This window comes from Bufo bufo, chromosome 5, assembly GCF_905171765.1.
Source record: "Bufo bufo chromosome 5, aBufBuf1.1, whole genome shotgun sequence".
Classification (NCBI taxonomy): Eukaryota; Metazoa; Chordata; class Amphibia; order Anura; family Bufonidae; genus Bufo; species Bufo bufo.
This window is the reverse complement of record NC_053393.1, coordinates 4,957,117-5,101,295: the sequence shown is the minus strand read 5'-3', so window position 1 is coordinate 5,101,295 and position 144,179 is coordinate 4,957,117. Positions and strand designations below refer to the sequence as shown.

General features: G+C 46.2%; 1 protein-coding gene across 2 annotated transcripts; it reads right to left on the bottom strand.

The window, feature by feature from the left end:
* Nucleotides 1–70,835: 70,835 nt before the first annotated feature.
* Nucleotides 70,836–132,847, bottom strand: C5H8orf82 (chromosome 5 C8orf82 homolog). Of its 2 annotated transcripts, XR_005779042.1 has the most exons (4): nucleotides 132,655–132,847; nucleotides 123,859–123,907; nucleotides 74,032–74,607; nucleotides 70,836–73,993 (listed from the first exon to the last, which is right to left on the bottom strand). XR_005779042.1 is itself a non-coding variant. In XM_040432407.1 (3 exons), exons 1-3 carry the CDS (start codon nucleotides 132,811–132,813, stop codon nucleotides 74,174–74,176), a joined length of 642 nt encoding a protein of 213 aa, XP_040288341.1. In that variant the 5' UTR covers nucleotides 132,814–132,847; the 3' UTR covers nucleotides 70,836–74,173. The 2 variants fall into 2 exon arrangements, 1 of the variants encoding a protein (XP_040288341.1); XM_040432407.1 differs by having other exon boundaries at nucleotides 70,836–74,607.
* Nucleotides 132,848–144,179: the final 11,332 nt, after the last annotated feature.

Here is a 144,179-nt window from a genome sequence, read left to right as displayed (position 1 = left end):
TACAATGCTCAGCAGGCTGTATCACACATGACAGGATTAGATACAGCTGAGTATGCTGTATCACACGACAGGATTAGATACACCGCTCAGCAGGCTGTATCACACATGACAGGATTAGATACACCGCTCAGCAGGCTGTATCACACATGACAGGATTAGATACACGGCTCAGCAGGCTGTATCACACATGACAGGATTAGATACACGGCTCAGCAGGCTGTATCACACATGGCAGGATTAGATACATGGCTCAGCAGGCTGTATCACACATGACAGGATTAGATACAGCTGAGTATGCTATATCACACATGACAGGATTAGATACAACGCTCAGCAGGCTGTATCACACATGACAGGATTAGATACACGGCTCAGCAGGCTGTATCACACATGGCAGGATTAGATACACGGCTCAGCAGGCTGTATCACCCATGACAGGATTAGATACACGGCTCAGCAGGCTGTATAACACATGACATGATTAGATACACAGCTCAGCAGACAGTATCACACATGACAGGATTAGATACAGCTGAGTATGCTGTATCACACATGGCAGGATTAGATACAGCTGAGTATGCTGTATCACACATGACAGGATTAGATACACAGCTCAGCAGGCTGTATCACACATGGCAGGATTAGATACACAGCTCAGCAGGCTGTATCACACATGACAGGATTAGATACACAGCTCAGCAGGCTGTATCACACATGGCAGGATTAGATACAGCTGAGTATGCTGTATCACACATGGCAGGATTAGATACAGCTGAGTATGCTGTATCACACATGACAGGATTAGATACACTGCTCAGCAGGCTGTATCACACATGACAGGATTAGATACACGGCTCAGCAGGCTGTATCACACATGACATGATTAGATACACAGCTCAGCAGGCTGTATCACACATGGCAGGATTAGATACACCGCTCAGCAGGCTGTATCACACATGACAGGATTAGATACACGGCTCAGCAGGCTGTATCACACATGACAGGATTAGATACACGGCTCAGCAGGCTGTATCACACATGGCAGGTTTAGATACACGGCTCAGCAGGCTGTATCACACATGACATGATTAGATACACGGCTCAGCAGGCTGTATCACACATGGCAGGATTAGATACACCGCTCAGCAGGCTGTATCACACATGACAGGATTAGATACACGGCTCAGCAGGCTGTATCACACATGACAGGATTAGATACACGGCTCAGCAGGCTGTATCACACATCGCAGGATTAGATACACGGCTCAGCAGGCTGTATCACACATGACTTGATTAGATACACGGCTCAGCAGGCTGTATCACACATGGCAGGATTAGATACACCGCTCAGCAGGCTGTATCACACATGACAGGATTAGATACACGGCTCAGCAGGCTGTATCACACATGACAGGATTAGATACACGGCTCAGCAGGCTGTATCACACATGGCAGGATTAGATACATGGCTCAGCAGGCTGTATCACACATGACAGGATTAGATACAGCTGAGTATGCTCTATCACACATGACAGGATTAGATACACTGCTCAGCAGGCTGTATCACACATGGCAGGATTAGATACACGGCTCAGCAGGCTGTATCACACATGACATGATTAGATACACAGCTCAGCAGGCTGTATCACACATGGCAGGATTAGATACACCGCTCAGCAGGCTGTATCACACATGACAGGATTAGATACACGGCTCAGCAGACAGTATCACACAGGATAGGATTAGATACACCGCTCAGCAGACAGTATCACACATGACAGGATTAGATACACGGCTCAGCAGGTTGTATCACACATGGCAGGATTAGATACAGCTGAGTATGCTGTATCACACATGGCAGGATTAGATACACGGCTCAGCAGACAGTATCACACTGGATAGGATTAGATACACAGCTCAGCAGGCAGTATCACACAGGATAGGATTAGATACACCGCTCAGCAGACAGTATCACACATGACAGGATTAGATACACAGCTCAGCAGGTTGTATCACACATGGCAGGATTAGATACACAGCTCAGCAGACAGTATCACACAGGATAGGATTAGATACAGCTCAGCATTATTTTGGGGGGGGGGGGTGTCACGGTGGGGAGGTGACCCTGGAGAGATGGATTGGGAGGAGATGGCGCGGCCATGTGGGTCACACTGGGTAATAGATTTTCTGCTCGGCCGCCCGCTCTGGCGGTTGTCATAAAGGCAGCGAGGCACCGGCGCCTCCATCACAGTCCACCGCCAGCTGGCAGCAGCTCAAGTCCCGGACACATTGTGCTGGGGATTAATGCCGCTCATTGTCACTTCAATGTGACTCTGGCAGAGAAGCCAGGCCGGGAGGCATCCGAGGGGCACCCGGCGCTTTGTAAAATGTCCAGGGCACCCTCAGAGCTTGTGGGGACACATGGTGCAGCAGGTGCAGTCACTGATGACGGCATTACCAGAATAATGTCACGATGATGTCATCAGAATCCAGTATACAGATCCCACAGTGTGACATCACCATGTACAGAGAAGGGTCTCGTGTCACAGCGCGCCTCACCATGTGGCCTCAGCCACGCTCTACCTGCTTCCTGTAGACGACCACTTTATATGCCTAATGCGATGGTGACACCTAGTGGTGACAGTGGAAACCACTTGTATATACATGGGGTAAACTATCATTTCTGGGCAGTCTCTCAGTCCACATACGGGGGGCACACCCACATACAGGGGGGAACACCCACATACAGGAGGGCACACCCACATACAGGAGGGGCACACCCACATACAGGAGGGGGCACACCCACATTTAGGGGGGGCACACCCATATACAGGGGGGGCACACCCACATACAGGGGGGCACACCCACATACAGGAGGGGGGCACACCCACATACGAGGGGCACACCCACATACAGGAGGGGGGCACACCCACATACGGGGGGCACACCCACATACAGGAGGGGGGCACACCCACATACAGGGGGGGCACACCCGCATACAGGAGGGGGGCACACCCGCATTCAGGGGGGGGCACACCCACATACAGGGGGGGCACACCCACATACAGGGGGGGCACACCCACATACAGGGGGGGCACACCCACATATAGGGGGGGCACACCCACATACAGGGGGCGGAACACACCCAATCCTTCCGATTCAGGATGAAATCAGGCGCGACCAAGGGAAGGACCTGACGGTTTCTCTGGACGGAAAGCGGAGTAGAGACGGCTATACAGTCAGCGCGGACAGACCGGCGACCTCGAGTCGCGTGCGGTTCTGTCATTGTCATAAAGGTCATGTGATCACTAACAAGAGCAGACTTCGTTACAATGTGTCACACAGCTGATATGTGTCTGTTATCAGGATCCCCACAATACACAGGAGGACACGGGTACGAAGTATCACCCCCCCCCCCCCCCCCCACCATCCGCAGCTGCGAAGGTTTTGTGATTGGTTTTAATCGCGTTTCTGGCTAATCAGCCGTAACCAGAAGGAAAGTCACAGGCGGCGGCTCAATCTCCGCGCAGTCCTGTAACTGGGACGCCGTCTGCATGCGTCCTGAGGCCTGGCTGATAACATCCGTATCCGCGACGCACGTTTAGCGCCTTTTATATCTATTCAGCTCATTTAACAAGCTTCTGAGTCGTTTCCATGAATTCTCTTCATCGCAGGGCGGGAGTGGGGAGGAGGAGGAGGAGGGGGGGTGTTGTAGTCCCAGATCTCAGGATCATTTGTATTCTGCTTTATTTTCTGGCCGCCTCTTTAATGGAGATTTCTCAGCTTTTCATCCTCTCCAGCGGATTTACATATTTGGATCTTCTCCGTCGGCTTCTATCTGAGCTGAGGGGCTACCAGCCGTATAGAGCAGAATAGTATATGGCGGTATAGTATATATAGTAGTATATAGTGGTATAGTATATATAGTAGTATAGAGCAGTATAGTATATAACGGTATAGTATATATAGTAGTATAGAGTAGTATAGTATATGTGGCGAAAATAACCTCGCCACTGGGTTTTGGAGGGGCCTGGTTGCCAGCCTCTTGCCCCAGGATTATGGGCCCTCTCATCAGCCCATGCAAAACTTAAACCCCATGGCGATTTGACTGTGTTTGTGGCATCTGAGCGCTCAGATCTAAGCCATCTGGGGACATGTGGGGTTTTGAGGTGTGTGACAGAACCATCTGTCTGTGTAATTGTATTGTATGTTATGTGAGGGTACCCAGTTAGCTCATTTTATTGTATTTGTGTATTCTGAGTGCCATTCACCTAATAATATGCACTCAGACTTGAGCTATCTGGGAATATGTTAAATGTCTGTGTTTGCTGTGAGGGTGTGACATTGTGTGTTTGGGTGGTGATTCCTGTCCTGTTGTTCCCACATGTGTATTGGTGATTTCCCTTTGTCCTGAGAGATAATTGAATTGCTCCTCGGGTGTCTCCAGGGCAGAGAGGAGGAAACCATGATGCATTGTGGGGATGTGTTGTGTCTGTGTATCCTAAGTGCTACGTGTCTGTCCTGTGTCACAGTCTTCCTTCTGGTCCCCTAGGGGCGTGTACACTAGATGGGGACCTGCATAAATACGGGCGGGTAGCCCTCAATAAAGAGTTCCTGTTTTACACTCAACATAGAGCCTCGTCTCATGTGTGTGGGGATTGCTATACGTGTATACTCCCCTGGCTATTACTCCTAGCTCTTGTAAGAGCTGTTCCTGGTTCCTGTGGTGGTATAGGTGTCGAGCGGAGTGCTTGGAGTCCTCGGGAGGCACTGGAGGTACCCGGTCGGGGTGCCAGGAGATCCGTTACAGTATATATAGTAGTATAGAGCAGTATCGTATATAATGGTATAGTATATATAGTAGTATATAGTGGTATAGTATATATAGTAGTATAGAGCAGTATAGTATATAACGGTATAGTATATATAGTAGTATAGAGCGGTATAATATATAACTGTATAGTATACACTCACCTAAAGAATTATTAGTGCCCCCATACTAATACGGTGTTGGACCCCCTTTTGCCTTCAGAACGGCCTTAATTCTAGGTGGCATTGATTCCTCAAGGTGCTGATAGCATTCTTTAGAAATGTTGGCCCATATTGATAGGATAGCATCTTGCAGTTGATGGAGATTTGAGGGATGCACATCCAGGGCACGAAGCTCCCGTTCCACCACATCCCAAAGATGCTCTATTGGGTTGAGATCTGGTGACTGTGGGGCCATTTTAGTGCAGTGAACTCATTGTCATGTTCAAGAAACCAATGTGAGATGATTGGAGCTTTGTGACATGGTGCATTATCCTGCTGGAAGTAGCCATCAGAGGATGGAGACATGTTCTCATTCTGTTTACCCCAAATTCGGACTCTACCATTTGAATGTCTCAACAGAAATCGAGACTCATCAGACCAGGCAACATTTTTCCAGTCTTCAACAGTCCAATTTTGGTGAGCTCGTGCAAATTGTAGCTTCTTTTTCCTATTTGTAGTGTTGATGAGTGGTCCCCGGTGGGGTCTTCTGCTGTTGTAGCCCATCCGCCTCAAGGTTGTGCGTGTTGTGGCTTCACAAATGCTTTGCTGCAGACCTCGGTTGTAACGAGTGGTTATTTCAGCCAACGTTGCTCTTCTATCAGCTTGAATCAGTCGGCCCATTCTCCTCTGACCTCTAGCATCCACAAGGCATTTTCGCCCACAGGACGGCCGCATACTGGATGTTTTTCCCTTTTCACACCATTCTTTGTAAACCCTAGAAATGGTTGTGCGTGAAAATCCCAGTAACTGAGCAGATTGTGAAATACTACGACCGGCCCGTCTGGCACCAACAACCATGCCACGCTCAAAATTGCTTAAATCACCTTTCTTTCCCATTCTGACATTCAGTTTGGAGTTCAGGAGATTGTCCTGACCAGGAGCACCCCCCGAAATGCATCGAAGCAACTGCCATGTGATTGGTTGGCTAGATAATTGCATCAATGAGAAATAGAACAGGTGTTCATAATAATTCTTTAGGTGAGTGTATATAGTAGTATATAGCAGTATAGTATATATAGTAGTGTATAGTGTATAGGAATATATAGTAGTATAGTATATAACGAAATAGTATATAGCAGTACATATAGCAGTATAGTGTATAGGAATATATAGTAGTGTTCTGGAAATTTTATTATGCGGACATTTTACTTTAGGATGTGTGTGTGTTTTTATAGATTGTCATCTGTCTCCCTGTGTCGGATTTAGCCGAGGAACGCTCTAGCAGAGGGCACTTGGGTTGAATCGGACCAGTGGTAAAACCGTCAGTATGAAAACCTTCTCATGGGCTTGGAGACGTGTTCTCAGTGTGTAGGGGGGCGTTTGCCGGTTTGTGAGCACTAAGTGCAAGCACTCGGCTTCTTCCCTTCAAATGTCTATACACATTAGAGAAGTGAAGTCTGCATAACGAGAGATACATATTATACCTCTGCTGCGGCTTCGCTATCCCTTTCTGGAGACATATCTGCTTTTAAGACATGCATATCTGCCTTGTCGGTATACTCGTACCGTATACTGACAATAGCCGTAGCAATGTCTCGCAGATAATCTCAAACCTATAAGAACCGGTAGAATGATCTTCACTAGATACTGGTCACTTTGAGCAGTATTGAATGGGATCCATGCTGACAGTGATGGGGGATGGGCGGCCACCTGGCTGATCGGACAATGGACATGACTCATCCTTCCTTATACAGGGATGGGGGGTGTGCATTGTACTGTTCGGCCATGGTGATGCCCTCCCCTGTCCTTTGACAAGTAGCTGAATCTTCTTCCTGTGTCATCACTTCCTGTATCCTTGTTACATGAAGTTAGTGGTCGGGTGATGGGCTAAATAGTGACTAAATAAAAGGTGAGCGGACTGTGGAGGAGGGGCAGTGCTCAGCAAGAACTCAAGATGGTAACACCTGTGTCTGACTGCGGTTGAGAGATTTACTTTTCCTTACACAAAGTCTGATGAGAGCGTATTTCTAATATTAATATTTCTACAACAGTAGTATAGTATATAACGAAATAGTATATATCAGTACATATAGCAGTATAGTGTATAGCACATACATAGCAGTATAGTATATAGGAATATATATAGTAGTATAGAGCAGTATAGTATATGTAGTAGTATATAACGCAATAGTATATAGCATTATATAGTAGTATAGTATATAGCAGTATATAGCAATATAGTACATAGAAGTATAGTATATAGGTATAGTATAGAACAGTATATAGCAGCATAGTATATAGTAGTATAGTATATTGCAGTTTATAGCTGTAGAGTATATAGAAGTATATAACAGCATAGTATATAGCAGTTTATAGCTGTAGAGTATATAGCAGTATATAACAGCATAGTATTGTTGTAGAAAATATTAATAGTTGTAATCCGCTTGCATCAAAGTTTGTGTAAGGAAAAAGGTGAATCCCCTCCCTCAGCCCCAGTCAGAGAGAGACACCAATGTTACCATCTTGGTAGAGAATCCTGAGAGACTCCTCCGCCCTGCTCAGTCTGCTCACCTTTATTTACTAACAAAAGGTGTAAAAGGGGCTGGCCCAAGACAAGGATACAGGAAGTGACAACATGCAGGAAGTGATGTCAAAGGACAGGGCGGGGCAATCAATGTGGCTGGGCAGACAATGCACACGCCCCATCCCTGTATAAGGAAGGATGAGTCATGTCCATTGTCCGATCAGCCAGGTGGCCGCCCACCCCCCATCACTGTCAGCATGGACCTCATTCAATACTGCTCAAAGGTGATCAGTATCTAATAAAGATCATTCTACTGGTTCCCATAGGCTTGAAATTATCTGTGAGACATTGCTACGGCTATTGTCAGTATACGGTACTAGTATACCAACAAGGCAGATATGCATGTCTTGAAAGCAGATATGTCTCCAAGCCCATGAGAAGGTTTTCATACTGACAGTTTTACCACTGGTCCCGATTCAGCCCAAGTACCCTCTGCTAGAGCGCTCCTCGGCCAAATCAGACACAGGGAGACAGATGACAATCTATAAAAACACACACACATCCTAAAGTAAAATGTCCGCATAATAAAATTTCCACAACAGTCCCTCCTCTTTGTCATATGCTCCCCAATGTCCCTCGACGGATCTCGATCTTCTTCTTTGAAAAAAACAGTCTTGTCTACTAAAAGTCCTGAATAACAGATGATGGAAAACAGAAAGTCAATCTTGACACGTAGCTTCTTTTCTTCGGGAGGTGACTTAGGAGGTGGCGTGTCGAGTTGGTCGCCGGCTGGTTTGGGATCCTCTGCATCTGGTCCATGGATTGGTCTTCAGGGCGTCTTGTCTGTTCGGGCTTCGGTAACTCAGTCGATTAGACATCAGGAACATCTCACTCCAGATCCAATGGAAAACCAGCAAGCTTCAAGACCTCCCAAAGCTTTAAAAAGGATTCTGACCCTCACTAGTCATAGCTCCGCCTCGGTCCTGCTCCTGTCAGTATGGGCCTGACCCTTGTCAATGGTGTCTGCCAGCCAGGCATAACCGTATACCTTCCTCACAACTGGAGGATCCCAAATCTACGGGTCGCCTAGCTGCCCGGACACCCATACAGGATTAATAAGCAAGGAGCAGGAGCCAGAGCTAATATTAATATTACCCTCTAGGAATGTATCGTTATCAACAAATGCCTTCTTGTAACAAATAAACAAAAGTGATACTCTGCATTCTTTGACTTAGTTGAGCAGATTCTTGCAGTGACCGGTGTGGATCCAGTTGTCTCGTCCCTTGAACTTCAGAGAGGTTTGCGTCATCAGCAGCACCTGGAATGGCCCAAGATATCTCGGCTCTAGTCCCGTCCTCGGATGTTTCTTTAGCGAGACCCAATCACCTGGTTGACTAGAATGAACACTTGTTATTGAGTCTGGGTCCGGGAGAAAACTCCCGAACCCGGTGGTGGACATCGGGTGATAACCCGTGGGGCTGCCTGGGGGCATACCTGATGGAATAAAAGGGTTACAGCGGAACATTCAGGCCATGGATCGGCCGTGATTTTTACCTTCTTTGCAAAAATTGGATCCAAGTACCAGCAAAGAAAAGGATTGACATTTGAGGGGTTAGAAAGTTTGAAGATCGTTGTTTTCTGCACCACTTCCCCCCCTTCTCATCGTCCTTAAAACCAGGACGAAGAGAAGCTGGATTAAACATGGTGCATCGTCTCAAGGTTAGATGGAGAGATGAGGGAGGGATGAGAGAGAGAGAGAGGGAGAGATAGAGAGAGAGAGAAAGAGAATTGGCTCGCCATCTGTTGTAGAAAATATTAATAGTTGTAATCCGCTTGCATCAAAGTTTGTGTAAGGAAAAAGGTGAAACTCTATTCCCTCAGCCCCAGTCAGAGAGAGACACCAATGTTACCATCTTGATAGAAAATTCTGAGCAAACTCCCTCCTCCGCCCTGCTCAGTCTGCTCACCTTTATTTACTAACAAAAGGTGTAAAAGGGGCTGGCCCAAGACAAGGGAACAGGAAGTGATAACATGCAGGAAGTGATGTCAAAGGACAGGGCGGGGCAATCAATGTGGCTGGGCAGACAATGCACACGCCCCATGCCTGTATAAGGAAGGATGAGTCATGTACATTGTCCGATCAGCCAGGTGGCCGCCCACCCCCCATCACTGTCAGCATGGACCTCATTCAATACTGCTCAGAGGTGATCAGTATCTAATAAAGATCATTCTACTGGTTCCCATAGGCTTGAAATTATCTGCGAGACATTGCTACGGCTATTTTCAGTATACGGTACGATTATACCGACAAGGCAGATATGCATGTCTTAAAAGCAGATATGTCTCCAAGCCCATGAGAAGGTTTTCATACTGACAGTTTTACCACTGGTCCCGATTCAGCCCAAGTGCCCTCTGCTAGAGCGCTCCTCGGCTAAATCAGACACAGGGAGACAGATGACAATCTATAAAAACACACACATCCTAAAGTAAAATGTCCGCATAATAAAATTTCCACAACAGTACATACCAGTTTATAGCTGTAGAGTATATAGCAGTATATAACAGCATAGTATATACCAGTTTATAGCTGTAGAGTATATAGCAGTATATAACAGCATAGTATATACCAGTTTATAGCTGTAGAGTATATAGCAGCATATAACAGCATAGTATATAGCAGTTTATAGCTGTAGAGTATATAGCAGTATATAACAGCATAGTACATACCAGTTTATAGCTGTAGAGTATATAGCAATATATAACAGCATAGTATATAGCAGTTTATAGCTGTAGAGTATATAGCAGCATATAACAGCATAGTATATACCAGTTTATAGCTGTAGAGTATATAGCAATATATAACAGCATAGTATATACCAGTTTATAGCTGTAGAGTATATAGCAATATATAACAGCATAGTAGATAGCAGTTTATAGCTGTAGCGTATATAGCAGCATATAACAGCATAGTATATAGCAGTTTATAGCTGTAGAGTATATAGCAGTATATAACAGCATAGTATATAGCAGTTTATAGCTGTAGAGTATATAGCAGCATATAACAGCATAGTATATACCAGTTTATAGCTGTAGAGTATATAGCAATATATAACAGCATAGTATATACCAGTTTATAGCTGTAGAGTATATAGCAATATATAACAGCATAGTAGATAGCAGTTTATAGCTGTAGCGTATATAGCAGCATAGTATATACCAGTTTATAGCTGTAGAGTATATAGCAGCATATAACAGCATAGTATATAGCAGTTTATAGCTGTAGAGTATATAGCAGCAAATAACAGCATAGTATATACCAGTTTATAGCTGTAGAGTATATAGCAGTATATAGCAGCATAGTATATTGTAGTTTATAGCTGTAAAGTATATAGCAGTATATAACAGCATAGTATATAGCAGTTTATAGCTGTAGAGTATATAGCAGTATATAACAGCATAGTATATAACAGTTTATAGCTGTAGAGTATATAGCAGTATATAACAGCATAGTATATTGCAGTTTATAGCTGTAGAGTATATAGCAGTATATAACAGCATAGTATATAGCAGTTTATAGCTGTAGAGTATATAGCAGTATATAACAGCATAGTATATAGCAGTTTATAGCTGTAGAGTATATAGCAGTATATAACAGCATAGTATATACCAGTTTATAGCTGTAGAGTATATAGCAGTATATAACAGCATAGTATATAGCAGTTTATAGCTGTAGAGTATATAGCAGCATATAACAGCATAGTATATACCAGTTTATAGCTGTAGAGTATATAGCAGTATATAACAGCATAGTATATTGCAGTTTATAGCTGTAGAGTATATAGCAGTATATAGCAGCATAGTATATGACAGTTTATAGCTGTAGAGTATATAGCAGTATATAGCAGTTGTGGGGATTCGCTCTGGTAGGCACGGTAAGCGGACGCAGAACAGAGGCAAAAGAAACAATTTGTAAAACAAAACTTCAGTGTTTATTCACACAGGAGGAAAAAACAAAGCAACATTTCCAGTCTTCGTGTTCGTTCAGACAAAGGAAAGTCCAAAGAACAAAGCAGTCACCCTGTTAGCGGGTTTTCTCAGCGTCCACAGCAGGCTTTATGCGGCCTGTCTTGCCGCATGTGGCTCTCAGCCCTCAGCACGGCACCAAGCCTCAGATCCCAGCACAGAGACTCGGATTCTGAGCCCAGCTGCCTATTTAAAGAACAGCCAGGTGCTGCCAAAACCCGGACCGGCACTTAAACCCCGGTCCGGTATTTGATCTCACCTGGCTGGAAATCAGCCCAGCCACCCATGTTGGGAGGAAAATACCTGCCTTCCCAAACAAAACCCCTTGCTATGTAACACAGTATATAGCAATATAATAAATAACAGCATAGTATATAGCAGTATATAACAGCATAGTATATAGCAGTATATAACAGCATAGTATATTGTAGTTTATAGCTGTAAAGTATATAGCAGTATATAACAGCATAGTATATTGCAGTTTATAGCTGTAGAGTATATAGCAGTATATAACAGCATAGTATATTGCAGTTTATAGCTGTAGAGTATATAGCAATATATAACAGCATAGTATATAGCAGTTTATAGCTGTAGGGTATATAGCAGTATATAGCAGCATAGTATATTGTAGTTTATAGCTGTAAAGTATATAGCAGTATATAACAGCATAGTATATTGCAGTTTATAGCTGTAGAGTATATAGCAATATATAACAGCATAGTATATAGCAGTTTATAGCTGTAGGGTATATAGCAGTATATAGCAGCATAGTATATTGTAGTTTATAGCTGTAAAGTATATAGCAGTATATAACAGCATAGTATATAGCAGTTTATAGCTGTAGAGTATATAGCAGTATATAGCAGCATAGTATATAACAGTTTATACCTGTAGAGTATATAGCAGTATATAACAGCATAGTATATAGCAGTTTATAGCTGTAAAGTATATAGCAGTATATAACAGCATAGTATATAGCAGTTTATAGCTGTAGAGTATATAGCAGTATATAACAGCATAGTATATAGCAGTTTATAGCTGTAGAGTATATAGCAGTATATAACAGCATAGTATATTGTAGTTTATAGCTGTAGAGTATATAGCAGTATATAACAGCATAGTATATAGCAGTTTATAGCTGTAGAGTATATAGCAGTATATAACAGCATAGTATATTGTAGTTTATAGCTGTAAAGTATATAGCAGTATATAACAGCATAGTATATACCAATTTACAGCTGTAGAGTATATAGCAGTATATAACAGCATAGTATATTGTAGTTTATAGCTGTAAAGTATATAGCAGTATATAGCAGTATATAGCAGTATATAACAGTTTATAGCTGTAGAGTATATAGCAGTATATAACAGCATAGTATATAGCAGTTTATAGCTGTAAAGTATATAGCAGTATATAACAGCATAGTATATACCAGTTTACAGCTGTAGAGTATATAGCAGCATATAACAGCATAGTATATACCAGTTTACAGCTGTAAAGTATATAGCAGCATATAACAGCATAGTATATTGTAGTATATAGCTGTAAAGTATATAGCAGTATATAACAGCATAGTATATACCAGTTTACAGCTGTAGAGTATATAGCAGCATATAACAGCATAGTATATTGTAGTTTATAGCTGTAGAGTATATAGCAGCATAGTATATGACAGTTTATAGCTGTAGAGTATATAGCAGTATATAGCAGTTTATAGCTGTAGAGTATATAGCAGTTGTGGGGATTCGCTCTGGTAGGCACGGTAAGCGGACGCAGAACAGAGGCAAAAGAAACAATTTGTAAAACAAAACTTCAGTGTTTATTCACACAGGAGGAAAAAACAAAGCAACATTTCCAGTCTTCGTGTTCGTTCAGACAAAGGAAAGTGCAAAGAACAAAGCAGTCACCCTGTTAGCGGGTTTTCTCAGCGTCCACAGCAGGCTTTATTCGGCCTGTCTTGCCGCATGTGGCTCTCAGCCCTCAGCACGGCACCAAGCCTCAGATCCCAGCACAGAGACTCGGATTCTGAGCCCAGCTGCCTATTTAAAGAACAGCCAGGTGCTGCCAAAACCCGGACCGGCACTTAAACCCCGGTCCGGTATTTGATCTCACCTGGCTGGAAATCATGTTCGCCCATGTTGGGAGGAAAATACCTGCCTTCCCAAACAAAACCCCTTGCTATGTAACACAGTATATAGCAATATAGTAAAAAACAGCATAGTATATAGCAGTATATAACAGCATAGTATATAGCAGTATATAACAGCATAGTATATTGTAGTTTATAGCTGTAAAGTATATAGCAGTATATAACAGCATAGTATATTGTAGTTTATAGCTGTAGAGTATATAGCAGTATATAACAGCATAGTATATACCAGTTTATAGCTGTAAAGTATATAGCAGTATATAACAGCATAGTATATAGCAGTTTATAGCTGTAAAGTATATAGCAGTATATAACAGCATAGTATATAGCAGTTTATAGCTGTAGAGTATATAGCAGTATATAACAGCATAGTATATAGCAGTTTATAGCTGTAGAGTATATAGCAGTATATAACAGCATAGTATATTGTAGTTTATAGCTGTAGAGTATATAGCAGTATATAACAGCATAGTATATTGTAGTTTATAGCTGTAAAGTATATGGCAGTATATAACAGCATAGTATATTGTAGTTTACAGCTGTAGAGTATATAGCAGTATATAACAGCATAGTATATACCAGTTTATAGCTGTAGAGTATATAGCAGTATATAACAGCATAGTATATTGTAGTTTACAGCTGTAAAGTATATAGCAGTATATAACAGCATAGTATATACCAGTTTATAGCTGTAAAGTATATAGCAGTATATAACAGCATAGTATATTGTAGTTTATAGCTGTAGAGTATATAGCAGTATATAACAGCATAGTATATAGCAGTTTATAGCTGTAGCGTATATAGCAGTATATAACAGCATAGTATATTGTAGTTTATAGCTGTAGAGTATATAGCAGTATATAACAGCATAGTATATTGTAGTTTATAGCTGTAAAGTATATGGCAGTATATAACAGCATAGTATATACCAGTTTATAGCTGTAGAGTATATAGCAGTATATAACAGCATAGTATATTGTAGTTTACAGCTGTAGAGTATATAGCAGTATATAACAGCATAGTATATACCAGTTTATAGCTGTAGAGTATATAGCAGTATATAACAGCATAGTATATACCAGTTTATAGCTGTAAAGTATATAGCAGTATATAACAGCATAGTATATTGTAGTTTATAGCTGTAGAGTATATAGCAGTATATAACAGCATAGTATATACCAGTTTATAGCTGTAAAGTATATAGCAGTATATAGCAGCATAGTATATTGTAGTTTATAGCTGTAGAGTATATAGCAGTATATAACAGCATAGTATATTGTAGTTTATAGCTGTAAAGTATATGGCAGTATATAACAGCATAGTATATACCAGTTTATAGCTGTAGAGTATATAGCAGTATATAACAGCATAGTATATTGCAGTTTATAGCTGTAGAGTATATAGCAGTATATAACAGCATAGTATATACCAGTTTATAGCTGTAGAGTATATAGCAGTATATAACAGCATAGTATATACCAGTTTATAGCTGTAGAGTAGATAGCAGCATAGTATATAGCAGAAGCGGTAGAATATAAAATGCGGCATTCACCATGCGCTAAAATCCCTGCTTTACTCGTCATATTGAGAAGACAAGGGTCGCGGAGGGTGCAGTATACGTGCTAGTCCAAGGCAATGAGAATCCTGAGTCACTGCTCTTCTTCAGGCGCGGTATGTGGATTGAGACCTTTACTTCGGAGCCTCCCTTCCTACTTGAAGGCTACAAATGAGAGATTTCCATTGGTGAGAAGGTTTTCTGTTGCATGGACTGGTGTGGAGGGTTTATCTGCTCCATTCCCACTGGTATCGGTATACAAATTAGTACAGAAATAGATTACACAAAGAGAATGGCGTGAAGCCGCAGTAAAGGCCCCTCAAAAAGAGCTTAACTCAGAAACTGATAGAAAACCTACAAAAGGGCACTGAAAGCTGATGAACTATAAAAATATTATTTTATTGGGTACATGATTAAAAGCATACATGGAGATAACAGACAAATGCACGAAAGTGCAGCACAATCCTGGGAGAGCTGGTAGAGTACAAAAAATAGTAAAAAGACAGAAGTGACCCGGGTAGGGATGTATCTAAATAAGGCAAGGTTACCATATAAAATATATGTTGAAGGGATACCCACTATTGATGGGAATATATATAATCTCGTCAAATATAAAGTGCAAGTGCAAGCCTATATCTAAGCAAAGGAGAGGAGAAATAACCCTTCAATGTGGGTCCCTGAACACATATATATGCATATACCTATTCAAGTAGTCTGAGCGGGTAAATAAAGTGCATGTGCAAATCACATAACAATTTATAAGAGAAAACACTTGGTGAGTGTTTGGTCACAAAAACACAAGACAACCGCAGAAGTTTAACAGGTAAGTAGATGAACAGGAATGAGGTCACATACCGTATGTAAAGTGATGGTAAGTCCACAGGAAGACTGCACACCCCGATGCGCGTTTCGATTTGAAACCTTCCTCTGGGGGTACAGTCTTCCCACTGGAGTAGTCCCTCTTAAACAGGTGTTCCGCCAATCAGGATCCATTACTCGGACACGTGAGTTCTGAGGCACAGGTGGACCGCGCGGTGGCCAATCGCGCAGGTACAGCTGCGCCTATTCGCTCAAGGACCTTACGTGACGTCAACAACGTCATAATCTCGCGGGATGTTCAAAGGTAGCCGATATTACAACTACATCTATTACTCAAGGACCTTCCATGACGTGATAAACGTCATGCTCTCGCGAGATACTCAGCGGTCACGTAGTAGTCAGTATTATAACCAACAGGGTCATACAGGCGGATCACATGATCGTGAATTACAGTCACATGTTTCTACAATGGTTCAAAACGTCATCCAGAAGGGGAGGACACAAGTAGGCACGTCACGAAGTGTAAACAGGTGAACATAGGCACACGATAATGCACCTGTGTATTCATAAAGTTATGATACACAGTAAGTGCATAAAGAAAGATGATAATTTGGTGAGGTCACGTGAGTCGCGGCTACATAGTCTCTCCAAAAGGGTGGCAGCCTATACCGGATACCCACACAAGGAGAGACCATGGCCGCGAGTCACGACCTCAACAAATAAAATTACATATATCAAGAAAACTAGTGCGATTATATATGTGTGTGTATAATGGTGCAATGTGCACAACATAATAAGCAAAGTGAAGGGTTGAACTAGGTAAAATGAGTCACAGCGATATAATCTCCCAGCAGTGCGGCAGCCCAAATAGGTCGCCCAATGGGGGGAGAGTGCATGGCAAGGAGTCAAAACTAAGCTCTGAAAAAAATGATTTTTTGCTAATATATTTATAAATGCATAGTGCGAATTCATAAAAGATTGGATGAGGTAAAATGAGTCACGGCCACGCAGTCTCCCAACAGGGAAATACCCAATAAAGGGAGACTGTATGGCCGGGAGTCACAACCAAACCCAAAGTGGAGAAAAAGAGGGGAAGAGGCCTATCGTCAGTTAAGAGATATGGCATGTTATAAGAAGTTAACCTTCAATCCCCTCTCTGCCTACAGTCAACTATTGCTGGATTTATTGGAAACAGCAGTAACTGATGGAGTTATATCCCGACAATTATGTGAAGCATTGACCATACGACATCCCTCAATACCTACCTTATATCTCTTACCCAAGATTCATAAGAGTTCCACTAAACCAACAGGTAGGCCGATAATATCGGGATGTGGGGGTTTCTTGGAAAATGTGTGCAAATTTTTGGACCACAATTTGAAACCCATGGTGGAAAATCTGTCATCGTACACCCGAGATACCGCCGACCTTCTTCGGAAGATTGACGGCATTCATCTCGAGCCTGATATGATGCTGGTGACATGCGATGTCGAATCGCTGTATACCAGCATCAATCACGCAGATGGGATACGTGCTGCTTCCTATTTTTTGTCCATGACAGACAATGATGGGAAGTTTTCGGCATGTTTGATTGACTTGCTACAATTTGCTTTAACGCACAACTTTTTCACCTTCAACGGCTCCTTCTACCTACAGCTCCGGGGGACGGCAATGGGGGCGGCCTGTGCACCCTCATATGCCAATCTGTTCCTGGGGCTGTGGGAGAGGGAGCTGTTCATGTCTGACGGGCATGCGTCGATGGACCGGGTCATATTTTGGGCCCGGTACATCGACGATGTCTTTCTTATATGGCAGGGCACTTCCGAAACCTTGGGTTTGTTTATGGATGGCCTGAACCATAACACATATAACATCCATCTGACTTACAAATGCGATATGGAACAAATTGAATTCCTGGATGTTCTAATTAGACGTGATCAAACGGGCCATCTACAGACAAATATATATAGAAAAGAAACGTCTGTTAATGCTCTCTTACACGCGTCATCCTCTCACTCTCCGCAGACAATCAAAGCAATACCAACCGGTCAGTTTATTAGGATCAGGAGAGTGTGTTCCACTGATGAGGACTTCGAGATTCAGTCGGACATCTTGCGACAACGTTTCTTGGAAAGAGGGTACAGCAAGAGATCAGTAAAGAGAGCGTACAACAGGGCTAAACATTCGGTGCGGCAGGATCTCATCAACCCCAAACCAAAGACAGCAACATCTGACGTGGTAAGATATATCACCCCTTACCATTCGCAGTGGCAACACATGCGAGGGATTTTAGAGAGATTTTGGCCAATACTGAGGGCTGACCCAATTTTGGATAAAATATTACCATCAAATCCATCGGTTGTGCCCAGGAGGGCGAAAACCTTAGTAGATCATTTGGTTAGATCCTACTATGTCCCCCAAACACAAGGCACAATCTTTGGTTCAAAGGGACCAAAATGGGGGTGTTCCCCTTGTGGGAAATGTGTGGCCTGTGATAACATCTTAAAAACTACCGAGTTTATGAACTCTGCACAAACAAAAACATATAAAATCACACACCACATTTCGTGCACAACCAAAGGTGTAATCTACCATGCTACCTGTCCGTGTCCAAAAATTTACGTGGGACTGACAAGTAGGGAACTAAAAGTGCGAGTCCGCGAACACGTCCGAGATATTTTAAAATCAAAGGAGACCACTGAAGTGGATGATCTAAAACCGATCGCGAGACACTTTAAGAGCTTTCACGATAGCGACCCCTCATCCCTGAAAGTCTGTGGCATTGACCACATTGATTTAGGTATGCGCGGTGGTAACTTAATGAAACGATTGGCCCAATTAGAAACAAAGTGGATTTGGACCCTGGATACTAAACAACCAAAGGGCCTCAATGATGCCCTGTCGTATGCCCCTTTCCTACAGTGAACATGTAATTTTACATTTTAACAACATAAATGTTTTATACATTTTTGTTTTTTAACTCTTTTTCCTTTGATAGGATCCCATGTTCATAAGTATGTTTTATGTATCTTCCCACTGGCGAGTCCCGCTATTAATAATGTTTTTCTATCATAGGTCATTAAATGTATTTCTACGCTCTCCATAAGTATCTTGAGCATGCTTTATTGGACCATCTACGTCATCAATGATGCAATCTGAAGGATCGAAATGTCACTTCACGTTTTTCTTTTTCCAGTATACCATCATTCTCCATGGTTTACGAATGACATATATGTATTGTTCCCTTAGGTCCATATATGTATGTCACACATGTGTACCATTTTCACTTATTGATTACTCTTTTCTTCCATCACCCATAATATTTTGTACCTTGCACAATGCACTTATTCAGTACATTAATAACTCTTCCCCTCTTTTTCTCCACTTTGGGTTTGGTTGTGACTCCCGGCCATACAGTCTCCCTTTATTGGGTATTTCCCTGTTGGGAGACTACGTGGCCGTGACTCATTTTACCTCATCCAATCTTTTATGAATTCGCACTATGCATTTATAAATATATTAGCAAAAAATCATTTTTTTCAGAGCTTAGTTTTGACTCCTTGCCATGCACTCTCCCCCCATTGGGCGACCTATTTGGGCTGCCGCACTGCTGGGAGATTATATCGCTGTGACTCATTTTACCTAGTTCAACCCTTCACTTTGCTTATTATGTTGTGCACATTGCACCATTATACATACACATATATAATCGCACTAGTTTTCTTGATATATGTAATTTTATTTGTTGAGGTCGTGACTCGCGGCCATGGTCTCTCCTTGTGTGGGTATCCGGTATAGGCTGCCACCCTTTTGGAGAGACTATGCAGCCGCGACTCACGTGACCTCGCCAAATTCATTATCTTTCTTTATGCACTTACTGTGTATCATAACTTTATGAATACACAGGTGCATTATCGTGTGCCTATGTTCACCTGTTTACACTTCGTGACGTGCCTACTTGTGTCCTCCCCTTCTGGATGACGTTTTGAACCATTGTAGAAACATGTGACTGTAATTCACGATCATGTGATCCGCCTGTATGACCCTGTTGGTTATAATACTGACTACTACGTGACCGCTGAGTATCTCGCGAGACCATGACGTTTATCACGTCATGGAAGGTCCTTGAGCAATAGATGTAGTTGTAATATCGGCTACCTTTGAACATCCCGCGAGATTATGACGTTGTTGACGTCACGGAAGGTCCTTGAGCGAATAGGCGCAGCTGTACCTGCGCGATTGGCCACCGCGCGGTCCACCTGTGCCTCAGAACTCACGTGTCCGAGTAATGGATCCTGATTGGCGGAACACCTGTTTAAGAGGGACTACTCCAGTGGGAAGACTGTACCCCCAGAGGAAGGTTTCAAATCGAAACGCGCATCGGGGTGTGCAGTCTTCCTGTGGACTTACCATCACTTTACATACGGTATGTGACCTCATTCCTGTTCATCTACTTACCTGTTAAACTTCTGCGGTTGTCTTGTGTTTTTGTGACCAAACACTCACCAAGTGTTTTCTCTTATAAATTGTTATGTGATTTGCACATGCACTTTATTTACCCGCTCAGACTACTTGAATAGGTATATGCATATATATGTGTTCAGGGACCCACATTGAAGGGTTATTTCTCCTCTCCTTTGCTTAGATATAGGCTTGCACTTGCACTTTATATTTGACGAGATTATATATATTCCCATCAATAGTGGGTATCCCTTCAACAAATATTTTATATGGTAACCTTGCCTTATTTAGATACATCCCTACCCGGGTCACTTCTGTCTTTTTACTATTTTTTGTACTCTACCAGCTCTCCCAGGATTGTGCTGCACTTTCGTGCATTTGTCTGTTATCTCCATGTATGCTTTTAATCATGTACCCAATAAAATAATATTTTTATAGTTCATCAGCTTTCAGTGCCCTTTTGTAGGTTTGGTATCGGTATACAGTCTGTGCCTCCAGTCTTGTGGGCGCAGAATAAGGCGCCGCTCAGGTAGACTGTCTAACCCATAAAACTCTGCAGGAGTCTGGTGACCCGTGCTCCAGTCAGCAGAGCGGCGCAGCCAAGGTAAAACCTGCAGCTGTGGAAATAGGTTTATAGCAATGCTTGAGAACAGGTTGGTTCCTTCAGCGGATAACCCCTTCATTGAGCAGTAAAGTCTTTGCGTTATGTTGGCGAGGCGTTAACTGTCGGGTCGGGCTCCCGAACAGTTCAGTGAATTCCTTAGGTATTGAAATGAACATTCATATCAAGCTTTGGAGGGTGCAGATTGGAGTTTTGAGTAGTTGGTTGTTGATGGTACAGTGTCACGAGGGTATCGAGAACCACGCCTGACTCCGTTATACCCGGGGTCAGGAAGTCGCAGCGGTTGGCTGCACGCTCTATTTAAGATAGGGCTGTTTTCCTTATGGTAGCTTTCTGGGTTTGCTTTGCAAACCCTTTTGGCTCACTCAGGGATCCGTTGCTCCTTCTCCTCAGCTGTTCCTTGTCCAGCACTCCCAGACCTCCTTATATTCCTCTCTCACACTTCTCTGGTTGCCAGAGATAGAACTTCCTGCCTGGACATCTATTCTGACCTTCTGGAGCTGTGTTGCTGCGTTCTCTGGTAGTTGGTCCAGAACGCTACCCTCCGGATCCCTGTTGGACCTTTGTGGTCTGCTGTGGTCGCCCACCTGGGTGTATGTGTTTGTCTGTATTGTCTGTCCTCTCCTTGGTGTTTTCCTCTTAGTGTCAGTGGTGCGGACTAGCGATCCCATCGGCCCGTTCACTACACAGGGCTCATCTTAGGGAAAGCCAGGGTTTAGGCACGTGATCGCCGCACGGGTGAGGAACCCGTCTAGGGACGTCAGGGCAGTCAGGTGCCAGCCGCAAGGTGAGTTGGGGGTCACCACCTTTCCCTCTCCCTTGGACAGGGCCTTCCCCTTTCCCTCCCTGTGCGTGACGTCGGTCATTACATTATCTCTGGCCCTTGTTTTGTGTAGGTAAAAAAAAAAAAAAATTTTTTTTTTTACCTACTTAGAATCCAGTATGGATCAAATTGCTGCTCTGTCCAATCAATTTCATGGCCTGTCTTGTGAGGTGGCAGGATTGAAGGCGTCGGTCCTCCAGCAACAGCAGCGATTACAACTGACCGCAAGCCCAGCGGTTGCTACTGGTAACCAGGTTGTTGCGGAACCCAAGGTCCCTCTCCCTGACAGATTTTCTGGGGGAAGGGACAAGTTTTTGACATTCCGTGAGGCCTGTAAGTTATATTTTAAACTGCGCCCTTACTCCTCTGGTAATGAAGATCAGCGGGTGGGGGTTGTTATTTCCCTGCTGCAGGGGGATCCGCAGTCCTGGGCGTTCTCTTTACCTACTGATTCCCAGGCTCTTCGGTCAGTGGATCAGTTTTTCGGGGCCTTGGGTCTCATATATGACGACCCTGACGGAGTCGCACTGGCTGAATCAAGATTACGGAGACTCTTACAAGGAGAGCGGCCAGTAGAGGAGTATTGCTCTGAATTCCGTAGGTGGGCTACGGATACCCAATGGAACGACCCGGCTCTCAGGAGTCAGTTCTGCTCTGGGTTATCCGAAAGGGTTAAAGATGCGCTTGCATTATATGAGACCCCCTTTTCCCTTGATGCGGTATCCGTATAGAGAGACGCCTTAGGGACAGGTTGAAAAAACCGGAGCAATTGGTAACCCCTCCCAAGCAGCAGTTAGTCTGTACGGACTTAGACGAGCCTATGCAGCTAGGAGGAACTACTCATCAGGTCCGTCCCCCTGAGGCTCGCCGTAGGCGTGGGGTTTGTTTTTTTTGTGGGGAGAGGGGTCATTTTATTAATGTCTGTCCTTCCTTCCTCAAAAACAAAAGACCGTCGGAAAAACTACTAACCCCAGGCTGTGTGGAGGATGTCAGCCGGGGGGTATACGTTTCCTCCATACGAACATCGCAATTTGTGTTGCCAGCGGTTGTTGTTTGTGGTGATAAGACGGAGACTATTTCTTTTTTTCTAGAGGGTGGAGCAGGGGTAAATTTGATAGATGCCCATTTTGCCCGCACTATGGGTTTGTCTCTCTGTACGCTACAGAGACCTATTCCCATATTCGCTATTGATTCTGCTCCCCTGTCTCAGAGAAACCTCACGCACATTGTTCATAATTTACACCTTCGGGTAGGGGACCACCATAACGAGATGCTTTCATGTTATGTTCTGGAGGGGCTTCCCACTCCGGTAGTGCTGGTTGGTAGCGCACAATCCAGTGGTGGATTGGCAGGCCAGGGAGATATCGGAGTGGAGTGAGCAGTGCAGAGAAAATTGCTTAAATAGCAATTGCTTAGTCGCCTCCATAGCTTCCCTACCTACATTTATTTCGGATTTTGAGGATGTTTTTTCTGAAAAGGGTTGTCAGAAGTTACCACCTCATCGTCCTTATGATTGCCCGGTTAACCTTGTTCCCGGCGCAAAATTACCCAAGACCAGGTTATATAATCTTTCGGGTCCAGAGAGACAAGCCATGAAAGATTATATCTCCGAGAGCTTGGCTAAGGGACACATCAGACCCTCTTCTTCACCCGTGGCTGCAGGGTTTTTCTTCGTTAAAAAGAAAGATGGGGGCCTGCGTCCTTGCCTAGATTTTCGCGAATTAAATCGGATAACCATCCGAGACCCATACCCTCTTCCTCTCATTCCTGACCTGTTTAACCAGATTGCGGGTGCTAGGTGGTTCTCCAAACTTGATCTTAGGGGGGCATACAATCTGATTCGTATTAAGGAGGGGGATGAGTGGAAGACAGCGTTTAACACCCCTGAGGGGCATTATGAAAATCTAGTTATGCCTTTCGGTCTGACCAATGCTCCTGCCGTCTTTCAACATTTCGTTAATGATATTTTTAGTCATCTCATCGGCAGGTTTGTGGTAATATACCTAGATGATATTTTAATTTATTCGTCTGATCTGAGAACACATGAGGTGCATGTCAGACAAGTACTGCAGGTCCTACGGACGAATAAATTATATGCTAAAATTGAAAAATGTGTCTTCGCCGTTCAGGAGATACAATTCCTGGGTTATTTTTTATCTGCGTCAGGTTTCCGTATGGATCCTAGGAAGGTCCAGGCAATTTTAGATTGGGATCTTCCTGAGAACCTCAAAGCACTACAACGGTTCTTGGGCTTCGCGAATTTCTATAGGAAATTCATTAAAAATTATTCACTTATTGTAAAACCCCTTACTGACATGACTAGGAAGGGACTTATTTTTCTAAATGGTCTGACGCCGCTAAAGTTGCTTTTTCCTCTCTAAAAGAGAGGTTTACCTCGGCACCTGTACTGGTCCAACCTGATGTCTCTCAGCCTTTTATTGTTGAAGTCGATGCGTCAGACGTGGGAGTGGGGGCGGTGCTGTCTCAGGGTCCGTCTCCTGGCAAATGGCGTCCTTGTGCTTTCTTTTCTAAAAAACTATCTGCAGCAGAAAAGAACTATGATATAGGCAATAGGGAACTATTAGCTATTAAACTTGCGTTTGAGGAGTGGCGTCACTTCTTAGAGGGGGCAGTCCACCCCGTCACTGTGATTACGGACCACAAAAATCTTCTGTACCTCGAATCAGCTAAGCGTCTCACCCCTAGACAGGCTAGGTGGTCGCTATTTTTTACCAGGTTTAACTTTGCTATTACCTATCGTCCTGGGGCAAAGAACACCAAGGCTGATGCACTATCTTGTTGTTTCCCTGGAGGGGGTAATGTGAGTGTTCCGGTGCCCATTCTTCAAAGAGGAGTGGTTGTTTCTGCGGTACACTCTGTTCTGGAGGGGAAGGTGTTAGAGGCCCAGGGGGACGCCCCGGTCTCTTGCCCCTCAGAGAAATTGTTTGTACCGTTGAACCTACGTTTCGAATTATTAAAGGAACATCATAATTCGGCACTTGCTGGGCACCCGGGTAGTAAAGCAACCTTGGAACTATTGTCTCGTCGTTTTTGGTGGCCAAGGTTGCGTCAGGATGTATTGGATTTTGTGTCTTCTTGTTCTACTTGTGCGCGCGCAAAAGTTTCACATACACGTCCTGCAGGGTCTCTATTACCACTCGTCATTCCCAATAGACCGTGGACACATCTGTCAATGGATTTTATTACTGACTTACCTTTGTCTGCGGGTAAAACAGTTATTTTGGTAGTAGTAGACAGGTTTAGCAAAATGGTACACTTCATTGCGTTACCCGCACTACCTAATGCTAAGACTCTTGCTCAGGTATTCGCCAGTGAAATCGTGAAGCTTCACGGGGTCCCCTCCGATGTTGTTTCGGATCGGGGTACCCAGTTTATTTCTAAATTTTGGAAAGCTTTTTGTTCCCGTTTGGGGGTACACTTGTCCTTTTCCTCAGCTTTCCATCCTCAGTCGAATGGACAGACTGAGCGTACCAACCAAAACCTGGAGACATATCTAAGATGTTTTGTGTCTGAAAACCAAGAGTTGTGGTCATCATATTTACCGTTAGCTGAGTTTGCCATAAATAATCGTCGTCAGGAATCCACTGGCAAGTCACCATTTCTTGGTGCATATGGTTTTCATCCCCAATTCTGTACTTTCAAAGAGGGGGGGTCTTCTGGGGTTCCCGAAGAGGAACGGTTTTCGTCATCTCTTTCATCTGTATGGCAGAAGGTGCAAGCTAACTTGAAAAATATGGGAGGTAAATACAAATGCATGGCTGATAAGAGACGGTCGCCAGGTCCGGACCTAGGAGTGAATGACTATGTGTGGTTGTCTACTAGGAATATTAAATTGAAGGTTCCCTCTTGGAAACTGGGTCCTAGGTTTATTGGCCCTTACAAAATTTTAGCCATCATCAACCCCGTGGCTTTTCGCCTGGAGTTACCTCAGATTTTTAAAATTCATAATGTTTTTCATAAGTCGTTACTCAAAAAATATGTTCCACCTTTAGAACTGTCACCGCTGCCACCCCCTCCTGTTGTCGTGGATGGTAATCTAGAATTTCAGATATCCAAAATTGTTAATTCTCGTCGGGTCCGCCGCTCTCTTCAATATCTGGTGCATTGGAGAGGTTACGGTCCCGAGGAAAGAATGTGGGTTCCTGCGTCTGAGGTAAACGCCGACAGGCTAGTTCAGGTTTTTCATGCCTCTCATCCTGAGAGACCTGGTCCTGAGTGTCCGGAGGCCCCTCGTAGAGAGGGGGGTACTGTCACGAGGTATCGAGAACCACGCCTGACTCCGTTATACCCGGGGTCAGGAAGTCACAGCGGTTGGCTGCGCGCTCTATGTAAGATAGGGCTGTTTTCCTTATGGTAGCTTTCTGGGTTTGCTTTGCAAACCCTTTTGGCTCACTCAGGGATCCGTAGCTCCTTCTCCTCAGCTGTTCCTTGTCCAGCACTCCCAAACCTCCTTATATTCCTCTCTCACACTTCTCTGGTTGCCAGAGATAGAACTTCCTGCCTGGACATCTATTCTGACCTTCTGGAGCTGTGTTGCTGCGTTCTCTGGTAGGTGGTCCAGAACGCTACCCTCCGGATTCCTGTTGGACCTTTGTGGTCCATTGTGGTCGCCCACCTGGGTGTATGTGTTGGTCTGTTTTGTCTGTCCTCTCCCTGGTGTTTCCCTCTTAGTGATAGTGGTGCGGACTAGCGATCCCATCGGCCCGTTCACTATCTAGGGCTCATTTTAGGGAAAGCCAGGGTTTAGGCACGTGATCGCCGCACGGGTGAGGAACCCGTCTAGGGAGGTCAGGGCAGTCAGGTGCCAGCCGCAAGGTGAGTTAGGGGTCACCACCTTTCCCTCTCCCTTGGGCAGGGCTTTCCCTTTTATCCTCCCTGTGCGTGACGTCGGTCATTACATACAGAAAGCGACAAACCGCTACAGCTTGAGATGGAGAAAGGTAAAGAGCCGCGATGATCATTGCCTGAAGCAAAACGTGAAGACCCTGGGGTCACCAGATCACAGCCAAAGCAGGAGAGACACCGCTCACAGGATGGAGATGCAAGTCAGACGGCTCCCAGGAAAGAGACGGAAGGCAGGCGGCACACAGGAAGGATATGCAAGGCAGGCGGCACACAGGATGGAGATGCAAGTCAGGCGGCTCCCAGGAAAGAGACGGAAGGCAGGCGGCACACAGGAAGGATATGCAAGGCAGGCGGCACACAGGAAGGAGATGCAAGGCAGGCGGCTCACAGGAAGGAGATGCAAGGCAGGCGGCACACAGGAAGGAGATGCAAGGCAGGCGGCTCACAGGAAGGAGATGCAAGGCAGGCGGCTCACAGGAAGGAGATGCAAGGCAGGCGGCTCACAGGAAGGAGATGCAAGGCAGGCGGCTCACAGGAGGGAGATGCAAGGCAGGCGACTCCCAGGAACAGAATGGAAGGCAGGCGGCTCCCAGGAAGGAGACGAAAGGTAGGTGTCTCACAGGAAGCAGATGCAAGTCAGGGGGCTCACAGGAAGGAGATGCAAGGCAAGCAGCTCCCAGGAAAGAGACGGAAGGCAGGCGGCTCACAGGAAGGAGATGGAAGGCAGGCAGCTCACAGGAAGGATATGCAAGGCAGGCGGCTCCCAGGAAGGTGATGGAAGGCAGGCGGTTCCCAGGAAGGAGATGCAAGGCAACTGGCTCCCAGGAAGGAGACGGAAGGCAGGAAGCTTACTGGAAGAAGATGCAAGGTAGGCGGCTTGCAGGAAGGAGATGTGCAGCGGGCCGGTCCTGCGCCCGGGGTCTCTTCTGCTGTGTTATGTGAGTTTTTAGAGTGTTTGTCGTGACACCAGTTGCATTACAGCAACAAGGGACTAAGTCCCCCTATGTAGAAGGTGATGGTGGAACCCAGGTGTAGGAATGCCAGATTGGTGTAAGGGTTGCCTATAGTGTCCCTTTAGGTGCGGCTTTGCACTTGTCAAGGTGCTCCTACTTGGATATCTGGAACCCTAAGCGTGGTCGCCCGAAGCAGTGATAATAGGGTTAACAGTTGAGGGATTTGCAGAATAAATTGAGTTCAGAGTGTTCGAGAAACACTAGGTAATAGTGACCACAATATAATTATATTCCCCTAAACAATAAGAAGCAAACTCTGTCAGGCAGAGAAAAGACATTAAATTTCAAAAAGGCTAATTTCCCCGGGTTGAGGGCAGCATTTCAGGGCATAGACTGGGAGCAGCTACTGTCACATAATAATACTGAGGAGAAATGGGACAGCTTCAAATCCACATTGAGTAATTGCACAAAAAAATGTATTCCTTTAGGTAACAAGTATAAATGGCTACTGTAAAAAGAGCAATAAAAGACAAAAAGAGGGCATTTAAAAAAATACAAATCTGAGGGGTCAGCTGTAGCGTTGGAAGATTACAAAGGGCTTAATAAAATCTGTAAAAAGGAGATAAAATTAGCAACCAAAAAAAAACGAACAGCAGGCAGCAAAAGAAAGCAAAACAAATCCCCAAATTTTTTTTAAATATATAAATGCTAAAAAACCTAGGTCTGAGCAGGTAGGTCCCCTAAATAATGGTAAAGGGGGGGGGGGGGGGGGGGTAGTCACTGAAGATAAGGAAAAGGCAGAGATCTGTATATACAAAAGAAGAGAAAGGAGCTGATATCTGTGGTGCCGGGGCTGTTAGTACATCCTGTGATATACTCACTTGGCTGACTGTAGACATGGTCCAAGAGAAGTTAAATAGGGTAAATGTGAACAAGGCTCTGGGTCCAGATGGATTACACCCAAGGCTACTTTCACACTGGCCTTTCTGGGTCCGCCTGTGAGATCCGTTTCAAGGCTCTCACAAGCGGCCCCAAACGGATCAGTTTACCCCCAATGCATTCTGAATAGATAAGGATCCGCTCAGAATGCATCAGTTTGCCTCCGTTCAGCCTCCATTCTTGCAGAGTTTTGATGTCCGTCTGACGAAACTGAGCCAAACGAATGTAAGTAAATGGGGACGGATCCATTTTTACTGACACAATATGATGCAATTGAAAACGGATCCGCCTCCCATTGACTTTCAATGTAAGTCAAAACGGATCAGTTTGCATTACCATGAACAAAAATTTTTTTATTTTTTTTTCATGGTAATACAAACGGATCCGTTCTGAACGGATACAAGCGTTTGCATTATAGGTGCGGATCCGTCTGTGCAGATACCAGACGGATCCGCACCTAAACGCAGGTGTGAAAGTAGCCTAAGAGTGCTTAAAGAGCTCAGTTCAGTCATTGCTGTGCCCCTGTTTATAATTTTTTAAGATTCTCTAGGTACTGGTACAGTGCCAAGTGATTGGCGCAAGGCAAACGTGGTGCCCATATTCAAAAAAGGATCTAGGTCCTCCACAGGTAATTATAGACCAGTTAGTTTAACTTCTGTTGTGGGAAAAATGTTTGAAGGACTCTTAAGGGACTATATACAGAAGTATGTGACTGTAAATAATATCATAAGTGATAACCAGCATGGGTTTATCAAGGACAGAAGTTGTCAGACCTACCTTGTGGTGGAAATAACCTCGCCACTGGGATTTGGAGGGGCCCGTTTGCCAGCCTTTTTAACTTTGAAGGAGAAGACAGACCGGTCAAATGTGACTTCCATGGAATTCGGGAACCCCTGCTCGGATCTGGGTGATTTCTGGATATGTTGTTCGCCAAGATCAGAGCTATCCAGGGATGTATGCATTATGGGGATATGTGGGGTTTTGAGGTGTTTTCTATGTTTTGAGGAAAAATGGGTGGTTTCTGCCTGTGAGTGATTAAGTTAGCCCATTGTGTTTGTTGTTGTTGTATTTGTATCACAGGCAGGGGGGGGGGGGGTTGTGTACAATTGCTGGGAGTGTTTCCATACTGTAACTGCATGTGATTGGCTAATCTATAAACTGTCTCAGTCTTCCACAAGGTCCCCAGGGGAGGGTCCCTTGCTGGAAAACCTGCATAAAAGGCTGACATGTAGCCCCCATTAAAGAGTTCCTGTTTTATCCTGAACATAGAGCCTCATCTCATGTGTGGGGGAAAAGGCTGCATCTACACTGGGGAAAGCTATACGCTGTATACTCCCCGGCTATAATCCCTGAGCTCTTTTAGGAGCTTGTTCCTGCATCGCTCTCTGAAGGAAGAGATGGTCACCCACTGAAACCTGGAAGCCTTGTCGTAGGTCCAGGGTGGGTAGAAGACGACGAGATCCCAACCAAGCTGCGGCGTAAAGTGGAGTGCTTGGAGCCCTCGGGAAGCACTAGGAGCATTCATCAACGGAGATGCCTCAGAGTCAAGGTCCTAATCTTGTGCTAAAGAGCTTGTTTACCACTCGTGTTCCTGACTTCACACTTCATTCCTGGACTTCGTTTATCATCTGATCCCTGCCTGCTTGCATTGCCTCTCCAGATTGGCTGACATTGTTCCTGTGCCGCCTGCCCTGACCCATCGCTTGTTCTGACTACATCTCTGCCTCTTCCTCTGGTTCCTGTCATGTTGCTCATGGTAACGACCCTGCCTGTCTGACCACGTCTGTACAGTCAGTACCTTCGCAGGTACCCCCTGGTCTGCCTGGACCAACTGCCACTGGCAATTACTGACGGTCAAGCCTATCCTCACCATCTGAGGCTCTAGTGAAATCCGGGTAGTTGCTTAGTTACTCCCCTCCATAGTATTGCTAGTCAGTGGCACAGTGGGTTCACATCCGCTGATCCGTGACACCCCTCACAGTAGTTATGTGTAGATGTGTCACCGCACAGTAGTTATGCCCAGATATGTGCCCCCCTCACAGTGGTTATGCCCAGATATGTTCCCCCTTCACAGTGGGTACGCCCAGATATGTGCCCCCTTCACAGTGGTTACGCCCAGATATGTGCCCCCTTCACAGTGGTTGTGCCCAGATATGTGCCCCTTCACAGTGGGTACGCCCAGATATGTGCCCCCTCACAGTGGTTACACCCAGATATGTGCCCCCTTCACAGTGGTTGTGCCCAGATACAGTATGTGCCCCCTTCACAGTGGATACGCCCAGATATGTGCCCCCTCACAGTGGTTACGCCCAGATATGTGTAACAGTACAGCCTGGATCACGGCGGCTCCCTGTGACGATACGCTGACTTGCGCTCCAGCGTGGAACGCACCGGCCATCTGCGATGATACGCTGGCTTGCGTTCCAGCGTGGAACGCAGCGACCGCCTGTGTTGTTACGCTGGCTTGCGCTCCAGCGTGGAACGCAGTGGCTGCTGGGCCCTCCTGTGACTCCGCCCACTTACCGTCCGGCCCTTAAATAGAAGACAGGTGCTAAGCAGGGTGTTCCACTAATGGAGTGCGCACCCTGCTAGCTCCACTGCATCTGAGGACTCTGTCCACATATCCAGACCTGGATCCCTAACAACAGCGTGAAGGACTGCCTACCTTCTTGCCACTGGCTTCCCCACTGCTGGCTTCCTAGCCAGGACCAACTAACCGCAAGTATATGCCTGTTACCTGCTCTGATTAATGTCCTGGAACTCTGAGTGGGGTGGTTCCTGACTGGTGTGAGACGAAACTCCCAAACCAACTCTGAACCTACTGCATACTATATGCTAAACTGTGGACATGCTATACTAACTCTGAACCTACTGCATACTATATACTAAACTGTGGACATGCTCTGAACCTACTGCATACTATATACTAAACTGTGGACATGCTATACTAACTCTGAACCTACTGCATACTATATACTAAACTGTGGACATGCTATACTAACTCTGAACCTACTGCATACTATATACTAAACTGTGGACATGCTCTGAACTTACTGCATACTATATACTAAACTGTGGACATGCTCTGAACCTATGGCATACAATATACTAAACTGAGGACATGCTATATACTAACCCTGAACCTATTGCATACTAGATACTAACTTTGAACTGTGCACAAGCTTATACTAACTTGTGACTCCTGTAATACTGGGAGACCTTCCTCTCCAGCAGTAATACTAAATAGATGGATAGCGGTAAATGATTTAGTTACCCCAAACTCTCCGCCCAAGACTGAGAGAGACGCCTGGGGTACATACTGAGTAACCGCGAATCCCACAGCCAAGAACAAGGGCAGTGGGATAATAGTGCATGTCCATTGCTTCCGCAGTTGAGATCCTAACTGATCAACTAGGTGCGTTACATATTAGTGGAACCCACATGGATCCAGCGGAGGTTGCAGGTCACCTCGTCACCCTCACTAAGAGGGTGGAGACCCTCAATGTGACTGTACAACATCTCCAGCTAGAAAACCAGGCAATACGGCAACTTGTCACTCAGGGGCCAGGACACCCCCGTGATGGACCAGAACCCAAGGTCAGCCCACCTGAGATATTCGCGGGTGACCGAAGGCAGTTCAGGGATTTCCTGAACGCGTGCAAACTAATGTTTGAGCTGCAGCACCGGACTTACCCAACTGACAGAACAAAAGTACTTACCATGATCTCATACCTCAGGGGGGAGCCCAGAGCATGGGCCAATACTTATTTAGAAAAAGAAGACCCAGTCCTGGAATCCTTCCCTCTGTTCCTTGAAAAAATGGCCCTTCTCTACGAGGACCATAGTAAACAGCTGACCGCTGAGACCGCTATACGCAGCCTTAAACAAGGGAGACGACCTGTAGAGGACTTTATTGCGGAATACACTCGCTGGGCCCGGGAGACTGAATGGAATGACCTCACCCTTAGGAATAAGTTTCGCCTAGGTCTTTCCGAGGCCCTGAAGGACGAATTAGCCCGAGGAGAATTACCACTTACACTTAATGCCTTGATGCAGAAGGCCACCACCATTGACAGACGGCTGAGGGAACGCAGAGCCGAGAGAGTCTCAGGCTTCACACCCAACCCAAGACCGTCCAGCCAGGGTCCTGCTGTAGAGATGATGGAGATTGGGGCGATCCGAGGTCCTCTGACCGAGAGAGAGAAAGCCAGGAGACGTAACCTCAACCTCTGTTTATACTGTGCGTCTGCTGACCATACCATTGACGGATGCCCCGCAATACGTAAGAAGTGCGAAGGTAAGAGCGGCACGTCTTGTACCTTAGGCAGTACAAAAAATAGTACTGGTGGTTACATATACACGTCTCTCACCTTACAGTGGGACCAAAACCGGATTATCGTTGAAGCCATGGTGGACACGGGAGCTTCGGGGAATTTTATCGATATGCATCTGGTTGAGCGAAATAAAATTCCCCACATGAGAAAAAACGTTCCGATATCCGTGAGTTTCATTGACGGTACCACTTCTAGTCCTATCCACAGTCAGACTCAACCCCTCATGGTGACATGTGAAAATAACCACACAGAATTCTTATCCTTTGATATCATACACTCTCCATTGTTTCCCGTGATTCTTGGGTTGCCATGGTTGCAAATACACCAGCCAACCCTCCTATGGAAACAGGGGAGAGTTCAGTTTACGTCACCTTATTGTATGGAGACCTGCTTTCCTCTCAAATCTCTCATGCACGTGGGAGTGAACCAGGTCCCCAGGCAATACGCAGACTTTGCTGAGGTATTCAGCGCAAAGAAGGCGGAATCTCTTCCGCCCCATAGATCTTACAATTGCCCCATAGACTTGCTGCCGGGTAGTGAGATACCCATGGGTAGAATTTATCCATTGGCACAACCAGAACTTGTTCACCTCAAACAGTACCTAGAAGAGAACTTACGAAAAGGTTTTATTCAGCCTTCAACCTCCCCGGCAGCAGCAGGGATGTTCTTTGTGAGAAACAAAGACTCAAGCCTAAGGCCCATTATAGATTACAGAGCCTTGAACAAAGTAACAATCAAAAATCGGTACCCCTTGCCACTAATATCCGAACTCATAGAAAGATTACAAACAGCAACAATCTACACCAAGCTGGATTTGAGAGGCGCATACAACTTAATTAGGATCAGAAAAGGTGATGAATGGAAGACAGCTTTCCGCACTCGGTATGGTCTCTTCGAGTATACAGTGATGCCCTTCGGGTTGTGCAACGCCCCTGCCACATTCCAAAATTTTATTGACGACATCTTTAGGGATCTACTGGACGTATGTGTAATCATCTATCTTGATGATATACTAGTGTATTCCGATAACTTACACGATCACAGGAAACATGTCCGTTGGGTTCTCGCACGGTTAAGTGTTCATCGCTTATACGTCAAACAGGAAAAATGTGTATTCGAGACTACCTCTCTTCCCTTCCTCGGATACATAATTTCACCCAAAGGTATCCAGATGGATCCCTCAAAAATCACTTGCATCCAAAATTGTCCGATTCCGGATTCCAGGAAAGCTCTTCAACGGTTCCTGGGGTTCTCAAACTTCTATAGGAAATTCATTAAAGATTTCTCCGCTACCACTAAACCACTAACCCGCTTAACTAGTGTTAACACGAAGTTCGTTTGGTCCAAGGACGCCCAATCAGCGTTTGAGTTATTAAAGAACAGGTTCACTACGGCACCGATACTGACTCTCCCAAATCTGAACCATCACTACGTGCTGGAAGTAGACGCATCCCAGGCAGCCATAGGAGCTGTTTTGTCCCAGCGAAGCTCTTTTTCAACTCTGTTACATCCTATCGGGTTCTACTCCCGGACGCTAAATACCGCCGAATTCAATTACCCCATAGGCGAAAAGGAACTCCTCGCCATAAAGTGCTCCCTGGAAAATTGGAGGCATTTACTTGAAGGATCAATACACCCCATCACAATTTATACGGATCACCGTAATCTACAATACCTGAAAACCAATAAAACATTATCAGGCCGTCAAGTACGGTGGAGTTTTTTTTTTGACAGGTTTAACTTCCAAATTACATACCGACCAGGCTCAAAAAATGGGAAGGCCGACGCCTTGTCACGACTGGCTGAAATTCGCACCTCAGACACGGCCCCCACATGGATCATTCCACCGAAGAAACTCGTCCTTGCCACCATAACGTTGGAAACCCAGCTCAAGGATGCTCTAATTAATGACCATGCTAATACCCCCCCTGGTCTTTCGCAGAACCAACAGGGTCTCCTTTACAAGGACAGCCAACTGTACATACCACCCTCCCTCACCAATCAGGTGATCAAACTTTGCCATGATTTACCCCTCGCGGGACATCCCGGCATTGCTAAAACCACAACCCTGATACGCAGGAACTTCTGGTGGCCAAAGATGACCAAACAAATTGAGGAATACGTTTCCACGTGCGAGACCTGTGCCTCATGTAAAACTGACAGAAACCGACCTTATGGTCTCCTAATGAGTCTTCCCATCGCCAACAGACCTTGGGAATGGGTCTCGATGGATTTCATAGTTGAACTTCCCCTTTCCATAGGAAACAACACCATCATGGTGGTAGTGGATTTGCTGACTAAGATGGCACACTTCGTGCCCCTCAAGAAGTTACCCTCCTCCAAGGAAACGGCCGTGGTATTCCTGTCTAATATTATTAAGTTACATGGAATTCCTAGCCAGGTCATATCAGACAGGGGTTCGCAATTCGTATCCAAATTCTGGAGAGCACTTTGTTCCAGACTTCAAATCGACCACAGAATGTCTACCGCCTATCACCCCCAAACTAATGGGCAGACTGAAAGGGTGAATCAGTGTCTGGAACAGTATCTCAGATGTCACTGCTCATTTCTCCAGGATGACTGGGAGGGCCTACTTCCTCTCGCTGAATTCGCCTATAATAATTCTACGAATTCCTCCACATTACATACTCCATTCTTTGCTAATTACGGATTTCACCCTAGGTCTTTTCCTCAAACCAGCCTTCCCACAAACGTTCCAGCCACAGACGATTATCTGACCACTTTGCAAACTACCCTTAAGACGCTAAAAGACAACCTTCAACGGGCAAAAGAAAGACAGAAGTGTTACTACGACCGTCGTAGGAGAGAAAGTCCTCCCTACCAGGTCGGGGACTCGGTTTGGTTATCAACAAAAAACCTTCGGTTGGGGGTACCTTCCAAGAAATTGAGAAGACAATTCCTGGGTCCTTTTCCGATAGAAAGGATTATTAACCCCAACACGGTAAGACTCACCCTTCCTCCGCGATTACAGGTACATCCCACATTCCACGTGTCACTACTGAAGCCGTTTAGATCTAGGCCGTTCCCATCAAGTGATCCTCGACCCTTGCCTCCGATAGAGGTCCAAGGAGAAGAAGAATTTGAAGTTGAGCAGCTCATTGATTCCAGAAGAAGACGGGGGAAGATCCAGTATCTCATTAGATGGAAGGGGTATGGTCCCCAGGATGACTCTTGGGAAGATGTGCAAAACGTTCATGCTCCCAGACTCCAAAGATTGTTCCATAGAAGATTTCCCAACCGACCCTCTCCTAGTGGGGTACCCCGGAGGGGTCCCTTAAGGGGGGGGTACTGTAACAGTACAGCCTGGATCACAGCGGCTCCCTGTGACGATACGCTGACTTGCGCTCCAGCGTGGAACGCACCGGCCATCTGCAATGATACGCTGGCTTGCGTTCCAGCGTGGAACGCAGCGACCGCCTGTGTTGTTACGCTGGCTTGCGCTCCAGCGTGGAACGCAGTGGCTGCTGGGCCCTCCTGTGACTCCGCCCACTTACCGTCCGGCCCTTAAATAGAAGACAGGTGCTAAGCAGGGTGTTCCACTAATGGAGTGCGCACCCTGCTAGCTCCACTGCATCTGAGGACTCTGTCCACATATCCAGACCTGGATCCCTAACAACAGCGTGAAGGACTGTCTACCTTCTTGCCACTGGCTTCCCCACTGCTGGCTTCCTAGCCAGGACCAACTAACCGCAAGTATATGCCTGTTACCTGCTCTGATTAATGTCCTGGAACTCTGAGTGGGGTGGTTCCTGACTGGTGTGAGACGATACTCCCAAACCAACTCTGAACCTACTGCATACTATATACTAAACTGTGGACATGCTCTGAACCTACTGCATACTATATACTAAACTGTGGACATGCTCTGAACCTATGGCATACAATATACTAAACTGTGGACATGCTCTGAACCTACTGCATATTATATACTAAACTGTGGACATGCTATACTAACTCTGAACCTACTGCATACTATATACTAAACTGTGGACATGCTCTGAACCTACTGCATACTATATACTAAACTGTGGACATGCTATACTAACTCTGAACCTACTGCATAATATATACTAAACTGTGGACATGCTCTGAACCTACTGCATACTATATACTAAACTGTGGACATGCTCTGAACCTATGGCATACAATATACTAAACTGTGGACATGCTCTGAACCTATGGCATACAATATACTAAACTGAGGACATGCTATACTAACTCTGAACCTACTGCATACTATATACTAAACTGTGGACATGCTCTGAACCTACTGCATACAATATACTAAACTGAGGACATGCTATACACTGCGTGCAGAATTATTAGGCAAATGAGTATTTTGACCACATCCTCCTCTTTATGCATGTTGTCTTACTCCAAGCTGTATAGGCTCGAAAGCCTACTACCAATTAAGCATATTAGGTGATATGCATCTCTGTAATGAGAAGGGGTGTGGTCTAATGACATCAACACCCTATATCAGGTGTGCATAATTATTAGGCAACTTCCTTTCCTTTGGCAAAATGGGTCAAAAGAAGGACTTGACAGGCTCAGAAAAGTCAAAAATAGTGAGATATCTTGCAGAGGGATGCAGCACTCGCAAGAAGCGTGTGGAAAAACCAAGGCGCAAAATAACTGCCCATGAACTGAGAAAAGTCAAGCGTGCAGCTGCCAAGATGCCACTTGCCACCAGTTTGGCCATATTTCAGAGCTGCAACATCACTGGAGTGCCCAAAAGCACAAGGTGTGCAATACTCAGAGACATGGCCAAGGTAAGAAAGGCTGAAAGACGACCACCACTGAACAAGACACACAAGCTGAAACGTCAAGACTGGGCCAAGAAATATCTCAAGACTGATTTTTCTAAGGTTTTATGGACTGATGAAATGAGAGTGAGTCTTGATGGGCCAGATGGATGGGCCCGTGGCTGGATTGCTAAAGGGCAGAGAGCTCCAGTCCGACTCAGACGCCAGCAAGGTGGAGGTGGAGTACTGGTTTGGGCTGGTATCATCAAAGATGAGCTTGTGGGGCCTTTTCGGGTTGAGGATGGAGTCAAGCTCAACTCCCAGTCCTACTGCCAGTTTCTGGAAGACACCTTCTTCAAGCAGTTGTACCACTGTCTGCATCCTTCAAGAAAAACATGATTTTCATGCAGGACAATGCTCCATCACACGCGTCCAAGTACTCCACAGCGTGGCTGGCAAGAAAGGGTATAAAAGAAGAAAATCTAATGACATGGCCTCCTTGTTCACCTGATCTGAACCCCATTGAGAACCTGTGGTCCATCATCAAATGTGAGATTTACAAGGAGGGAAAACAGTACACCTCTCTGAACAGTGTCTGGGAGGCTGTGGTTGCTGCTGCACGCAATGTTGATGGTGAACAGATCAAAACACTGACAGAATCCAGAAAGGAGCTGATATCTGTGGTGCTGGGGCTGTTAGTACATCCAGTGATATACTCACTTGGCTGACTGTAGACATGGTCCAAGAGAAGTTAAATAGGGTAAATGTGAACAAGGCTCTGGGTCCAGATGGATTACACCCAAGGCTACTTTCACACTGGCCTTTCTGGGTCCGCCTGTGAGATCCGTTTCAAGGCTCTCACAAGCGGCCCCAAACGGATCAGTTTACCCCCAATGCATTCTGAATAGATAAGGATCCGCTCAGAATGCATCAGTTTGCCTCCGTTCAGCCTCCATTCTTGCAGAGTTTTGATGTCCGTCTGACGAAACTGAGCCAAACGAATGTAAGTAAATGGGGACGGATCCATTTTTACTGACACAATATGATGCAATTGAAAACGGATCCGCCTCCCATTGACTTTCAATGTAAGTCAAAACGGATCAGTTTGCATTACCATGAACAAAAAATTTTTTATTTTTTTTTCATGGTAATACAAACGGATCCGTTCTGAACGGATACAAGCGTTTGCATTATAGGTGCGGATCCGTCTGTGCAGATACCAGACGGATCCGCACCTAAACGCAGGTGTGAAAGTAGCCTAAGAGTGCTTAAAGAGCTCAGTTCAGTCATTGCTGTGCCCCTGTTTATAATTTTTTAAGATTCTCTAGGTACTGGTACAGTGCCAAGTGATTGGCGCAAGGCAAACGTGGTGCCCATATTCAAAAAAGGATCTAGGTCCTCCACAGGTAATTATAGACCAGTTAGTTTAACTTCTGTTGTGGGAAAAATGTTTGAAGGACTCTTAAGGGACTATATACAGAAGTATGTGACTGTAAATAATATCATAAGTGATAACCAGCATGGGTTTATCAAGGACAGAAGTTGTCAGACCTACCTTGTGGTGGAAATAACCTCGCCACTGGGATTTGGAGGGGCCCGTTTGCCAGCCTTTTTAACTTTGAAGGAGAAGACAGACCGGTCAAATGTGACTTCCATGGAATTCGGGAACCCCTGCTCGGATCTGGGTGATTTCTGGATATGTTGTTCGCCAAGATCAGAGCTATCCAGGGATGTATGCATTATGGGGATATGTGGGGTTTTGAGGTGTTTTCTATGTTTTGAGGAAAAATGTGTGTTTTCTGCCTGTGAGTGATTAAGTTAGCCCATTGTGTTTGTTGTTGTTGTATTTGTATCACAGGCAGGGGGGGGGGGGGGTTGTGTACAATTGCTGGGAGTGTTTCCATACTGTAACTGCATGTGATTGGCTAATCTATAAACTGTCTCAGTCTTCCACAAGGTCCCCAGGGGAGGGTCCCTTGCTGGAAAACCTGCATAAAAGGCTGACATGTAGCCCCCATTAAAGAGTTCCTGTTTTATCCTGAACATAGAGCCTCGTCTCATGTGTGGGGGAAAAGGCTGCATCTACACTGGGGAAAGCTATACGCTGTATACTCCCCGGCTATAATCCCTGAGCTCTTTTAGGAGCTTGTTCCTGCATCGCTCTCTGAAGGAAGAGATGGTTACCCACTGAAACCTGGAAGCCTTGTCGTAGGTCCAGGGTGGGTAGAAGACGACGAGATCCCAACCAAGCTGCGGCGTAAAGTGGAGTGCTTGGAGCCCTCGGGAAGCACTAGGAGCATCCATCAACGGAGATGCCTCAGAGTCAAGGTCCTAATCTTGTGCTAAAGAGCTTGTTTACCACTCGTGTTCCTGACTTCACACTTCATTCCTGGACTTCGTTTATCATCTGATCCCTGCCTGCTTGCATTGCCTCTCCAGATTGGCTGACATTGTTCCTGTGCCGCCTGCCCTGACCCATCGCTTGTTCTGACTACATCTCTGCCTCTTCCTCTGGTTCCTGTCATGTTGCTCATGGTAACGACCCTGCCTGTCTGACCACGTCTGTACAGTCAGTACCTTCGCAGGTACCCCCTGGTCTGCCTGGACCAACTGCCACTGGCAATTACTGACGGTCAAGCCTATCCTCACCATCTGAGGCTCTAGTGAAATCCGGGTAGTTGCTTAGTTACTCCCCTCCATAGTATTGCTAGTCAGTGGCACAGTGGGTTCACATCCGCTGATCCGTGACACCCCTCACAGTAGTTATGTGTAGATGTGTCACCGCACAGTAGTTATGCCCAGATATGTGCCCCCCTCACAGTGGTTATGCCCAGATATGTTCCCCCTTCACAGTGGGTACGCCCAGATATGTGCCCCCTTCACAGTGGTTACGCCCAGATATGTGCCCCCTTCACAGTGGTTGTGCCCAGATATGTGCCCCTTCACAGTGGGTACGCCCAGATATGTGCCCCCTCACAGTGGTTACACCCAGATATGTGCCCCCTTCACAGTGGTTGTGCCCAGATACAGTATGTGCCCCCTTCACAGTGGATACGCCCAGATATGTGCCCCCTCACAGTGGTTACGCCCAGATATGTGTAACAGTACAGCCTGGATCACGGCGGCTCCCTGTGACGATACGCTGACTTGCGCTCCAGCGTGGAACGCACCGGCCATCTGCGATGATACGCTGGCTTGCGTTCCAGCGTGGAACGCAGCGACCGCCTGTGTTGTTACGCTGGCTTGCGCTCCAGCGTGGAACGCAGTGGCTGCTGGGCCCTCCTGTGACTCCGCCCACTTACCGTCCGGCCCTTAAATAGAAGACAGGTGCTAAGCAGGGTGTTCCACTAATGGAGTGCGCACCCTGCTAGCTCCACTGCATCTGAGGACTCTGTCCACATATCCAGACCTGGATCCCTAACAACAGCGTGAAGGACTGCCTACCTTCTTGCCACTGGCTTCCCCACTGCTGGCTTCCTAGCCAGGACCAACTAACCGCAAGTATATGCCTGTTACCTGCTCTGATTAATGTCCTGGAACTCTGAGTGGGGTGGTTCCTGACTGGTGTGAGACGAAACTCCCAAACCAACTCTGAACCTACTGCATACTATATACTAAACTGTGGACATGCTCTGAACCTACTGCATACTATATACTAAACTGTGGACATGCTATACTAACTCTGAACCTACTGCATACTATATACTAAACTGTGGACATGCTATACTAACTCTGAACCTACTGCATACTATATACTAAACTGTGGACATGCTCTGAACCTACTGCATACTATATACTAAACTGTGGACATGTTCTGAACCTACTGCATACTATATACTAAACTGTGGACATGTTCTGAACCTACTGCATACTATATACTAAACTGTGGACATGCTCTGAACCTATGGCATACAATATACTAAACTGAGGACATGCTATATACTAACCCTGAACCTATTGCATACTAGATACTAACTTTGAACTGTGCACAAGCTTATACTAACTTGTGACTCCTGTAATACTGGGAGACCTTCCTCTCCAGCAGTAATACTAAATAGATGGATAGCGGTAAATGATTTAGTTACCCCAAACTCTCCGCCCAAGACTGAGAGAGACGCCTGGGGTACATACTGAGTAACCGCGAATCCCACAGCCAAGAACAAGGGCAGTGGGATAATAGTGCATGTCCATTGCTTCCGCAGTTGAGATCCTAACTGATCAACTAGGTGCGTTACATATTAGTGGAACCCACATGGATCCAGCGGAGGTTGCAGGTCACCTCGTCACCCTCACTAAGAGGGTGGAGACCCTCAATGTGACTGTACAACATCTCCAGCTAGAAAACCAGGCAATACGGCAACTTGTCACTCAGGGGCCAGGACACCCCCGTGATGGACCAGAACCCAAGGTCAGCCCACCTGAGATATTCGCGGGTGACCGAAGGCAGTTCAGGGATTTCCTGAACGCGTGCAAACTAATGTTTGAGCTGCAGCACCGGACTTACCCAACTGACAGAACAAAAGTACTTACCATGATCTCATACCTCAGGGGGGAGCCCAGAGCATGGGCCAATACTTATTTAGAAAAAGAAGACCCAGTCCTGGAATCCTTCCCTCTGTTCCTTGAAAAAATGGCCCTTCTCTACGAGGACCATAGTAAACAGCTGACCGCTGAGACCGCTATACGCAGCCTTAAACAAGGGAGACGACCTGTAGAGGACTTTATTGCGGAATACACTCGCTGGGCCCGGGAGACTGAATGGAATGACCTCACCCTTAGGAATAAGTTTCGCCTAGGTCTTTCCGAGGCCCTGAAGGACGAATTAGCCCGAGGAGAATTACCACTTACACTTAATGCCTTGATGCAGAAGGCCACCACCATTGACAGACGGCTGAGGGAACGCAGAGCCGAGAGAGTCTCAGGCTTCACACCCAACCCAAGACCGTCCAGCCAGGGTCCTGCTGTAGAGATGATGGAGATTGGGGCGATCCGAGGTCCTCTGACCGAGAGAGAGAAAGCCAGGAGACGTAACCTCAACCTCTGTTTATACTGTGCGTCTGCTGACCATACCATTGACGGATGCCCCGCAATACGTAAGAAGTGCGAAGGTAAGAGCGGCACGTCTTGTACCTTAGGCAGTACAAAAAATAGTACTGGTGGTTACATATACACGTCTCTCACCTTACAGTGGGACCAAAACCGGATTATCGTTGAAGCCATGGTGGACACGGGAGCTTCGGGGAATTTTATCGATATGCATCTGGTTGAGCGAAATAAAATTCCCCACATGAGAAAAAACGTTCCGATATCCGTGAGTTTCATTGACGGTACCACTTCTAGTCCTATCCACAGTCAGACTCAACCCCTCATGGTGACATGTGAAAATAACCACACAGAATTCTTATCCTTTGATATCATACACTCTCCATTGTTTCCCGTGATTCTTGGGTTGCCATGGTTGCAAATACACCAGCCAACCCTCCTATGGAAACAGGGGAGAGTTCAGTTTACGTCACCTTATTGTATGGAGACCTGCTTTCCTCTCAAATCTCTCATGCACGTGGGAGTGAACCAGGTCCCCAGGCAATACGCAGACTTTGCTGAGGTATTCAGCGCAAAGAAGGCGGAATCTCTTCCGCCCCATAGATCTTACAATTGCCCCATAGACTTGCTGCCGGGTAGTGAGATACCCACGGGTAGAATTTATCCATTGGCACAACCAGAACTTGTTCACCTCAAACAGTACCTAGAAGAGAACTTACGAAAAGGTTTTATTCAGCCTTCAACCTCCCCGGCAGCAGCAGGGATGTTCTTTGTGAGAAACAAAGACTCAAGCCTAAGGCCCATTATAGATTACAGAGCCTTGAACAAAGTAACAATCAAAAATCGCTACCCCTTGCCACTAATATCCGAACTCATAGAAAGATTACAAACAGCAACAATCTACACCAAGCTGGATTTGAGAGGCGCATACAACTTAATTAGGATCAGAAAAGGTGATGAATGGAAGACAGCTTTCCGCACTCGGTATGGTCTCTTCGAGTATACAGTGATGCCCTTCGGGTTGTGCAACGCCCCTGCCACATTCCAAAATTTTATTAACGACATCTTTAGGGATCTACTGGACGTATGTGTAATCATCTATCTTGATGATATACTAGTGTATTCCGATAACTTACACGATCACAGGAAACATGTCCGTTGGGTTCTCGCACGGTTAAGTGTTCATCGCTTATACGTCAAACAGGAAAAATGTGTATTCGAGACTACCTCTCTTCCCTTCCTCGGATACATAATTTCACCCAAAGGTATCCAGATGGATCCCTCAAAAATCACTTGCATCCAAAATTGTCCGATTCCGGATTCCAGGAAAGCTCTTCAACGGTTCCTGGGGTTCTCAAACTTCTATAGGAAATTCATTAAAGATTTCTCCGCTACCACTAAACCACTAACCCGCTTAACTAGTGTTAACACGAAGTTCGTTTGGTCCAAGGACGCCCAATCAGCGTTTGAGTTATTAAAGAACAGGTTCACTACGGCACCGATACTGACTCTCCCAAATCTGAACCATCACTACGTGCTGGAAGTAGACGCATCCCAGGCAGCCATAGGAGCTGTTTTGTCCCAGCGAAGCTCTTTTTCAACTCTGTTACATCCTATCGGGTTCTACTCCCGGACGCTAAATACCGCCGAATTCAATTACCCCATAGGCGAAAAGGAACTCCTCGCCATAAAGTGCTCCCTGGAAAATTGGAGGCATTTACTTGAAGGATCAATACACCCCATCACAATTTATACGGATCACCGTAATCTACAATACCTGAAAACCAATAAAACATTATCAGGCCGTCAAGTACGGTGGAGTTTTTTTTTTGACAGGTTTAACTTCCAAATTACATACCGACCAGGCTCAAAAAATGGGAAGGCCGACGCCTTGTCACGACTGGCTGAAATTCGCACCTCAGACACGGCCCCCACATGGATCATTCCACCGAAGAAACTCGTCCTTGCCACCATAACGTTGGAAACCCAGCTCAAGGATGCTCTAATTAATGACCATGCTAATACCCCCCCTGGTCTTTCGCAAAACCAACAGGGTCTCCTTTACAAGGACAGCCAACTGTACATACCACCCTCCCTCACCAATCAGGTGATCAAACTTTGCCATGATTTACCCCTCGCGGGACATCCCGGCATTGCTAAAACCACAACCCTGATACGCAGGAACTTCTGGTGGCCAAAGATGACCAAACAAATTGAGGAATACGTTTCCACGTGCGAGACCTGTGCCTCATGTAAAACTGACAGAAACCGACCTTATGGTCTCCTAATGAGTCTTCCCATCGCCAACAGACCTTGGGAATGGGTCTCGATGGATTTCATAGTTGAACTTCCCCTTTCCATAGGAAACAACACCATCATGGTGGTAGTGGATTTGCTGACTAAGATGGCACACTTCGTGCCCCTCAAGAAGTTACCCTCCTCCAAGGAAACGGCCGTGGTATTCCTGTCTAATATTATTAAGTTACATGGAATTCCTAGCCAGGTCATATCAGACAGGGGTTCGCAATTCGTATCCAAATTCTGGAGAGCACTTTGTTCCAGACTTCAAATCGACCACAGAATGTCTACCGCCTATCACCCCCAAACTAATGGGCAGACTGAAAGGGTGAATCAGTGTCTGGAACAGTATCTCAGATGTCACTGCTCATTTCTCCAGGATGACTGGGAGGGCCTACTTCCTCTCGCTGAATTCGCCTATAATAATTCTACGAATTCCTCCACATTACATACTCCATTCTTTGCTAATTACGGATTTCACCCTAGGTCTTTTCCTCAAACCAGCCTTCCCACAAACGTTCCAGCCACAGACGATTATCTGACTACTTTGCAAACTACCCTTAAGACGCTAAAAGACAACCTTCAACGGGCAAAAGAAAGACAGAAGTGTTACTACGACCGTCGTAGGAGAGAAAGTCCTCCCTACCAGGTCGGGGACTCGGTTTGGTTATCAACAAAAAACCTTCGGTTGGGGGTACCTTCCAAGAAATTGAGAAGACAATTCCTGGGTCCTTTTCCGATAGAAAGGATTATTAACCCCAACACGGTAAGACTCACCCTTCCTCCGCGATTACAGGTACATCCCACATTCCACGTGTCACTACTGAAGCCGTTTAGATCTAGGCCGTTCCCATCAAGTGATCCTCGACCCTTGCCTCCGATAGAGGTCCAAGGAGAAGAAGAATTTGAAGTTGAGCAGCTCATTGATTCCAGAAGAAGACGGGGGAAGATCCAGTATCTCATTAGATGGAAGGGGTATGGTCCCCAGGATGACTCTTGGGAAGATGTGCAAAACGTTCATGCTCCCAGACTCCAAAGATTGTTCCATAGAAGATTTCCCAACCGACCCTCTCCTAGTGGGGTACCCCGGAGGGGTCCCTTAAGGGGGGGGTACTGTAACAGTACAGCCTGGATCACAGCGGCTCCCTGTGACGATACGCTGACTTGCGCTCCAGCGTGGAACGCACCGGCCATCTGCAATGATACGCTGGCTTGCGTTCCAGCGTGGAACGCAGCGACCGCCTGTGTTGTTACGCTGGCTTGCGCTCCAGCGTGGAACGCAGTGGCTGCTGGGCCCTCCTGTGACTCCGCCCACTTACCGTCCGGCCCTTAAATAGAAGACAGGTGCTAAGCAGGGTGTTCCACTAATGGAGTGCGCACCCTGCTAGCTCCACTGCATCTGAGGACTCTGTCCACATATCCAGACCTGGATCCCTAACAACAGCGTGAAGGACTGTCTACCTTCTTGCCACTGGCTTCCCCACTGCTGGCTTCCTAGCCAGGACCAACTAACCGCAAGTATATGCCTGTTACCTGCTCTGATTAATGTCCTGGAACTCTGAGTGGGGTGGTTCCTGACTGGTGTGAGACGATACTCCCAAACCAACTCTGAACCTACTGCATACTATATACTAAACTGTGGACATGCTCTGAACCTACTGCATACTATATACTAAACTGTGGACATGCTCTGAACCTATGGCATACAATATACTAAACTGTGGACATGCTCTGAACCTACTGCATATTATATACTAAACTGTGGACATGCTATACTAACTCTGAACCTACTGCATACTATATACTAAACTGTGGACATGCTCTGAACCTACTGCATACTATATACTAAACTGTGGACATGCTATACTAACTCTGAACCTACTGCATAATATATACTAAACTGTGGACATGCTCTGAACCTACTGCATACTATATACTAAACTGTGGACATGCTCTGAACCTATGGCATACAATATACTAAACTGTGGACATGCTCTGAACCTATGGCATACAATATACTAAACTGAGGACATGCTATACTAACTCTGAACCTACTGCATACTATATACTAAACTGTGGACATGCTCTGAACCTACTGCATACAATATACTAAACTGAGGACATGCTATACACTGCGTGCAGAATTATTAGGCAAATGAGTATTTTGACCACATCATCCTCTTTATGCATGTTGTCTTACTCCAAGCTGTATAGGCTCGAAAGCCTACTACCAATTAAGCATATTAGGTGATATGCATCTCTGTAATGAGAAGGGGTGTGGTCTAATGACATCAACACCCTATATCAGGTGTGCATAATTATTAGGCAACTTCCTTTCCTTTGGCAAAATGGGTCAAAAGAAGGACTTGACAGGCTCAGAAAAGTCAAAAATAGTGAGATATCTTGCAGAGGGATGCAGCACTCGCAAGAAGCGTGTGGAAAAACCAAGGCGCAAAATAACTGCCCATGAACTGAGAAAAGTCAAGCGTGCAGCTGCCAAGATGCCACTTGCCACCAGTTTGGCCATATTTCAGAGCTGCAACATCACTGGAGTGCCCAAAAGCACAAGGTGTGCAATACTCAGAGACATGGCCAAGGTAAGAAAGGCTGAAAGACGACCACCACTGAACAAGACACACAAGCTGAAACGTCAAGACTGGGCCAAGAAATATCTCAAGACTGATTTTTCTAAGGTTTTATGGACTGATGAAATGAGAGTGAGTCTTGATGGGCCAGATGGATGGGCCCGTGGCTGGATTGCTAAAGGGCAGAGAGCTCCAGTCCGACTCAGACGCCAGCAAGGTGGAGGTGGAGTACTGGTTTGGGCTGGTATCATCAAAGATGAGCTTGTGGGGCCTTTTCGGGTTGAGGATGGAGTCAAGCTCAACTCCCAGTCCTACTGCCAGTTTCTGGAAGACACCTTCTTCAAGCAGTTGTACCACTGTCTGCATCCTTCAAGAAAAACATGATTTTCATGCAGGACAATGCTCCATCACACGCGTCCAAGTACTCCTCAGCGTGGCTGGCAAGAAAGGGTATAAAAGAAGAAAATCTAATGACATGGCCTCCTTGTTCACCTGATCTGAACCCCATTGAGAACCTGTGGTCCATCATCAAATGTGAGATTTACAAGGAGGGAAAACAGTACACCTCTCTGAACAGTGTCTGGGAGGCTGTGGTTGCTGCTGCACGCAATGTTGATGGTGAACAGATCAAAACACTGACAGAATCCATGGATGGCAGGCTTTTGAGTGTCCTTGCAAAGAAAGGTGGCTATATTGGTCACTGATTTGTTTTTGTTTTGTTTTTGAATGTCAGAAATGTATATTTGTGAATGTTGAGATGTTATATTGGTTTCACTGGTAAAAATAAATAATTGAAATGGGTATATATTTGTTTTTTGTTAAGTTGCCTAATAATTATGCACAGTAATAGTCACCTGCACACACAGATATCCCCCTAAAATAGCTAAAACTAAAAACAAACTAAAAACTACTTCCAAAAATATTCAGCTTTGATATTAATGAGTTTTTTGGGTTCATTGAGAACATGGTTGTTGTTCAATAATAAAATTAATCCTCAAAAATACAACTTGCCTAATAATTCTGCACTCCCTGTATACTAACCCTGAACCTATTGCATACTATATACTAAACTGTGGACATGCTCTGAACCTACTGCATACTATATACTAAACTGTGGACATGCTCTGAACCTACTGCATACTATATACTAAACTGTGGACATGCTCTGAACCTACTGCATACTATACAGGGAGTGCAGAATTATTAGGCAAGTTGTATTTTTGAGGATTAATTTTATTATTTAACAACAACCATGTTCTCAATGAACCCAAAAAACTCATTAATATCAAAGCTGAATATTTTTGGAAGTAGTTTTTAGTTTGTTTTTAGTTTTAGCTATTTTAGGGGGATATCTGTGTGTGCAGGTGACTATTACTGTGCATAATTATTAGGCAACTTAACAAAAAACAAATATATACCCATTTCAATTATTTATTTTTACCAGTGAAACCAATATAACATTTCAACATTCACAAATATACATTTCTGACATTCAAAAACAAAACAAAAACAAATCAGTGACCAATATAGCCACCTTTCTTTGCAAGGACACTCAAAAGCCTGCCATCCATGGATTCTGTCAGTGTTTTGATCTGTTCACCATCAACATTGCGTGCAGCAGCAACCACAGCCTCCCAGACACTGTTCAGAGAGGTGTACTGTTTTCCCTCCTTGTAAATCTCACATTTGATGATGGACCACAGGTTCTCAATGGGGTTCAGATCAGGTGAACAAGGAGGCCATGTCATTAGATTTTCTTCTTTTATACCCTTTCTTGCCAGCCACGCTGTGGAGTACTTGGACGCGTGTGATGGAGCATTGTCCTGCATGAAAATCATGTTTTTCTTGAAGGATGCAGACAGTGGTACAACTGCTTGAAGAAGGTGTCTTCCAGAAACTGGCAGTAGGACTGGGAGTTGAGCTTGACTCCATCCTCAACCCGAAAAGGCCCCACAAGCTCATCTTTGATGATACCAGCCCAAACCAGTACTCCACCTCCACCTTGCTGGCGTCTGAGTCGGACTGGAGCTCTCTGCCCTTTACCAATCCAGCCACGGGCCCATCCATCTGGCCCATCAAGACTCACTCTCATTTCATCAGTCCATAAAACCTTAGAAAAATCAGTCTTGAGATATTTCTTGGCCCAGTCTTGACGTTTCAGCTTGTGTGTCTTGTTCAGTGGTGGTCGTCTTTCAGCCTTTCTTACCTTGGCCATGTCTCTGAGTATTGCACACCTTGTGCTTTTGGGCACTCCAGTGATGTTGCAGCTCTGAAATATGGCCAAACTGGTGGCAAGTGGCATCTTGGCAGCTGCACGCTTGACTTTTCTCAGTTCATGGGCAGTTATTTTGCGCCTTGGTTTTTCCACACGCTTCTTGCGACCCTGTTGACTATTTTGAATGAAACGCTTGATTGTTCGATGATCATGCTTCAGAAGCTTTGCAATTTTAAGAGTGCTGCATCCCTCTGCAAGATATCTCACTATTTTTGACTTTTCTGAGCCTGTCAAGTCCTTCTTTTGACCCATTTTGCCAAAGGAAAGGAAGTTGCCTAATAATTTTGCACACCAAATATAGGGTGTTGATGTCATTAGACCACACCCCTTCTCATTACAGAGATGCACATCACCTAATATGCTTAATTGGTAGTAGGCTTTCGAGCCTATACAGCTTGGAGTAAGACAACATGCATAAAGAGGATGATGTGGTCAAAATACTCATTTGCCTAATAATTCTGCACGCAGTGTATACTAAACTGTGGACATGCTCTGAACCTATGGCATACAATATACTAAACTGAGGACATGCTATATACTAACCCTGAACCTACTGCATACTATATACTAAACTGTGGACATGCTCTGAACCTACTGCATACTATATACTAAACTGTGGACATGTTCTGAACCTACTGCATACTATATACTAAACTGTGGACATGCTCTGAACCTACTGCATACTATATACTAAACTGTGGACATGCTCTGAACCTACTGCATACTATATACTAAACTGTGGACATGTTCTGAACCTACTGCATACTATATACTAAACTGTGGACATGCTCTGAACCTACTGCATACTATATACTAAACTGTGGACATGTTCTGAACCTACTGCATACTATATACTAAACTGTGGACATGCTCTGAACCTACTGCATACTATATACTAAACTGTGGACATGTTCTGAACCTACTGCATACTATATACTAAACTGTGGACATGTTCTGAACCTACTGCATACTATATACTAAACTGTGGACATGCTCTGAACCTACTGCATACTATATACTAAACTGTGGACATGCTCTGAACCTATGGCATACAATATACTAAACTGTGGACATGCTATATACTAACCCTGAACCTACTGCATACTATATACTAAACTGTGGACATGCTCTGAACCTACTGCATACTATATACTAAACTGAGGACATGCTATACTAACTCTGAACCTACTGCATAATATATACTAAACTGTGGACATGCTCTGAACCTACTGCATACTATATACTAAACTGTGGACATGCTCTGAACCTACTGCATACTATATACTAAACTGAGGACATGCTATACTAACTCTGAACCTACTGCATACTATATACTAAACTGTGGACATGCTCTGAACCTATGGCATACTATATACTAAACTGTGGACATGCTATATACTAACCCTGAACCTATTGCATAATATATACTAAACTGTGGACATGCTCTGAACCTACTGCATACTATATACTAAACTGTGGACATGCTATATACTAACCCTGAACCTACTGCATACTAGATACTAACTCTGAACTGTGCACAAGCTTATACTAACTTGTGACTCCTGTAATACTGGGAGACCTTCCTCTCCAGCAGTAATACTAAATAGATGGATAGCGGTAAATGATTTTGTTACCCCAAACTCTCCGCCCAAGACTGAGAGAGACGCCTGGGGTACATACTGAGTAACCGCGAATCCCACAGCCAAGAACAAGGGCAGTGGGATAATAGTGCATGTCCATTGCTTCCGCAGTTGAGAACCTAACTGATCAACTAGGTGCGTTACAATATGTGTCTCCTTCAGAGAAAGTAAAAAAGAAAACAAAACAAAAAAGTCCATTCTCACCTAGTTCCTCCGATGCTCAGATGTTGGCGCCCCCCAGCAGCAGCACGAGGTACTGTTACACATGGCACTGCTGGTCTGTGGAGGCTGAATCCTGGCTGCTCCTGCACAGTCCAGCAGAGTGGGGAGTGGACGGCTCTCTGCTTCCCCATTACACTGCCTCATACCTCAGCCGTTCCGGGACTGCTGAAAAGTCACCAAAATCCGGAACTGTCCCATCCGGATCTGGGACGGCTGGGAGGTTAGCCCCACTGCATGCTGGGTGAGGTCAGGCTGTAGTGCATGTGTTTTCAGTGGGGGGAGAGGACTAAGGTGCTGGCAGCAAGGGACACTGGGTGCACCCGAATACGCCAGGTCCCAGCGACATCTGTAGGTTCCTGATGTATGTTGAGTTAGTAGAGTTTCCATGGAGCCTCCATCTTGGATCATCCTCTGGAGCATGTAATGAGGTGTGTTTGTGGTGTCAGAGCCGGGGATGGGGGGAGGGGGGATGAGAGATGCGCTGTCCGCTGCTTGTGAGTGATGGATTCACGATTTTCATCAGGAAGATGGAGTCAGGCATTGATTTCCAGTTAGTGCACAGCAGCTTTAATTTGTATTAGTAATGAGGATCTGCAGATAAGATGTCAGTGATTGACGTGTAACATGGACGGATCCAGGAGCGCCACTAACAAGCGCTACGTGCCTGGTGTCCCCACAGCCCGCCAGCACACACAGGGTTAATCGGCATCCATCTCATTACATGCGGGTGGGAAAGAGATAAGAGAGAGGATGCAGCAAAGTACAAATGACATCGCAGAGATTCTCCGCACTACTGACATCATTACAGGCAGGACTAGCATGACAGATAAGCAGATAACTGTGGTAAAGTCATCTGTGCAGACCAAGGCTTAGTGCCCGCTGCGAAAACTGCAGGATTTTATCTTTTCTGTTTAAATAAAGATATTGACATGGAAAACTAAAAAAAAAAAAAAACAACAAATTCTTTTAAAATATGTTTGTGCTCGGATCGGCTCATGCTGAGAGGGTCCCCTACCTAAGCCTATACTCCACCCCCCCAACCTAGAAGCAGCAGAGTTATGCCGGAACTGCTTATCGAAGGGTAGCCTAAAGGAGCCAAAAGAACCATGCATAGGAGTTAGAAAACTAGATAACAGAAACTACAGACCAAAACTCGAAAGCCAATGATATTTCGGATAAGGATCCGGGATATTACGCATGGAACACGTGGAACTGCGACGACCCAAACGTTTGATGACATGTACTGGCACCTTATGCATGGACGCCGCTGCTGCCGTGCCCATGCGGAAGGAATGTCCTGTGATCCAGCGAGGACCGACCCCTGAACCTGTCAACTAACCTGAATGTACGTAAGAAAGGCCGCGGTGGTTAGCCGGGCATTGCCTAGTTCGAGTACGGGAGAACATGCCGCTTGGACTAAATACTACGCAGCCCAGCCTCCAAGGCCTGCACCGGACACCATCTGCTGTCCGTGGGAAAGTATCTGACCGCCACTGGTTGCCCTGGCCGTGACGTCTTGGACGAGGCCAAGGTGAGGACATAGATGGACCCGCGCCGGATGAGCTGACCTTTCCGCAGGCACCCAGCCAGCGTATTGGTGCCCATGAGCTCGCCTGACCTGAGGAATCCATGGAAAGCCAGGTACAAGGTTGTTTCTACCAGAGCGCTAACCTGCGGCCCGAACGGTTTGCCCCTGCAGTTTGCCTGTCACGGCCTGAACAAGCTACCGGTAAATGGCTGACGCCCATGTCGTTTCACAACAGACATCCTGCGCAAACCCTTCAACGCCGCTTTGATCGGGTGGGCGGAGAAGAGTGACGGTAGGTCCGGATGTAGCCTGCACCAATGGTGCTGAATACCTGCCATGTATAGTTAACAATGCTATAGGACAGGTTTAATTGAGAGTGGCAAAAACCCTGACAAAGCCCAATAGGTGAGTGATAGGCCCCCGGCCAGCGGCCGGGTAGGTGTTCTCATATCTCTGAAACAGGTGCCAAGCGGTCTTGTAAGCCCTCAGAGTATTACTGGCCAAGGAATTGGCCATCAGTCTCTTAGCTATGGTGAGATGGGAGACTAGTCCCAGCGCAGCTGGGCCTGGTGAGGAATTATTTATTTATTTATTTTTTTTACCTCCATGCGTGAGAGACTCTAATGGCGGAGTCCTGTGTGTAAAACTAAAACGGAGAAGCTCTGCGTGAGGGACTCTAATGACGGAGTCATATGTGTAAAACTAAAACTGAGAAGCCATGCGTGCGAGACTCAGATGGCGGAGTCATATGTGTGAACCTAAACGGAGAAGCCATGCATGAGAGACTCTAATGGCGGATCCGTATGTGTAAAACTAACACGGAGAAGCCATGCGTGAGAGACTCAAAAATGTATTTTTTTTATTTATTTATTTTTTTTCACTATCAACCACTTAAGCAGCTCCCGTATGGGCACAGCTCTGAGTACGAGCATGAAGAGCATGGTATAACGCAGGTCACCTGCACGGACTAACTAACATCCTGTGCCTAACTAACCCCCTTGGCACCTTATGTACGGCCGGCAGCAGGAAGCCGGCCACCGCCTATGATCTGCTCCCCCTGACCGAGCCTAGTACTCCTTCCCCTGATCCCTGCCTACCTAACGGCACGGCGGCCCGTGCCAGACTTTATTGAAGATGAGGAGCCTTACCCCCCAGCCGCGTGGGGAGCTCACGCTGCTCCCTGGCAGAATGCACCAGTGCGGGGGAGCCCCCCTCCTCAGCTAGGGCCGACCCACCGCCGGCTGGACACTCGTACCGCGTGGGGAGCAGCGCCTCTCCCTGGCAATGTGCACCGGATCAGAGGGAGCCCTTCATTTACCGTGGGCCCCGGCCCCCGCTGGTTTGAAGAGTGTGCCGCGTGAGGAGCCACACAGCTCCCTGGCATTGTGTGCCGGTGCGGGAGTGCCCCCCCCCTCACCTAGGGGCTGGTTATTGTGACTGGAACCCGCTGGGAGACTGAAGCCTAACTGGACCTACCTGTGACCGTGAAGGCTGACCTCCCAGGCCGTGGCTGACCCACGTGCGTAGTCGTGACACAACTACCCGTAGATGCCCACCCAGTGCCTGTAGTTAACGGGAGTGCGACCGAGTCTGTGGATGTGACCGACTACCCCCTGTAGTCGTGAGGGGACCCTACATCGAGAGTAGCGGTAACGGACCATCGCCTGTAGACGTGGTAGTATTACCTCATGAGTCTGTTGACATGAGACTAATGCCTGCAGTCGTGGCTGGTCTTAATAATGAGTCTGTAGTCGTAACGGATTTGTGCCTGCAGTCGTGGCAGGGCTTTAGAGCGGGTCTGTAGTCGTGACAGACTGATGCCTGCAGTCGTGGCAGGGTTTTATAACGAGTCTGTAGTCGTGACAGACTGATGCCTGCAGTCGTGGCAGGGTTTTATAACGGGTCTGTAGTCGTGACAGACTGATGCCTGCAGTCGTGGCAGGGCTTTATAACGGGTCTGTAGTCGTGACAGACTGATGCCTGCAGTCGTGGCAGGGCTTTAGAGCGAGTCTGTAGTCGTGACAGACTGATGCCTGCAGTCGTGGCAGGACTTTATAACGAGTCTGTAGTCGTGACAGACTGATGCCTGCAGTCGTGGCAGGGCTTTATAACGGGTCTGTAGTCGTGACAGACTGATGCCTGCAGTCGTGGCAGGGCTTTATAACGGGTCTGTAGTCGTGACAGACTGTTGCCTGCAGTCGTGGCAGGGCTTTATAAGGAGTCTGTAGTCGTGACAGACCTGGCAAAGCAACATTCCTATCTATACCATTATTATTATTATTTTATACCATTATTTCTTTTTTCTTTTCCCCCCCACCAAAGGCCACGACTGTAGGCGCCACCCTGTAAGAGATGCGCCAGAGGCCTGGACATAATAGTCCACCATCCCCCGTCCCCCAAGCCTATGCAGGAGAAAAGAGGGGGTTGGCCCCCGCATGCACCACCCCTGACTCACCTGGCGGCCATGACAGCCACGAACCCCACAGTATCGTAAGTTAGCCCACCACCTGTGGACCTGAATAACCAAGGACAGACGTGTGAGTGAGCGCACGCCGGCTGGGCGACCCTTCACTCATGCCACCGCTCCCTAGCTAACCACCGGATTATTGTGACTGCGCCCGAACCAACCCCCTGACTGACCGTATGGGCTTACGGGCGGCCCGGCTGCGTGCGCAAAGTGACGTGGCCAGCCCCCCTCCTTGAAGCCCTCTTTATATTTCATCCTTGAACATATTCCAAATTTATTTAAATATTATTATTTTTATTTTATTTTATTTTTTTATACTCCTGCCTTAGTACCTAGCCACTGTGCCTGAGCAGAGGAGCCCTGCACCAGGACTGCAGTACCAGTATGGGCCTGTAGGTGTCGCCCTCTATCAGCCAGGACCTGCTGGAGCGCAGCAAGCCAGTGATTCCCTTCTAGGTTAGAATTAACCATTGAAATCATAACTTGTTATACAGTGCACATGTCTGAGTATCTGCTTATCTTGTCTTGCCTGAGTTTGGCGCAGTAAAGAAGACGAGTTTATTCTGCAGCGGATTCCTAGACATGAATAAGCATGTCCACCTTCACAGCCTCGCTAATTGTAAATACCAGGAGAACGTGCATCAGGAGCGGCTGCGAGGGATTTGCGCTCCGCCATGTGGAACATTGCATCCCGTGCCCACCGCTATCGACTATTTGTACAGGGAAAGCCGCGGCGTATTAATCGCCTATAGGTTTCGGCTTCCGTCCCCTGATCCTGCAGCTGGACCTCCGCTTACTGATTGCAGCTAATGAATAGATCCCTGTGTGAGCGGACGGCGTTTTCCTCTACGGCGGAACGAATGTTTATGTTCTGATACGGGAGTGAGTGATATGTAACGCTGCGTCGTGGAGCCGACGGCCGGCGTGACCGATGCTCAGGGTATGCGAGCGGACGTCGGGACCCGTCGCTGCTGAGCCACAGGTGAGGGGTGCCCGCCTGGGGGACGCTGCATGTGGGAGCGGGGGTGCTTAGCGCAGGGCCTGGAGCGGATCGGGGTGCCTGTCTCGGGGTGCCGGAAGCGATCAGGAGTGCGGGCAGTCTCCAGCGCAGCTGGGGACCGGCGGCACGCTCGGCAGCCCCACATGTTATACATAGCGAGACGGGTGTGCAAGCCACCCTGCCTACCTAATCACCGTAGCGACGAGCCCGACGCAGCCGATCCTCCAGTGACGCACGCCCTTCTCTGGCACCAACCCACAAGCCGATTCGAAATCGTTCGAACCGACAAGTGGGGGGAGGAGGGCCAGGTTTAAATAGTGAACGCCCCGCCTCCCCTCACACAAATGCGGCACTCTTAATTGCCTACCACTAAACATAAAAATGTGATTTAAACAATGGGTCATATTTTCTGATTACACATTCCCTTTAATACCTAGTTCTCGGGGTGGTCTAGAATGGATCAGTGGTTAGTACCTAGTTTCCCCAGTGGTCTAGAATGGATCAGTGGTTAGTATCTAGTTTCCCCGGTGTATTTAGCATGGCTCAGTGGTTAGTATCTAGTTTCCCCGGTGTATATAGCATGGCTCAGTGGTTAGTATCTAGTTTCCCCGGTGTATATAGCATGGCTCAGTGGTTAGTATCTAGTTTCCCCGGTGTATTTAGCATGGCTCAGTGGTTAGTATCTAGTTTCGCAGGTGGTCCAGAGTGGCTCAGTGGTTAGCATTTTGTTTCCATGTTATAGCGTGGCTCAGTGGTTAGTAACTTGTTTACCCGGTGGTCTAGAGAATCTCAGTGATTAGTATCAGGTTTCGCTGGTGGTCTAGATGGTTCAGTGGTTAGTATCTAGTTTCCCCAATGTTACAGAGTGGCTCAGGGGTTAGCACCTAGTTTACTCAGTGGTCGAGAGTGGCTCAGTGGTTACTATCTAGTTTCGCTGGTGGCTCAGTGGTCAGTATTTTGTTTCCATGGTGTTATAGCATGGCTCAATGGTTAGTACCTTGTTTACCTGGTGATCTGGAGTCTCAGTGGTTAGTATCTACAGTACCTTCGCTGGTGGTCCAGAGTGGCTCAGTGGTTACTATCTAGAATGGCCCTACATGCAGCAGCAGCCCACTGTTTTATGCCCAAACACTGGATCCGTGTATAAATCTGCGCTGTATCACCGCCATACCTACTATACGAGAAGCTCTTTACACCCAGCACAGTGGGACTCCACTGGGAATATAAAGGAGGTGGAAACCATACTGTAACAGTGACTACAGGGGCGCCACAATGGGAGGGATGAGGACACAGGGCTGACTGGCGCTCTCCACTATATGTGTCACTGGTCAGAGCCATGTGATAAACCGGACTGTACTGGGAGCGACTGCTCTGTGGCGTTTAATTCTCCTGCTGCAGAGATAAATCACACGTCCTGCAGATCTGAGCGTCCCTGGGATTTCATCAGGCCACTCATCATCCTCTCCTCCTCAGAAGAAGAAATCCTGTGATGTCGAGGCCTTGTAGTCTCTGAAACGCTTGTATCAGAGATGGCAGATAGCAGCGCCGCAGTCACGTCTCCCTGTACAAGTCACTGACAGCCCTAGGGGGAATGATATTACTGCTGCACACAAATAGAAGGGAACTTAAAGAATAGCTGTACCACACAGGGTTAAAAGTGCTCATCCTGAGTTACATCCTACTCTAGTCACATCCAGATCTGCAGCCACAAACCTATTAAATCATATCTGATACGGGTTGTGGCGAAACTAACCTCGCCACTGGGTGGTGGAGAAGCCTGGTTGCCAGCCTCTTGCCCAGGGATTATGGGCCCTCTCATCAGCCCATGCTAAACTAAAACCCCATGGCGATTTGACTGTGTTTGTGGCATCTGAGCGCTCAGATCCAAGCCATCTGGGAATATGTTAAATGTCTATGTTACTGTAATGGGTGGGACATTGTACACTGCTCAAAAAAATAAAGGGACCACTTAAACAACACAATGTAACTCCAAGTCAATCACACTTCTGTGAAATCAAACTGTCCACTTAGGAAGCAACACTGAGTGACAATCAATCTCACATGCTGTTGTGCAAATGGGATAGACAACAGGTGGAAATTATAGGCAATTAGCAAGACACCCCCAATAAAGGAGTGGTTCTGCAGGTGGTGACCACAGACCACTTCTCAGTTCCTATGCTTCCTGGTTGATGTTTTGGTCACTTTTGAATGCTGGCGGTGCTTTCACTCTAGTGGTAGCATGAGACGGAGTCTACAACCCACACAAGTGGCTCAGGTAGTGCAGCTTATCCAGGATGGCACATCAATGCGAGCTGTGGCAAGAAAGTTTGCTGTGTCTGTCAGCGTAGTGTCCAGAGCATGGAGGCGCTACCAGGAGACAGGCCCGTACATCAGGAGACGTGGAGGAGGCCATAGGAGGCCAACAACCCAGCAGCAGGACCGCTACCTCCGCCTTTGTGCAAGGAGGAACAGGGGGAGCACTGCCAGAGACCTGGAAAATGACCTCCAGCAGGCCACAAATGTGCATGTGTCTGCTCAAACGGTCAGAAACAGACTCCATGAGGGTGATATGAGGGCCCGACGTCCACAGGTGGGGGTTGTGCTTACAGCCCAACACCGTGCAGGACGTTTGGCATTTGCCAGAGAACACCAAGATTGGCAAATTCACCATTGGCGTCCTGTGCTCTTCACAGATGAAAGCAGGTTCACACTGAGCACATGTGACAGACGTGACAGAGTCTGGAGACACCGTGGAGAACGTTCTGCTGCCTGCAACATCCTCCAGCATGACCGGTTTGGCATTGGGTCAGTAATGGTGTGGGGTGACATTTCTTTGGAGGGCCGCACAGCCCTCCATGTGCTCGCCAGAGGTAGCCTGACTGCCATTAGGTACAGAGATGAGATCCTCAGACCCCTTGTGAGACCATATGCTGGTGCGGTTGGCCCTGGGTTCCTCCTAATGCAAGACAATGCTAGACCTCATGTGGCTGGAGTGTGTCAGCAGTTCCTGCAAGACGAAGGCATTGATGCTATGGACTGGCCCGCCCGTTCCCCAGACCTGAATCCAATTGAGCACATCTGGGACATCATGTCTCGCTCTATCCACCAACGTCACGTTGCACCACAGACTGTCCAGGAGTTGGCAGATGCTTTAGTCCAGGTCTGGGAGGAGATCCCTCAGGAGACCGTCCGCCACCTCATCAGGAGCATGCACAGACGTTGTAGGGAGGTCATACAGGCATGTGCAGGCCACACACACTACTGAGCCTCATTTTGACTTGTTTTAAGGACATTACATCAAAGTTGGATCAGCCTGTAGTGTGTTTTTCCACTTTAATTTTGAGTGTGACTCCAAATCCAGACCTCCATGGGTTGAAAAATTTGATTTCCATTTTTTTTATTTTTGTGTGATTTTGTTGTCAGCACATTCAACTATGTAAAGAACAAAGTATTTCAGAAGAATATTTAATTAATTCAGATCTAGGATTTGTTATTTTTGTGTTCCCTTTATTTTTTTGAGCAGTGTATTTGAGTGGTGATGTCTGTCCTATTGTCCCCACGTGTGTATTGGCGATTTCCCTTTGTCCTGAGAGATAATTGACTTACTCCTCGGTTGTCTCCAGGACAGAAGACATTGTGTATTCTCCTGCCTGTGATAATTACATCAACCCATCGTGTAAGGTAATTGTATCACAGGCAGAGGGGAGGATTTTGTGTGGGAGCGTTTTACTGTATTGTATGTGTTTATTGGTTGTTTTTACAAAACCCTAGTGGTGGTACTAATGTGTACCAATGTTATATAAGAACAATAAACGCACAGCTCTGGGTGACCACTGCTTGACCCTCTACACGGAGCCTTGTCTCGTTCTTGGGGGGATTCACTGTATACTGTTAGAGACTGATTGCTAGGAGTGTAAGCCGCTTGGGTGGTTTCCTATTCGTCTGCTAGCAGCTATTCGTGAGGTTCCGTTCGGAGTTTGGAGCATTACCTTGTATGCCGTTACATTTGGTGGCAAGCGGCGGGATCGTTCCCACAGCCAGAAGGACAGCTACAAAGAAACATCATTCCCTGGAATTACAATTTGAGGGCAACGCATGTCCCAGTACAGCGACACTGACAGCAGCAGGATGGAACCAGCAGTGGCATACGATGAGGAAGACCTGGATGGCCGGGATGCATTAAGGAAAGGCATCTGGTACCAGGCCCTGGACAATGTACAATACCAGCGAGGCGAGAGTCTCCCCAGTGAAGAGCAGCGATTGCAGAAGCAAGTGGCCCTGTGGATGCCCTTCCTGGGAGAGCAGCCCCTGGAGGAATGGGTGAAGGAACTAGAGCACCGGGTATGGCAGGAGCTATGGCTGGAGGATGCCTACCAGGCGCTCTGGTGGTATATAGCACAGTATATACCCTGGATAGCTGAGCATGACAAGCCGGAGGGAGAGGAGTTTGATGGTCCTGGCTTGTTATGGGAGTCCTTTGCAGAGCCTGACTTCGGGAGCCCTGCACAGTCCAGACTTCAGGACATTTTCTATGAGAGGGAGGCTAGGCAGGATTGGGATGACCCCCATGAGGTAGAGAAAGACCTGGCTCACCTAGCAACCCTGGAGTGGGAACTGGAGCAGGACTACCGAGATCTCTTCCACTCCATTGGGAAGGCTCAGCAGGACAGCAAGAAGTCTGACCCAGGTCCAGAGCCCTTCAGCTGGGAGGATATTGTGGAGGTTTACATTGGAAGAACCCCAGGTGGCCGGTGGAGATGGGACCGAGGTCTCTCCACCAGTCCTGCAGGGAATTGGGAGCCCAGTCTCCATTCCCCAGCGGCAGGCTGAGTTACAGGGGGCAGAGACAGTCGGTCCTGTCCCCCAGCAGCAATGTGATTTATTGGGAATTGGGAGCCCAGTCTCCATTCCCCAGCGGCAGGCTGAGTTACAGGGGGCAGAGACAGTCGGTTCGGTCCCCCAGCGGCAATGTGATTTACAGGGAATTGGGAGCCCAGTCTCCATTCCCCAGCGGCCGTGAAATCTACAGGGAATTGGGAGCCCAGTCTCCATTCCCCAGCGGCAGGCTGAGTTACAGGGGGCAGAGACAGTCGGTTCTGTCCCCCAGCGGCCCTGTGATGTACAGGGAATTGGGAGCCCAGTCTCCATTCCCCAGCGGCCGTGTGATGTACAGGGAATTGGGAGCCCAGTCTCCATCCCCCAGCGGCAGTGTAATATGCAGGGAATTGGGAGCCCAGTCTCCATTCTCCAGCGGCAGTTTAACGCACCAGGGGGAGACAGTAAGCCCCACAACCGTGCAGATGGGACCGTGGTCTCTGCACTCACAGCACAGTGGGTAGGGACAGTCGGTCCTGTCCCCAAGCAACAGGGCTGTTTAGCCAAAAGGGAGACAGTCTGTCTCTCCCTACAACAGCAGCGCAGTGTATCTAAAGGGGAGACAGTCGGTCTCCCCCTCCAACAACCAGGCTCCAACCAGGCTATTTCCGTGGAAGCGCTGGCACCAGGGCAGAGTACCGCTGGTCTCTACCCACTCAGCAACTCACCAAGGCAGTCTACCAGTCCCCCACACAGCCGTGGTAAGGCACCTGGACATGGACAAGTTTATCCCTTGCTCAGGTGTAGTAACCATTTATTGTGGGTGGGCTGTACTGCTGTTTCTATTTTGTGGGTGGGCTGCTGGACTAACAAGGGCACTGACCGGCAGAAGGTAAGATACCCTGTTAGTCTGTTTGGAAAAGGGGAGAAATGTGGCGAAACTAACCTCGCCATTGGGTTTTGGAGGGGCCTGGTTGCCAGCCTCTTGCCCCAGGATTATGGGCCCTCACATCAGCTCATGCTAAACTTAAACCCCATGGCGATTTGACTGTGTTTGTGGCATCTGAGCGCTGTTTGGATATATTGAGCGCTCAGATCCAAGCCATCTGGGGATATATTAAATGTCTATGTTACTGTAATGGGTGGGACATTGTATATTTGAGTGGTGATGTCTGTCCTATTGTCTCCACGTGTGTATTGGCGATTTACTTTTGTCCTGAGAGATAATTGAATTACTCCTCGGTTGTCTCCAGGACAGAAGACATTGTGTATTCTCCTGCCTGTGATAATTACATCAACCCATTGTGTAAGGTAATTGTATCACAGGCAGAGGGGAGGATTTTGTGTGAGAGTGTTTTACTGTATTGTACGTGTTTATTGGTTGTTTTTACAAAACCTTGTGGGTGGTACTGATGTGTAACAATGTTATATAAGAACAATAAACACACAGCTCTGGGTGACCACTGCTTGACCCTCAACACGGAGCCTCGTCTCGTTCTTGGGGGGATTCACTGTATGCTGTTAGAGACTGATTGCTAGGAGTGTAAGCCGCTTGGGTGCGTTTCCTATTCGTCTGCTAGCAGCTATTCGTGAGGTTCCGTTCGGAGTTTGGAGCATTACCTTGTATGCTGTTACACTGATAAATAATGGTTTGTATTCCAGTCACTACCAGAGTTGCAGATGCAAACTTGCGGATGCATCCTGTCATACACTCCAGACACTACCAGAGCTGCAGCTGCAATTACACTAAATACAGTATAAAGCTAGTGAAATAGAATCTAAGGTCACCTCACGTCTCATTGCCCAGTCACATCCAGAGCTGCATTTAAAAGGCTACTGGCGCACTGCATGGAGTACTATGCAGTGCTGGGAACCATGCTGTGGATTATGTGCTGTACAGGAGTCCACAGTAAGTCACAGGGTAAAAAATAAAACACAACTAATTTCAGAACGGATCCTAGAATTAATTCAGACCAGACCCTTAAAGACTATGGACACCTTCCAGGGCATTTTTTTTATTTAGTATTTTACCCATTTTGTGCTAAAAATTATTTTATCAATTGAACTTTTTCAATAAAGACCAGTCATTACAGGGTTAAAAATGAGTCTGTTTGAAGGCTGTCAGTTTCTGTTTTCTTCGACTCCCATCATCTGAGGGCTCATGTGTAGCTCTTATTTCTTGACCTAATAAACACTCATGATAGCTCAATTCTTATGAAACTGATAAAAATTGGGCTTTAATGATTATGTGGTAAGGAGATCAGAGATAAGAGCTACACATGACCCATCAGCTGAAAGGATTCAAAGAAAGTAGAAACTTAACAGCCTGCAAACAGACTGATTTTTAACACTGTATCTCAGGACCAAATGAAAAAAATTTTTTTAGCCCAAATTGAGTAAAATGCAATCATAAAAAAATGCCCCCGACGGTGTACATGGTCTTTCCAGAAACCAGACCAGAATTGTAAATTAGTCAGACATAAAACTAGATCTCACAATTATTCAGACCACAGATGAAAAAACATCCCGGCAGTTATTTAGCTCTCCTTGCACCTGACTACTCTTGTCTTCCTATAAAGAGGTCCTGGTTCCTGCCAGTGTCATGACATTCTATGAGATTCAGGACCTTGTGTGCAAGGTCCAGAGAAGTCTGTGGGCACCTAAACTTTAGGGCCTGGTCGAAACTGTGCCGTTACCTAAGGTTACACCACTGACAGAATTCCAGAGTACATGTAAAAAAACACTGGAGTGGGCCCTCTAGTGGTGGCTGTATCTGTATACAGTGAGCTCCCTCTATTGGTGGCTGTACAATCTATATGTAGTGAGCTCCCTCTAGTGGCGGCTGTACAATCTATATGTAGTGAGCTCCCTCTAGTGATGACTGTATGATCTGTATGTAGTGAGCTCCCTCTAGTGGTGGCTGTATAATCTGTATGTAGTGAGCTCCCTCTAGTGGTGGCTGTATAATCTGTATGTAGTGAGCTTTCTCTAGTGATGGCTGTATAATCTGTATGTAGTGAGCTCCCTCTAGTGGTGGCTGTACAATCTATATGTAGTGAGCTCCCTCTAGTGATGACTGTATGATCTGTATGTAGTGAGCTCCCTCTAGTGGTGGCTGTATAATCTGTATGTAGTGAGCTCCCTCTAGTGGTGACTGTATGATCTGTATGCAGTGAGCTCCCTCTAGTGGTGACTGTATGATCTGAATGTAGTGAGCTCCCTCTAGTGGTGGCTGTATAATCTGTATGTAGTAATCTCTTGACCTCCCTCTTGTGGTGGCTGTATATATACTGTATGTAGTAATCTCCTGAGCTCCCTCTAGTGGTGGCTGTATATATCTGTATGTAGTAATCTCCTGAGCTCCCTCTAGTGGTGGCTGTATATATCTGTATGTAGTAATCTCCTGAGCTCCCTCTAGTGGTGGCTGTATATATCTGTATGTAGTAATCTCCTGAGCCACCTCTAGTGGTGGCTGTATATCTCTGTATGCAGTAATCTCCTGAGCTCCCTCTAGAGGTGGCTGTATATATCTGTATGTAGTAATCTCCTGAGCTCCCTCTAGAGGTGGCTGTATATATCTGTATGTAGTAATCTCCTGAGCTCCCTCTAGAGGTGGCTGTATATATCTGTATGTAGTAATCCCCTGAGCTCCCTCTAGTGGTGGCTGTATATATCTGTATGTAGTAATCTCCTGAGCTCCTTCTAGTGGTGGCTGTATATATCTGTATGTAGTAATCTCCTGAGCCACCTCTAGTGGTATCTGTATGTAGTAATCTCCTGAGCTCCCTCTAGTGGTGGCTGTATATATCTGTATGTAGTAATCTCCTGAGCCACCTCTAGTGGTGGCTGTATATATCTGTATGTAGTAATCTTCTGAGCGCCCTCTAGTGGTGGCTGTATATATCTGTATGTAGTAATCTCCTGAGCTCCCTCTAGTGGTGGCTGTATAATCTGTATGTAGTGAGCTCCTTCTAGTGATTGCTGTATAATCTGTATGTAGGGAGCTCCCTCTAGTGATGGCTGTATAATCTGTATGTAGGGAGCTCCCTCTAGTGGTGGCTGTATATTCTGTATGTAGTGAGCTCCCTCTAGTGATGGATGTATAATCTGTATGTAGGGAGCTCCCTCTAGTGGTGGCTGTATAATCTGTATGTAGGGAGCTCCCTCTAGTGATGGCTGTATAATCTGTATGTAGTGAGCTCCCTCTAGTGGTGGCTGTATAATCTGTATGTAGTGAGCTCCCTCTAGTGGTGGCTGTATATTCTGTATGTAGTGAGCTCCCTCTAGTGATGGATGTATAATCTGTATGTAGGGAGCTCCCTCTAGTGGTGGCTGTATAATCTGTATGTAGGGAGCTCCCTCTAGTGATGGCTGTATAATTTGTATGTAGTGAGCTCCCTCTAGTGGTGGCTGTATAATCTGTATGTAGTGAGCTCCCTCTAGTGGTGGCTGTATAATCTGTATGTAGTGAGCTCCCTCTAGTGGTGGCTGTATAATCTTTATGTAGTGAGCTCCCTCTAGTGGTGGCTGTATAATCTGTATGTAGTGAGCTCCCTCTAGTGGTGGCTGTATATTCTGTATGTAGTGAGCTCCCTCTAGTGGTGGCTGTATAATCTGTATGTAGTGAGCTCCCTCTAGTGATGACTGTATAATCTGTATGTAGTGAGCTCCCTCTAGTGGTGGCTGTATGATCTGTATGTAGTGAGCTCCCCCTAGTGGTGCCTGTATAATCTGTATGTAGTGAGCTCCCTCTAGTGGTGGCTGCATTATTTTTATACCAAGAGATAAGCTGAACAGAGGTCCCTCAATATTATTTATAATGCCCTATGTCCTAAGTAAATGAAAGAAGAATCCCAGCAATCGTAATTTGCTTCAAATTCTGCACTTTGATTCTATTCAGTACTTACCCACAAGTAGAGGAATTTAAAAGACCACCAATAATCTGCAATAAATGGAATCACAATTATTGGGACAAACTGGTACCTGCAGATCTTGGTAGCTGCAAAACTGATTTAAGACAAGGTGCATTAGCTACACCGAGGACAGGCACGTTACTCTGTCTACATTGTCTTCAATGTTCTCACATTATAAAAGGTCAATGTTCTCCTCGCACAGGGAAAGCATTCACAATAGACGGCTTTTTCACCTGTGAATCTACCAATGGGATATATTTGATTAAAGGTCCCTGTGGACTACTGTATGTTGGAGAAACTATGCAGTCCTCTAGAGATGGGACAATCAGGACAAAACCCTGCCACTACCACCACCTTATCACGGTGACAAATATACTCCATTGGCCAATTCAAATTTTGGGTCTTGGAACAAATAAGACCAAGGAGACGGGGCGACATTAAAAAACGTTTATTACGGAGAGAGGCGTAGTGCATTCATGTATTAGAAACATTACAACCGAGTGGCTTGAATACAGAATATGAAATAATGCGCCTCTAGATGACTTCATCTTCACGCTGAGGACATTGGCTCCTCACACTATAATTGTATCCTTTGATATAGGTTTCATTTATTTGATTTATTTGATATGCTAAGTTTTATTTGATACGTTTACCGCCAAAAATGGGCGTCTGCCGTCACTAACATGTGACTCGTTCCTATACCTACAGTCAGGTCCATAAATATTGGGACATGGACACAATTCTAACATTTTTGGCTCTATACACCACCACAATGGGTGTGAAATGAAACAAACAAGATGTGCTTTACCTGCAGACTGTCAGCTGTAATCTGAGGGGATTTACATCCAAATCAGGTGAACGGTGCAGGAATTACAGCAGTTTGCATCTGTGCCTCCCACTTGTTAAGGGACCAAAAGTAATGGGACAATTGTCTTCTCAGCTGTTCCATGGCCGGGTGTGTTATTCCTTCATTATCCCAATTACAATGAGCAGATACAAGGTCCAGAGGTCATTTCCAGTCTGCTATCTGCATTTGGAATCTGTTGCTGTCAACTCTGAAGATGAGATCCAAAGAGCTGTCACCATCAGTGAAGCCATCATTAGGCTGAAAAACACCACAAACCCATCAGAGAGATAGCAAAAACATTAGGCGCGGCCAAAACAACTGTTTGGAACATTCTTAAAAAGAAGGAACGCACCGGTGAGCTCAGCAACACCAAAAGACCTGGAAGACCACGGAAAACAACTGTGGTGGATGAGCGAAGAATTCTTTCCCTGGTGAAGAAAACCCCCTTCACAACAGTTGTCCAGATCAAGAGCACTCTCCAGGAGGTAGGTGTATGTGTGTCAAAGTCAACCATCAGGAGAAGACTTCACCAGAGTGAATACAGAGGGTTCACCACAAGATGTAAACCATTGGTGAGCCTCAAAAACAGGAAGGCCAGATTAGAGTTTGCCAAACGACATCTAAAAAAGCCTTCACAGTTCTGGAACAACATCCTATGGACAGATGAGACCAAGATCAACTTGTACCAGAGTGATGGGAAGAGAAGAGTATGGAGAAGGAAAGGAGCTGCTCATGATCCTAAGCATACCACCTCATCAGTGAAGCATGGTGGTGGTAGTGTCATGGCGTGGGCATGTATGGCTGCCAATGGAACTGCTTCTCTTGTATTTATTGATGATGTGACTGCTGACAAAAGCAGCAGGATGGATTCTGAAGTGTTTCGGGCAATATTATCTGCTCATATTCAGCCAAATGCTTCAGAACTCATTGGACGGCTCTTCACAGTGCAGATGGACAATGACCCAAAGCATACTGCAAAAGCAACCAAAGAGTTTAAGGGAAAGAAGTGGAATGTTCTGCAATGGCCGAGTCAATCACCGGACCTGAATCCGATTGAGCATTTCATTTGCTAAGACAAAACTGAAGGGAGAATGCCCCAAGAACAAGCAGGAGCTGAAGACAGCTGCAGTAGAGGCCTGGCAGAGCATCACCAGGGATGAAACCCAGCGTCTGGTGATGTCTATGCGTTCCAGACTTCAGGCTGTAATTGACTGCAAAGGATTTGTAACCAAGTATTAAAAAGTGAAAGTTTGATTTATGATTATTATTATGTCCCATTACTTCTGGTCCCTTAACAAGTAGGAGGCACATATGGAAACTGCTGTAATTCCTGCACCGTTCACCTGATTTGGATGTAAATCCCCTCAGATTACAGCTGACAGTCTGCAGGTAAAGCACATCTTGTCCGTTTCATTTCACATCCATTGTGGTGGTGTATAGAGCCAAAAATGTTAGAATTGTGTCCATGTCCCAATATTTATGGACCTGACTGTATATGTACCGGATGTATACCGATCTGCTTTACTTGATGAAGCCGAAACGCGTCCTTGTATATACAATGTACCGTATGGAGTCCAATTAAAGTACAGACTTTGAAGCGGATTCTTCTTTCATTTGATTGTGGGGTTCGCCGTTTCCCACTGGCCGGACTATTACTACTTCTATGTCATAAGTGGACGGCCATCTTGCACCACACATTATATGTCCCCCTATTGAGCTGGTATTATGTAGATCGTATTAGCGAGCTCTCGGTGCTGCCACGTCTGGGTTACTATTGGTGGGATCAGCATACCCCATCGTGATCCACTTTGCATCTGCCTATCCGATGCTAATGCCCTTTGGGTGATATAACTCGGACATTAGGTCCTCACACACCCAAAACAATCGGTCCCATAAAGTGCCCATTGCCACAACTCAGGCCACAGGAAGAATGCTATGGCCTGAATCGTAGATGGCGGCAGGGAATGGGAGTGAGGGGAGGGTTTGTTTTTTTAGGCACTTTGGGCGGTGGGTTATAGAGCATTATATACTCCTGGCACTACAGGGAGGCATTATATACCGGCACTATGGGGAGGATCATTATACACAGCCTTTATGGAACGGTTATTTCTGCAGTTTTATATTTGGCGATATTGGGGAACACGGCGGGCACAATATTTGGGGTAGCAGCTGGATGACAAGGAGGAGGAGGAGGATAAAAAAGGGAGGAATCTAAGATGTTTGTGTGGTGAAATCTGAAAGAAGTCATCATGGCGGTCTGGTCCAAACGGAGAAGCTGAGGAAAGAACATCTACACCCAAGGAGACATTACTGGATGTGAGGTATGTACTCTCCTGTAGGTTTGGTAGTGCAGAATGTAATGTCTACGGCACTGGAAGGACACTGCCTCGGGCAGCAGAGAACCTAGAACTGGCCGTGCCTTTAAGGCCTCTTTCACACGGGCATTGCGGGAAAATGTGCGGGTGCGTTGTGGGAACACCCGCGATTTTTCCACGCAAGTGCAAAACATTGTAATGCGTTTTGCACTCGCGTGAGAAAAATCACGCATGTTTGGTACCCAAACCCGAACTTCTTCACAGAAGTTCGGGTTTGGGATCGGTGTTCTGTAGATTGTATTATTTTCCCTTATAACATGGTTATAGGGGAAAGTAATAGCATTCTGAATACAGAATGCTTAGTAGGTGATCAATTGAGGGTTAAAAAAAATACAAAAATTAACTCACCTTCTCCTCTTGTTCGCGTAGTTCCCGGTCTCTTCTTTACTTCTTTAATGATGAGCTGTGGGCTAAAGGACCTTTGGTGACGTCAGATCACTTGCTCCAATCACATGGTCCATCACCGTGGTGATGGACCATGTGATTGGAGCATGTGATCTGACGTCACCACAGGTCCTAGCCGGTAGTTCATCATTAAAGAAGTAAAGAAGAGACCGGGACCTACGCGAACAAGAGGAGGAGGTGAGTTAATTTTTGTATTTTTTTTAACCCTCAATTGACCTTCTACTAAGCATTCTGTATTCAGAATGCTATTACTTTCCCCTATAACCATGTTATAAGGGAAAATAATACAGTGAATAGACTGTCACCTAGCAACCATGCATGAAAATCGCACCGCATCCGCACTTGCTTGCGGATGCTTGTGATTTTCACACAACCCCATTCACTTCTATGGGGCCTGCGTTGCGTGAAAAACACAGAATATAGAACATGCTGCGATTTTCACGCAACGCACAAGTGATGCGTGGAAATCACCGCTCGTGTGCACAGCCCCATAGAAATGAATGGGTCGGTATTCAGTGCGGGTGCAATGCGTTCACCTCACGCATCGCATCCGCGCGGAATACTCGCCCGTGTGAAAGGGGCCTAAGGCTCCCTTCCTTGCAGTCCTGGATCCTTGTATTCTCCACTGTGTCAGGTTCACCTACCAGGCTATTAATGAAGCACAGCCACCTCGTCTGTGTCAGGTTGGGGGAGGGGTTGTGGGAGATGAAGGGTGCAGAATCTTGTGGCGACAGTCATTGGGGGGTGGGTCCGCTGTGCACCCTCTCGTCACTCCCATCATTATCTTGGCCGGCTCTTTGATCCTTCTGATGGACTGCCATGGAGGCCAGGAGCTCGCAAGTCATGTGCTTCTCCTATCAGTGACAACTACTCCCATCATTTACATCAAGGATGTATGCAAGGAAATGATTTTCTGTGGCAATCACTAAGGGCCACCATTATTAGCACTGCTGCTTTTCCCTCCTTCTCCCTACTACTGCCTGTGTGTCAGTCTTCACTGTGACACTGGCATTCAGCTCATGAACCAGGAGTCTCATGATGAACATTGCTCACCTGTGGGTAGTACCACTGAGCAGTGAATGGTTAGATTAGATTGTGAGCTCCTGGGTTCAGGGATGATGGGAGTTATACTTTGTGTGTGAGATAGGGAGACTAGATTGTGAGCTCCTGCACTTGGGGATGATGGGAGTGATAAATCTGTGTACAGTGCTGTAGAAAATTCTTATGCCCCTATGATTTATGTTCCTTATGGACCTCCTACGACCTGGGGAAGCCATTAGCAGCTGCCCCCTGACTTCCTGTGCGCGCGCTCTTCGATGCCTCATTGCGTATACTCCGTTTTCACGCCATTTTTTGACTGTTGTGCGTTCATTTTTCATGATCTGCGAGAATGAGAAGAAATGAATATCGCTCTCCAGCTGTTAGATGTAATCTGCTGCACATTCTTCAGCGGCTCGGCTGATGGATGAAGCCACAATGTCCTGATTATACAGAGGCTAGAAGTGTGAATTCATCATCCCTCTGAGAGGCGGCGGTACGGGCCCAACATGGCAGATGATAGTATCACAATCTTCATGTCCAGAAGACTAAGGAGCCTTCAAGTCCATGGTCAGAAGAAGACCAGGAACCAAGGACCAGACTGTATCACAAGACTAAGGAGCCTTCAAGTCCATGGTCAGAAGAAGACCAGGAACCAAGGACCAGACTGTAACAGAAGATTAAGGGGCCGCCAAGTCTTTGGTCAGAAGAACACTGGGGAGCAAGGACTAAGTTGTAACATAAGACTAAGGGTCCCTATAAGTCCATGGCCAGAAAAAGACTAGGGACCAAGGACCAGACTGTAACAGAAGACTAAGGGGCCGCCAAGTCCTTGGTCAGAAGAAGAACGGGGAGCAAGGACTAAGCTGTAACATAAGACTAAGGGTCCCTCTAAGTCCATGGCCAGAAAAAGACCAGGGACCAAGGACCAGACTGTAACAGAAGACTAAGGGGCCGCCAAGTCCTTGGTCAGAAGAAGAACGGGGAGCAAGGACTAAGCTGTAACATAAGACTAAGGGTCCCTCTAAGTCCATGGCCAGAAAAAGACCAGGGACCAAGGACCAGACTGTAACAGAAGACTAAGGGGCCGCCAAGTCCTTGGTCAGAAGAAGAACGGGGAGCAAGGACTAAGCTGTAACAGAAGACTATGGGACCTACAGTTCCATGGTCAGAAGAAGACTTGGTGACAAGCTTTTCAGTAATACCCCGCTAGGTTGGCATCAGTCTTTAAAAGGTGGTAAGCCTTCCTGTTGGTCAGTCTCTGCACCCGCTTGAGTCTAATCTTTCCAATACATTCGGATCCACTTTGACAGCCTGATGACAAGTTCCCAAGATATTCCACCCCCTCAATGTTACTAATGGGGTCTCCCCTCTGCCCTACGTTTGTGGCCTCTGATCTTACCCAAATGGGGAGGGAGCATCATCATGACCCCCACAAACAATGACGAGACCCAAATCCAACATCTGCAGCATCTGGGATCAATACCCTCACTTTCTACAAAGCCCCGGCCCTTGTGACCTCCATATAACAGATCCTGAGCTTCTTATACAGGAGACAAAAGGACAACCCCCGGGGCCCTGCATGTAACAAGCGTCTGATCCCCGCTGATCCCTCACTGTTCAGATCTCAGGGATAATGGGAAAAGACCTGTATGATGGTCAGGTGGCAGCAGATTTCTAGGGTTCAGTTACCCCATCTTTCTAACCCACCTCTCAGCCCTGTCACAATGCAGATATCAGGTCCTTGTGTGACCACAGGAGGCAACGCTCCCCTATCCACATACTGGTTTCCATGGCTCCGTATCAGCTCATGGAGAGAATGCAGGGGCCACATTCTGAGCACTTCCTATTCATCTCCAGTGGTTACTAGTAAAATCTGCTCTGGAGTCTGACAAGATGGGAAAAGTCGCCCCCAGAGACCTCCCACGTATCGGCATCTATATCCTGACCCCCACCTTCTCCGAGCCACCATATATAACATAGGAATACTGCCAAACCCTCCGGCACTACTACATCAATATTCCTTGTGTGCTCCGACTAGTGGATCCCTGCAGTCTTCTCAGTAGGGATCTATGATCTGAAGACGTGGCTAGGCTCGCTGTAGATGGAGCAGACCATTACTTTACCACCAGGTGTGGATCCATCAGTGTTCACTGACGTTTGGTCCTAACAGGGACACCCGATTTATGAGGGCTGAGATTTCCCGCTATGTGCATGGTCACCATTATAAATGATAGCCCCTCCAGCACCAAGGTAAGTGGGAAGCACCGAATGCATCACTCCATGCTGCTCCACCAGCTCGGACAGCCATTGCTGATCACACATGGAGACCATACAACCATAAGACTGGGCACTGTGTATATTTATTGTGGTGCGGTGCCCGACGACGCTGTAACCTCGCTGTTATCAGCCATCGCAGTGACGCTTCTCACGACCGCGCTGGAGGGCAGAAGGGAGCGCCCGGGACGGCGTACAGATGGATTACACAGCTACGGGGACTGGGCGCTACTGCAAGCCCTCCTGAACGGAGGTTAACTCTTCATTCACCATTTTCTCAGCAGGACTATGTTCAGCCAAAAAAGTGCATTTTTTAAAAAATGCCCAAAAGAAAAAAAAAAAACAACCACCAAAAAAACTAATAAAACGGTCCTACTGTGCGTAATCAGCAAGAGCAAGCAAGGCCGAGTCTGAATGCCACCCCATCGGCCTCATGGGCGCAGGGTAAGGCAGCACAGACTAGGGGTTGTAGTATAAACCCACATCATGAGAGTGACCATATTTAGGGCTCGGCTTTCCCCGCTCTTCACCTCTCCAGCAAGAACACAACATGTCCACTTCTCCGTCTTCTCGGCTTCTGTGCGGATCCCCAGGAGAAATTCATTTCAGGGTCAGAAGAAACCTGGAGACTCTGGTGTCTCAGATGAGGGCGAGGAGCTCATTGCTGAGATGGTAACGCTTCCCCTGCCAGTGGAAACTGATGGGAGTACCAGCACTGGCACCTGACGCAAACTCAAAGCAAGGACTCAGCTCAAAGGCCAGCGATGATTTGACAAGTCCAACGCCTCCAGCCTTCTCCGGGGCCGGGTGATACACTCGCCCGTTCTCAGGTAACATGAGGAGCTTCTCGGGCTCAAACCTGACCGTCAGCTTGTCCCCTCCCCCGCAGTATGACAGGTGCTGGGCCTCTAAGCTCTCGTCACTGAGCAGGTGGGTAAAGACCACCGGGCGGTCGTCACAGCGAATGTAATTCCTCTCCCTGCCACAGGGGGAGATATAAGGGAAGTCCTCCGCGTACCGACCACTCTCGTTCCTCCGAACTTGTTTGAAGAAAAATACAAGAAACTGTTTGTCTGAAAAATACAAATAATGATGGAGAATTAGAAGAAGGCAAAGGATTATGGGAAGAACAAGACTACGACAAGAAAGGCTGAGGATTATGGGAAGAACAAGGCTACAGCTGGCTGCAGAGACCAGGAGAGGCAGAGGATTATGGGAAAACAGGGCTACAGCTAACTGCAGAGACCAGGAGAGGCAGAGGATTATGGGAAGAACAGGGCTACAGCTGACTGCAGAGACCAGGAGAGGCAGAGGATTATGGGAAGAACAGGGCTACAGCTAGCTGCAGAGACCAGGAGAGGCAGAGGGTTATGGGAAGAACAGGGCTACAGCTGACTGCAGAGACCAGGAGAGGCAGAGGGTTATGGGAAGAACAGGGCTACAGCTGACTGCAGAGACCAGGAGAGGCAGAGAGATATGGGAAGAACAGGGCTACAGCTGACTGCAGAGACCAGGAGAGGCAGAGAGATATGGGAAGAACAGGGTTACAGCTGGCTGCAGAGACCAGGAGAGGCAGAGAGTTATGGGAAGAACAGGGCTACAGCTTGCTGCAGAGACCAGGAGAGGCAGAGGATTATGGGAAGAACAGGGCTACAGCTGGCTGCAGAGACCAGGAGAGGCAGAGAGTTATGGGAAGAACAGGGCTACAGCTGACTGCAGAGACCAGGAGAGGCAGAGGATTATGGGAAGAACAGGGCTACAGCTGGCTGCAGAGACCAGGAGAGGCAGAGGATTATGGGAAGAACAGGGCTACAGCTGGCTGCAGAGACCAGGAGAGGCAGAGAGTTATGGGAAGAACAGAGATAGAGCTGACTGCAGAGACCAGGAGAGGCAGAGGGTTATGGGAAGAACAGGGTTACAGCTGACTGCAGAGACCAGGAGAGGCAGAGGGTTATGGGAAAAACAGGGCTACAGCTGGCTGCAGAGACCAGGAGAGGCAGAGAGTTATGGGAAGAACAGGGCTACAGCTGGCTGCAGAGACCAGGAGAGGCAGAGAGTTATGGGACAAACAGGGCTACAGCTGACTGCAGAGACCAGGAGAGGCAGAGGGTTAAGGGAAGAACAGGGCTACAGCTGGCTGCAGAGACCAGGAGAGGCAGAGGGTTATGGGAAGAACAAGACTACAGCTGACTGCAGAGACCAGGAGAGGCAGAGGATTATGGGAAGAACAGGGCTACAGCTGGCTGCAGAGACCAGGAGAGGCAGAGGGTTATGGGAAGAACAAGACTACAGCTGACTGCAGACACCAGGAGAGGCAGAGGGTTATGGGAAGAACAGGGCTACAGCTGACTGCAGAGACCAGGAGAGGCAGTGGATTATGGGAAGAACAGGGCTACAGCTGACTGCAGAGACCAGGAAAAGCAGAGGGTTATGGGAAGAACAGGGCTACAGCTGGCTGCAGAGACCAGGAGAGGCAGAGAGTTATGGGAAGAACAGGGCTACAGCTGGCTGCAGAGACCAGGAGAGGCAGAGAGTTATGGGAAGAACAGGGCTACAGCTGGCTGCAGAGACCAGGAGAGGCAGAGAGTTATGGGAAGAACAGGGCTACAGCTGACTGCAGAGACCAGGAGAGGCAGAGAGATATGGGAAGAACAGGGTTACAGCTGGCTGCAGAGACCAGGAGAGGCAGAGGGTTATGGGAAGAACAGGGCTACAGCTGACTGCAGAGACCAGGAGAGGCAGAGAGATATGGGAAGAACAGGGCTACAGCTGACTGCAGAGACCAGGAGAGGCAGAGGGTTATGGGAAAAACAGGGCTACAGCTGACTGCAGAGACCAGGAGAGGCAGAGGGTTATGGGAAAAACAGGGTTACAGCTGGCTGCAGAGACCAGGAGAGGCAGAGGGTTATGGGAAGAACAGGGCTACAGCTGACTGCAGAGACCAGGAGAGGCAGAGGGTTATGGGAAGAACAGGGCTACAGCTGGCTGCAGAGACCAGGAGAGGCAGAGAGTTATGGGAAGAACAGGGCTACAGCTGGCTGCAGAGACCAGGAGAGGCAGAGAGTTATGGGAAGAACAGGGCTACAGCTGGCTGCAGAGACCAGGAGAGGCAGAGAGTTATGGGAAGAACAGGGCTACAGCTGACTGCAGAGACCAGGAGAGGCAGAGAGATATGGGAAGAACAGGGTTACAGCTGGCTGCAGAGACCAGGAGAGGCAGAGGGTTATGGGAAAAACAGGGCTACAGCTGACTGCAGAGACCAGGAGAGGCAGAGAGATATGGGAAGAACAGGGCTACAGCTGACTGCAGAGACCAGGAGAGGCAGAGGGTTATGGGAAAAACAGGGCTACAGCTGACTGCAGAGACCAGGAGAGGCAGAGGGTTATGGGAAAAACAGGGTTACAACTGGCTGCAGAGACCAGGAGAGGCAGAGGGTTATGGGAAGAACAGGGCTACAGCTGACTGCAGAGACCAGGAGAGGCAGAGGGTTATGGGAAGAACAGGGCTACAGCTGACTGCAGAGACCAGGAGAGGCAGAGAGATATGGGAAGAACAGGGTTACAGCTGGCTGCAGAGACCAGGAGAGGCAGAGGGTTATGGGAAGAACAGGGCTACAGCTGACTGCAGAGACCAGGAGAGGCAGAGGGTTATGGGAAGAACAGGGCTACAGCTGACTGCAGAGACCAGGAGAGGCAGAGGGTTATGGGAAGAACAGGGCTACAGCTGACTGCAGAGACCAGGAGAGGCAGAGAGATATGGGAAGAACAGGGCTACAGCTGACTGCAGAGACCAGGAGAGGCAGAGAGATATGGGAAGAACAGGGTTACAGCTGGCTGCAGAGACCAGGAGAGGCAGAGAGTTATGGGAAGAACAGGGCTACAGCTGACTGGAGAGACCAGGAGAGGCAGAGAGATATGGGAAGAACAGGGCTACAGCTGACTGCAGAGACCAGGAGAGGCAGAGGGTTATGGGAAGAACAGGGCTACAGCTTGCTGCAGAGACCAGGAGAGGCAGAGAGATATGGGAAGAACAAGGCTACAGCTGACTGCAGAGACCAGGAGAGGCAGAGGGTTATGGGAAGAACAGGGCTACAGCTGGCTGCAGAGACCAGGAGAGGCAGAGGATTATGGGAAGAACAGGGCTACAGCTGGCTGCAGAGACCAGGAGAGGCAGAGAGTTATGGGAAGAACAGAGATACAGCTGACTGCAGAGACCAGGAGAGGCAGAGGGTTATGGGAAGAACAGGGCTACAGCTTGCTGCAGAGACCAGGAGAGGCAGAGAGATATGGGAAGAACAGGGCTACAGCTGACTGCAGAGACCAGGAGAGGCAGAGGGTTATGGGAAGAACAGGGCTACAGCTGGCTGCAGAGACCAGGAGAGGCAGAGGATTATGGGAAGAACAGGGCTACAGCTGGCTGCAGAGACCAGGAGAGGCAGAGAGTTATGGGAAGAACAGAGATACAGCTGACTGCAGAGACCAGGAGAGGCAGAGGGTTATGGGAAGAACAGGGCTACAGCTGACTGCAGAGACCAGGAGAGGCAGAGGGTTATGGGAAAAACAGGGCTACAGCTGGCTGCAGAGACCAGGAGAGGCAGAGAGTTATGGGAAGAACAGGGCTACAGCTGGCTGCAGAGACCAGGAGAGGCAGAGAGTTATGGGACAAACAGGGCTACAGCTGACTGCAGAGACCAGGAGAGGCAGAGGGTTAAGGGAAGAACAGGGCTACAGCTGGCTGCAGAGACCAGGAGAGGCAGAGGGTTATGGGAAGAACAAGACTACAGCTGACTGCAGAGACCAGGAGAGGCAGAGGATTATGGGAAGAACAGGGCTACAGCTGGCTGCAGAGACCAGGAGAGGCAGAGGGTTATGGGAAGAACAAGACTACAGCTGACTGCAGACACCAGGAGAGGCAGAGGGTTATGGGAAGAACAGGGCTACAGCTGACTGCAGAGACCAGGAGAGGCAGTGGATTATGGGAAGAACAGGGCTACAGCTGACTGCAGAGACCAGGAAAAGCAGAGGGTTATGGGAAGAACAGGGCTACAGCTGGCTGCAGAGACCAGGAGAGGCAGAGAGTTATGGGAAGAACAGGGCTACAGCTGGCTGCAGAGACCAGGAGAGGCAGAGAGTTATGGGAAGAACAGGGCTACAGCTGGCTGCAGAGACCAGGAGAGGCAGAGAGTTATGGGAAGAACAGGGCTACAGCTGACTGCAGAGACCAGGAGAGGCAGAGAGATATGGGAAGAACAGGGTTACAGCTGGCTGCAGAGACCAGGAGAGGCAGAGGGTTATGGGAAAAACAGGGCTACAGCTGACTGCAGAGACCAGGAGAGGCAGAGAGATATGGGAAGAACAGGGCTACAGCTGACTGCAGAGACCAGGAGAGGCAGAGGGTTATGGGAAAAACAGGGCTACAGCTGACTGCAGAGACCAGGAGAGGCAGAGGGTTATGGGAAAAACAGGGTTACAGCTGGCTGCAGAGACCAGGAGAGGCAGAGGGTTATGGGAAGAACAGGGCTACAGCTGACTGCAGAGACCAGGAGAGGCAGAGGGTTATGGGAAGAACAGGGCTACAGCTGGCTGCAGAGACCAGGAGAGGCAGAGAGTTATGGGAAGAACAGGGCTACAGCTGGCTGCAGAGACCAGGAGAGGCAGAGAGTTATGGGAAGAACAGGGCTACAGCTGGCTGCAGAGACCAGGAGAGGCAGAGAGTTATGGGAAGAACAGGGCTACAGCTGACTGCAGAGACCAGGAGAGGCAGAGAGATATGGGAAGAACAGGGTTACAGCTGGCTGCAGAGACCAGGAGAGGCAGAGGGTTATGGGAAAAACAGGGCTACAGCTGACTGCAGAGACCAGGAGAGGCAGAGAGATATGGGAAGAACAGGGCTACAGCTGACTGCAGAGACCAGGAGAGGCAGAGGGTTATGGGAAAAACAGGGCTACAGCTGACTGCAGAGACCAGGAGAGGCAGAGGGTTATGGGAAAAACAGGGTTACAGCTGGCTGCAGAGACCAGGAGAGGCAGAGGGTTATGGGAAGAACAGGGCTACAGCTGACTGCAGAGACCAGGAGAGGCAGAGGGTTATGGGAAGAACAGGGCTACAGCTGGCTGCAGAGACCAGGAGAGGCAGAGGGTTATGGGAAAAACAGGGTTACAGCTGACTGCAGAGACCAGGAGAGGCAGAGGGTTATGGGAAGAACAAGACTACAGCTGACTGCAGAGACCAGGAGAGGCAGAGGATTATGGGAAGAACAGGGCTACAGCTGACTGCAGACACCAGGAGAGGCAGAGGGTTATGGGAAGAACAGGGCTACAGCTGACTGCAGAGACCAGGAGAGGCAGAGGATTATGGGAAGAACAGGGCTACAGCTGACTGCAGAGACCAGGAGAGGCAGAGGGTTATGGGAAGAACAGGGCTACAGCTGGCTGCAGAGACCAGGAGAGGCAGAGAGTTATGGGAAGAACAGGGCTACAGCTGACTGCAGAGACCAGGAGAGGCAGAGGGTTATGGGAAGAACAGGGCTACAGCTGACTGCAGAGACCAGGAGAGGCAGAGAGTTATGGGAAGAACAGGGCTACAGCTGACTGCAGAGACCAGGAGAGGCAGAGAGTTATGGGAAGAACAGGGCTACAGCTGACTGCAGAGACCAGGAGAGGCAGAGAGATATGGGAAGAACAGGGTTACAGCTGGCTGCAGAGACCAGGAGAGGCAGAGGGTTATGGGAAAAACAGGGCTACAGCTGACTGCAGAGACCAGGAGAGGCAGAGAGATATGGGAAGAACAGGGCTACAGCTGGCTGCAGAGACCAGGAGAGGCAGAGGATTATGGGAAGAACAGGGCTACAGCTGACTGCAGAGACCAGGAGAGGCAGAGAGATATGGGAAGAACAGGGCTTCAGCTGACTGCAGAGACCAGGAGAGGCAGAGGGTTATGGGAAAAACAGGGCTACAGCTGACTGCAGAGACCAGGAGAGGCAGAGGGTTATGGGAAAAACAGGGTTACAGCTGGCTGCAGAGACCAGGAGAGGCAGAGGGTTATGGGAAGAACAGGGCTACAGCTGACTGCAGAGACCAGGAGAGGCAGAGGGTTATGGGAAGAACAGGGCTACAGCTGACTGCAGAGACCAGGAGAGGCAGAGGATTATGGGAAGAACAGGGCTACAGCTGACTGCAGAGACCAGGAGAGGCAGAGGGTTATGGGAAGAACAGGGCTACAGCTGGCTGCAGAGACCAGGAGAGGCAGAGGGTTATGGGAAAAACAGGGTTACAGCTGACTGCAGAGACCAGGAGAGGCAGAGGGTTATGGGAAAAACAGGGCTACAGCTGACTGCAGAGACCAGGAGAGGCAGAGAGATATGGGAAGAACAGGGCTACAGCTGACTGCAGAGACCAGGAGAGGCAGAGGGTTATGGGAAGAACAAGGCTACAGCTGGCTGCAGAGACCAGGAGAGGCAGAGAGATATGGGAAGAACAGGGCTACAGCTGACTGCAGAGACCAGGAGAGGCAGAGGGTTATGGGAAGAACAAGGCTACAACTGGCTGCAGAGACCAGGAGAGGCAGAGGGTTATGGGAAGAACAGGGCTACAGCTGACTGCAGAGACGAGGAGAGGCAGAGGGTTATGGGAAGAACAAGGCTACAACTGGCTGCAGAGACCAGGAGAGGCAGAGGGTTATGGGAAGAACAGGGCTACAGCTGGCTGCAGAGACCAGGAGAGGCAGAGGATTACGGGAAGAACAGGGCTACAGCTGACTGCAGAGACCAGGAGAGGCAGAGAGATATGGGAAGAACAGGGCTACATCTGACTGCAGAGACCAGGAGAGGCAGAGGATTATGGGAAGAACAGGGCTACAGCTAACTGCAGAGACCAGGAGAGGCAGAGAGATATGGGAAGAACAGAGATACAGCTGACTGCAGAGACCAGGAGAGGCTTAATCCAGCCATATCTACCACAGAGAACACATCAACCCTGAGGATCTGTTTAGAGTCTTCTGGCCACATTTACACCATCTTACCAAGCACTTACCCGCAGGCTGCTTGGCTACTCTCAGAACTCCCATAGCAGTGAATGGAGCATGCTGGGAGTTGTAGTTTTACAACAGCCACAGTGCTGAAGGTTGCTGACCCCTGATCTAACCACTTTACAGGTAATTGATGAGGAGCCCAGTTGGAGACCATCCATCCCTATTTTATTTTAGTGCAGAGTTTTCTGAACCAGACAACCCCTAGAACCTAACCCTGGGGGGTCAGAGGACTTTGTTATAAGGACACAGAGCCAGCTACTACTACTACTACTGGTTTGCCAATTCCATAAGCTTTCCAGGAAGATGTCTGTAGATCACTCGCTGACCTGGTAAACCGGATGCATCCCTGTACTAATGACCTGCAGGATCCACACGTCATAGAGGGCGGTCTGGGCTCATATAGACGAGCTGCACAATGCCAGTTAGCAGCTTCTAGGGCCAGCAGGACACTGTACGACAGAATGTGGACAGAGATATATCCCCACTCTCTAGCACAGTGGGTCCTCATCCAGAAGACGCCGTTCCAGTCACTGCTTCATATGGAGGACGCCCTGGAGCTGGAGAAAACACAGAACAGTGCCCGAGGCCTGGAGGACCCTGGTGGAGGCTCAATCAGGGCTCATGCACGCAACCGTTGCCTGTTTTGTGGTCTGTAAATTGCAGATATGGGCCACGTGCATTCTGCAGAACGTAATGTCCGGCCCATAATAGAACAGTCCCGTCCTCGGTAACGCAGACAAGAATAGGACAGGTTCTATATTATTGAGGATGCCACCTCATGGACACGGAGTGTTGTCCACATCTATTGTGGCCCCACTGAAGTGAATGGGTCCACATCCGACCAGCAAAAAATGCAGATTGGATGCGGACAAAAACAATGGTCATGTGCCTGAGGCCTTAATGTCCACAAACCTACGGAGTATGGAGCCTCTTTGCCGTCTGCTATGTCAACAGGCGTCTCATTGTAGTGGGCCGGACTGGGGAAGACCATAGGATGCCAGGCACTAGGACCCTTCTCGTGTTCTGCTCTATTGTCCACATTGGGCCGAGGGTAAAGACAAGGCGATGACTTACCCGCCCTGTCCTGGATGATGAGGCCCTAACGTCACCTGAGGTTAATAATGGATATCTGTAGGACTGAGCTCCTGGGGTTTTGGTGCCCGCTTTCTGCAGATTACTCTCCAAGAACACCCACCCAGAAGCACACCGCCCCCTTTTTGCCCGACACGTGTTTTGCACCCAGTTTCTGAGCGCAGCACTGGAGACCTCCGCACAGAGAAGAAGGCGGCAGATGGGGAAGGTAATCAGCCGCTTAATGAGACGAGGAACGCAAAATGTGGAAAATAAGGACAAAGCACAGAATCCCAAGAGGTGGACATTCATCAGCGCCCGCCACGTGTCTGAGGACGCCGCAATCTCACAAGAGCAGGGCGAAATAGGGCAGCGCGGGCACTTCATTATATAATAACTCCACACTGCTGTACACCAGTGTCCGCACCACCTACACCTCCGCCAGTGTCCTCACCACCTACACCTCCGCCAGCGTCTGCACCACCTACACCTCCGCCAGTGTCCTCACCACCTACACCTCTGCCAGTGTCCTCACCACCTACACCTCCGCCAGTGTCCTCACCACCTACACCTCCGCCAGTGTCCTCACCACCTACACCTCCGCCAGTGTCCTCACCACCTACACCTCCGCCAGCGTCCTCACCACCTACACCTCCGCCAGTGTCCTCACCACCTACACCTCCGCCAGTGTCCTCACCACCTACACCTCCGCCAGTGTCCTCACCACCTACACCTCCGCCAGCGTCCTCACCACCTACACCTCCGCCAGTGTCCTCACCACCTACACCTCCGCCAGTGTCCGCACCCACCTACACCTCCGCCAGTGTCCGCACCACCTACACCTCCGCCAGCGTCCTCACCACCTACACCTCCGCCAGTGTCCTCACCACCTACACCTCCGCCAGTGTCCGCACCACCTACACCTCCGCCAGTGTCCGCACCACCTACACCTCCGCACCCATCTACAGATCCGATTATCTCAGTTCACACATGCAGCCGGTTTATCTCATCCCATTAACAATGTGCTGAGATAATATGTTACTGTGCTACACAGAGTAGTGGAGACGAGTAAGTATGTTCTGCCGGAGGACACGTCTGCCGAGCAGGAGGCCGCCAGGACACCGCAAATCAGAGGCACTGTGTACACAAAACCCACAATAGAATACTGAAATCCTCTGTGCTGCTGGGGACCCTGCTCCTTCCACTATGTAACTCTCAGCCTGTAACTTCCACAAGATCAGCACACTCCTCTCCTGAAATCCTCTGTGCTGCAATGCACATTTGAGGAAGATAAACTGGTAATGGGTGCAGACATACTGAGGCCGCCTGACCCTGCGGTGAAGGATCTGTAGTCTATGACCTCTCTCATTAGACCTCACAGACAAAATCCAGCAGGCTAAGGGTTAATGTGCATCTGTTCCTGGCACCGTGGATGCAGATGCTTCAATCTCCATGGAAACAAAGGAGGAGAAAAGAAGGAATGAGAGCAAGACGTCACCTATATACTGTATACACTGCACGACCTCTCCCTGTACATGACGTCACCTATATACTGTATACACTACACGACCTCTCCCTGTACATGATGTCACCTATATACTGTATACACTACACGACCTCTCCCTGTACATGACGTCACCTATATACTGTATACACTACACGACCTCTCCCTGTACATGATGTCACCTATATACTGTATACACTGCACGACCTCTCCCTGTACATGATGTCACCTATACACTGTATACACTGCACGACCTCTCCCTGTACATGATGTCACCTATACACTGTATACACTGCACGACCTCTCCCTGTACATGATGTCACCTATATACTGTATACACTACACGACCTCTCCCTGTACATGATGTCACCTATATACTGTATACACTACACGGCCTCTCCCTGTACATGTCACCTATATACTGTATACACTACACGACCTCTCCCTGTACATGTCACCTATATACAGTATACACTGCACGACCTCTCCCTGTACATGACGTCACCTATATACTGTATACACTGCACGACCTCTCCCTGTACATGATGTCACCTATATACTGTATACACTACACGACCTCTCCCTGTACATGATGTCACCTATATACTGTATACACTGCACGACCTCTCCCTGTACATGTTACCTATATACTGTATACACTACACGACCTCTCCCTGTACATGATGTCACCTATATACTGTATACACTGCACGACCTCTCCCTGTACATGATGTCACCTATATACTGTATACACTACACAACCTCTCCCTTTACATGATGTCACCTATATACTGTATACACTGCACGACCTCTCCCTGTACATGATGTCACCTATATACTGTATACACTACACGACCTCTCCCTGTACATGTCACCTATATACTGTATACACTGCACGACCTCTCCCTGTACATGTCACCTATATACTGTATACACTACGCGACCTCTCTGCAGATCTGATATAGATTCTTCTTAAAATCATGATTGCATGAGTACATTGACATATGTTCATGTCAGAGGGACTGAAGACTAAGTCCTCACACCCCTCACTGTCCTCACATTCTGTCCTCTCGCTCCTTGTGCCATCAGTTCCCCCATCGTTCTGCCTTCAGTCCCCAGAATAAGAAAGTGAGAAAAAGGTGAGAAATATTCACTGATTTACTGAGAAAAACCTCACAATGACATAAGTCTGCAGCCCCTTTACTACCCAGGACATAAGTCTTCAGCCCCTTTACTACCCAGGACATAAGTCTTCAGCCCCTTTACTACCCGGGACATAAGTCTTCAGCCCCTTTACTACCCGGAACATAAGTCTTCATCCCCTTTACTACCCAGGACATAAGTCTGCAGCCCCTTCACTACCCAGCACATAAGTCTGCAGCCCCTTTACTACTCAGGACATAAGTCTTCAGCCCCTTTACTACCCAGGACATAAGTCTGCAGCCCCTTCACTACCCGGGACATAAGTCTTCAGCCCCTTCACTACCCAGGACATAAGTCTTCAGCCCCTTCACTACCCAGGACATAAGTCTTCAGCCCCTTTACTACCCGGGACATAAGTCTTCAGCCCCTTCACTACCCAGAACATAAGTCTGCAGCCCCTTCACTACCCGGGACATAAGTCTTCAGCCCCTTCACTACTCAGGACATAAGTCTTCAGCCCCTTTACTACCCGGGACATAAGTCATCAGCCCCTTCACTACCCAGGACATAAGTCTTCAGCCCCTTCACTACCCGGGACATAAGTCTTCAGCCCCTTCACTACCCAGGACATAAGTCTTCAGCCCCTTCACTACCCAGGACATAAGTCTGCAGCCCCTTTACTACCCGGGACATAAGTCTGCAGTCCCTTTACTACCCAGGACATAAGTCTTCAGCCCCTTCACTACCCAGGACATAAGTCTTCAGCCCCTTCACTACCCAGGACATAAGTCTTCAGCCCCTCTGGCAGCGATTCCAGCCTCCAGTCTTCTTGATGCCACAAGGTTTACACCTGGATTTGGGGTTTTTCGGCCGTTCTTCTCTGCAGATCCTCTCCAGCTCTGTCAGGTTGGATGGAGGCCGTCGGTGGACAGCCATCTTCTGGTCTCTCTGGAGATGTTCCATGGGTTCAGAGCTCTGGCCCCTCAAGGACATTCCCAGAGGTGTCCCTCAGCCGCTCCTGTGTTGTCCTGGCCGTGTGCTAAGGACCATTGTCTTGTTGGAAGGAAAACCTTTGGCCCAGTCTGAGGACCAGAGCTCTGGATCAGGTTCTCATGAAGAAGACCTCTGGACTTTGCTCCATTCAGCTTTTCCTCCACCCTGACCGGTCTCCCTGTCCCCCCAGCATAATACTGCCCCCACCATGCTTCTCTGTAGGGATGGTATTAGGCAGGTGATGAGCGGCGCCTGGTCTCCTCCAGACATGATGCTGCCCCCACCATGCTTCACTGTAGGGATGGTATTGGGCAGGTGATGAGCGGCGCCTGGTCTCCTCCAGACATGATGCTGCCACCACCATGCTTCACTGTAGGGATGGTATTGGGCAGGAGATGAGCGGCGCCTGGTCTCCTCCAGACATGATGCTGCCACCACCGTGCTTCACTGTAGGGATGGTATTGGGCAGGAGATGAGCGGCGCCTGGTCTCCTCCAGACATGATGCTGCCACCACCATGCTTCACTGTAGGGATGGTATTATGCAGGTGATGAGCGGCGCCTGGTCTCCTCCAGACATGATGCTGCCCCCACCATGCTTCACTGTAGGGATGGTATTGGGCAGGTGATGAGCGGCGCCTGGTCTCCTCCAGACATGATGCTGCCACCACCATGCTTCACTGTAGGGATGGTATTGGGCAGGAGATGAGCGGCGCCTGGTCTCCTCCAGACATGATGCTGCCACCACCGTGCTTCACTGTAGGGATGGTATTGGGCAGGAGATGAGCGGCGCCTGGTCTCCTCCAGACATGATGCTGCCCCCACCATGCTTCACTGTAGGGATGGTATTGGGCAGGAGATGAGCGGCGCCTGGTCTCCTCCAGACATGATGCTGCCACCACCATGCTTCACTGTAGGGATGATATTGGGCAGGTGATGAGCGGTGCCTGGTCTCCTCCAGACATGATGCTGCCACCACCATGCTTCACTGTAGGGATGGTATTGGGCAGAGGATGAGCGGCGCCTGGTCTCCTCCAGAAATGATGCTGCCCCCACCATGCTTCACTGTAGGGATGGTATTAGGCAGGAGATGAGCGGCGCCTGGTCTCCTCCAGACATGATGCTCCCACCATGCTTCACTGTAGGGATGGTATTGGGCAGGAGATGAGCGGCGCCTGGTTTCATCCAGACATGATGCTGCCACCACCATGCTTCACTGTAGGGATGGTATTGGGCAGGTGATGAGCGGCGCCTGGTCTCCTCCAGACATGATGCTGCCACCACCATGCTTCACTGTAGGGATGGTATTGGGCAGAGGATGAGCGGCGCCTGGTTTCCTCCAGACATGATGCTGCCACCACCATGCTTCACTGTAGGGATGGTATTGGGCAGGAGATGAGCGGGCCCATGGTCTCCTCCAGACATGATGCTGCCACCACCATGCTTCACTGTAGGGATGGTATTGGGCAGTTGATGAGCGGCGCCTGGTCTCTTCCAGACATGATGCTGCCACCACCATGCTTCACTGTAGGGATGGTATTGGGCAGGTGATGAGCGGCGCCTGGTCTCCTCCAGACATGATGCTGCCACCACCATGCTTCACTGTAGGGATGGTATTGGGCAGAGGATGAGCGGCGCCTGGTTTCCTCCAGACATGATGCTGCCACCACCATGCTTCCCTGTAGAGATGGTATTGGGCAGGAGATGAGCGGCGCCTGGGTTCCTCCAGACATGATGCTGCCACCACCGTGCTTCACTGTAGGGATGGTATTGGGCAGAGGATGAGCGGCGCCTGGTTTCCTCCAGACATGATGCTGCCACCACCATGCTTCACTGTAGGGATAGTATTGGGCAGGAGATGAGCGCCGCCTGGTCTCCCCCAGACATGATGCTGCCACCACCATGCTTCACTGTAGGGATGGTATTGGGCAGGTGATGAGCGGCGCCTGGTCTCCTCCAGACATGATGCTGCCCCCACCATGCTTCACTGTAGGGATGGTATTGGGCAGAGGATGAGCGGCGCCTGGTCTCCTCTAGACATGATGCTGCCACCACCATGCTTCACTGTAGGGATGGTATTGGGCAGGTGATGAGAGGCGCCTGGTCTCCTCCAGACATTACGAAGGAGCTTCTCTCCAGCTGCTCTGCCATAAAGTCCATATTGGTGGAGGCTGCCGTGATGGTCGACCTTCTGGAAGTTTCTCCCATCTGCACACAGGATCTCTGGAGCTCAGCCAGAGGGACCATTGGGTTCTCCGTCTCCTCTCTTACTAAGGTCCTTCTCCCCGATTTCTTAGTTTGGGGGCAGCAGCTCTAGGACAAGTCCAGGCTCTTCTTCTTTCATGTAAGAATTCTGGAGACCACTGTGCTCCGGGGAACCCTCAGTGCAGCAGAAATGCTTTGTCCCCTTCTCCAGATCTGAGCCTCCACACAATCCTGTCTCTGAGCTCTACAGGCAGTTCTCTCCTCCTCATGGCTTGGGTTTTTCTCTGATGCATATTATCTATCATATGTCACCGCGTAGAGCATATGTGCTGTGCATATGGAGAACACATTCCATATTTATATATATATATAAAACTCAGGATCAGTACAGGATAAGTAATGTATGTACACAGTGATTGCACCAGCAGAATAGTGAGTGCAGCTCTGGAGTATAATACAGGATGTAACTCAGGATCAGTACAGGATAAGTAATGTATGTACACAGTGACTGCACCAGCAGAATAGTGAGTGCAGCTCTGGAGTATAATACAGGATGTAACTCAGGATCAGTACAGGATAAGTAATGTATGTACACAGTGACTGCACGAGCAGAATAGTGAGTGCAGCTCTGGAGTATAATACAGGATGTAACTCAGGATCAGTACAGGATAAGTAATGTATGTACACAGTGATTGCACCAGCAGAATAGTGAGTGCAGCTCTGGAGTATAATACAGGATGTAACTCAGGATCAGTACAGGATAAGTAATGTATGTACACAGTGACTGCACCAGCAGAATAGTGAGTGCAGCTCTGGAGTATAATACAGGATGTAACTCAGGATCAGTACAGGATAAGTAATGTATGTACACAGTGATTGCACCAGCAGAATAGTGAGTGCAGCTCTGGAGTATAATACAGGATGTAACTCAGGATCAGTACAGGGTAAGTAATGTATGTACACAGTGACTGCACCAGCAGAATAGTGAGTGCAGCTCTGGAGTATAATACAGGATGTTACTCCGTATCAGTACAGGATAAGTAATGTATGTACACAGTGACTGCACCAGCAGAATAGTGAGTGCAGCTCTGGAGTATAATACAGGATGTAACTGAAGATCAGTACAGTATAAGTAATGTATGTACACAGTGACTGCACCAGCAGAATAGTGAGTGCAGCTCTGGAGTATAATACAGGATGTAACTCAGGATCAGTACAGTATAAGTAATGTATGTACACAGTGACTGCACCAGCAGAATAGTGAGTGCAGCTCTGGAGTATAATACAGGATGTAACTCAGGATCAGTACAGGATAAGTAATGTATGTACACAGTGACTGCACCAGCAGAATAGTGACTGCAGCTCTGGAGTATAATACAGGATGTAACTCGGGATCAGTACAGGTTAAGTAATGTAATGTACACAGTGACTGCACCAGCAGAATAGTGAGTGCAGCTCTGGAGTATAATACAGGATGTATCTCAGGATCAGTACAGGATAAGTAATGTATGTACACAGTGACTGCACCAGCAGAATAGTGAGTGCAGCGCTGGAGTATAATACAGGATGTAACTGAGGATCAGTACAGGATAAGTAATGTATGTACACAGTGACTGCACCAGCAGAATAGTGAGTGCAGCTCTGGAGTATAATACAGGATGTAACTCAGGATCAGTACAGGATAAGTAATTTATGTACACTGTGACTGCACCAGCAGAATAGTGAGTGCAGCTCTGGAGTATAATACAGGATGTAACTCAGGATCAGTACAGGATAAGTAATGTATGTACACAGTGACTGAACCAGCAGAATAGTGAGTGCAGCTCTGGAGTATAATACAGGATGTATCTCAGGATCAGTACAGGATAAGTAATGTATGTACACAGTGACTGCACCAGCAGAATAGTGAGTGCAGCGCTGGAGTATAATACAGGATGTAACTCAGGATCAGTACAGGATAAGTAATGCATGTACACAGTGACTGCACCAGCAGAATAGTAAGTGCAGCTCTGGAGTATAATACAGGATGTAACTCAGGATCAGTACAGGATAAGTAATGTATGTACACAGTGACTGCACCAGCAGAATAGTGAGTGCAGCTCTGGAGTATAATACAGGATAAGTAATGTATGTACACAGTGACAGCACCAGCAGAATAGTGAGTGCAGCTCTGGAGTATAATACAGGATAAGTAATGTATGTACACACGGACTGCACTCCTTATGAAGAGGATATAAAGACTGTACAATGGGTGTCAGTAAAGTTATTGGTTCATCCATGACTTTGTACTAATAAGACAGAAAGTTTGGCCAGTTCTGGTCTTCCCCGTGCGCCTCTTGATCCATATACAGTAGAAGGTGGTCACAGGATCTGTCAGCAGAAGCGATCAGAGCTGCGGTGCCTTTAGAAGATCCCTGCAGCTCCCCGGATTCAGAGATAGTGACACCACATCCAGACTCTGACGGCTCCAGGCACGGAAATCCTGCGGTCTTTATTTGAAGTCTGATACCACAGCAGTCTAATTAGAGGGAGCGTCCATCTTCAGGACACTTTTCTGCTTTCATTAATAGAATCATTGCTACACGTATGTAAGGTACAGGTAACATGTGGCCCTCCTGCCAAATATCATAAACCAGAGCAAAAACTGACCATGTGAACCCCAACTTACGTATCACGCTTCCTTCTCACACATCTGTGAGCAAGGAGGGGGGGGGGGGGGGGGGGGAAAGTAAGTCCTGACCATAGGAGCTTACAATCTATAAGCAATATGAAACAGAGACAACTTCAGCTGTCTTATGATGGATTACGAGGCCTGCATCTAAGGTCCTGGGGCCACACAGAGATCCGAGCCCCTGCAGAATCCTTCCAGCGTTGATCTGAGGCCTCTGTGTGACTGTCAAGACCCAGCGCTGGGTCCCGTCGGCGGCTTGGATGGGTTTGCTGCAGATTTGCGCAGGGGTCGGCCATATTCTGAGGTATTTACGGTCTTTACCCGCAGATAATTACATTCCATGCATTACTCCAGGGCCATTTCTTCATCTGGCGCTGCCGAGACAGATGAACCGGATTCTCCTGACTTATAATTAATTTTCTGCTTCTCCCGACCTTTTCCCTTCAATGTGCTGAGGACGCGTTCAGCATGATGAGTGATGTGACCGCACTGAACCGAGACTGAACGAATGCTCTAGAGAAAAGACGCAGCCGCTGGTCTCTCACAGCATCACAATGAATGGACGGAGCGGCCGAGTCACGTGAGGGGCACCTGGGGCCACAAGGGCCTCCATGTCTCATCTAATGTCAGAACTGCGATCACCTCATCTACTGCCACAACTTCCCAATCATTTACAGCGCCAAACACGTGGAGGTGGCCGCAACTGGTATTACAGCTCAACCCCATGAACTGGAAACCTATAGAAACTGACAAATCTTCTGTGATCTGCCTGGAAAAAAGGGTAACTGATACTCATAACCTATCCTAATGGGAACACATCATTACTATACAGCTCCTATGTATGACTACTAAACATAGCCAATACTGCCCCGTATGTACAAGAATATAACTACTATAATACTGCCCCGTATGTACAAGAATATAACTACTATAATACTGCTCCTATGTACAAGAATATAACTACTATAATACTGTCTCCTATGTACAGGAATATAACTACTATAATACTGCTCCTATGTACAAGAATATAACTACTATAATACTGCCTCCTATGTACAAGAATAAAACTACTATAATACTGCCTCCTATGTACAAGAATATAACTACTATAATACTGCTCCTATGTACAGGAATATAACTACTATAATACTGCTCCTATGTACAAGGATATAACTACTATAATACTGCTCCTACTGCCTCCTATGTACAAGAATATAACTACTATATTACTGCTCCTATGTACAAGAATATAACTACTATAATACTGCTCCTATGTACAAGAATATATCTACTATAATACTGCTCCTATGTACAAGAATATAACTACTATAATACTGTCTCCTATGTACAAGAATATAACTACTATAATACTGCTCCTATGTACAAGAATATAACTACTATAATACTGCCTCCTATGTACAAGAATATAACTACTATAATACTGCCTCCTATGTACAAGGATATAACTACTATAATACTGCTCCTACTGCCTCCTATGTACAAGAATATAACTACTATATTACTGCTCCTATGTACAAGAATATAACTACTATAATACTGCTCCTATGTACAAGAATATAACTACTATAATACTGCTCCTATGTACAAGAATATAACTACTATAATACTGCTCCTATGTACAAGAATATAACTACTATAATACTGCTCCTATGTACAAGAATATAACTACTATAATACTGCTCCTATGTACAAGAATATAACTACTATAATACTGCTCCTATGTACAGGTATATAACTACTATAATACTGCTCCTATGTACAAGAATATAACTACTATAATACTGCTCCTATGTACAAGAATATAACTACTATAATACTGCTCCTATGTACAAGAATATAACTACTATAATACTGCTCCTATGTACAAGAATATTACTACTATAATACTGCTCTATGTACAAGAATATAACTACTATAATACTGCTCCTATGTACAAGAATATAACTACTATAATACTGCTCCTATGTACAGGAATATAACTACTATAATACTGCTCCTATGTACAAGAATATAACTACTATAATACTGCTCCTATGTACAAGAATATAACTACTATAATACTGCTATGTACAAGACTATAACTACTATAATACTGCCTCCTATGTACAAGAATATAACTACTATAATACTGCTCCTATGTACAAGAATATAACTACTATAATACTGCCTCTATGTACAAGAATATAACTACTATAATACTGCTCCTATGTACAAGAATATAACTACTATAATACTGCCTCCTATGTACAAGAATATAACTACTATAATACTGCCTCCTATGTACAAGAATACAACTACTATAATACTGCCTCCTATGTACAAGAATATAACTACTATAATACTGCTCTTATGTACAAGAATATAACTACTATAATACTGCTCCTATGTACAAGAATATAACTACTATAATACTGCTCCTATGTACAAGAATATAACTACTATAATACTGCTCCTATGTACAAGAATATAACTACTATAATACTGCTATGTACAAGACTATAACTACTATAATACTGCCTCCTATGTACAAGAATATAACTACTATAATACTGCTCCTATGTACAAGAATATAACTACTATAATACTGCCTCTATGTACAAGAATATAACTACTATAATACTGCTCCTATGTACAAGAATATAACTACTATAATACTGCCTCCTATGTACAAGAATATAACTACTATAATACTGCCTCCTATGTACAAGAATATAACTAATATAATACTGCTCCTATGTACAAGAATATAACTACTATAATACTGCCTCTATGTACAAGAATATATCTACTATAATACCGCTCCTATGTACAAGAATATAACTACTATAATACTGCCTCTATGTACAAGAATATATCTACTATAATACCGCTCCTATGTACAAGAATATAACTACTATAATACTGCTCCTATGTACAAGAATATAACTACTATAATACTGCCTCTATGTACAAGAATATAACTACTATAATACTGCTCCTATGTACAAGAATATAACTACTATAATACTGCCTCCTATGTACAAGAATATAACTACTATAATACTGCCTCCTATGTACAAGAATATAACTAATATAATACTGCTCCTATGTACAAGAATATAACTACTATAATACTGCCTCTATGTACAAGAATATATCTACTATAATACCGCTCCTATGTACAAGAATATAACTACTATAATACTGCTCCTATGTACAAGAATATAACTACTATAATACTGCTCCTATGTACAAGAATATAACTACTATAATACTGCCTCATATGTACAAGAATATAACTACTATAATACTGCTCTTATGTACAAGAATATAACTACTATAATACTGCTCCTATGTACAAGAATATAACTACTATAATACTTCTCCGATGTACAAGAATATAACTACTATAATACTGCTCCTATGTACAAGAATATAACTACTATAATACTGCTCCTATGTACAAGAATATAACTACTATAATACTGCTCCTATGTACAAGAATATAACTAATATAATACTGCTCCTATGTACAAGAATATAACTACTATAATACTGCTCCTATGTACAAGAATATAACTACTATAATACTGCCTCCTATGTACAAGAATATAACTACTATAATACTGCTCCTATGTACAATAATATAACTACTATAATACTGCCTCCTATGTACAAGTATATAACTACTAAAATACTGCTCCTATGTACAAGAATATAACTACTATAATACTGCCTCCTATGTACAAGAATATAACTACTATAATACTGCTCCTATGTACAAGAATATAACTACTATAATACTGCTCCTATGTACAAGAATATTACTACTATATTACTGCTTCTATGTACAAGAATATAACTACTATAATACTACCTCCTATGTACAAGAATATAACTGCTATAATACTGCTCCTATGTACAAGAATATAACTGCTATAATACTGCCTCCTATGTACAAGAATATAACTACTATAATACTGCTCCTATGTACAAGAATATAACTGCTATAATACTGCTCCTATGTACAAGAATATAACTGCTATAATACTGCTCCTATGTACAGGAATATAACTACTATAATACTGCTCCTATGTACAAGAATATAACTCCTATAATACTGCTCCTATGTACAAGAATATAACTACTATAATACTGCCTCCTATGTACAGGAATATAACTACTATAATACTGCTCCTATGTACAAGAATATAACTACTATAATACTGCTTCTATGTACAAGAATATAACTACTATAATACTGCTCCTATGTACAAGAATATTTCTACTATAATACTGCTCCTATGTACAGGAATATAACTACTATAATACTGCCTCCTATGTACAAGAATATAACTACTATATTACTGCTCCTATGTACAAGAATATAACTACTATAATACTGCTCCTATGTACAAGAATATAACTACTATAATACTGCTCCTATGTACAAGAATATAACTACTATAATACTGCTCCTATGTACAAGAATATTACTACTATAATACTGCTCTATGTACAAGAATATAACTACTATAATACTGCTCCTATGTACAAGAATATAACTACTATAATACTGCTCCTATGTACAAGAATATAACTACTATAATACTGCTCCTATGTACAAGAATATAACTACTATAATACTGCTATGTACAAGACTATAACTACTATAATACTGCCTCCTATGTACAAGAATATAACTACTATAATACTGCTCCTATGTACAAGAATATAACTACTATAATACTGCCTCTATGTACAAGAATATAACTACTATAATACTGCTCCTATGTACAAGAATATAACTACTATAATACTGCCTCCTATGTACAAGAATATAACTACTATAATACTGCCTCCTATGTACAAGAATATAACTACTATAATACTGCCTCCTATGTACAAGAATATAACTACTATAATACTGCTCTTATGTACAAGAATATAACTACTATAATACTGCTCCTATGTACAAGAATATAACTACTATAATACTGCCTCCTATGTACAAGAATATATCTACTATAATACCGCTCCTATGTACAAGAATATAACTACTATAATACCACTCCTATGTACAAGAATATAACTACTATAATACTGCTCCTATGTACAAGAATATAACTACTATAATACTGCCTCATATGTACAAGAATATAACTACTATAATACTGCTCTTATGTACAAGAATATAACTACTATAATACTGCTCCTATGTACAAGAATATAACTACTATAATACTGCTCCTATGTACAGGAATATAACTACTATAATACTGCTCCTATGTACAAGAATATATCTACTACAATACTGCTCCTATGTACAAGAATATAACTACTATAATACTGCCTCCTATGTACAAGAATATAACTACTATAATACTGCTCCTATGTACAAGAATATAACTACTATAATACTGCTCCTATGTACAGGAATATAACTACTATAATACTGCTCCTATGTACAAGAATATAACTTCTATAATACTGCTCCTATGTACAAGAATATAACTGCTATAATACTGCCTCCTATGTACAAGAATATAACTGCTATAATACTGCTCCTATGTACAAGAATATAACTACTATAATACTGCTCTTATGTACAAGAATATAACTACTATAATACTGCTCCTATGTACAAGAATATAGCTACTATAATACTGCCTCTATGTACAAGAATATAACTACTATAATACTGCTCCTATGTACAAGAATATAACTACTATAATACTGCCTCCTATGTACAAGAATATAACTACTATAATACTGCCTCCTATGTACAAGAATATAACTACTATAATACTGCTCTTATGTACAAGAATATAACTACTATAATACTGCTCCTATGTACAAGAATATAACTACTATAATACTGCCTCTATGTACAAGAATATATCTACTATAATACCGCTCCTATGTACAAGAATATAACTACTATAATACTGCTCCTATGTACAAGAATATAACTACTATAATACTGCTCCTATGTACAAGAATATAACTACTATAATACTGCCTCATATGTACAAGAATATAACTACTATAATACTGCTCTTATGTACAAGAATATAACTACTATAATACTGCTCCTATGTACAAGAATATAACTACTATAATACTGCCTCCTATGTACAAGAATATAACTACTATAATACTGCTCCTATGTACAAGAATATAACTACTATAATACTGCTCCTATATACAAGAATATAACTACTATAATACTGCTCCCTATGTACAAGAATATAACTACTATAATACTGCTCCTATGTACAAGAATATAACTACTATAATACTGCTCCTATGTACAAGAATATAACTACTATAATACTGCTCCTATGTACAAGAATATAACTACTATAATACTGCCTCCTATGTAGAAGAATATAACTACTATAATACTGCCCCCTATATACAAGAATATAACTACTATAATACTGCCTCCTATGTACAAGAATATAACTACTATAATACTGCCTCCTATATACAAGAATATTACTACTATAATACTGCTCCTATGTACAAGAATATAACTACTTTATTACTGCCTCCTATGTACAAGAATATAACTACTATAATACTGCCTCCTATGTACAAGAATATAACTACTATAATACTGCTCCTATGTACAAGAATATAACTACTATAATACTACTCCTATGTACAAGAATATAACTACTATAATACTGCCTCCTATGTACAAGAATATAACTACTATAATACTGCCTCCTATGTACAAGAATATAACTACTATAATACTGCTCCTATGTACAAGAATATAACTACTATAATACTGCTCCTATGTACAAGAATATAACTGCTATAATACTGCCTCCTATGTACAAGAATATAACTACTATAATACTGCCTCCTATGTACAAGAATATAACTACTATAATACTGCTCCTATGTACAAGAATAGATCTACTCTAATACTGCTCCTATGTACAAGAATATAACTACTATAATACTGCTCCTATGTACAAGAATATATCTACTATAATACTGCCTCCTATGTACAAGAATATTACTACTATAATACTGCTCCTATGTACAAGACTATAACTACTATAATACTGCCTCCTATGTACAAGAATATAACTACTATAATACTGCTCCTATGTACAGGAATATAACTACTATAATACTGCTCCTATGTACAAGAATATAACTCCTATAATACTGCTCCTATGTACAAGAATATAACTACTATAATACTGCCTCCTATGTACAGGAATATAACTACTATAATACTGCTCCTATGTACAAGAATATAACTACTATAATACTGCTTCTATGTACAAGAATATAACTACTATAATACTGCTCCTATGTACAAGAATATTTCTACTATAATACTGCTCCTATGTACAGGAATATAACTACTATAATACTGCCTCCTATGTACAAGAATATAACTACTATATTACTGCTCCTATGTACAAGAATATAACTACTATAATACTGCTCCTATGTACAAGAATATAACTACTATAATACTGCTCCTATGTACAAGAATATAACTACTATAATACTGCTCCTATGTACAAGAATATTACTACTATAATACTGCTCTATGTACAAGAATATAACTACTATAATACTGCTCCTATGTACAAGAATATAACTACTATAATACTGCTCCTATGTACAAGAATATAACTACTATAATACTGCTCCTATGTACAAGAATATAACTACTATAATACTGCTATGTACAAGACTATAACTACTATAATACTGCCTCCTATGTACAAGAATATAACTACTATAATACTGCTCCTATGTACAAGAATATAACTACTATAATACTGCTTCCTATGTACATGAATATAACTGCTATAATACTGCTCCTATGTACAAGAATATAACTACTATAATACTGCCTCTATGTACAAGAATATAACTACTATAATACTGCTCCTATGTACAAGAATATAACTACTATAATACTGCCTCCTATGTACAAGAATATAACTACTATAATACTGCCTCCTATGTACAAGAATATAACTACTATAATACTGCCTCCTATGTACAAGAATATAACTACTATAATACTGCTCTTATGTACAAGAATATAACTACTATAATACTGCTCCTATGTACAAGAATATAACTACTATAATACTGCCTCCTATGTACAAGAATATATCTACTATAATACCGCTCCTATGTACAAGAATATAACTACTATAATACCACTCCTATGTACAAGAATATAACTACTATAATACTGCTCCTATGTACAAGAATATAACTACTATAATACTGCCTCATATGTACAAGAATATAACTACTATAATACTGCTCTTATGTACAAGAATATAACTACTATAATACTGCTCCTATGTACAAGAATATAACTACTATAATACTGCTCCTATGTACAGGAATATAACTACTATAATACTGCTCCTATGTACAAGAATATATCTACTACAATACTGCTCCTATGTACAAGAATATAACTACTATAATACTGCCTCCTATGTACAAGAATATAACTACTATAATACTGCTCCTATGTACAAGAATATAACTACTATAATACTGCTCCTATGTACAGGAATATAACTACTATAATACTGCTCCTATGTACAAGAATATAACTTCTATAATACTGCTCCTATGTACAAGAATATAGCTACTATAATACTGCCTCTATGTACAAGAATATAACTACTATAATACTGCCTCCTATGTACAAGAATATAACTACTATAATACTGCTCCTATGTACAGGAATATAACTACTATAATACTGCTCCTATGTACAAGAATATATCTACTACAATACTGCTCCTATGTACAAGAATATAACTACTATAATACTGCCTCCTATGTACAAGAATATAACTACTATAATACTGCTCCTATGTACAAGAATATAACTACTATAATACTGCTCCTATGTACAGGAATATAACTACTATAATACTGCTCCTATGTACAAGAATATAACTTCTATAATACTGCTCCTATGTACAAGAATATAGCTACTATAATACTGCCTCCTATGTACAAGAATATAACTGCTATAATACTGCCTCCTATGTACAAGAATATAACTACTATAATACTGCTCCTATGTACAAGAATATAACTACTATAATACTGCTCTTATGTACAAGAATATAACTACTATAATACTGCTCCTATGTACAAGAATATAGCTACTATAATACTGCCTCTATGTACAAGAATATAACTACTATAATACTGCTCCTATGTACAAGAATATAACTACTATAATACTGCCTCCTATGTACAAGAATATAACTACTATAATACTGCCTCCTATGTACAAGAATATAACTACTATAATACTGCTCTTATGTACAAGACTATAACTACTATAATACTGCTCCTATGTACAAGAATATAACTACTATAATACTGCCTCTATGTACAAGAATATATCTACTATAATACCGCTCCTATGTACAAGAATATAACTACTATAATACTGCTCCTATGTACAAGAATATAACTACTATAATACTGCTCCTATGTACAAGAATATAACTACTATAATACTGCCTCATATGTACAAGAATATAACTACTATAATACTGCTCTTATGTACAAGAATATAACTACTATAATACTGCTCCTATGTACAAGAATATAACTACTATAATACTGCCTCCTATGTACAAGAATATAACTACTATAATACTGCTCCTATGTACAAGAATATAACTACTATAATACTGCTCCTATATACAAGAATATAACTACTATAATACTGCTCCCTATGTACAAGAATATAACTACTATAATACTGCTCCTATGTACAAGAATATAACTACTATAATACTGCTCCTATGTACAAGAATATAACTACTATAATACTGCTCCTATGTACAAGAATATAACTACTATAATACTGCCTCCTATGTAGAAGAATATAACTACTATAATACTGCCCCCTATATACAAGAATATAACTACTATAATACTGCCTCCTATGTACAAGAATATAACTACTATAATACTGCCTCCTATATACAAGAATATTACTACTATAATACTGCTCCTATGTACAAGAATATAACTACTTTATTACTGCCTCCTATGTACAAGAATATAACTACTATAATACTGCCTCCTATGTACAAGAATATAACTACTATAATACTGCTCCTATGTACAAGAATATAACTACTATAATACTACTCCTATGTACAAGAATATAACTACTATAATACTGCCTCCTATGTACAAGAATATAACTACTATAATACTGCCTCCTATGTACAAGAATATAACTACTATAATACTGCTCCTATGTACAAGAATATAACTACTATAATACTTCTCATATGTACAAGAATATAACTACTATAATACTGCCTTCTATGTACAAGAATATAACTACTATTGTTAGAGTGGTCCAAACTATATCAGGCCTCAGTCCTTAAGTTCCCTAGTATGAATATCCCCCTGCACCTGCTTCAGGCCCATATTCATCCCGCCACCACTGCACCATCAGGAATTTGGGCCCTACTACCTAGCCTCAAGCTTCAGGATATTATATCTGAGTCTGGTGCTTTAAATTGGAGCAAAGTTTTCGCTCTTCCAAAGGTCCAAAAGGCTTCCTTTTTGGCAATTATGGCCTTTAAAAAGGACCTAACGCTTATTGAAAAGGTCCCACGACCCACAAATGATCCCTCATGGATGGAGGGGAAGATTTCAGTAGGCCAACGCCCGCGGAAGCCTCTCTCCACATTATACAAGGAGCTGCTCTCCTCCGCCCCTCCAGATCTATGGTTTCTCTCAGCTTGGGAGAAGGAGTTATCCATAACTTTGTCAACACCTGAGAAAGCTTTTATCCTCACACACTCACACGGATTCAACCGTTGCATTAAGATACAAGCTAACTCCTACAAATTGCTCACGAGATGGTATAAAACACCAGAATATCTTCATAAGATCAATCCTGATATCCCTGACCGTTGCTGGAGGTGCGGAGGAGATCTTGGCTCTCTCTCTCATATATGGTGGAGCTGTGAAAAGATCCGGACTTTCTGGATAGAGATCGAAACTATTATAAATAAAATCTGTAAAAACCAGGTTAGATTAGACGCAAAGCTCCTAATGTTATGGTGTCCTAATGACACGCTGACCCCCTCAAGGTCAAATCTACCGACTATGCTTATAACAGCAGCTCGCCTATTGATTCCATTGTTATGGAGAAATGATTCTCCTCCATCCCTCTTGATGTGGACCGAGAAGGTGGATCAGCTTTACCGGTTTGAGGACCTTGCACACTGGGAGACTCACTCTAGAGCAAAGTTTATCAAAACATGGTCCCCTTGGAAGCTTTATCGTAACTTCTAGATTCACACGAAACATACGATAGACATCTATTACCCCCCCCCCCCCTTACCTTCTCTCCCCCTCCCCTCTTCCCATGTCTTGTCTTTACTTTTCCATATAAAATTACTTTTATGCACATGTTATTGTGTTTTTGAGGTATGTCGCCACTGCACTTGAATTGATGCGCTTAGTGATTAAGCATTTGTCCAGCTGCGTCTGGTATTTAAGTGATTGATTTGTCACATGACTATTTGCGTTTTCTTCAATAAAAAGAAAATTGATTAAGAATATAACTACTATAATACTGCTCCTATGTACAAGAATATAACTACTATAATACTGCTCCTATGTACAAGAATATAACTACTATAATACTGCTCCTATGTACAAGAATATAACTACTATAATACTGCTCCTATGTACAAGAATATTACTACTATAATACTGCTCCTATGTACAAGAATATTACTACTATAATACTGCTCCTATGTACAAGACTATAACTACTATAATACTGCCTCCTATGTACAAGAATATAACTACTATAATACTGCTCCTATGTACAAGAATATAACTACTATAATACTGCTCCTATGTACAAGAATATAACTACTATAATACTGCTCCTATGTACAAGAATATAACTACTATAATACTGCTCCTATGTACAAGAATATAACTACTATAATACTGCTCCTATGTACAAGAATATTACTACTATAATACTGCTCCTATGTACAAGAATATTACTACTATAATACTGCTCCTATGTACAAGACTATAACTACTATAATACTGCCTCCTATGTACAAGAATATAACTACTATAATACTGCTCCTATGTACAAGAATATAACTACTATAATACTGTTCCTATGTACAAGAATATAACTGCTATAATACTGCCCCCTATATACAAGAATATAACTACTATAATACTGCTCCTATGTACAAGAATGTAACTACTATAATACTGCTCCTATGTACAAGAATATAACTACTATAATACTGCCTCCTATGTACAAGAATATAACTACTATAATACAGCTCCTATGTACAAGAATATAACTACTATAATACTGCTCCTATGTACAAGAATATAACTACTATAATACTGCTCCTATGTACAAGAATATAACTGCTATAATACTGCCCCCTATATACAAGAATATAACTACTATAATACTGCTCCTATGTACAGGAATATAACTACTATAATACTGCTCCTATGTACAAGAATATTACTACTATAATACTGCCTCCTATGTACAATAATATAACTACTATAATACTGCCTCATATGTACAAGAATATAACTACTATAATACTGCTCCTATGTACAAGAATATAACTACTATAATACTGCTCCTATGTACAAGAATATAACTACTATAATACTGCTCCTATGTACAAGAATATAACTACTATAATACTGCTCCTATGTACAAGAATATAACTACTATAATACTGCTCCTATGTACAAGAATATAACTACTATAATACTGCCTCCTATGTACAAGAATATTACTACTATAATACTGCCTCCTATGTACAAGAATATAACTACTATAATACTGCTCCTATGTACAAGAATATAACTACTATAATACTGCCTCCTATGTACAAGAATATAACTACTATAATACTGCCTCCTATGTACAAGAATATAACTACTATAATACTGCCTCCTATGTACAAGTATATAACTACTATAATACTGCTCCTATGTACAAGAATATAACTACTATAATACTGCTCCTATGTACAAGAATATAACTACTATAATACTGCCTCCTATGTACAAGAATATAACTACTATAATACTGCCTCCTATGTACAAGAATATAACTACTATAATACTGCCTCCTATGTACAAGAATATAACTACTATAATACTGCCTCCTATGTACAAGAATATAACTACTATAATACTGCCTCCTATGTACAAGAATATAACTACTATAATACTGCTCCTATGTACAAGAATATAACTACTATAATACTGCCCCTATGTACAAGAATATAACTACTATAATACTGCTCCTATGTACAAGAATATAACTACTATAATACTGCCCCTATGTACAAGAATATAACTACTATAATACTGCTCCTATGTACAAGAATATAACTACTATAATACTGCCTCCTATGTACAAGAATATAACTACTATAATACTGCTCCTATGTACAAGAATATAACTACTATAATACTGCTCCTATGTACAAGAATATAACTACTATAATACTGCCTCCTATGTACAAGAATATAACTACTATAATACTGCTCCTATGTACAAGAATATAACTACTATAATACTGCCTCCTATGTACAAGAATATAACTACTATAATACTGCCTCCTATGTACAAGAATATAACTACTATAATACTGCTCCTATGTACAAGAATATAACTGCTATAATACTGCTCCTATGTACAAGAATATAACTACTACACTGCGTGCAGAATTATTAGGCAAATGAGTATTTTGACCACATCATCCTCTTTATGCATGTTGTCTTACTCCAAGCTGTATAGGCTCGAAAGCCTACTACCAATTAAGCATATTAGGTGATGTGCATCTCTGTAATGAGAAGGGGTGTGGTCTAATGACATCAACACCCTATATTAGGTGTGCATAATTATTAGGCAACTTCCTTTCCTTTGGCAAAATGGGTCAAAAGAAGGACTTGACAGGCTCAGAAAAGTCAAAAATAGTGAGATATCTTGCAGAGGGATGCAGCACTCTTAAAATTGTAAAGCTTCTGAAGCGTGATCATCGAACAATCAAGCGTTTCATTCAAAATAGTCAACAGGGTCGCAAGAAGCGTGTGGAAAAACCAAGGCGCAAAATAACTGCCCATGAACTGAGAAAAGTCAAGCGTGCAGCTGCCAAGATGCCACTTGCCACCAGTTTGGCCATATTTCAGAGCTGCAACATCACTGGAGTGCCCAAAAGCACAAGGTGTGCAATACTCAGAGACATTGCCAAGGTAAGAAAGGCTGAAAGACGACCACCACTGAACAAGACACACAAGCTGAAACGTCAAGACTGGGCCAAGAAATATCTCAAGACTGATTTTTCTAAGGTTTTATGGACTGATGAAATGAGAGTGAGTCTTGATGGGCCCGTGGCTGGATTGGTAAAGGGCAGAGAGCTCCAGTCCGACTCAGACGCCAGCTAGGTGGAGGTGGAGAACTGGTTTGGGCTGGTATTATCAAAGATGAGCTTGTGGGGCCTTTTCGGGTTGAGGATGGAGTCAAGCTCAACTCCCAGTCCTACTGCCAGTTTCTGGAAGACACCTTTTTCAAGCAGTGGTACAGGAAGAAGTCTGCATCCTTCAAGAAAAACATGATTTTCATGCAGGACAATGCTCCATCACACGCGTCCAAGTACTCCACAGCGTGGCTGGCAAGAAAGGGTATAAAAGAAGAAAATCTAATGACATGGCCTCCTTGTTCACCTGATCTGAACCCCATTGAGAACCTGTGGTCCATCATCAAATGTGAGATTTACAAGGAGGGAAAACAGTACACCTCTCTGAACAGTGTCTGGGAGGCTGTGGTTGCTGCTGCACGCAATGTTGATGGTGAACAGATCAAAACACTGACAGAATCCATGGATGGCAGGCTTTTGAGTGTCCTTGCAAAGAAAGGTGGCTATATTGGTCACTGATTTGTTTTTGTTTTGTTTTTGAATGTCAGAAATGTATATTTGTGAATGTTGAGATGTTATATTGGTTTCACTGGTAAAAATAAATAATTGAAATGGGTATATATTTGTTTTTTGTTAAGTTGCCTAATAATTATGCACAGTAATAGTCACCTGCAAACGCAGATATCCCCCTAAAATAGCTAAAACTAAAAACAAACTAAAAACTACTTCCAAAAATATTCAGCTTTGATATTAATGAGTTTTTTGGGTTCATTGAGAACATGGTTGTTGTTCAATAATAAAATTAATCCTCAAAAATACAACTTGCCTAATAATTCTGCACTCCCTGTATAATACTGCTCCTATGTACAAGAATATAACTACTATAATACTGCCCCTATGTACAAGAATATAACTACTATAATACTGCTCCTATGTACAAGAATATAACTACTATAATACTGCCTCCTATGTACAAGAATATAACTACTATAATACTGCTCCTATGTACAAGAATATAACTACTATAATACTGCTCCTATGTACAAGAATATAACTACTATAATACTGCCTCCTATGTACAAGAATATAACTACTATAATACTGCTCCTATGTACAAGAATATAACTACTATAATACTGCCCCCTATGTACAAGGATATAACTACTATAATACTGCTCCTATGTACAAGAATATAATTACTACTGCTGTAGTGCCTGCGGGACCCCTATCAGCGTCTGTATAATGTGCACAGTGCTGGGGCTGTCGTCACTTGCACCATTTACGTTTTTGCGGTACATTTTCGCAGTTTTCTCTCCTCGGCAGTGATTTCGCCTCATTAATGTTTCCTCGTAAAGCGCTCTGCTCTCAGCGCTCGCCTGTTAATGCCTTCTAATGCTGAGCAGCTGTTTGTAGCTGGAGAGTTGGACACGCGCCACATATATTACTCGCCGCGGGTTTACTGCTGACATTTTTAGAGCTTTTAAGCCAAATGCAGTTGAAGTGCAGCGAGAACACGAGAAGTACTGGAGCCGCCCCGCACCCCCGGCCCAGCGGTGACAGGGAGGACACATGAAGGACTGGAGGGTCCGCAGAGCTCATCCATCCTGCCACAATCCTATGCACCGCAATACCTCACAGTGTGGGAGGGAACTATACTGCTCATCTTATGCTTCATGAGTAAAATTCCAGATCTATAGTGTGGACTGACATGTAGTTAGTAGAGGTAACGGTACAACATTACTGAGTGAGTAGAGGTTCTATCAGCACCTCTATGTGCACAGGGATGGCAGCATCATCCTAGATCTATTATTTCATCTATTCCTTTCAACGGGGCGGCAAAACACAATGGCCGTCTGAACGAGGCCTTATAGAGAGAGCACAGCACCCACCGAAGGCACCCCACAAGCAGGGAACTGGCTGGCTTAGTGAGGCCAGTCATGCACTGCAGATCATTCCTTCCCCGCCCTCTCCCTGCACCGCAGATCATTCCTTCCCCGCCGTCTCCCTGCACTGCACATCATTCCTTCCCCACCCTCTCCCTGCACTGCGCATCATTCCTTCCCCACCCTCTCCCTGCACTGCACATCATTCCTTCCCCGCTATCTCCCTGCACTGCACATCATTCCTTCCCCGCTATCTCCCTGCACTGCACATCATTCCTTCCCCACCCTCTCCCTGCACTGCACATCATTCCTTCCCCGCTGTCTCCCTGCACTGCAGATCATTCCTTCCCTGCCCTCTCCCTGCACCGCAGATCATTCCTTCCCCGCCGTCTCCCTGCACTGCACATCATTCCTTCCCCGCTGTCTCCCTGCACTGCACATCATTCCTTCCCCGCTGTCACCCCATGCACTGCACATCATTCCTTCCCCGCTGTCACCCCATGCACTGCACATCATTCCTTCCCCGCTGTCTCCCTGCACTGCACATCATTCCTTCCCCGCTGTCTCCCTGCACTGCACATCATTCCTTCCCCGCTATCTCCCTGCACCGCAGATCATTCCTTCCCCGCCGTCTCCCTGCACTGCACATCATTCCTTCCCCGCTGTCTCCCTGCACTGCACATCATTCCTTCCCCGCTGTCTCCCTGCACTACACATCATTCCTTCCCCGCTATCTCCCTGCACCGCAGATCATTCCTTCCCCGCCGTCTCCCTGCACTGCACATCATTCCTTCCCCGCTATCTCCCTGCACTACAAATCATTCATTCTCCACCCTTTCCCTGCACTACACATCATTCCTTCCCCGCTGTCACCCCATGCACTGCACATCATTCCTTCCCCGCTGTCTCCCTGCACTGCACATCATTCCTTCCCCGCTGTCACCCTGCACTGCACATCATTCCTTCCCCGCTGTCACCCTGCACTGCACATCATTCCTTCCCCGCTGTCTCCCTGCACCGCAGATCATTCCTTCCCCGCCGTCCCCCTGCACTGCACATAATTCCTTCCCCGCTGTCTCCCTGCACTGCACATCATTCCTTCCCCGCTGTCTCCCTGCACTGCACATCATTCCTTCCTCGCTGTCTCCCTGCACTACAAATCATTCCTTCTCCACCCTTTCCCTGCACTGCACATCATTCCTTCCCCGCTGTCTCCCTGCACCGCAGATCATTCCTTCCCCGCCGTCCCCCTGCACTGCACATAATTCCTTCCCCGCTGTCTCCCTGCACTGCACATCATTCCTTCCCCGCTGTCTCCCTGCACTGCACATCATTCCTTCCTCGCTGTCTCCCTGCACTACAAATCATTCCTTCTCCACCCTTTCCCTGCACTGCACATCATTCCTTCCCCTCTGTCTCCCTGCACTGCACATCATTCCTTCCCCGCTGTCTCCCTGCACTGCACATCATTCCTTCCCCGCTGTCTCCCTGCACTGCAGATCATTCCTTCCCCGCTGTCTCCCTGCACTGCACATCATTCCTTCCCCGCTGTCTCCCTGCACTGCACATCATTCCTTCCCCGCTGTCTCCCCTGTACTGTGTATTATTCTTTCTCCATTGTCACTAATGCACTGTATTCATTCCTTACTTGCATTCACACACATTAAAGGAATTTCCCTGCATACTGCCAAGATCACGACTATATGTCTAGTGGCTGTGGTCAGGTGACACCAGGACTACAACTCCATCAGGCACCTACCCCACTCACATTTGTTTCCTTATTTCCTTCCCAGAGTTCCTCCTATCACCTGTAGGGGGAGCGGAGCATCCACAGCTGGTTTTATCAATATGTTTTCCATGGCCCTGCTGTGTGCCTAGAGCAGGCATGTCCAAACTGCGGCCCTCCAGCTGTTGCAAAACTACAACTCCCAGCATGCCCTAATAGCTGTAAGCTATCCAGGAATGCTGGGAGTTGTAGTTTTGCAACAGCTGGAGGGCCGCAGTTTGGACATGCCTGGCCTAGAGGTTTATAGACAGCACTGTCCACAGACACCATGACCCTGCCCCTGCTGTGTGCCTAGAGGTTTATAGACAGCACTGTCCACAGACACCATGACCCTGCCCCTGCTGTGTGCCTAGAGGTTTAAAGACAGCACGGTCCACAGACACCATGACCCTGCCCCTGCTGTGTGCCTAGAGGTTTACAGACAGCACTGTCCACAGACACCATGACCCTGCCCCTGCTGTGTGCCTAGAGGTTTATAGACAGCACTGTCCACAGACACCATGACCCTGCCCCTGCTGTGTGCCTAGAGGTTTACAGACAGCACTGTCCACAGACACCATGACCCTGCCCCTGCTGTGTGCCTAGAGGTTTATAGACAGCACTGTCCACAGACACCATGACCCTGCCCCTGCTGTGTGCCTAGAGGTTTACAGACAGCACTGTGCACAGACACCATGACCCTGCCCCTGCTGTGTGCCTAGAGGTTTACACACAGCACTGTCCACAGACACCATGACCCTGCCCCTGATGTGTGCCTAGAGGTTTATAGACAGCACTGTCCACAGACACCATGACCCTGCCCCTGATGTGTGCCTAGAGGTGTATAGACAGCACTGTCCACAGACACCATGACCCTGCCACTGCTGTGTGCCTAGAGGTTTACAGACAGCACTGTCCACAGACAACATGACCCTGCCCCTGCTGTGTGCCTAGAGGTTTACAGACAGCACTGTCCACAGACACCATGACCCTGCCCCTGCTGTGTGCCTAGAGGTTTATAGACAGCACTGTCCACAGACACCATGACCCTGCCCCTGCTGTGTGCCTTGAGGTTTACAGACAGCACTGTCCACAGACACCATGACCCTGCCCCTGCTGTGTGCCTAGAGGTTTACAGACAGCACTGTCCACAGACACCATGACCCTGCCCCTGCTGTGTGCCTAGAGGTTTATAGACAGCACTGTCCACAGACACCATGACCCTGCCCCTGCTGTGTGCCTAGAGGTTTATACACAGCACTGTCCACAGACACCATGACCCTGCCCCTGCTGTGTGCCTAGAGGTTTATAGACAGCACTGTCCACAGACACCATGACCCTGCCCCTGCTGTGTGCCTAGAGGTTTATAGACAGCACGGTCCACAGACACCATGACCCTGCCCCTGCTGTGTGCCTAGAGGTTTATACACAGCACTGTCCACAGACACCATGACCCTGCCCCTGCTGTGTGCCTAGAGGTTTATAGACAGCACTGTCCACAGACACCATGACCCTGCCCCTGATGTGTGCCTAGAGGTTTACAGACAGCACTGTCCACAGACACCATGACCCTGCCCCTGCTGTGTGCCTAGAGGTTTATAGACAGCACTGTCCACAGACACCATGACCCTGCCCCTGCTGTGTGCCTAGAGGTTTATAGACAGCACTGTCCACAGACACCATGACCCTGCCCCTGCTGTGTGCCTAGAGGTTTACAGACAGCACTGTCCACAGACACCATGACCCTGCCCCTGCTGTGTGCCTAGAGGTTTATACACAGCACTGTCCACAGACACCATGACCCTGCCCCTGCTGTGTGCCTAGAGGTTTATAGACAGCACTGTCCACAGACACCATGACCCTGCCCCTGCTGTGTGCCTAGAGGTTTATACACAGCACTGTCCACAGACACCATGACCCTGCTGTGTGCCTAGAGGTTTATACACAGCACTGTCCACAGACACCATGACCCTGCCCCTGCTGTGTGCCTAGAGGTTTACAGACAGCACTGTCCACAGACACCATGACCCTGCCCCTGCTGTGTGCCTAGAGGTTTATAGACAGCACTGTCCACAGACACCATGACCCTGCCCCTGCTGTGTGCCTAGAGGTTTACAGACAGCACTGTCCACAGACACCATGACCCTGCCCCTGCTGTGTGCCTAGAGGTTTATACACAGCACTGTCCACAGACACCATGACCCTGCTGTGTGCCTAGAGGTTTATACACAGCACTGTCCACAGACACCATGACCCTGCCCCTGCTGTGTGCCTAGAGGTTTATACACAGCACTGTCCACAGACACCATGACCCTGCCCCTGCTGTGTGCCTAGAGGTTTATAGACAGCACTGTCCACAGACACCATGACCCTGCCCCTGCTGTGTGCCTAGAGGTTTACAGACAGCACTGTGCACAGACACCATGACCCTGCCCCTGCTGTGTGCCTAGAGGTTTATAGACAGCACTGTCCACAGACTCCATGACCCTGCCCCTGCTGTGTGCCTAGAGGTGTATAGACAGCACTGTCCACAGACACCATGACCCTGCCCCTGCTGTGTGCCTAGAGGTTTATAGACAGCACTGTCCACAGACTCCATGACCCTGCCCCTACTGTGTGCCTAGAGGTGTATAGACAGCACTGTCCACAGACACCATGACCCTGCCCCTGCTGTGTGCCTAGAGGTGTATAGACAGCACTGTCCACAGACACCATGACCCTGCCCCTGCTGTGTGCCTAGAGGTTTATAGACAGCACTGTCCACAGACTCCATGACCCTGCCCCTACTGTGTGCCTAGAGGTGTATAGACAGCACTGTCCACAGACACCATGACCCTGCCCCTGCTGTGTGCCTAGAGGTTTATAGACAGCACTGTCCACAGACACCATGACCCTGCCCCTGCTGTGTCCTTCATCACTGATAATTTGGGCTTTAAAGGGAACCTGTCACCAGTTTGATGGTGACCTAACTGAAGGTTTCCCATGATGGAGCAGAGCAGGTGAAGGTTTGGGCTGTATACTGCCCGCGCTGTAGATCAGCTGTGTGAGCAGGACTGAGTCATGGAGGTTTTGATGATACCCATTCACTGACAGCAGGCAGAGATGTTGAGATGTGTTAGAACTGCCCAATATGTGATGATTAACGCCATAGCACACAGTAACGGTGACGGCCGCCCCTGAAGGTGTCACCGGCCGGTCTCTTGTATGTACCTACCTCAGGAGATCTTGGTGGCATACACGCGCAGTACACATCGAGTTTAGTGGATTGGCCCCGAAGCCGTCAGGTAGGTGACACTGCACACTATACTCTACCACCAGTCAGCGATTTTTGGGGGATAATTTCCAGGCTTGTGCTTCAGCGCCCTCTAGCGGCTGAAATCTGGAACTGCACATTCTGTATGTCCATGTTATTCCTATTACCTCTCATCACATGACAAAGATGGAGGCGACGGCATCGATGGAGCGCCACAGAGGTGGGGCCGTGACCCCAGCAGCCGATACAGAATCAGAAAAGCCGAGGTCCATCGCTCCCCATTGTTTATGCAGCTGAATGCAACCTACTGCTCCCTGTTATCAGCCGCTTCATGGGCGGCGGGTTACAGGTCGCCTCACCTGCACAGGCACTCAGTCTTACCGCATTCAGGACAGTCGTCCTCCCACGGTTCAGGCCGGACCATGACCTCATGTCGTCTCCTCTGTCACATGTGGCTGTAGAACGCCGTGACAGATCAGCAATCTCCAGCGATGGAAAGACATGGATTTGCCGGGGAATCCGAGGCCGACCCTTGGGTTTTCTGCTCCGGATCCACACACAAATCCAGCCCCGGTCAATGGGGTAACCCGGGACGGCTATCCTCTGCGTCACGCGTTATATCTGCGAGCGGATTTCACGGACGGCGCACATTGCTGTCTAAATCAACGAGACACTTATTTTGAGCTTTTTTTTAAGTGAAATTCAGCAAAGAAAAAACTGTGTTGTGTGAACATGTCCTTAGGGCAGTGGTGCCAGAGGGGGCGCTCATCCACGCTCCGGAAAGATTCTATGGTGTACCAATATACCCTAGACTTTTCCCGCCATTCATCAGCGCAGGCGCACTATGAACGGCACAGGCAGCGCACTGAATGTAGGCAGGATATTATAGCTGAATGATAAAGTACATTCCGCTCCACAAACCACGGATCCACAGAACATGGACACCTTCTGTGAGCAATGCGCATTCTCTCACTCCTATTACTACTTTTGTCTGCAGCTCGGACCAGAATGAGACACGTTCTAGTATTCGCTGCACAGACATACTGATGCAGACAGAACATCTCTGGTTTCTTCTCACACTCTAAAGACTTACTGATAGGGAACTTAGATTGTGAGCTCCTGGGGACAGTGGGATGAGAATGTCTGTACAGGAATATGTCAGTGATATATAAGTGATGAGAATGTCTGTACAGCGCTGTGGAATATGTCAGTGATATATAAGTGATTAGAATGTCTGTACAGCGCTGTGGAATATGTCAGTGATATATAAGGGATGAGAATGTCTGTACAGTGCTGTGGAATATGTCAGTGATATATAAGTGATTAGAATGTCTGTACAGCGCTGCGGAATATGTCAGTGATATATAAGTGATGAGAATGTCTGTACAGCGCTGTGGAATATGTCAGTGATATATAAGGGATGAGAATGTCTGTACAGTGCTGCGGAATATGTCAGTGATATATAAGTGATGAGAATGTCTGTACAGCGCTGTAGAATATGTCAGTGATATATAAGTGATAAGAATGTCTGTACAGCGCTGTGGGATATGTCAGTGATATATAAGTGATGGTAATGTCTGTACAGCGCTGTGGAATATGTCAGTGATATATAAGTGATTAGAATGTCTGTACAGCGCTGTGGAATATGTCAGTGATATATAAGTGATGAGAATGTCTGTACAGCGCTGTGGAATATGTCAGTGATATATAAGTGATGAGAATGTCTGTACAGCGCTGTGGAATATGTCAGTGATATATAAGGGATGAGAATGTCTGTACAGCGCTGTGGAATATGTCAGTGATATATAAGTGAGGAGAATGTCTGTACAGCGCTGTGGAATATGTCAGTGATATATAAGTGATGAGAATGTCTGTACAGCGCTGTGGAATATGTCAGTGATATATAAGTGATGAGAATGTCTGTACAGCGCTGTGGAATATGTCAGTGATATATAAGTGATGAGAATGTCTGTACAGCGCTGTGGAATATGTCAGTGATATATAAGGGATGAGAATGTCTGTACAGCGCTGTGGAATATGTCAGTGATATATAAGTGATGAGAATGTCTGTACAGCGCTGTGGAATATGTCAGTGATATATAAGTGATGAGAATGTCTGTACAGCGCTGTGGAATATGTCAGTGATATATAAGTGATGAGAATGTCTGTACAGCGCTGTGGAATATGTCAGTGATATATAAGTGATTAGAATGTCTGTACAGCGCTGTGGAATATGTCAGTGATATATAAGGGATGAGAATGTCTGTACAGTGCTGCGGAATATGTCAGTGATATATAAGTGATGAGAATGTCTGTACAGCGCTGTGGAATATGTCAGTGATATATAAGGGATGAGAATGTCTGTACAGTGCTGCGGAATATGTCAGTGATATATAAGTGATGAGAATGTCTGTACAGCGCTGTAGAATATGTCAGTGATATATAAGTGATAAGAATGTCTGTACAGCGCTGTGGGATATGTCAGTGATATATAAGTGATGGTAATGTCTGTACAGCGCTGTGGAATATGTCAGTGATATATAAGTGATTAGAATGTCTGTACAGCGCTGTGGAATATGTCAGTGATATATAAGTGATGGGAATGTCTGTACAGCGCTGTGGAATATGTCAGTGATATATAAGTGATGAGAATGTCTGTACTGTGTGGAATATGTCAGTGATATATAAGTGATGAGAATGTCTGTACAGCGCTGTGGAATATGTCAGTGATATATAAGTGATGAGAATGTCTGTACAGCGCTGTGGAATATGTCAGTGATATATCAGTGATGAGAATGTCTGTACAGCGCTGTGGAATATGTCAGTGATATATAAGTGATGAGAATGTCTGTACAGCGCTGTGGAATATGTCAGTGATATATAAGTGATGAGAATGTCTGTACAGATCTGTGGAATATGTCAGTGATATATAAGTGATGAGAATGTCTGTACAGCGCTGTGGAATATGTCAGTGATATATAAGTGATGAGAATGTCTGTACAGCGCTGTGGAATATGTCAGTGATATATAAGTGATGAGAATGTCTGTACAGCGCTGTGGAATATGTCAGTGATATAAGTGATGAGAATGTCTGTACAGCGCTGTGGAATATGTCAGTGATATATAAGTGATGAGAATGTCTGTACAGCGCTGTGGAATATGTCAGTGATATATAAGTGATGGGAATGTCTGTACAGGAATATGTCAGTGATATATAAGTGATGGGAATGTCTGTACAGCGCTGTGGAATATGTCAGTGATATATAAGGGATGAGAATGTCTGTACAGCGCTGTGGAATATGTCAGTGATATATAAGGGATGAGAATGTCTGTACAGCGCTGGGGAATATGTCAGTGATATATAAGTGATGAGAATGTCTGTACAGCGCTGTGGAATATGTCAGTGATATATAAGGGATGAGAATGTCTGTACAGCGCTGGGGAATATGTCAGTGATATATAAGTGATGAGAATGTCTGTACAGCGCTGTGGAATATGTCAGTGATATATAAGTGATGAGAATGTCTGTACAGCGCTGTGGAATATGTCAGTGATATATAAGGGATGAGAATGTTACCTCCAAGTTCTCCAGTTTTCTCCCACACTCCAAAGATGTACTGAGAGGGACCTTCGATTGTGAGCTCCATTAGGGACAGCCTGATGCTAATGACTGTAAAGCATGCAGGATATGTCACCGCTATATAAGTGCATAAAGTGAATAAACCACCTGACACTCTGCCATCTAGTGGCCAGTATATGTCCAAACCAATGATAAAATGGCTGCAGCTCTCACCTCTGACTTTAATCCACGAAGCACGGAAAGAAGGCCTGAACTGGGCCTAAAATCAATATCCAAGAGAGAATCCAGCTTCTTGTGGAGTAAATAGTTCTTTATTGGCTCATGGTATAAAGTCCAACCCCCTCTGTCCGGACACTTTGCTGATTAGAGGGGGTCGGACCTTGTGCTACATAAAAAGGAATGGTTTTAATATGTGTGTTATGTCCTGATGAAGGGCTGGATTCTGTAGCCCGAAACATGTTACTGCACCTTTTTCCTGTGATTTTGGTGGATTTTATAAGATGAGCCAATAAAGAACTATTTTTTACTCCACAAGAAGCTGGATTCTCTCTTTCTAGTGGCCAGTATATGAATGACACTGTTGTAAACCGTGGCCGGATCAGTGAGGGGCACAGTGTTCTGATGGAGTCACGGTATACGGTGTGTATATATCGTACACTCATTTATGATACTGACAGCGGCTCCCTACATCGTCAGTGTATGTCCGTCACTTATTCATGGCATGCACTGACATTCTCAGCCACCAGGTGGAGCTGTTCATCGCATTGTTCTCTATAGTATGATGCAGTAATGCACTCGGCCAGTAGGAGGAGCTGCTGTTCCTTAACAACCACTTCTTGCCATACAGTAGGGCACGTTCACACCGTCAGGTTTCTGATGCAGTTTTGTTAACCACCTCAGCCCCAGTGCTTAAACACCCTGAAAGACCAGGCCACTTTTTACACTTCTGACCTACCCTACTTTCACCGTTTATTGCTCGGTCATGCAACTTACCACCCAAATGAATTTTACCTCCTTTTCTTCTCACTAATAGAGCTTTCATTTGGTGGTATTTCATTGCTGCTGACATTTTTACTTTTTTTGTTATTAATCGAAATTTAACGATTTTTTTGCAAAAAAATGACATTTGTCACTTTCAGTTGTAAAATTTTGCAAAAAAAAAACGAGATCCATATAGAAATTTTGCTCTAAATTTATTGTTCTACATGTCTTTGATAAAAAAAAATGTTTGGGTAAAAAAAAAAATGGTTTGGGTAAAAGTTATAGCGTTTACAAACTATGGTACAAAAATGTGAATTTCCGCTTTTTGAAGCAGCTCTGACTTTCTGAGCACCTGTCATGTTTCCTGAGGTCCTACAATGCCCAGACAGTACAAACACCCCACAAATGACCCCATTTCGGAAAGTACACACCCTAAGGTATTCGCTGATGGGCATAGTGAGTTCATAGAACTTTTTATTTTTTGTCACAAGTTAGCGGAAAATGATGATTTTTTTTTTATTTTATTTTTTTCTTACAAAGTCTCATATTCCACTAACTTGTGACAAAAAATAAAAACTTCCATGAACTCACTATGCCCATCACGAAATACCTTGGGGTGTCTTCTTTCCAAAATGGGGTCACATGTGGGGTAGTTATACTGCCCTGGCATTCTAGGGGTCCAAATGTGTGGTAAGGAGTTTGAAATCAAATTCAGTAAAAAATGACCTGTGAAATCCGAAAGGTGCTCTTTGGAATATGGGCCCCTTTGCCCACCTAGGCTGCAAAAAAGTGTCACACATCTGGTATCTCTGTATTCAGGAGAAGTTGGGGAATGTGTTTTGGGGTGTCATTTTACATATACCCATGCTGGGTGAGATAAATATCTTGGTCAAATGCCAACTTTGTATAAAAAAATGGGAAAAGTTGTCTTTTGCCAAGATATTTCTCTCACCCAGCATGGGTATATGTAAAATGACACCCCAAAACACATTCCCCACCTTCTCCTGAGTACGGCAATACCAGATGTGTGACACTTTTTTGCAGCCTAGGTGGGCAAAGGGGCCCATATTCCAAAGAGCACCTTTCGGATTTCACAGGTCATTTTTTACAGAATTTGATTTCAAACTCCTTACCACACATTTGGGCCCCTAGAATGCCAGGGCAGTATAACTACCCCACAAGTGACCCCATTTTGGAAAGAAGAGACCCCAAGGTATTCGCTGATGGGCATAGTGAGTTCATGGAAGTTTTTATTTTTTGTCACAAGTTAGTGGAATATGAGACTTTGTAAGAAAAAAAAAAAAAAATCATCATTTTCCACTAACTTGTGACAAAAAATAAAAAATTCTAGGAACTCGCCATGCCCCTCATGGAATACCTTGGGGTGTCTTCTTTCCAAAATGGGGTCACTTGTGGGGTAGTTATACTGCCCTGGCATTTTCCAGGGGCCCTAATGTGTTGTAAGTAGGTAAATGACCTGTGAAATCCGAAAGGTGCTCTTTGGAATATGGGCCCCTTTGCCCACCTAGGCTGCAAAAAAGTGTCACACATCTGGTATCTCCGTACTCAGGAGAAGTTGGGGAATGTGTTTTGGGGTGTCATTTTACATATACCCATGCTGGGTGAGAGAAATATCTTGGTCAAATGCCAACTTTGTATAAAAAAATGGGAAAAGTTGGCATTTGACCGAGATATTTCTCTCACCCAGCATGGGTATATGTAAAATGACACCCCAAAACACATTCCCCAACTTCTCCTGAGCACGGAGATACCAGATATGTGACACTTTTTTGCAGCCTAGATGCGCAAAGGGGCCCACATTCCTTTTATGAGGGCATTTTTAGACATTTGGATCCCAGACTTCTTATCACGCTTTAGGGCCCCTAAAATGCCAGGGCAGTATAAATACCCCACATGTGACCCCATTTTGGAAAGAAGACACCCCAAGGTATTCAATGAGGGGCATGGCGAGTTCATAGAAATTTTTTTTTTTTGGCACAAGTTAGCGGAAATTGATTTTATTTATTTTTTTCTCACAAAGTCTCCCTTTCCGCTAACTTGGGACAAAAATTTCAATCTTTCATGGACTCAATATGCCCCTCACAGAATACCTGGGGGTGTCTTCTTTCCGAAATGGGGTCACATGTGGGGTATTTACACTGCCCTGGCATTCTAGGGGCCCTAAAGCGTGAGAAGAAGTCTGGAATATAAATGTCTAAAAAATTTTTACGCATTTGGATTCCGTGAGGGGTATGGTGAGTTCATGTGAGATTTTATTTTTTGACACAAGTTAGTGGAATATGTGTGCGCGCGTTCACAGGAAATCTCGCGTCTCGCGAGACGACGCGCCGGCGCGTCCCCCCAGAAGAGCAGGGCCGCCGCAAAGACGCAATCCTGCGTACGGCGGTCCTGAGGAGGTTAAAGTAAAACGCATATATTTGTACTGCATTAGCCAATACATAGAAAGGAAAAAGAAAAAGGGAATGAGATTGCTCAGCGGTCAGGAACTGGTTAATGGCTACCTCCAAAGCTTTCGAGGCTACTTTGGCCTCTCCGTCAGGTGAGGTAGATGAGAGAAGTGATGTTAACTCCTTCCTGACATCCGCCGTATATTTACAACAGATGTCGGGTCTTTAAAGATGGCGCCGCTAATGTCCATAATTGTCGCTAATGCCGACCCTCGACATTTAACCCCTCAGATGCCTTGATCAAAATGTGACCACAGCCTCAGAGAGGGCTAAAACCCAGGAACACGCACTTCCGGGTAAGGAACGCCTCCCCTGGTGGAGATCGGGGAAGGCATTTAGTGGTGAGTGAAGTGAAGCATTCGGAGCAGAATTCAGTCCGTAGTTTAGGACGAATCTGAATTTCCTTGCACTTCGTTGTAAGGAATCAGTTTGTTCTAAAATGGTGGCTGCGGGACATTATGTAGGATCTATGGGCAGAAGGTGAGGAGTGGACAGGGTGCTCAAGTTGGCAACACGTGGCGCGTCACCATAAAGTGGCCTGGGAAAACCGTGCCACTCGCTTAGTCTTACAGCCTAATGCAGCGATCGCTGCATCTCCCACCGGCTCGCAGTCAGGGCTCGTCAGCAGAAGGAAGCTTTCCTTCCTTCCCATCCACCTCCATGTCGTCTATAGCTCCTGATGCTCCTTCTCCTCATCACTTGTTCCGTCAGCAATCGATCACAGAGGCGATTGCCAAGAGACAGCCGTATGCGCGCACTCATCCGACGGTGCAGAAGCTGAACGTGCTCCTGGCCAAGTTACTGGTGCTGCCGTCCGTCCCTTCCATCTGGTGGACCTGATGGTTTGTGCCGAGGTGGAGAGTCCCAAGCTGTCATTCATTTTCCAAAAAAGCTGTACCAGCCCAGCACACGTACGTACAGCAGGTGGGCCAGTCCTTAACCCCGACCGTGTGGAGCGGTACCTATGGTCAAGGACAATGTCGTTTACCCCCCAGGCACACCAGTAACCAATGCTGCCTCCGTCCTTATCCCCCACATTGTCCTCACCCTCCCCTCTAGGCACAGGTCAGGTCCTCCAGCGATCACCTATGCAGAGCACGGCGGTGTCACGCTGTTCTGCGCCTGCTCAGCCCGAGAGAACAGAGTCACACCGGGGAGAAACTGCTCGTCAATAAAGAAATCGGACACTGGCTGTCTCCTCGCCAACTGGAGAGTCTGCGCTGCGTCAGGGAGGGCTAACCCCCGTGTCCTGCATGGCGCACGTCTTCACTCTTGTGGTCACTCGGTTCCTCAAATTTTCCACTGAACTGCAAGAGCTGTTAAAAATGTCCAGGAAACTGTGCGCGCCCTTCAGCCACTCTTAGCGCGCAAATTCCGGCCTACTTGAGCTGCAAAGGCAGAATGGTGTTCCCCAACATGGCCTCATATGCAACGTTTTATTCAATCTATTAGGGTGAATGGCATTATACCGCGCCCCCTGCTGAGCTGTGCCTTGTGGAAAGCTTCAGAAACATCCAGGCTGCCATGGCAACCTATTTCACTGCGGGGGCTCCGATCGGAAGGCAGAGGGAGCTGCATCCCTCCGCCTTACCTCACAGGTGCCGTGATCGGGGTTAAATGACGGGACTGGCGAGATCGCTGTTCCCCGTCATTGCGGCTGGATGTCTGCTGTATGACACAGCCGGCACCCGCCGTGTATGGGCTCAATGCAGCATACACATTCCCTCAGCCACCGTGCCGTAGCGATTTGTGACAAAATAATTCGCAAATTTCATGGCTAACTTTGGTGAATCAAATTTTTTAAAACGTTGCTCATCTTTAAAGGCATTCATACATAATAATGAACCTGGGCCTGTACTAGGCGTCCAGGCTCATTACTTGTATAGTACAGTTCAGGCCAGCAGGTGGCAGCACTGAACTGTAATACAGTGATTTCTATCTAATATATAAAGCTATGTACATCAGGTGACCGGGAAGGTTTTAGACCAGGTCTCTAGCACCTATTGTTCCTGAGATACTCCCAAAAAATGCATTAGCCAATAGAAGCCTGGTCACATGACCTACATTAGCCAATAGAAGCCTGCAGGTTTTTCTCTTCATATTCCAACTGCCATACACACGGTCACATGACCCTTATCAGCCAATAGAAGCTCGCAGGCCCTTAGTCTCCACATACACACACTTTTACACCAGGTTTCCATAACAACCCAGCCATTTTTCTTCACTGCTGTAGGTCAGCTTTAAAGGGGCAGGGCTCTGTGGATGACATTGTTAAGGGAGTGTAGTGCTGTGGAGGTCACAGTTCAGGGCGCAGGTAGGGAGGCCATTCAGGCCACCCTCAAAAGATGGACTTAAAAACCCCACCCCCAGGTCCCGCTATTTAATGCCCCTGATCTGGTTAAGCCACGCCCCCTCCCTATGCGCAGGTAAAAATCAACTTCTGTCTGCTTCAGGGATGGGAGGGAGGGTGATTTTCTCCCTGCAGCTCACACTCAGACAGCGCAGTGCTGCCGTCTTAGAGTGAGCTGTGTAAAAGGACATCCCTGTGTCCGTCCAGGCCCTGCGCCGGACGGAGGACAGGGAGTCTGAAAGCCGGACTGTCTGGGCTAAAACCTAGGGGTAGACTGCTGTGGAGGTCACAGTTAAGGGGATGGTCCACTATGGAGGTCAGTGTTAAGGGGCGGGGTGCTGTAGAGATCACTGTTAATGGGGCGGGGTGTTGTGGAGGTCACATTTTAGGGGAACAGAGCTCTGTAGAGGTCACTGTTAAGGGGGCGGGTTATTGTGGAAATCACTGTTAACAAGACGGGGTACTGTGGAGGTCACTAATAAAGGGGCGGACGCTGTGGAGGTCACTGTCAAGGGGGCAGACTGCTGTAGAGTTCACTGTTAAGGGGGCAGAGTGCTGTAGAGGTCACTGTTATGGGGGCGGGGGGCTGTAGAGGTCACTGTTATGGGGGCGGGGGGCTGTGGAGTTCACTGTTAAGGGGGCGGGGGGCTGTAGAGGTCACTGTTATGGGGGCGGAGTGCTGTAGAGGTCACTGTTATGGGGGCGGGGGGCTGTAGAGGTCACTGTTATGGGGGCGGGGGGCTGTAGAGGTCACTGTTATGGGGGCGGGGGGCTGTAGAGGTCACTGTTATGGGGGCGGGGGCTGTAGAGGTCACTGTTATGGGGGCGGGGGGCTGTAGAGGTCACTGTTATGGGGGCGGGGGGCTGTAGAGGTCACTGTTATGGGGGCGGGGGCTGTAGAGGTCACTGTTATGGGGGCGGGGGGCTGTAGAGGTCACTGTTATGGGGGCGGGGGGCTGTAGAGGTCACTGTTATGGGGGCGGGGGGCTGTAGAGGTCACTGTTATGGGGGCAGGGGCTGTAGAGGTCACTGTTATGGGGGCGGGGGGCTGTAGAGGTCACTGTTATGGGGGATACTGTTGATATCTTTTAATGACACACAGAAACATTAAAGGAAATAGATGAAATATCCCGGAGCGAAGCCGCGTCTGTCTGCTAGTCTATAATAAAGGAGCAAATTCCATTATTCTATACAAACTGCAATCTGATGACTGTAAATTGGGGACCTGACAAAAAGTGAAAAAAAAAAGTAAAGTTTTGAAAAATATTAACAAAAAAAAATGCCCAAAAAAATTATAAAAATTCAATGACCCCTTTCCCTATAATAAAAAAATAATAATATTCAAAACTTTACTTCCACAATTTTTTTTATAAAAAGTGATCAGACTGTCATACACACCCTAAAATGCTATTAGCATTACAATTGGTCCGCAAAAAAAAAACGGCGACATCACACGGGATCATCCAGGCAGCATTTTTTTCAGATCTGAGTTTCGCGGACCACAAAATACACTGGTTGTGTGAATGCATCATTAAAGGGGTTGTCCAGGATTTTTACATTCACGGCCCATCCTCAGGATAGGCCATAAACATCGGATGGGTGGTGGTCCGACACCGCGCACCCCTGTCGATCTGCAGCAGCTCCAGCACTAGTAGTGGACGGGGCTGGAATGGGTAGCGCTGCAGTTACCAGTTCCTCCCACCAGTCAGTGGAGGATGCTGTGGTTCCACCACTGGAGCTACAGCAGAACAGATGGTCCGTGGGGTGCGGGCGTCAGACCTCCGCCAATCAGATACTGATAGCCTCTCCTGAGGAACGGTCATCAATATAAAAGAACCAGAAGTCCCGGATAAGTGAATGTTCACATGTGGCATGTCCAGTAGGCTACAAACACCCGGTCAGATACCCTTCACCGACATTCAGCTTTACACCTTGTACTGTACCTTTAAAACAGGTGATGAAATTCTTCACTTTGGTATCATCTAGGAAGAGCTGGAAAACACAAAGAGTAGGAATTACCCGGCGGCCAATCAAATGGAAGAATATTACAGATATAAGTCCCGGAGTCGTCCTCGGCCGCCATGTCATCACAGGATACTACAGATACACAGTCCAGTCCCATTATTCTGACCACTTCCTACTCTTGACATCGGCAGCGTGTAGATCATGAAGGAAGCTGCTGAGCTGGCTCAGTGGGTATAATAGGGGGGTGATAGGCTGTCTGCAGACATATCCCTCGGTGGGTATAATAGGGGTGTGATAGGCTGTCTGCAGACATATCCCTCGGTGGGTATATAAGGTGTGATAGCCTGTCTGCACACATATCCCTCCGTGGGTATATAAGGTGTGTGATAGTCTGCACACATATCCCTCAGTGGTATATAAGGTGTGATAGCCTGTCTGCACACATATCCCTCGGTGGGTATATAAGGTGTGATAGGCTGTCTGCACACATATCCCTCGGTGGGTATATAAGAGGTGTGATAGGCTGTCTGCACACATATCCCTCAGTGGGTATATAAGGAGTGTGATAGGCTGTCTGCACACATATCCCTCGGTTGGTATATAAGGGGTGTGATAGTCTGCACACATATCCCGCGGTGGGTATATAAGGAGTGTGATAGGCTGTCTGCACACATATCCCTCAGTGGTATATAAGGTGTGATAGGCTGTCTGCACACATATCCCTCGTGGGTATATAAGGTGTGTGATAGGCTGTCTGCACACATATCCCTCGGTGGGTATATAAGGTGTGATAGGCTGTCTGCACACATATCCCTCGGTGGGTATATAAGGTGTGATAGGCTGTCTGCACACATATCCCTCGGTGGGTATATAAGGGGTGTGATAGGCTGTCTGCACACATATCCCTCGGTGGGTATATAAGAGGTGTGATAGGCTGTCTGCACACATATCCCTCAGTGGGTATATAAGGGGTGTGATAGGCTGTCTGCACACATATCCCTCAGTGGGTATATAAGGTGTGATAGGCTGTCTGCACACATATCCCTCGGTGGGTATATAAGGGGTGTGATAGTCTGCACACATATCCCTCGGTGGGTATATAAGGGGTGTTATAGGCTGTCTGCACACATATCCCTCGGTGGGTATATAAGGGGTGTGATAGTCTGCACACATATTCCTCGGTGGGTATATAAGGTGTGATAGGCTGTCTGCACACATATCCCTCGGTGGGTATATAAGGAGTAATAGGGCTGTCTGCACACATATCCCTCGGTGGGTATATAAGGTGTGATAGGCTGTCTGCACATATATCCCTCGGTGGGTATATAAGGTGTGATAGGCTGTCTGCACACATATCCCTCAGTGGGTATATAAGGGGTGTGATAGGCTGTCTGCACACATATCCCTCAGTGGGTATATAAGGGGTGTGATAGGCTGTCTGCACACATATCCCTCAGTGGGTATATAAGGAGTGTGATAGGCTGTCTGCACACATATCCCTCGGTGGGTATATAAGGGGTGTGATAGTCTGCACACATATCCCTCGGTGGGTATATAAGGGGTGTTATAGGCTGTCTGCACACATATCCCTCGGTGGGTATATAAGGGGTGTGATAGTCTGCACACATATCCCTCGGTGGGTATATAAGGTGTGATAGGCTATCTGCACACATATCCCTCGGTGGGTATATAAGGAGTAATAGGGCTGTCTGCACACATATCCCTCGGTGGGTATATAAGGTGTGATAGGCTGTCTGCACACAAATCCCTCGGTGGGTATATAAGGTGTGATAGGCTGTCTGCACACATATCCCTCAGTGGGTATATAAGGGGTGTGATAGGCTGTCTGCACACATATCCCTCAGTGGGTATATAAGGAGTGTGATAGGCTGTCTGCACACATATCCCTCGGTGGGTATATAAGGGGTGTGATAGTCTGCACACATATCCCTCGGTGGGTATATAAGGGGTGTTATAGGCTGTCTGCACACATATCCCTCGGTGGGTATATAAGGGGTGTGATAGTCTGCACACATATCCCTCGGTGGGTATATAAGGTGTGATAGGCTGTCTGCACACATATCCCTCGGTGGGTATATAAGGAGTAATAGGGCTGTCTGCACACATATCCCTCGGTGGGTATATAAGGGGTGTGATAGGCTGTCTGCACACATATCCCTCAGTGGGTATATAAGGAGTAATAGGGCTGTCTGTACACATATCCCTCGGTGGGTATATAAGGTGTGATAGACTGTCTGCACACATATCCCTCGGTGGGTATATAAGGAGTAATAGGGCTGTCTGCACACGTATCCCTCAGTGGGTATATAAGGGGTGTGATAGGCTGTCTGCACACATATCCCTTGGTAGGTATGTGGCGAAACCAACCTCGCCACTGGGTGGCGGAGAAGCTTGGTTGCCAGCCTCTTGCCCCAGGATTATGGGCCCTCTCATCAGCCCATGCTAAACTTAAACCCCATGGCGATTTGACTGTGTTTGTGGCATCAGAGCGCTGTTTGGATATATTGAGCGCTCAGATCCAAGCCATCTGGGGATAAGTTAAATGTCTATGTTTACTGTAAAGGGTGGGACATTGTATATTTGAGTAGTGATGTCTGTCCTATTGTCCCCACGTGTGTATTGGCGATTTCCCTTTGTCCTGAGAGATAATTAAATTACTCCTTGGTTGTCTCCGGGACAGACGACATTGTGTATTCTCCTGCCTGTGATAATTACATCAACCCATTGTGTAAGGTAATTGTATCACAGGCAGAGGGGAGGATTTTGTGTGTGAGTGTTTTACTGTATTGTATGTGTTTACTGGTTGTTTTTACAAAACCCTGGTGGTGGTACTAGTGTGTAACAATGTTATATAAGATCAATAAACGCACAGCTCTGGGTGACCACTGCTTGACCCTCAACACGGAGCCTCGTCTCGTTCTTGGGGGGATTCACTGTATGCTGTTAGAGACTGATTGCTAGGAGTGTAAGCCGCTTGGGTGCGTTTCCTATTCGTCTGCTAGCAGCTATTCGTGAGGTTCTGTTCGGAGTTTGGAGCATTCCCTTGTATGCCGTTACAAGGTATATAAGGTGTGATAGGCTGTCTGCACACATATCCCTCGGTGGGTATATAAGGTGTGATAGGCTGTCTGCACACATATCCCTCGGTGGGTATATAAGGTGTGATAGGCTGTACACATATCCCTCGGTGGGTATATAAGGTGTGATAGTCTGCACACATATCCCTCGGTGGTATATAAGGTGTGATAGTATGTACACATATCCCTCGGTGGGTATATAAGGTGTGATAGTCTGTACACATATCCCTCGGTGGGTATATAAGGTGTGTGATAGGCTGTCTGCACACATATCCCTCGGTGGGTATATAAGGTGTGATAGTCTGTACACATATCCCTCGGTGGGTATATAAGGTGTGATAGTCTGTACACATATCCCTCGGTGGGTATATAAGGTGTGATAGTCTGCACACATATCCCTCGGTGGTATATAAGGTGTGATAGTCTGCACACATATCCCTCGGTGGGTATATAAGGTGTGTAATAGGCTGTCTGCAAACATATCCCTCAGTGGGTATATAAGGTGTGATAGTCTGCACACATATCCCTCGGTGGGTATATAAGGTGTGATAGGCTGTCTGCACACATATCCCTCGGTGGGTATATAAGGTGTGATAGGCTGTCTGCACACATATCCCTCGGTGGGTATATAAGGTGTGTAATAGGCTGTCTGCACACATATCCCTCGGTGGGTATATAAGGTGTGTAATAGGCTGTCTGCACACATATCCCTCAGTGGGTATATAAGGGGTGTGATAGGCTGTCTGCACACATATCCCTCGGTGGGTATATAAGGTGTGATAGTCTGCACTAGGGTTGTTGCGGGTATCGAAATTTCGATACCCAATCGATACTTTTGTCCCGGTATCGATACGATACCGGGATTTCCGTTTTTTCGATACTGGGCTGCGCTTCTGCGCAGTCTAGTATCTCTGAACATGAGCGCGCTGCTATCGGCGCGCTCATGTTCTCTCTCAGCAGCACGGGGAGAAGGAAGCTGTCCTCCCTCCCCCTGTGCTGCTGCCGCTGCCACCAATGAGAAGAGAGGGGCGGAGGAGGGGCGGCAATGAGAAGAGAGGGGCGGAGTAGGGGCGGCAATGAGAAGAGAGGGGGTGGAGGAGGGGCGGCAATGAGAAGAGAGGGGCGGAGGAGGGGCGGGCGCACTGCGCCACCAATGATAGGATTACTATCGGAGCGATGGGAGGAGACATCAGCTTCACTAGTGGGCGTTCCTTTTCCCTGCGCTGCGATTGGACAGCGCTACAGCCAGGGAGAAGGAACGCCCACTAGTGAAGCTGATGTCTCCTCCCATCGCTCCGATAGTAATCAGCAGCATGTGGAGCAGGAGAGGAGACAGTAATGGGGCACTGCGGGCGAACGGAGCGGCGCCCAGGACTAAATGGTGAGTGTTGAGACATCGCTGGGCGCCGCTCTGTGTGGCCTAATAGTGAAAGTCTGGACTCATATACAGTAGTCAGTCTTTAACACATACAGGAGGCGGGTGCCGGCAGCAGAATCGCATTGCCGGCACCCTGCCCCTGACAGGGAGCTGCGATCAGCGGCAGTTAACTGCCGCTGATCTGCTAGTACCCGCCTCCTGTATAAAGGGGTAAAATCATTGGTGGTGCAGTGTGCCCCCCCCCCCTCAATCCCCCCATCCCATTAAAATCATTGGTGGCACAGTGCGCCGGCCCCTCTCAACCCTCCAGTATTAAAATCATTGGTGGCAGTGGCCACAGGGACCTCTCCACTCCCCCTCATTGGTGGTGCAGTGGCAGCTTCTGATCGGAGCCCCAGCTGTGTAAGCCTGGGGCTCCGATCGGTTACCATGGCAGCCAGGACGCTACAGAAGCCCTGGTTGCCATGGTAACATCCCTGATGCTGTGTGCACAAAGCACAGAGCAGCAGGGACAGTGTGGAGTCCTATTCACCCTGATAGAGATCTATCAGGGTGAATAGGAAAAGGGATGAAAGATCCCAGGTTCTAGCCCCTAAGGGGGGAAATAGTTATTAAATAAAAAGTGGAAAAAAAAAAAAACACTAAAATATGAAGTATAAATCACCCCCCTTTTCCCAATTTCACATATAAAATATATAAATAAACATATTACATCGCCACGTCAGAAAAGTCCAAACTATTAAAATATAAAAAAAAAATCTAGGTGGTGAATGCCGGAACAGAAAAAATAAAATAAAAACTGCGCGATTCGCCATTTTTAAAAATGAGGAATGCACGTGGCTTTTTTTGTTTATTTTTTTCGCGTGGTATCGAATGGTATCGAGTATCGCAATACTTTTTCATGGTATCGAAACCGAATCAAAAATTTGGTATCGCAACAACTCTAGTCTGCACACATATCCCTCAGTGGGTATATAAGGTGTGATAGGCTGTCTGCACACATATCCCTCAGTGGGTATATAAGGTGTGTGATAGGCTGTCTGCACACATATCCCTCAGTGGTATATAAGGTGTGTGATAGGCTGTCTGCACACATATCCCTCAGTGGTATATAAGGTGTGTGATAGGCTGTCTGCACACATATCCCTCAGTGGGTATATAAGGGGTGTGATAGGCTGTCTGCACACATATCCCTCAGTGGGTATATAAGGGGTGTGATAGGCTGTCTGCACACATATCCCTCGGTGGGTATATAAGGTGTGATAGTCTGCACACATATCCCTCACAACTTAAGTCTAGAGTCTCTGATGAGCAGTTTTCTTCACCCGCCAGCAGCAGGACAGAGTTATGAAGAGACGCCGGCCTCTACATAACTTGAGCGGATCCACCGCCGCCTCTAAATATAAGAAGCTTCCTTGCCGTCTTACATTTAGACCATTTTCTATGCCTAAAACAGGCGTAGTAAATGGTAAAGAGACTGTCCTGACGGCAACATGGCGTGCGACAGAATCTTCACCAGATATGCGCCACAAAAGCGCGTATATATCTTCGTAAATGACCCTCAAAATGTTGAGAGATTAACCTTTCTTAAAATGAATCAGGAGTGGATCCGCCAGGATTTCCGGACACCGATGCCTGATGCATCCGACTAGATCATTCGGGCAGGAATGTCCTGACGGCAGCGTGCTGCCACACCGGAACATTGTGAAAAACGGCAACGTGCTGCTGCCACCCACCTGCTGCCATCTTCTCCCACTGCCACCTCACCGCTCTGCGACTGGGCCAATGAGCTGACTCCTCATGCGGTTGCCACCCTCACCACTCTGTGACGGGGCCACTATTGTCCCAGTTTGGCCTTCTTGACATCACCATTTATTTTACCCTTCTTCTGAAAAACGAGACGCACAGCGGATCCTGTCTGTGTAGCAGCTGTAAGGCCTGTACGGTCCCATCAGAACTGGCAAAGGCAGGAGTGGGTACAAAACACAGAGGACATGCAAACATTCCATCCCCGCGCCATCATATTCCATCCCCGCGCCATCATATTCCATCCCCGCGCCATCATATTCCATCCCCGCGCCATCATATTCCATCCCCGCGCCATCTCTGTTTTGGCTGTAGCAATACTGATGGATTACTGACCGGGTGAAGGCGGATGCTCCACAGACAGGATCCGTTTTTTGGGAGTTATTGTTCTGACGGATCAGAGGACGGGCAAAATAATCAGTGACGTCAACACAAACTTACTGCTGACCCCCTCTCCACTCTGTCGGGGGGGCTCTACTTAAACTTTGGGCCACTACTCGGTCCACGCCAATAAATTAGAGCTGACGCTAACATTGACCTGTACGGCGGAGTTCACACTTCTGTTATTTGGTCAGTTATTTCCATCACTTATTGTGAGGCAAATTCAGGGGCCAAGCCGACTCCCGGATTAGGGATCACAAACAGATCTGCTCCGGGCTGATAATAAGTTACGTGGGAACTGAGCATGATAGCGACACGCAGTCATTCTACAGCTAACAGGAGGGATTCTAAGGCGACTTTCACACTAGCGTTGATATTTTCCGGTATTGAGATCCGTCATAGGGTTATGTCCCCATTTACTGTCAATAGGGACAAAACTTAACAGAACAGAACGGCGTCACCGGAATGCATTCCGTTCCGTTCTCATACCGGAGAGCAGCGTGCTGCTTTCCGTCCTGGGATGAGGAGGATCCGTCCTGACCCACAATGCAAGTCAAAGGGGACGGATCCGTTTTCTCTGACACAATAGAAAACTGATCCGTCCCCCATTGACTTTCAATGGAGTTCATGACGGATCCGTCTTTGCAATGTTACAGATAACAGAACCGTAACGGATGCAGACGGTTGTATTACCAGTAACGTAGGCGGTTTTGCTGAATCCTGCCTAACGCATGTGTTTGCACTGCCACAACATCGCTTAGAATAACCTTGGTTTCCACTACTTTATTGGCGCTGCCTCCATGTCCATATTTTGTACCACTAAGAGTCAATGGGCACCCAGGGCTATCAATGGGATAGCAGTGGGCACCCAGGGCTATCAATGGGCACCCAGGGCTATCAATGGGATAGCAGTGGGCACCCAGGGCTATCAATGGGCACCCAGGGCTATCAATGGGCACCCAGGGCTATCAATGGGCACCCAGGGCTATCAATGGGATAGCAATGGGCACCCAGGGCTATCAATGGGATAGCAGTGGGCACCCAGGGCTATCAATGGGATAGCAGTGGGCACCCAGGGCTATCAATGGGATAGCAGTGGGCACCCAGGGCTATCAATGGGATAGCAATGGGCACCCAGGGCTATCAATGGGATAGCAGTGGGCACCCAGGGCTATCAATGGGCACCCAGGGCTATCAATGGGCACTCAGGGCTATCAATGGGATAGCAGTGGGCACCCAGGGCTATCAATGGGCACCCAGGGCTATCAATGGGATAGCAGTGGGCACCCAGGGCTATCAATGGGCACCCAGGGCTATCAATGGGATAGCAGTGAGCCCCCAGGGCTATCAATGGGATAGCAGTGGGCACCCAGGGCTATCAATGGGCACCCAGGGCTATCAATGGGATAGCAGTGGGCACCCAGGGCTATCATTGGGATAGCAGTGGGCACCCAGGGCTATCAATGGGCACCCAGGGCTATCAATGGGATAGCAGTGGGCACCCAGGGCTATCAATGGGCACCCAGGGCTATCAATGGGCACCCAGGGCTATCAATGAGATAGCAGTGGGCACCCAGGGCTATCAATGGGCACCCAGGGCTATCAATGGGCACCCAGGGCTATCAATGGGATAGCAGTGGGCACCCAGGGCTATCAATGGGCACCCAGGGCTATCAATGGGATAGCAGTGAGCACCCAGTGCTTCATTTTCCTTTACTGTAGGCTGCTGTATGCTTATCCTTTGTGCGCGGCCATATATGTGACCTGCCGGTCATACGGACGCACAGTAACCATTTCACTACCACAGTGGACTAGCTCTCTTTCTGCGCTGCACAGTGATGGCCGGGAATAAAATTTTGGGGGAAAATTAGGCGAATCATCCGAATCGAACTGTAAAAAAAATATTGGCTCATCACGAGTAACAATACACTGTGGCCCTGCTCTTCCTCTGAGGGCCCCTGATCTCTACTATGCTATACGTATTGCATTACGGCCCCTGCTTTCATCCTATACATGTTCTTCTAGGGCCTCTGCTGTCCTCTGGTGGCCCTGACCTATTCTGAATAAAGTGTGGCCCCCTCTCTTGGGGCCCCTGTGAGCTCTCAGTTTACCTGTCCCTGGTGGTCAATATAGTAGAAATACTCCCGGATCCGGGGCTCGGGGCTTTGGCCCTGCACATAATGCAGCCGCCTGCAGGGGCCCCTGAGACCTGGGGACACACGGCTGTAGACGGCTCGCAGGATTCCGCGGAGCAGTGCAGGGCACGCCATAACTAGCACAGGCCGGGGCCTACTACCACTGCCAAGCGCCCGGTCACTATGGAAACCTCGGGTCCTGTCACTTGTGTGCACCGACGGAAACAGGAGCTTGGAGGAAAGGTTCCGGCTGAGAATGACGTCTGTCAGGGCCCTCAGAGACCCCAAACCCTCATATAGGAGACCCCCGGTACAGGGAAGGTCCAGGCCTGACATCAGGAGTAATATACTGTAAATGCAGATAGGGGTCTGTGGTCACCGGTGTCAGTACAGGAGACCCCCATACAGGAGATACAAGACACCACAGACCCTCATATAGGACTGGAGACCCCCGGTACAGAAGACCCCCGGTACAGGGAAGGTCCAGGCCTGACATCAGGAGTAATATACTGTAAATGCAGATAGAGGTCTGTGGTCACCAGTGTCAGTACAGGAGACCCCCATACAGGAGACTCCAGACCCTTGTACTGGAGACCCCGGTACAGGAGACCCCAGAGCCCCATACAGGAGACCCAAGACCCCGGTACAGGAGACCCCCAGACCTCCATACAGGAGACTCCAGACCCCGGTACAAAAGACCTCAGTACAGGAGACCCCCAGACCTCCGTATGGGAGACCACAGACCCCGCTACAGGAGACCTCCATACAGGAGACCCCCAGACCTCCGTATGGGAGATCCTGGTACAGGAGACCCCCAGACCTCCGTATGGGAGACTCTAGACCCCAGTACAGGAGACCCCCAGACCTCCGTATGGGAGACTCCAGACCTCCGTATGGGAGACCACAGACCCCGCTACAGGAGACCTCCATACAGGAGACCCCCAGACCTCCGTATGGGAGATCCCGGTACAGGAGACCCCCAGACCTCCGTATGGGAGACTCTAGACCCCAGTACAGGAGACCCCCAGACCTCCGTATGGGAGACTCCAGACCTCCGTATGGGAGACCACAGACCCCGCTACAGGAGACCTCCATACAGGAGACCCCCAGATCTCCGTATGGGAGATCCCGGTACAGGAGACCCCCAGACCTCCGTATGGGAGACTCTAGACCCCAGTACAGGAGACCCCAGACCCCGGTACAGGAGACCCCCAGACCTCCGTATGGGAGACTCTAGACCCCAGTACAGGAGACCCCAGACCCCGGTACAGGAGACCCCCAGACCTCCGTATGGGAGACTCCAGACCTCCGTATGGGAGACTCTAGACCCCAGTACAGGAGACCCCAGACCCTGGTTACTTCAGTGAAGGGGCGAAAAGAGCCGTGCGCCGCAGAAACCTCCAGATGTTACACTGTACAACATGGCTTACACCTAGTAACGGCTTCAAACCTCTGGCTGAGACGCTGACGGTAGACGCACAGGGCTCCGTGCCGACATACTACATGTGACGTGACGCAGTCCAGTGCGTAATCCACATGTAATTACCACGTGCCTTGGGAGAGGACGGTGATCAGCTGGATTTATGCCATTACCGCTGTGGGAGTGATTGTGATATCACGTGACTCACCACTGCAGAGCCCCGCCCTCAGGCCTCATGCACACCGCCGCATCCGTATTTCAGTGCGCAAAAAGAAAAACAAATGGATCATCAAAATACGGATGTTCCTTCTGTATTTCTCTCACTCCTATCAATGTTCTCATTCACAGAAACGGACAAGAACAGGATTTGTAGACGCGGATCCCAGAAATCAGTGGGCGTGTGCATGGAAAGGAATGGGTGCCTGAAAAAACGGAGGTACGGCAGGAAGCAGACCTAAAGAGGACACGGCCCCTCATGTCTGTTTTAGACACTACCTATATACCCATTTCTGGGACATTTCTCTATTATTCCTGCTAGAAATTATTTATAAATTACTAGCAGTTTGCACTGATGGTCCAGCTGGATGTTACCAATTGGGGGGGGGGGGGGGGTCCCTGCACAATCTGAGAGCGGCAGCCCTGATTGACAACACCTTCACTGTAAACTGCTGGTAATTCATTCATAACTTCTAGTGGGAATAATAAAAGAATGACACAACCTCCAGTCATAAGAGAGGGAGGGGCCCTCTCTAACCCCTTCTGACCACCCGATCATGGCATCTGAGTGGTGTCTCCTGGGGCCCCCGCAACCTCGGGCTCTCTGAAAGATCTGAGGCATAGAAACATAATAAAACTCCCATGGACTGCAATGGTAATTTACTGCAGTCTATGGGAGAAGCGTGTTCTAATCTCCTTGGAGGACTTAAAAAAGTGGGAAAAAATGAAAATATAAAAAAATATAAAAGTTCAGTTCACCCTCCTTACCCCATATTTCTGATCACATCCCAAAAAAATGTAAATAAAAATTGTTTAAAAAAAAAAGGCCTAAATGCTCCAAAATACTATCAATACGTCCACAAAAAAAACGCTAAGTTTCTGTTCGTTATTTCAATGGGGCTGCAAAAGATGCGGACAGCACACTGCGTAACCGCGAGACACGGCCGCATGCATGAGCCCTGAACGCAGCAGGTCTGTTACCACAGAGAGAATGCTAGGAAATCGGAAAACAATTAAACTATTGTACAATTGTGTTTCATTTTCAATTCCCCGCATTTGGATTTTTTTTTTTTTATCCGTTTTCCGCTACATCGTTCGCAATATTAAATGGTGCTATTAAAAAGTACAACTTAACCCGCAAAAAACAAGCCATGGGAGCGGAACACGCTGGGAGTTAGAAACAGAAGTGGAAAATTGCTTGGTCATGAAAGGGTTAAACAGCAGTAATTGCGATGACGAGCGCCCGGAGCGCCTCATTACAGAACTCACATGGGGTCATTTATCAAACTGGTGTGAAGTAGAACTGGCTTAGTTGTACATAGCAACCAAAGGACCTGTCAAAAATGAACGGTGGAATCAGATTGGTTGCTATGGGCGACTAGGCCAGTGCTACTTCACGCCAGCTCGATAAATGACCCCCAGGGTGTAGATGCAGATCAGTATTGTTCCCGATACAGCGTGGAAGGGTACTGTCACACTAGCGTTAGAGGAACCCGGAAATCCGTGTGCAAACGGATGCCATTTGTTTCCGGATTTGGATGCGGATCCGTCTGACGAAGACATAGAAATACCAGATCCGTCTCTCCGTTGTGATCTGGAAAAACGGATCCGGTATTCATTTTTAAAGGTCTGTGCATGCGCAGACCGGGAAACTGGATCCATTTTGCCGGAACACTTGGTACCAGATCCGGTATTAATACATTTCAATGGAAATTAATGCCGGATCTGGCATTCCGACAAGTGTTCCGGAATTTTGTCCGTAGAAAATACCGCAGCATGCTTCAGTATTTTCTCTGGGCAAATACCGTAAAAGTGACTGCGCTGAAGACGTCCTGAACGGATCGCTCTCCATTCAGAATGTATGGGGATAAAACTGAAGCGTTTCTTTTCCGGTATTCAGCCCCTAGGACGGAACTCAGTACCAGAAAACTTTAACGTTAGTGTGAAAGTACCCTAACCTATAAAGAGCAGTATTCAATGGGTTAATTACCCACCCCCTCCCCCCAGCTTTACATTAAAGGGAACCTGTCATCAGCTTTATGGTGCCCATACTATCAGCAGTATAAAGTAGAGTCAGGTGAGTTGATTTCAGCGGTCCGTTACATAAGTGGTTGCCGAGAACCGACATGACAATCATTGCAGACTGGGCCTGGAGAAGAGTCCTGGCCTCCGGAGAAGAGTCCTGGTTATTATAATCTCCTGCTGGTGACTGACCGGCTTCTACCGAGTTTTTCTCCCTTTATCCCTAGGAGAGAACTGCCAGTCATCAGCAGATGGTCGGAGAGCAGGAGATTATAATAACCAGGACTCTTCTCAAGGCCCGGGCTGTAATGATTGTGATGCTGGTTCTCTGCACCCACTGACTATTAGCTGATGAGGGACACTCCGCTGACATCAGCATTTCTGTCACTATTTTATGCTTCCCTCAGTGAGGTCAGCATAAAGTGGATGACAGGTTCCCTTTAAATCAAACTTCCGTGTTTATTAACACATAAAGCAAAAACAAAGCGTCACTTTGCAGTCTCGGTGTTAGTTCACTCACAATGGAAAGTCCACATAGCACTTCTATCTCCAGCAGTCCATAGCAGGCTTTTAGGGGGCTGTTTCCCCTAAACACAGGTCTCAGCCCTCCAGCACAGCACAAGCCTCAGATCCCAGCACACACACACTTTGCTGCTGAGCCCAGCTGCCTATTTAACCCCCTCAGCCCCCCTAGCTTAAACACCCTGAAAGACCAGGCCACTTTTTACACTTCTGACCTACACTACTTTCACCGTTTATTGCTCGGTCATGCAACTTACCACCCAAATGAATTTTACCTCCTTTTCTTCTCACTAATAGAGCTTTCATTTGGTGGTATTTCATTGCTGCTGACATTTTTACTTTTTTTGTTATTAATCGAAATTTAACGATTTTTTTGCAAAAAAATGACATTTTTCACTTTCAGTTGTAAAATTTTGCAAAAAAAACGAGATCCATATATAAATTTTGCTCTAAATTTATTGTTCTACATGTCTTTGATAAAAAAAAAATGTTTGGGTAAAAAAAAAATGGTTTGGGTAAAAGTTATAGCGTTTACAAACTATGGTACAAAAATGTGAATTTCCGCTTTTTGAAGCAGCTCTGACTTTCTGAGCACCTGTCATGTTTCCTGAGGTTCTACAATGGCCAGACAGTACAAACACCCCACAAATGACCCCATTTCGGAAAGTACACACCCTAAGGTATTCGCTGATGGGCATAGTGAGTTCATAGAACTTTTTATTTTTTGTCACAAGTTAGCGGAAAATGATGATTTTTTTTTATTTATTTTTTTTCTTACAAAGTCTCATATTCCACTAACTTGTGACAAAAAATAAAAACTTCCATGAACTCACTATGCCCATCACGAAATACCTTGGGGTCTCTTCTTTCCAAAATGGGGTCACTTGTGGGGTAGTTATACTGCCCTGGCATTCTAGGGGCCCAAATGTGTGGTAAGGAGTTTGAAATCAAATTCTGTAAAAACTGACCAGTGAAATCCGAAAGGTGCTCTTTGGAATATGGGCCCCTTTGCCCACCTAGGCTGCAAAAAAGTGTCACACATGTGGTATCTCCGTATTCAGTAGAAGTTGGGGAATGTGTTTTGGGGTGTCATTTTACATATACCCATGCTGGGTGAGAGAAATATCTTGGTCAAATGCCAACTTTGTATAAAAAAATGGGAAAAGTTGTCTTTTGCCAAGATATTTCTCTCACCCAGCATGGGTATATGTAAAATGACACCCCAAAACACATTCCCACCTTCTCCTGAGTACGGGGATACCAGATGTGTGACACTTTTTTGCAGCCTAGGTGGGCAAAGGGGCCCATATTCCAAAGAGCACCTTTCGGATTTCACTCGTCATTTTTTACAGAATTTGATTTCAAACTCCTTACCACACATTTGGGCCCCTAGAATGCCAGGGCAGTATAACTACCCCACAAGTGACCCCATTTTGGAAAGAAGAGACCCCAAGGTATTCGCTGATGGGCATAGTGAGTTCATGGAAGTTTTTATTTTTTGTCACAAGTTAGTGGAATATGAGACTTTGTATGAAAAAAAAAAATATATAAAAAAAATCATCATTTTCCACTAACTTGTGACAAAAAATAAAAAATTCTAGGAACTCGCCATGCCCCTCACGGAATACCTTGGGGTGTCTTCTTTCCAAAATGGGGTCACTTGTTGGGTAGTTATACTGCCCTGGCATTTTCCAGGGGCCCTAATGTGTGGTAAGTAGGTAAATGACCAGTGAAATCCAAAAGGTGCTCTTTGGAATATGGGCCCCTTTGCCCACCTAGGCTGCAAAAAAGTGCCACACATGTGGTATCTCCGTACTCAGGAGAAGTTGGGGAATGTGTTTTGGGGTGTCTTTTTACATATACCCATGCTGGGTGAGAGAAATATCTTGGCAAAAGACAACTTTTCCCATTTTTTTATACAAAGTTGGCATTTGACCAAGATATTTATCTCACCCAGCATGGGTATATGTAAAATGACACCCCAAAACACATTCCCCACCTTCTCCTGAGTACGGAGATACCAGATGTGTGACACTTTTTTGCAGCCTAGGTGGGCAAAGGGGCCCATATTCCAAAGAGCACCTTTCGGATTTCACTCGTCATTTTTTACAGAATTTGATTTCAAACTCCTTACCACACATTTGGGCCCCTAAAATACCAGGGCATTATACCTACCCCACAAGTGACCCCATTTTGGAAAGAATAGACCCCAAGGTATTCGCTGATGGGCATAGTGAGTTCATGGAAGTTTTTATTTTTGTCACAAGTTAGTGGAATATGAGACTTTGTATGAAAAAAAAAAAAAAAAAAAAAAATCATCATTTTCCACTAACTTGTGACAAAAAATAAAAAATTCTAGGAACTCGCCATGCCCCTCACGGAATACCTTGGGGTGTCTTCATTCCAAAATGGGGTCACTTGTGGGGTAGTTATACTGCCCTGGCATTTTCCAGGGGCCCTAATGTGTGGTAAGTAGGTAAATGACCAGTGAAATCCGAAAGGTGCTCTTTGGAATATGGGCCCCTTTGCCCACCTAGGCTGCAAAAAAGTGTCACACATCTGGTATCTCCGTACTCGGGAGAAGTTGGGGAATGTGTTTTGGGGTGTCTTTTTACATATACCCATGCTGGGTGAGAGAAATATCTTGGCAAAAGACAACTTTTCCCATTTTTTTATACAAAGTTGGCATTTGACCAAGATATTTATCTCACCCAGCATGGGTATATGTAAAAAGACACCCCAAAACACATTCCCCAACTTCTCCTGAGTACGGCGATACCAGATGTGTGACACTTTTTTGCAGCCTAGATGCGCAAAGGGGCCCAAATTCCTTTTAGGAGGGCATTTTTAGACATTTGGATACCAGACTTCTTCTCACGCTTTGGGGCCCCTAGAATGCCAGGGCAGTATAAATACCCCACATGTGACCCCATTTTGGAAAGAAGACACCCCAAGGTATTCAATGAGGGGCATGGCGAGTTCATAGAAATTTTTTTTTTTTGGCACAAGTTAGCGGAAATTGATATTTTTTATTTTTTTCTCACAAAGTCTCCCGTTCCGCTAACTTGGGACAAAAATTTCAATCTTTCATGGACTCAATATGCCCCTCACGGAATACCTGGGGGTGTCTTCTTTCCGAAATGGGGTCACATGTGGGGTATTTATACTGCCCTGGCATTCTAGGGGCCCTAAAGCGTGAGAAGAAGTCTGGAATATAAATGTCTAAAAAATTTTACGCATTTGGATTCCGTGAGGGGTATGGGGAGTTCATGTGAGATTTAATTTTTGGCCCAAGTTAGTGGAATATGAGACTTTGTAAGAAAAAAAAATAATAATTCCGCTAACTTGGGCCAAAAAAATGTCTGAATGGAGCCTTACAGGGGGGGGGGGGGGGGGGGTGGGGGGGGGGGGGGGGGGGGGGGGGGGGTGATCAATGACAGGGGGGGTGATCAATGACAGGGGGGTTGATCAATGACAGGGGGGTTGATCAATGACAGGGGGGTTGATCAATGACAGGGGGGGTGATCAATGACAGGGGGGGTGATCAATGACAGGGGGGGTGATCAATGACAGGGGGGGTGATCAATGACAGGGGGGGGTGATCAATGACAGGGGGGGTGATCAATGACAGGGGGGGGTGATCAATGACAGGGGGGGGTGATCAGGGAGTCTATATGGGGTGATAACCACAGTCATTTATCACGCCCGTGTAAGGCTTCATTCAGACGTCCGGATGCGTTTTGCGGATCCGATCCATCTATCAGTGGATCCGTAAAAATCATGCGGACGTCTGAATGGAGCTTTACAGGGGGGTGATCAATGACAGGGGGGTAATCAAAGACAGGGGGGTGATCAGGGAGTCTATATGGGGTGATAACCACAGTCATTATCACGCCCGTGTAAGGCTTCATTCAGACGTCCGGATGCGTTTTGCGGATCCGATCCATCTATCAGTGGATCCGTAAAAATCATGCGTACGTCTGAATGGAGCTTTACAGGGGGGTAATCAATGACAGGGGGTGATCAATGACAGGGGGGTGATCAGGGAGTCTATATGGGGTGATAACCACAGTCATTGATCATGCCCCTGTAAGGCTTCATTCAGACGTCCGGATGCGTTTTGCGGATCCGATCCATCTATCAGTGGATCCGTAAAAAATCATGCGGACATCTGAATGGAGCTTTACAGGGGTTGATCAATGACAGGGGGGGTAATCAATGACAGGGGGTGATCAGGGAGTCTATATGGGGTGATCAGGGGTGATTAGGGGTGATCAGGGGCTAATAAGGGGTTAATAAGTGACGGGGGGGGGTGTAGTGTAGTGTAGTGGTGCTTGGTGGGACTTTACTGAGCTACCTGTGTCCTCTGGTGGTCGATCCAAACAAAGGGGCCCACCAGAGGACCAGGTAGCAGGTATATTAGACGCTGTTATCAAAACAGCGTCTAATATACCTGTTAGGGGTTAAAAAAAACACATCTCCAGCCTGCCAGCGAACGATCGCCGCTGGCAGGCTGGAGATCAACTCTCTTACCTTCCGTTCCTGTGAGCGCGCGCGCCTGTGTGCGCGCGTTCACAGGAAATCTCGCGTCTCGCGAGAGGACGCGCCGGCGCGTCCAGGAGGAATGAATCAACCACCTCCAGGACGCGTCTGTGCGTACAGCGGTCCGGAGGTGGTTAAGGACAGCTAGGTGCTGCCAAAACCCGGACCGGCACTTAAAATCCAGTCCGGTATTTGACCCCACCTGGCTGCAAATCAGCCCAGCAGGCACACGCGTGGAAGGAAAATACCTGTTTTCCCAGATCATTCCCCTCACTGTGTCACATACCCCTCCCCCCTTTGTTCAACCCTGAGGGGGTGAACACTCGCCAGACAATGTTACTCGGGACAGGGCATCCGCGTTTCCCTGTAACCGGTCTGCCCTGTGTTCCACTGTAAATTTAAAGTTCTGTAGGCAAATGAACCATCGGGTGACCCGAGCATTCCTCTCTTTGGCCTGGCTCATCCAGTTGAGCGGGAAGTGGTCGGTCACCAGGCAGAACTTTCTCCCCAACAGATAAAAGCGGAGAGACTCGAGTGCCCACTTGATGGCCAGGCATCTCTCTCCACTACACTGTACCGGGTCTCGGCTGGAGTGAGCTTACGGCTGAGGAAGACAACGGGACGCTCCTCCTCGTTGACTTCTGAGACAGTACAGCACGCGGCCTACTTCGGAGGCATCGGTCTGTACTATAAACACTCCTTTGAAGTCGGGCGACACCAAAACCGGGGGCCCCCACAGGGCCGACTACAAAGAGGAGAAAGCCTCTTCCGCCTGATCATCCCAGCGAACCATCACCGACTTATCTCCCTTCAAGAGCCCTGTCAATGTCGCGGCTATCGTAGCAAAGTAAGGGACAAACCTCATGTAATAGCCCACCATTCCCAGGAAAGACTTTATTTGCCTAGTGGTGACAAGTCGGGCCAATTCACTTATCGTCTCCATTTTTGTTTACTTGGGGTTTGATGACTCCGCGCCCAATGACATACCCCAGGTACTTAGTCTCCTCTAACCTATCGCACATTTCCTTTGGGTTAGCGGTCAAGTCCAGCCTTCCGAAGGAGTCCACTCCGGCCTGCACTTTGGTAGGTGACTTTCCCAGTCGATACTGTGAATGACAATATTGTCCAGGTAAGCTGAGGCGTACCGACGATGTGGACGCAGCACAATGTCCATAAGTCGTTGAAATAGTGGCGGGTGGGCGCCATGCAGGTCAAAGGGTAACACCTTTACTGATACGGCCCATCTGGTGTAATAAAGGCCGTTTTCTCTTTGGCACCTGACAGTACCCTTTAGTGAGGTCCAAAACAGAAAAATACCGGGCTTGGCCTAACCTCTCATAAGCTCATCCACCCGGGGCATGGGATACGCATTGAATTTAGATATCTTGTTCAGCTACGAAATTCCACACAAAACCAACTGTCACACTTAGACCCTAATTTCAATTTTCATATATGTAGTACTAATGACATGATGTTCCAGGAATCAGTTACTATTAGACTGACTTACCCCATATTTAAATAAGATTCAGCCCTTAGCAACCAGTCCTGCATAAAACTGCAATCTCACTATTCCAGTTAAGATGGCCGCCACTGCCCTCACCCTGAGCTAATGCCCGCTGCCCTCACTAGCCAGAACAAAGCCCTAAAAGTGTCAGTAACCAGAGCCCTCCCCCCTAAAGGGTTAATCTCCAGCAGCACAAAGGGGTCCTCTTACCACATGTTGCTCTCATTTATACACTGAGCAGACGGCAGATCTCCTTCCCTGGTCTGCGCTGCTCCAGCTCTGCAATCTCCAGCTCTGCTGAGTGAGGGAGCATCTGCCAAGCGCAGGGACAGGGAGAAGTGCACACAGCCCAGGCCCTGTTATCAGCTGCTGGGCAGGACCTGGCTTTAATCCATTTACTTACAGTCCCTGGCTGTCAGTAATCTGACCTTGCACGTGTCCTTCAAACAGATAGACCCTGCATACAGGGGTGTAACTACCATAGCGGCAGACCATGCGACCGCTATGGGGCCCCGGGCAAGAGGGGGCCCAGTCTTAGTTAAGCGCATTCGATCGGATTGAGTTCCTCTAGAGCGCTATACAAGGACTTAGTAACATAACATAGTTGGGATTATCTCCTCTTCTACTGGAGGTGAAAACTTGGTCACTTTTAGCAAATGAGTCAGTGAAAAAATGGACCAAGTATCATTGAAAAGGGTTTAGGCAGAAAACCCTTCTGTCCTGTGTGGGGGGCCTGGTTTGATCCTTGCTATTGGGCCCTTACGGCACTATGTCGCCACTGCCTGCATAGCAACCCTATTTAAGCACAGGTAAAAATAGGCAGAACAGTGAACAAACTGTGGAATTAAGGGGTATTGAATACACAGTGAAAAGTTGAAATAGGGCCACCAAGGAGATATTAATCACCACAATCCAATACTACAAAAAATAATAATATGACAGTTATACTTTAACGTCCCGTCCGGCTTGGGTATCAATACTATAGGACTGGCCCACTCACTTTTTAGACTCCTCGATGACGTCTAGTTGTAGCATTAGTTGCACCTCCTCTGATATGACTTGTCGCCGAGCCTCGGGTACCCGGTATGGCTTTAACCGGACTTTTGCCTGAGGCTCAGTGACAATGTCAGGCTGGATGTGGAAGTGCGTCCAGGGAGGTCCGATAACACATCCGTGTTCCTGCTGACGAAACTCCCTGCCTCCTGAGTCTGTTTAGAGGAGAGGCTGTCAACAATTCTGACTGTGGCAGCCGCCTCTCTTGCATCAGACAGAGGA

Excerpts from the sequence above, each read along its gene's own strand:
- C5H8orf82 (XM_040432407.1), bottom strand. The coding sequence starts at position 132,813 with ATGGCGTGCCCTGCACTGCTCCGCGGAATCCTGCGAGCCGTCTACAGC. Across the intron at positions 123,908-132,654 it reads ATATTGACCACCAGGGACAG|CTCTTCCTAGATGATACCAA; the intron begins GTAAACTGAGAG and ends TGTGTTTTCCAG. Across the intron at positions 74,608-123,858 it reads TTTCATCACCTGTTTTAAAG|ACAAACAGTTTCTTGTATTT; the intron begins GTACAGTACAAG and ends TGTATTTTTCAG.